The sequence below is a fragment of the Dermacentor andersoni genome, chromosome 2, assembly GCF_023375885.2.
Source record: "Dermacentor andersoni chromosome 2, qqDerAnde1_hic_scaffold, whole genome shotgun sequence".
In the NCBI taxonomy this organism is placed as follows: Eukaryota; Metazoa; Arthropoda; class Arachnida; order Ixodida; family Ixodidae; genus Dermacentor; species Dermacentor andersoni.
This window is the reverse complement of record NC_092815.1, coordinates 157,862,417-157,999,670: the sequence shown is the minus strand read 5'-3', so window position 1 is coordinate 157,999,670 and position 137,254 is coordinate 157,862,417. Positions and strand designations below refer to the sequence as shown.

Genomic DNA, 137,254 nt, shown 5'->3' with positions numbered 1-137,254 from the left:
GGCACGGGTGCAGCCGTCGGTCGGCGGCCTCGCGACGTTCCGATCCCAACCTAAAAAAAGTGAAGTAAGCTAGACCGGAGGTTGGCGACTGCGGAAATTTCCATGGATGAGCTTAACAATTTTGACCTGAATGCCATGTGAGACTTTCAGTTTCAGCGAGGCCGAAAGTTCGGTGATCTCGAGCTTTAAGGTGAATGTTCCCCGCGAGCTGCTTGGGTACGCATCTGCTTCTCATGAACAAATGAGACGGCGGTATTACTACATCTTATTCTTATGTAATTGTCTGAATCTTCAGAAATAGGTTTACGTGCAGATATCGCTCACATGAGTCACCCACTCTTATTCCCCCTACTGCATCGTGACTCCCTTTATTCATTTATTTCTCTGTATCGGTGGCTTTGCGTCACCTATATCAATGGCATCAGAACATGTTTAGGCCAGTTTGTGTACGGGAAACACGAATAATTGATTGGATATTCAATATCAGACCTCGAATATATGAAAAGATTAACCTTATAATCCGACTGCAACCTCAATAATAAAGCTGGAACAATGTGGTGCGTTGATCATGTGGCGGCCGTTTATGTTGAGGCAACTTCTACTGATAGCACGTCACTCTCACTGAATGAAGTTGAGATTAAGCGAAATTGTCAAATATCACTGGACGCTGAGACAAGGGCGAACCTTGTGAGATTGTTCGCCCATCTTTCGATGCATGACTTGCCCACCACATTACCGTCTGTAAACGATAAAGAAAAAAATTCACATGTTACCAGGAGGGTGGCTACTGAGAAAAACGTATCTATAGATTTAACCGCGCGGGAGCAAGTAAGCAGGGTTCTAAGGAGAGTATCTGTGGGAAGCTTTGCTTGCGCGAAAATCTGTGACAGAACCGGGAAGACCAGCATTCAAGAAACTTGCTTCTGAATAACGGTAAAGATTGCCTAAATATTGGCCCTTGATAATGTAGTAATGGATGAGGTCAGGGAGTTAGGCAGACAAGCAACAAACTGGGGAGATAAAAACCGTTGATTGGAGAATCCAATTTGTGGCCACAAAGCAGGTTGAAACTTGGCAGCGACAGTGCGGATACCAATAGAAGAGTCGGCGACTGTCAGACCGAATGACTCGGCAGGAGTTTAGGGAAAAGACGGAAATTTGTTAGTGCGCGTTAGTGCAATTGAACGTTAGTGCGCGCAAAAGTCAGCCAACATCATTCCCCCGAAATAAAAGCATGTTGTCGCCCGAGGTGCAAAACTGGCAGGCACCTTCGCAGTGACATTAAAATTAAAAGCACCGTAAATAGTCATACACACGAAGTGAAAACTAGCTTTACTTGTACAAGTTAGGGTGTGATTTATATGCTTGAATGTTCCTTCTGTAAGAAAAAATACATCGGTGAAACGGGAAAAGCAACGAACGTCAGGTTAAACGGACATCGCGTGGGCACACCTAGAAAGCTTCCCAAACCCGTGGCCGAGCATTTCAACCAACCAGCAAGTCATAACTCTGATGAACTTAAACTCTACCTCTTAGAGTCAAGTTTCTGTTCTGAAAGAGAAAGAAAATACAGAGAATCATACCTTATCCATAAGTTCAAGACATTGCAACCACCAGACATAAACGTTTCAAAGGGAGCTTTAGAGTGTATTCACTATGCTAAGTTTCAAGCCATAGGCATTTGCATTTGGTTGCTTAGCGATTTCTCTCGCTCCTTTTTTTTTCTTTTAATCATATTTTTATTCAGTTTCAGTATTTCTTTTTTCACGAGCACTGTTTTCTGCCGCCTCATTTATTATCTCTTTCAGAGAGACGATAGCCCACTGACCTGCAGCGAAGCACATAATAGAGGGGTGCTATGGACACGGCCGTTGACACGCCGGCTGACAAAGCGCCGTATCACCGGCCGTGTCCACAGCACCTCTCTGTTGTCAATTATACACCGCCGCCTCTAACACACCTTCGGATGTTGCCTCCCCCCCATCCTTACCTCCTCTCCCCTTTAGAACCCTACCTATATGTGCTGTGCCGAGGAAAGCATATGGCGCCTTGAAAAAGACAAGTCGACTTGTCGAAATGTTGGCTACCGCTTTTACCTTGTTCTCGTTTTGCTAATTGGCAGGAGTTTGTATGCTGTCGTATATGAATGAATGAACAATGAATGAATGAATGAGTGGCTCTATGTCCCATAAAAAGAATTCCATGATGGGGTCCTGGGTGACAAAGTTGCGCGCAGGCAACTTGATCAGCCCCTCGTCGGATGCTACAGGTCATCCGACGATGGTGCACGGATTCGAGACTGTATTCCACAGAGCTCGCGGCGCTCGTAGAATTTGATTAGACGTGGTCCCTTAATCCACAACATACGTAACTTGACACAGTGTACATTACCTGGTACACTGAAGGCCTCTCACTCTGAAACGAAATAGTGATAATACGAGCAACTTGGTGAGAGCAACCACCGGCCATAAAGTAAAACATACACGTCAATAATGACAAGGCGAAGTAAAATAACATGTTCGTCCTGATAAAGATATGTTTGCTCACTAACCACGGCGCCAGTGATTTTAATCCAGCACTGCTGGTACCACACAGCGTGCTTTGTTTGGCGTTGCTATAAAGGGGCACCGTCCTCCATTTCCTTGAACAGTCAAAGCGTGCTGTACGTGCATCACCACGGGGAGAGACATATGCCAGCAACTGCATTTCCTGAGCAGCTGCAGCTGTATGAAGCCAGTTTTGTTACGTAACAGTGGAGAATGGTACGAGGTCCGCCGTGGGACTCTGCGCATGTGCGTGATCAGAGTAGCCGTCGGCAAGCAGTTCTCTTTGCCAATATTTGTCCGGCTCTGACCCCCACCCACCCTCTACATAGCATCCCACTGAGAAAACAAGACTTTGCGGGGCAAGCCCACGCAATCGGCGCTCCGAAGACTTGGCTCCGCACGCATTCTGCACTTCCTGCATGTTGCGTAAACACGGAACAGCGACGTTGGAGGAGGAGGGGGGGGGGGGAGGTCAGAGATCGAAATCAGAGAGCAAGAAAGCGGGCTTGTAATCTCCCATCAGTGGTCGTCGCACGTGCGCACTATAGGAAGCTCAACGTACGTGCTGTCGACGTACAAACTGAAGCGTGAACGAGAAGAACTCAACTGAACCGAATGCTTTAGTTTCCACGGTCAAGATCTGTGTTAGTGACATTACGAAATTGAAGATCCGTCCCCAAAAACTACGGGGTCATATTATGTTAGCAACCAGTTACAGAATGAGAGAGGGGGTGGGCGACTTGTGGAACTCTACCAGTTAATGAAAGTTTTGACTCGGACCGATGTCTTCATTTGTTGCATCTATAGTCACTACTCTTTTCATGGAGACAGCATGGCGCTGCAAGCTTAGACATCCGATGATGATTTGCGATGCGCAGTCAGTGTGTTAATGTGTGCGGGGGACACTTAAAGTGTGCTGACAATTTCGGTCCCATTAACTTTATCCTTTTATGCCTTTCTACGTCACAAATGCACCTTCAATCACAACGTGTACTTAAAGATGGCACAGAAGAATGTAACGCGCAGCCTAATGCACCCACTGCAGAAGTTACAGGGTTGGGAATGCGACGACAATCTTTTCTGTACAGACAAGTGGCGGTGATCACCTTCATTTTTACAAAAAAATCTCGGTAGCTAATGAAACTTACATCCAGCATATAATTTGTCAAACAAGTAATACAACTGTAAAATTGTCAAACTTTAATACTACGTGTTCCGTTAGTTCCCTTTGGGAGATTTCCTAAAGTGCAGATGAGTGCTCCATAATAAGGATGCTTCACTGAGGAGCTTAATTATTTAAAAGAGTGAAGGAAATGCACAGATCCAATTCCTAAAGAGTGAAACCGATGAATGCATGTCCAACATATGGCCACTTAATAAAAATTTAACGACGTACCAGTTTGGAGATGTTCGCGTACTCTCACTAAATGCACTGGTGTCCCACGAATTTTCTTCCCTCACTTGTCAAGGAATGCTTCGTGCGAAAAAGGTTATGCGGTACATCAATGCATTTCTCAGCAATTTTAGTGATATGCATCTTGGAACTGGGTGTTCGGCTCAAGATACATATAGTGGACATGCCTTCGGCACCAAACAACTTTGCTTCTGTAGTTGCAACATGTTTTCTTTCTTCCCTATCGAATAATCTGCGATGGCCAAAAAAGCTGAGAACCAGCGATATGGCCGGTTAGGCTATTTGCTAGTCTAGTGCGCGCATGTGGATAACCACTCTGAAGACAGCAGTGGAACGTCTAGACCGAATCGGGTTGCGTTAAGTCGGGCGGATGGGTAACATTGAAGCTGATTTGTGTGCGCACCTAGGATGGTCCGAAATCGTCTACGCCGTGCGGGCACGTGCGCGGAAGTGCATACTGGCGACGCGCCCAGTCGCATCCGCTGACCGCATCGGTGCTTTCTGCACCGGATGTGTCGGCCGTAACCTAGTCTCGAAGGCGCACGCTATCGCAAGTTTCGGGCCATGCACGCGCACTTGAAACGTGACCACCAGAAGTGCATATTTAGAGCGCGTGTACTCAGTTTCACAGTAATGTGACGCAACAATCGTACAGTATATGTTGTACCTGTTCATTTTTTTCCCCTTTCCTATATAGTCGTCGGCCGATTGTAGCGTGGGAAAGGGGCGCTAAGTTCGCGGGTCGCTTACGCGGGCGTGAGTACGGTAGCTTGCTACCCGACTTTCCGCGTTCTTCATAAGAATGCTGTCTCAAGATTCCCTATACACTGACTTTACGTAAAAATGCTTCGAGACTACAGGGCTGCTTTAAGGAGGCATTTTTGTTAACTTTTCGGGCCTTGGAAATCGCACACTGTATGAACATTTTGTGCGGGGTTTTTCCATAAATGAACGCTGCAAGTAAACTTACAAAATTCCTGTAATCTTACAGTTCTGAGCCTTCCGAACAGTTTTGGACATGTCGAAAATATCTCGAAATGTCATCATGGTCAAACGGTTGGGAATGGTCAGCCACCGTACTCGTTGAAGCAAGAGCGATTTGCTTTCTATAGCAGCGATAGCGTGTGAAGGGCTCTCCAATTAACCTTCGCCACAAGTATCGACATCACGTTAACGCTTATCTCGCTTCCCTGGCAGTAGCGCTCGTCAAGGAGGAAAGCAATTTAATCCTACGATACGAATCGACTGCGGATCCGCGTTGCCTCGGCTGTCGAATACCGTCTTCAGAGCTCTCGGCGTCGTTCGGTCGTCGTTGCACTCCTGCCGTGGCCAGCATCGTCGCGACGCCCCCGTCGGCCGTCAGCTTTTAGGAACCGTCGTCACGTCATCGTGCCGTCATCGTCGTGCCATCATCTTTCTCCAGTCTGCAATCGCTGTTTTGGGAGGCCTTTAGCGCTTCCATTAAATAGCATTCGGGGTGGCCTTACCTTGTGAACGGGAAAAATAGTTTTGGATTTGCGTCTAGCACGTAATTTCGTTAATGCAACATTTGGCATATTTAAACAAAAGAAGCTTGGAAGTTCCCTTCCTTCACTGGATTGCCTTTAATTCGATAGCATTATGAGATCATATTGATAGGTGATTATCTTTCAACATTCGGCTGGCTTTTCTTTTCTACGTCATAGTCACGCGTGCTTTAATATGACACATGAACTACTGACCTACTGGTGCTGTCGACCTGCCGCTGCGTGCTATCCCATAACGCCACCAATGGTCAAGTGGAGCACGAGGTAGAGGGTTCGATTCCAGGCCGCAGCGGCCGCATACCGACGGAGTTTTTGAACACCTCTAGTTCTTTGACGTGCACTTAAGTCTAAGTACACGTGTGTTTTTGCATTTCGTCCCCATCGAAATGCGGCCGCCGCGGCCGGAATTTGATCTCGCTATACGTCGTGCTTAGCAACGCAACACCACAGCTACTACGCTATCATGGCGGGTCGGCCAGTGTTACGGCTGGGTCCAGGCACCTCACTGACGGCCAATTTTCGTCTATGCAATTTTCCCCTCGACATCAGCGGACATAAAATCGATTAGAGGAGTGAGCCCCCCATAACAGGTATCACTGAAAAAAAAAAAAAAACTGACACAGCTCACCTTCATAGAATTCTGCCAAAAAGTGAATTAGATTCAGGGAGCATACAGCAGGGCGAATTGTCTTTGTGGCACAGGTCGACAGACTCGCGCTGTCAGCTTCTTAGCTTCCGCAGCGTGAATTTCGCATGCTGCGAAACAAAAACATTGCAAAAGGTGCAGCTTAAATTAACAACTGTTTATAACCAATTAATCTGATGAGAAAGAGAAATTATACTTAAAAACTTCCTCCCGAGAATGTAAAGCCTTAAACTTGTGCCATGAATAGGGAACCGTGCGATCTCAAGGCGGCGAAAGTATCCGCCGCATTTTTTTTTCTTTTGGTGGTTTTCTACACAATATTTAATCATTGCAACAGAGCGAACCTCCGTGTTCAATAACTTTGGTACTGAGGACGTCATAAAGGGCAATTGAGCTGTGCCGCTTCAACGTTTGATGTTTCGCGTTTGATTTCCCATTACCGCACTTGAACAGACCTTCCGTGGACCTAAGGCTGACGTGCCGAGTACAATTTGTGATCTTTATTACTGCTCTACTCACTCGGGCTAAAGTTTCAGGAATTGAGTCAACTTATGACATCAGTACCCAAAACGGCTAATGTGATCCTGTGACGCACATCATATATCAACGTCTTCACTATAGCAAGATCGCATGCCAATTGCAGATTGCATTTGCGATCATCGAACTGTCAGCGAACCTTGGCAGCATTTTATAGGGTCACGAATCGATTCTGCGCTTCTTGCATATTTTGTTACGCGTGACAATAACTGCGAGAGGACCTCTATACGGCGGCCATAGCGTTTCTGCTTCATGCCAACGTATACCAGCTGGGCGCTGGACAGTGTGTGTTTGTGAATAGCTTCAAATTGCATACAGACGTTAGATCACTGGGCCGGTTTCGGTGTCTGCATGTGCTTGGCCACGTCGCCGGAAACTACGAACCCGGCAACACAAAATAAAAAGGAAGAGGCCGAACGCCACCAAGTAACCAAGCGTGAATACAGGCGGAGTGATGCATGACTTGCGCTAAGCGGACGATGAATCACGCAAGCGCATTCGAGACTGCCAGGAACGGCGTCGTACGCCCTTCTCGCACGCCTCTTGCGTTCGTGCAGCTCTTCCGGCCCCGTTACTTGCGGGCAGCACACGAGAGGTCAGTTAGTCGTGAATGAGTAGCCGCGGACTCATGAATGATAAAGCTCGTCCGGGCTATACGCGCTTTACACCGGCTGTTACATGCATTCTCGAAGACACATACGCGAGGAAAGCCCACTGATGCAGCGCAGTGGTCATGACGCGGCGTTGCTGAGCACGGGGTTCAAGCTTTCATGCCGGCCGCGGCGGCCGCATTCCGAAGGTGGCGGAATGCAAGAACGCTCCTACACCGGGTGCATTAGGTGCACGTCAAAGAACCCCGAGTGGTAAAAATTAATCCCCGCAAATTTGCCAGTCGCAACGCGCACGATAATCGGATCGTGGTATTTGCGCGTAAAGCGTCAGGATCTATACAAGGTGACAAACTTTAAGTTTTCTGGAATGTTTAAAATAAGATAACGTCATTGCAGCTCTTGGGCTGAATTATTCGGAGAAGCGTACACTATTTGCACGAGAAATCAAAACGCATATTTAGCTAGTTAATCAAAATCCACTAATTATACATCGAATTATTTACTTTACGGCACATATTGCAATTCACGAATTGTAGCCGGCGAGTTTGCAAGGCGTCTACGCTTGGAATGAATTTTCGGAATGACGCCAGCTTGGAGATGTGCGCCATCAACCTTCCCTACAAATGCACTGTTGTTCCACTTACTTTTTTGACAAAACGCTCTTTTATGCAGTGAAGCATTATAGTAACTGGAACGCCCAGGTATTTCGTTCCACACTTTGGAAAATATGTCGAAACCGGTGTCATCCTCGAAGTTAATTTCAAGTGGATATGCCTTGCAAGCTCACCGACTACAATTTGTAAATTGAAATACGCGCCGTATGGTAACTAATTAATAGGTTGATTAGTAAAATTTAGTTATGTGAATATTTGTTTTGATTTATCGTACCAGTAATGTCCGCCTCTTCGAATAACCCAGCTCAAATACAAGAATTATGGCGTCTGCCACCGGTGATATTTAAAAGAATTCGATAAAACGTAAAATTGATTACCCTGTGTTTAACTTTGTAGACGTGCGAAATGAATGTATCAGCTAGAGAGAGGACTCACCCTGACAGGCAGCCTATATATCTTCGCTTTCCGGGAGAATTCTCGTTTTTGCGAAAGCGACCGAAGACGATCCCGCCTCCGCACACCTTAAACCTCGGTGACTTTGCAATGGCAATGTTTCGAACGTTCGGCTAGCAAACATCTTCAGCTTCGACCACCCCTTTTTCTTTTAATGCTTTGCATTCTGTGGCTAGGTGCCCAGGGAAAATTTTTCTGCTCCGTTCCGTTCTTCCTTCCGGCTTCGTGTCCCGAAAAGCCACTGGCGCGATCTAACGAATAGGTGAATACACAAAATTCTGTACGTTTATCGCCACCACTAGGGCTAGCGAACCACCAACGTGACATACTTTCAGAAAGCTGCCCCCACACACCCATTCAAGATAGAAACCATGGTGTTTCATACAATAATGACTATAGGAAACTCTGGCACTAGTTTCTAAGCAAGCAGGGCGGTTCAGCCAGCATGGCAATAATGTTTAATACATGCATTTGCTTAAACTTCATCCCTCTCGCCTCAGACGGCTTCGGGAACTTGTAGCTTGCCAAGCTACACAAAGTACTATTTGATAATTAATTAAACAAATACCATTAAAGTTGCTTGGCGGCAGGATTCGAACGCGTGACGACTAGTACAGGAGCTCGATACGGAAACCATCACGCCATGGACGCAAGCGGCATGAAACACCCCCGTGAATTTTTCGTGGTTAAGCGAGCACGTTTAGATTTGGCCACCTAGACAGGCTGAACCGCTGCAATTAGTAGCGATAATGCGTGTTCATAGGGTATTATGCATGTATACTATAGTATACCGGCTGTTCAAAATTAAGCTTTGCGTTTTTCTTAAAATTAGGCACTGGGAGGCACACGAAGATCACATGTGTAAATAAGTTATGTGGCCAAGGGGACACAAATTGTGACGGTAATTATCGCTGTCAGTGGGCCAAGTAACTAAGATTGATTAATTAACTTTTTGTTGACTGCAGTTACTGGGTATTTTTGTATTGAAAAGTTAGAGGCAGTCTATGCAGTATCGGTTGAAAGAATACTTCTAGCGTGTCCGTGCTCCGAGTTATACGACTCTACCTAATATAAATGTACGACCTTTCTATACCTGCTGTAGTGCAGAAACATTGTTAAAAGGATCGAGTGTAGCTTCACATGCGTTCCTATCTACCAACCAACGCAGCGTTCCTATTTGTTAAACATTGTCCGACTGTACAGGTGGCGGCGGGCTACACCACTAATTTTTTTCGTCAGTCTGTAGTGTCTGCACAGCGTGCAAAGACAACACTACCTACACACGCCCGGTTTCGTGTTTAGTGTACACACTGCGCCGCTTACAACTTGTCGATAAGGATAAGCTCCACGAAGAAACGCCCACAACTCTAGCACGTGATCCGTATGACAACGGGGACATGCTTCCTCAACGGGCTGTTCGTTCTCCCTCCCTCAGACTCCGACGCAGTCTCACTGCAGCTAAGAGTACTATACACAGCTACACTGCACACCGTTATACTATATCCCGAAACCACTACTATATGGTCAGTCAATAAAAGCCCCTCCTTCACGTCTCTTGGGCCACGCATGTATTACTGACACCACCTGTGGCACGGAAATGGGCGAGCGGCAGCCAGCAGCACGCAATGGTATGCGTACTGCCGAAGAGGTCACGTCGCGACGAAACGCGGATAACGTCATCGTGAATGGTGGTTGGAGGAGGAGGAGAAGGAGGAGGAGGAGGAGGAAAGGTGGGTGCTAGGCGGCGTTATATGTGGCACGCCGATCTTGCTCCACGTGCCTGGGAAGACAAAGTGCGTATTTAGCCAAGTGGGGATCCGACAACGAATCGCTTATCGCGCTCTTCCTATTTAAGGTTTGCTTTCCATTCCGGAAATCGCTAGTCGATTAATCTCAATATGTGCAAGGTAGGGGAAGCTGCTTTCGCAGGAAAAGAAAGATAAGTAAACGTTCCGACGGCCTTAGCCTGCTGTTGCAATGCTGAAAATTTTCTGTGAGCGAATGAGCAACACTGGTACGGGGATGAGGTATTTCCCTCATCGAAGCTCAATGCGAGACCTCTGGCTGAAAATTTCATCATCATCATCATCATCATCACCATCATCATCATCATCATTATCAGCATCATCATCAACATATTCTTCTTCTTCATCATCATCATCTTATACGTGTATTGCAGGACGAAGGCCACTCCCAGTGATCTCCAATAAATTCTGTCTTGCGCCAGATGACACCATCTTAATTATGCCTACCCCCCCCCCCCCCTCCCAAATTCCTTAATTTCATACCAACTCCAACTTCTCTGCCGTGTGAAACAGCGCTTATCTTAGCACCCATTTCTTTAGCTGTAATAGACCTCCGGTTATCTCTTCATATGCCTTACATGGCCCGCCAAATTGCATTTCTTACTCTTAACGTCAACAAGATTATCGGGCTATCCCCATTTGCTGTCTTATACCCACAGCTGTCTTCCTGTCCTTTAATTGTACGTTAATCAGTTTTTTTCATCGCCCGTTGCGCAGTCTTGAACTTCTTCTCAAGCCTTAGTGTTAACCTCAAAGTTTCAGCGTCATATGTTAGTACTGGTAGAATGCGACGATTGTACGCTTTTCTTTTCAACGACAGTGATAAGCTCGCCGTCAGGATGTGGTGATGCCTGCCGTATGCACTCCAATTCATTTTTATTGATCCTTCAACTTCCTTCTTATGATCAGGGTTTCCAGTAAGTAACTGACCTGGATATGCCTACTCCGGCACGGATTCTAGAGGTTGACTGTAAATCACAGATTCTTGTTTTCTTGCCAAAGGTATCATTACCTTTGTTGTCTGCATATTAACCTTCGAATTTACAATTGCACCTTGTCGATCATTTGTTGAAGCCATATTCATCATTGGTAAACAGAAAGTTCCTCTGCAAACAGCAAGTGGCTGAGGCGATGCCTGTTGATCCTAATGTTCTATGAATGCAGTGAATAACGTCGGAAAGATTGAGTTTGACTAATTCACTAGCCAATGCATCCATGGCTGCTGGTATCTACTAAATCGAACGCTTTTTCGTTTTCCATGAAAGCCATATATAAAGGTTGGCTCTGCTCCGGAGATTTCCCAATTACCTGACTGATGACACCGGTGCGATCAATGGTTGAAAACTCCTTACTGAAGCCACCGTATTCCGGGGTTTCCTACAGTGTTGCACTTATTTGACACTTGATTTCAGTCAACATAAGACGCTTCTATTGTTGCGAATAATGGAAGAGAAACTTTAGCGTAAGAATTACCGTTATTGTTAACGTTACTACACCGTTGTCGCCATTGCAGTAGTACCGCTGTGTGCAGGCAAGCTAATATGATCCGCGCATGCCCACACGGGTAACGGTAACAGTAGACAAGTAGCGCGACGCTAAAGCTCTTTAATATATACCAAAAGATGCCGAAGCACGTGTCTACAGGTAGGAAAGCTTTACGTAGCGCACATTTAAGCTAACAGCAGTCTTAATAGATGATGAAACGTGAGTTGCAACTGCACATGTCTACTACAGTGCATGCAGTGTTTCACATTGCGCATCAGACAGACCAGCTCCCGATTAATTACACCAAGGGTCTTACACCACCTCAAGCATACCGAATTCTTTTTGGTACACCATTCCCCTTTCGAACCCAGCAGTGACTTTCCAATAAAGATGTTTCGTCTCTCACTTTCTCTCTCTCCTGATATATTGCACTGAAGGATGCACTAGCATAGATTGTTCTTGTGTTCATCTTGTTTCAATTTGTGTGTGACGTACAGAGCGCAATAACAATGAACGTGCCCCATCTATCCCAATTCATCGCCCTGTTAAATTAACTAGCAGGACGTTCATGCTCGCATTCTGCTGCAAGCCTGCATCCTTATTTATTTGGTCGCTTGAAGCGCGATGAAGCAGAACGAATGAATGAATGAATGACATTTTCATGTTTTTGTTGGCTCAAAACATGTATGTCATTTGCGTCTTTAGGGAGAGCACTAAGATACTCAGACAGCCATCTTATTGCCAACATACGAGGTGAAATAGGCAGACGCCCACGTATGAGTAATGGTGGTTGATATTTGGCAGTCTGAACACGGCGAATACTTCACTTTGTTCACCGCTGATCGCGGTGAAGTGAGCCATATCAGCCAAGCAGCCGCAATATCAAAGGTCACTAAAGCGAAAGCGGCGTCGTATTCAACGGAAATATCCAGCGGCTTTCCTTTGAGCGCTAACTGAGCGGAAAGGGGACACAACATTTTAAGAAGTAGTTTACTCAAACCTGAGTATGGTAGTTTTAATCTCTTTCGGGTGTTCTTCTATTTTCTTTCCTTTGGTGCTTTGGCACTGAACCCAACAACCGAAAAACAGGAGGCAATGCTGAATTCTAAGTGTATATAGAGCTGTATTCAAGTGAGGTAAACGAAATGGAGGCCCTTAGTAAATTGAACTGTCAACCTTTACTTTCAGTTTTTTTTCCAGCCCTTCCACTACGACATAGTTATCTCGGGTTTCGCGACCAACGATGCTACTCTTGTTGCGAAACTGAGTACTAACAACGACGCAGACAAGAGCGCGGGAAACTCTCTTCCGCATTGCTGCTGCAAGGTCAGGCTCACATTACGGGATACGAGGAGGGTATGAAGGGTACGCTGAGTACATTTTTTTCGCTTGAGGTGCTGCGCAGCCGACCGGCCGCACCCATGACTGCTTACCGAAACTCCGCCTTTAGAAACGAGTGCTCACACAGGCCGCACCCTCCCAACATGGTTCACCGTACAGCAAGCCATATCGTACAGCAATGCGAGCACTATCGCCTTCTAGATCGACCGACGCCGGCCGTTACCTGGATCCGCCTTCACCGTCAACAAGATTTTCTTTTTTTCTAACGAGGTAATGGCGACCGATCATCATTAATGAGTGGCCCGTGTAGGTAATGCTCGCGTGCACACAACGTGCGAAGCGTGCGCTGCTTCGGCACGCTCAACGCGCAGGCACCAGCAATCACCAATTAAGGTCACGTCCACGCCCTGACTGCGAGAGTCGTTTTTCACTGCCTGGCAGCCGAAACGTCGAGTGGTCTTGCCCGCACGGGCAGTCCGGTTTCTCCATTTTCTTTTAATAGACGACGTGCTTCTGGTTCACGCGGGACAAGAGCGTCAACTACGATAGCCATCTTCAGACCCCGCTCCTGGTTTAAGTAATGGCGCAAAAGACAAAACATAGATAAAGAAGGCCGGGCACGATGCCTTTAAAAACACTCCTCCATTTCTTTTTCATTATACTAACCAAACGTTGACGTCATTCAACTTGCCGTTCGTGCTGTTCTTACGCCGCGCTCTATTAATTACAACCCGGAACAGGAACTTACTGCGATCGCACGCCCTGCTTGTCACCATGTATGCCTCGCTTGTAATTGTTTAGGAGTTGTGGCTGCTAGACTCGCTGTAAAATATAAATTGCGATATTGATTCATGACAGCAGTAAAACAATTATTTCCCGTATGTGCGTACGCTATGATGAAATATTAAGAGTCTGAATGTCTAACGAGAGGGAACGTCCTACGGTTTACGTGACCAGCGCAACGGAACGTCCTACGAACCCGAATGTCCAACGAATCTGAACATCCACCATCGCACATTTCGTTTGGATGTGCATTCAGGATCGTTAGACATTCAAGCCGCAAGTTCTGATGGAGGGGATGGGATAAAACGCGAAAAGCGCTTCGCGTGAGATCTCAACCATTTTACAGCAAGGAATTTCTGCAGGATTGTGCACACTTGATAAAAAAATATACTTTTTTTGAAGCAAGAATAATTTTACAGAATCCAAAGCAGGTACATCAATTGTCTTTCTACATGCACCACACAGGCACAAAAGAAATATCCAAAGGCCCTACGCGAAAAAGCAGCAACAACAAAACTTAAGAGAAAAATTGCAGCGTCTCTTAAGATCGGTTTTAAGAAGTGAACGGTGAAAGCCTACTCTTTCTCCTCTTATCATTCGCCTCTTTCTCTTTGCCTCTTCTCTTTCTCTTCCTTCTTTTAGTCATTACGGCTCGCTACTAAGCATTTTTAGTCATTTGTAATGAACTGTGCTTATTACAAGCCGTCGTTAGACATGTTGGTCATATCATCGTCATTAATAGTCAGTACAAGTCATTCACCTTGGAGCTGCAGCGGTGGCATAGAGGTAGAACACCTTCATCGCGTGCAAGAGGTCCGAGGTTCGAATCGGTGCCGCGCAATTTTCCACCGGATTAAAAAAAAATCCGCGTGTTGATAAAATTTCATAAACAGGCCTGGAATGTGGTCTGATCCCGGTGACCACAACCGGTAACGCACTCCCTCACCAGAGCAGGATTGGCCACCTTGGTGCAGTACTTGGCCACAACCTCCTATATGAACACAACAATCAAACCCCCGGCCCTCAGTACCCAGCAGCTGTGAAGCAACTGACCACGGCGGCGGTCAGACCTGCGACGCAGCAGAGGGTGCTAAGAATACCTGGCTCCCGACAGGCCGCCATTGGAATATGAACTTGGCAACGTTTAACGCTAGAACGTTATCTAGTGAGGCGAGTCTAGCAGTGCTCTTGGAGGAATTAGAGGGCAGTAAATGGGATATAATAGGGCTCAGTGAAGTTAGGAGGCCAAAAGAAGCATATACAGTGGTAGAAAACGGGCACGTCCTGTGCTACCGGGGCTTAGCGGAGAGACGAGAACTAGGAGTAGGATTCCTCATTAATAAGAATATAGCTGGTAACAAACAGGAAGTCTATAGCACTAACGAAAGGGTGGCAAGTCTTGTTGTGAAACTTAATAAGAGGTACAAAATGAAGGTTGTACAGGTCTACGCCCCTACATCCAGTCATGATGACCAGGAAGTCGAAAGCTTTTATGAAGACGTGGAATCGGCGATGGGTAGGGTGAAAACAAAATACACTATACTGATGGGCGACTTCAATGCTAAGGTAGGCAAGGAGCAGGCTGGAGACAAGGCAGTGGGGGAATATGGCATCGGCACTAGGAATAGCAGGGGAGAGTTATTAGTAGAGTTTGCGGAACAGAATAATATGCGGATAATGAATACCTTCTTCCGCAAGCGGGATAGCCGAAAGTGGACGTGAAGGAGACCGAACGGCGAGGCTAGAAATGAAATAGACCTCATACTCTGCGCTAACCCTGGCATCATACAGGATGTGGACGTGCTCAGCAAGGTGCGCTGCAGTGACCATAGTATGGTAAGAACTCGAATTAGCCTAGACCTGAGGAGGGGACGGAAGAAACTGGTACATAAAAAGCCGATCAATGAGTTAGCGGTAAGAGGGAAAATAGAGAAATTCCAGATCAAACTACAGAACAGGTATTCGGCTTTAACTCAGGAAGAGGACCTTAGTGTTGAAGCAATGAACGACAATCTTGTGGGCATCATTAAGGAGTGTGCAGTAAAAGTCAGTGGTAACTCCGTTAGACAGGATACCAGAAAGCTATCGCCGGAGACGAAAGATCTGATGTATGAAATCCTCTAACCCTACAGCTAGAATAGAACTGGTAGAACTTTCCAAGTTAATCAATAAGTGTAAGACAGCTGACATAAGGAAGTATAATATGGATAGAATTGAACATGCTCTCAGGAACGGAGGAAGCCTAAAAGCAGAGAAGAATAAACTAGGGATAGGCAAGACGCAGATGTATGCGTTAAGAGACAAAGCCGGCAATATCATTACTAATATGGACGAGATAGTTCAAGTGGCTGAGGAGTTCTATAGAGATTTATACAGTACCAGTGGCACCCACGACGACAATGCAAGATGCATTCTCAGATAAGAGGCAGGCATTCTCAGATCATGAACAGGCAGGTTGCCATTATCCCTCAAGAGAAAAGTGTATAACAGCTGTGTCTTACCAGTACTCACGTACGGGGCAGAGACGAGGCTTACGAAAAGGGTTCTACTTAAATTTAGCACATTGGGTGAGGGAACAAACGCGAGTTAAAGACATCTTATTTGAAATTAAGAAAACGAAATGGGCTTGGGCAGGACATGTAATGAGGAGGGAAGATAATCGATGGTCATTAAGGGTTACGGACTGGATTCCAAGAGAAGGGAGGCGTAGCAGGGGGCGGTAGAAAGTTAGGTGGGTGGATGAGATTGAGAAGTTTGCAGGGACAACATGGTCACAATTAGTACATGACCGGGGTAGTTAGAGAAGTATGAGAGGGGCCTTTGGCCTGCAGTGCGTGGGCGTAACCAGGATGATGGTAATGACGCTGAAAGAAAAATATTAAGTTGAGATACGTTGAAAGGTTAGCCTTCCGTAAAAACAAATTCCTGATATCCTTCGAGAACGGCCGTAACTTTTGTAAGCGAGAATAGAGATAAAAAAAAAAAAGAAATAACGGAGTGGCGCCTCCTGCTGTGGACTATGCACGTCTCCTGTGAGGTACGTTAGCACTCTCTTATTCAAACATAAGGCCATAGAGGGAGTTGACGCGGAGATTACGTCAACTCGTCTGTTTCGGCTAGTGCGGTTCAAAGAGGAGCATCAGCAGGGTCTTTGGCAGTAGTGTAGAAATTTTGGCTTGTTGGTGTAACATTTTGAAGTTTTTTTCTCATAGCGCAAAGAACACAAGGACGTAGAAGAAGAACAGAGACACACACACAAGGCGCTAACTTCCAACAACAATTTTATATCCGGAAAGAAGCCACTTTTTATACCTTCCTTCTTTCGCACGCACCCGTCTACTGACAAGCTAACAGGGGCACATGATAGTATAACACACGTACTTGCGGGCAAAGCAAGAACAAAGTAATTTTCTGCGCAATAAATTGACATTTTAGCACACAGAAAACGATGATACACTTCTAGACGAATACTCTGTCGACCTAGACCGACATAGAAGTTTCGTTTAGGGTCCCTTAATATTTGCTTCGCGTCCGACCACATATATTGGTGGTCTTCGCAGTGCGCTTCACTGTACAGCTCAGAGATACACTTTCTTGACCACGCTGCGGTTTACTGATGTGCTATTTCGTTTTATCTCTACACACGTAGACTATCAAATGCACAGACGTCTGCTTTCTTACACGAAGGCGACATTCAACTCAGTGAATAATGTGCGCTCGTCATGTCGATGTTTTCTTGAGTGGTTCTCGCTTATTTGCTCTGTAAATCGTGCTAAGGGAATTATGAATTCTTATAATCTTTTCGAAGTTCTTTTTTTTTCGCGATATTTTCGCATGACACGCATTAGCGCCAATTACCATCTAGTTATTGCCACGACGCGGTTTCTAGAACGTAAAAAGAAACACTCGTTTAGAACACAACACATAATTACACGTGATGAGGGTATACTTAGCGAACATTGTCTTAAGTTAGCAACAAACGTGATCAAAAGTGCCACTTGCTTTACTTATGTATTGAAAATAACGCAATCAAACAAGTTAATTGTAAATGCAAAGCGTTTATCTGCTGAAAATGAACGTTGTCAGGCAAGGACGCCGCACAATTAGACCGCTATGAACAAGGGTGTCGGAACGAAATGTTTTTCGTTGTGTACCTTGTTTCGTTCCATTGAAAAGCCTTGCGTTTTTATTCTACTCCGGAACGGAAAAAAATAATGATCCGTAACGGTTCATAACGCTTTTCGTTCACATGCAAAAATGTTCGTAGCAAAGTAAGGATAAAAACACAGTCTTTATTTTTCTCAATAAGTGAATTATGAATTCTGAGATCATGCTCAGTGCCTTGAATCAAGGCGCTGAGCAGGATCTCAGAAGCACCACGTCATCGAGTGTACTCGCCGAAATTCGAGACCACTGTTCCGATAAAACGAACTTAAACGAACAATAAAACTTCGGTAACAAAGCATTGTACCCGTATAAAACGACAAGATAAGCTCTTGAGCGCGCAGGCCCTGGGTTTTGCTACGATGCCGATCTGCTGGTGCAGTGAGCGGCAGTTTTAGATTAGTGGCGCGCTCGCCCGACTATCGCTCGCCCGGCTACCGCTCGCACTATCCCTGCCTGTGATACGCGCTTATGCGGAAGCATGAGATACGCGCTAATTCTGACGTTGCCTGACGTTAGTTGTTTCGGATTGCCGAGCTTCCCCTGCAATCTAAAAACCAATAAAAAATATTTCGGTTTCACAACGAAAGAGAATAATAAATGTCATTACGGTTACGTTTTTGTTCCAGTCGAAGATATCGTTTTTTTTTTTTCAACACACTGCCAAGAACAAAAAAAAAAAAAAAAAAAAGCTGCAAGCTGCTTCGACCACGAAACCGTGACTAATCGTACAAAAATTCACTTACTACCCATGGTTCCAACGTCGTCTGAGCGATTGCAGGACGAAAAAAAAAAATTAAATTATGGGGTTTTACGTGCCAAAACCACTTTCTCATTATGAGGCACGCCGTAGTGGGGGACTCCGGAAATTTCGACCACCTGGGGTTCTTTAAGGTGCACCTAAATCTAAGTACACGGGTGTTTTCGCATTTCGCCCCCATCGAAATGCGGCCGCCGTGGCCAGGAGATTGCAGGGCGAGATTTGCCTGTGGTATTCATTGCCCGAGACTGCGTGGGGGTGGGCCTCCCGCATCGTTTCATAACACAGGACTCGCGCTACAGAAAAACAGACTGGGAAGACGAAAAACTAAATGTCAGGGCGCGCCCTTGGCCCGATACGCTCGATTGCGGAAGCGAGCTCCGCACCCCCCTTTCTCCCTCCCTCTTCCCGGAGATGGCAGCTCACCGAAAGCCTCAGATTACGGTGGCACAGAGGCCAGCGGCGAAGACGGAGCCACGTTTGCCGATGCCGTGCGATGCCCGACGGGTCCGGGAGCATGGACGTGGAATTCCCCCCTGCCCCATAGCATTGACGGCTATATGTACCTATAGCGCTTAGAGCGCATCGTTCTTGATTTTTGGGTCACCGCGCTCATGGCGGCAGACGACGAATGGCCGCAGCTGGTCCGGCTACTTCTTCCTTCACGTACGCTGCATTTCCTCGCCCCGTTTCACACACTTCCTTTCTTTTTATTTCTTTTTTTCTTCTTGTTTTGTGGAAGCAACTGGGACTGGAGAATTCCATACGTTCTTCAGCTCGGTCCTCAGCTTCGTCCTTCATATCGATCTCTGGCTTCTTACGTTCCTAATAACGGGCCAATTGGAACCAACTTCCGTGGTCGCAGCGTTTCCAGTGTGTATGTGTGTCTGTCTGTGCGTGCTTGTCCGTAGCCTGTTTCCCTCCGCGCGCGCGTGTGTGTATGCAGCGCGCCACGCTCCTTTTGTCTTACATAATGACACCTTATCAGAGACAGATAGGCAAAATTAGTTCACATCCTCTTTTACCTGCCACAGAGTCTCACTTACGCAATGTCCATTATTCCTTCCCCAGCAACACGCTCGTGCAATTTTGCCATGCCTCTTCCTACCTTCTTGCCCTGCACGAGCCTTTCCCTAGAATAAGCCGATAGCACAAGTTCCAAGTTTTCGCTGATCTGCGCGCCCTGCTCTCCGCTTCTCCCTTGCTTTCGTTCCGCGACGCGCCATCCTCGGAGGACACGAGGAAGGGAGAGCTGACGTGCCGCTACATTGCCTACCTGCCATTTTGAGTGCTTTCATTTATTTGTCTCTTTCGCTTCTTTGTGTGTGAGTGGTTATAGAGGTGCGAGCATGCCTCGCCTGTTGGCAGTACTGCGATGCAGCGCGAGGGCAAGGAGGAAAGGAATGACGGCATCTCCTAATTTGGGGGTGCCGTTACAGGTCGCCCGCCGCGCATTCCTGAAGAGCCGAGGATGAAGTGCCGTCACTGGAGGCACGCGCAGGTCGCTTGATTTCACGTGTTCTTCTTTCTCGCTTCTTAGGGCTGCGCTTCCTTCCGCTGCCCCGCCCGTTCCTTCACCTTTCCGTAGCGGTGTGCCCTTGCGTTGGCTTTTGTATTTGCCGCCTCGGGCGCGCTGTGGCGTTGAGGGCGGTGCGTGCTGCCGCCGGCGAGCAATTTACGCGCTAACAGAGAAGCAAGTGCGGATAAACGTCGAAAGGCGACACACAAGAGAAGCACACGCACGTACAAAAACGTGCGGATGAGTTTGTTTGGTGACCCGCATTCACAGCGAGAGGCGTTTTGTGTGCAAGTAAAAACTCCCAAGCAAGCGTTGTTGTCGGACAGTTAGCTATAAAGGAGGATGTATAGGTCAGGAACGTTGCATTCGTGGACGAACACCAACAAAAGAAAATAACCTGGGTACTTCCAGGTCACACACACACGCACACGCTATCACCCGGAGCTACGCCCGAACCTTTTTTTTTTCATCCATATTTCTTTCTTTATGGGTTTTTCTGTTTTTCTAGTAACGTGAGCTCGATCGCTCGGCGCGGACACGGCTCTTGCAAAGACGCAGCGTATGCTCGCCGTCGAAAATTTTGCATTCTTTTCGTTTGTTTTCATTTGACTGTAAAGACGCCGCTGGCAGCTCTTAAAATCCGGAACGTTCTCGCCTGCCCTGGTCCGGCTTATCTCTGAAGGGTGTCCCTCTGCCGGCGGACGTCATGATGGCGGACATAGCGCCAGATCCCTCTTATTCTCCGCACTGCGCACTGCTGCCAAGTGCGGGAGGATTCGTAACAGAAACTGAAGAATTGCGAACACCAGGCCAAGGTCTTCTCCGTCCTCCCTTCCCTTCTCTCTCTCTCTCTCTCTCTCTCTCTCTCGCTAGCCGGAAAATAACGGCCTGCAAGATCGCAGCACGTCTAAAAACATAATGCTTCACCGCCTTCTCTCGAAATTGCGTCCCGCACACTCGTCACGCTGCTTGCCCATATATGTATACGGACGAGCCAACGCATCGTGAGGGGTCGAGCTTGACGGATGGCGCTTGCTTTCCAAGTTCCCGAAGCGAGTAGGCATTACGAGTTCTCGTGTTGGCGGGGCGGAGTAATCGTGGAACAGGCTTTGGGCCATCGGTGGTACCACTATGTGTGTATGTGTGTGTTCCAACCAAGGCTTGTAATCAGGAAGGCGGCATCTTTGGCGTCTTGTTTTCGAAGCAGTTCGAGGCGCGTCGCAGAATATGTGGCACCAACATAACATAATCCACAAACACATACAAATATACAGCGACATTGAAATGAAAGGAATATTAAAAGCGTTAATAACCTCCGATAATGTAGCTGTCTTCAGAAAAAAAGATATGTTCATTAAAGCTGCTCAACAACTAGCACTTTACCATATATATATACATGCGTGTGCGTGTGCGTGTGTGTGTGTGTGTGTGTGTGTGTATGTCTGCGTGTGCGTGTGTGTGTGTGTGTGTGTGTGTGTGTGTGTGTGTGTGTGTGTGTGTGTGTGTGTGTGTGTGTGTGTGTGTGTGTGTGCGCGTGCGTGCGCGTGCGTGCGTGCGTGCGTGTGTGTGTAGACGGTATTCAGGATACAGACACCTCTACACAGATGGCTCCAGTACGGCAACCTCTCGAACTACAGCGTCCCTTATACCGCACATCAATGAACAAGAATAATTTGAGTTACCTCGTGCGGCTTCGTCCGCAACGGCTGAACTATTAGTAATGCTAAGTGCGTTAAAATTTATAACGTCAGTAGGATGCACAGGCGGCTCTAACATCACTCTCCAGCACAAGAGGAAGAACAGTCAGTGATAGTAGAATATATAGGAAACGTAGAATATATATGAAACACTTAAAGACCTCACAAAGGCAAGCCAAGCGAAGCATGAAATAGCATTCCAGTGGAAACCAGGGCATTGTGACATTCCTGGCAGCACAACAGCCAATGAAGAAGCACGACAAGCACACCTCAAAGATGATATGGTTCCGCTCCCAATATCAATGAATGAATTAAGCTGCATTATAGGGACAACGTCTTTCAAGATGTGTGGAAATACGGTAAAGTTTGAATAACAGCGAAAGGACAGCAGAGGGGAAAGAGGAGAGAACAGAGCGCTAACTTCCAACAGTTTATTTGCTTTAAGAAAGCGTAGCAAGTTATAGAACAAGAATTTTCAGACTTGTGTTCTACATTTTTACTCACTCAGCTAGTCCAGCAACCTACTAGAATAATGCCATCCGTGTCGAACATTCTTGATCTGCTGCTAACACCTGAACCTGATTTTATCTCTAACGTTACACGCTTACCTGGCTTAAGTCATCATTCACTCATTACTTTTAAGATGACCACTTCATGACCTATAACATCAAGAAGTTTCTTAGAGATTACAAGAACGCTAACTTTGAGGCAATTAACCGTGAGCTCTGCACACATATAGACACATTTTTAACCACTTCAGCGACCGTAGTGTTCAATCTAACTGGAGCACCTTTATAGCTAAAGTGGCTGGATTAACGACAAATACATCCCTCTTCACCTTATAATTTTAAAATGGCAATGCATCATGGTTTAATGTTAACCTTGAGCGTCTAGCAAACAAAGAAAGGCAACTTTATAGGTAAACCCGGTTATATCCTAGTGACATGCGCTGGGAATACCCGCCGTGGTTGCTCAGTCCCTTAAGGACTCAGTTGGTGTTCGAGTACGTTCATTTGTTGATGAGACAACCCACTCAGGCAAAGAAGAACTCAATCTCACTTGAATAACAGTACGCAGAAAGTGATATATTTCTGCGTACTGTTATTCAAGTGAGATTGAGTTCTTCTTTGCCTGAGTGGGTTGTCTCATCAACAAATGAACGTACTCGAACACCAACTGGCTTTCTGAGGGAAGTTGTTATGTCCTTTTCTTTATTGAAAGCGCATTTTTCGAATGAAATTTTGACTTCAGTGACGCGTAAGAAACTTTATAGTGATCTGGTTGATGTTTTCTTGCCGCATCCTGTTTACCGTATGATGTATAACTTAGGACCTGAACGCAATGTGCTGAAACGCGTTAGAAAAATGCCGGTTAGATTTTCAGCGAAAACCTTCTTTTTTCAATTGCATTCGGGCACTCTCCTTGTGAAGCCATGACTGCAAAGCAAGGGCTTCTTTGTTCCATGGTCTGTTAACTGCATCATATGTAAGAAACCTGAAACTATTGAGCACATCTTCTTGGATTGCCATGACTCAGTTTTCTTGTGGGATGTTCTCAAACGAACTCTGAAGAAAGACCAGCCGTTAAGTCCTTTCGGTATTCGTTTCTTACCGTGTGCAGACACGGGGGGAGTGCCGGCTGACTTGATAATGCTTTTGTGTATGAGCAGCGTGTGGAAAACGCGTATGGATGTCAGGAATGCCCGCGTAGATGAAAGGTCTGCGAGGGAACACCTAAATGAAAGTCTTAGGTACACGCGTGATGTCCTCAAGCACATGATTGAACCGCCAGAGTGGTTTCTGGAGCTTGACACTTTGGTGTCTGTGATATCCTCTTTGGGTGCCTTTTAAATATGTACAGTCTGTCGAAGTGATGTAATATTATTTTTCTGCACCAAGTGACCTACTTTGTACGCGTTTGAGTGGTGTTGAAATCAAGGTAATAAAGAAAAAAAAAAGCCGTGGTTGCTCAGTGGCTATGGTGTTAGGCTGCTGAGCACGAGGTCGCGGGATCGAATCCCGGCCACAGCAGCCGCATTTCGATGGGGGCGAAAACACCCGTGTACTTAGATTTAAGTGCCCGTTAAAGAACCCCAGGTGGTCGAAATTTCCGGAGTCCTCCGCTACAGCGTGCCTCATGATCAGAAAGGGGTTTTGCACATGAGACCCTATAATTTCATCTCATCTTTTTTTTTTTTGCGCTGGGGATCGCACAAACAGGCTTCCGAAGAATACGTGACCCCCTTAAAATCTCGAAGCAGAATGATCAACAAAATGCTTTGCCATGCATGTTCATAACCGATCCGCGAAAGTTCTGGCGCTCTATAAATACCAAAGCTGATAACACAGTAACCCTTATCGATAGCCCTGGTGGTGCCATTCCACCCGAAAAATGTGCATCCGTGGTGAACACCGTTTTCTCGCGCAACTTTTCTGATGGCGTAGATGTCTTACTGCCAGAATTTTTGTGCTCCGAATACACCATTATGTTTCCTATAATAATTCATTCTAGCGGTGCTGAACATGTAATTAAAAATTAAAGCTTTCCTCTTCACCCGGCTGCGATGAAATTAACACAAAGTTTTTGAAAGAAACAAATGTGTATTCATCAATTATATTAACAAAGCTATTGCAGCAATCATTGGACACAGGATCTTTCCCAGTTGAATGGAAGATCGGGAAGGTGATTCCACTTTTCAAGTTTTGTAACCAGCAATCACCATTAAATTACCGGCTCATTTTTCTCACTAGCATTCCTTGCAAAATATTTGAACATATTTCGTTTTCAAACCTTGCTAGGCTTTCTCGAATAAATTTTTTTCACCATCACAACATGGTTTTCGCAAATCATACTCTTTCGAAACCCCAACTAATATATTTTACTCACAAACTTCCTGCCATCCTTGATCGTTTTCCTCTAATTGACTGCATTTTCTAGACTTTTCTAAAACATTTCACAAGGTATGCCATAAACTGCTTTTCTACAAACTGCGCCAGCTTAACATAGACTCTAAGGTTCTCTTCTGGCTAGAAATATTTCTTACTAACCGTAAGAAAAATTTCTAGCCAGAAGAGCACCTTAGAGTCTATGTTAAGCTGGCGCAGTTTGTAGAGAAACAACAGATCGAGAATCTCAGACCGATCTCGCTCACGTCGTGCCTGGGCGAACTGTATGAGAGAATAGTCACCAGAAGGATCCAGCAGCACCTGGAGAACGGCAGGTGGTACCCTGACAGCACGTATGGCTTCAGGGCCAACCTATCGACGCAGGACGTCCTCCTACAACTCAAAGAGGAGGTACTCTACACAATGCCCAAGGCGGGTGAAAACGTTGTGATGGCGCTCGACATCAAAGGTGCCTTTGACAACGTCAGCCACGCGGCCATAATGGAGGGCCTCAACAATACCAACTGCGGAAGGAAAGTACACGACTACGTCAAGGACTTCCTAACCGACAGAACGGCAACGGTAGGGCTGGGGTAGTTGAGAAGCGACACCTTCTCCACACCATGTAAAGGCACACCCCAAGGCTCCATGATATCGCCCGTGCTATTTAATGTGGCGATGATCGACCTGGCAAAACGACTCGGCGAGATCCAGGGCATCCAACACGCGATGTACGCGGACGACGTCACGGTTTGGGTCACGCAAGGTTCACTGGGAGAAAAACAAGAGAAGCTTCAAGAGGCTGCGCGCTGTGTCGAAAAGTACACCAGAGAGAGGGGGGCTGGTATGCTCCACAGAAAAATCCGAACTACTGAGAGTAGGTAGACACCCCACCCAAGCAACACTGGAAGTAACGCTTGACGGTCAAAACATCCCGGAAAAGAACGTGATCAGAATCCTGGGCATGTGGCTACAGGGCAGCAGAAAATGCAGCCACACCATCAGCCTGCTGAGCAAAGCGACGGAGCAGGTGGGCCGGATGATCAGTAGGGTCTCCCAAAAAAGATACGGCATGAAAGAGGAAGACACACGCAAACTCTTCGGCAGTCTGGTCGTCAGCCGACTCATCTACTCGCTACCGTACCACGCCAGGAGAGAGGGAACAGGCGGACACGATACTCAGGAAAGCACACAAGACGGCTCTCCATCTGCCAAAAAACACGTCAAATGAAAAACTGCTCCAACTGGGCATCAGCAACACTTTCAGCGAACTGGCGGAAGCCCTGCTCGAAACGCAAAAAGCCAGACTCAAAAGCACCCCTGCAGGGAGAGCGCTCGTGACTAGGCTGGGACGGGACACGAGCGGACACGTAGATAGATACGCAGACGTGCCCGACTGCCTAAGAAAAACAATAAGCGTTAGGCCAATACCTAAGAACATGGACCCCAATCTCCACGAGAGCAGAAGGCAGGCGCGAGCCGAATAGGTGGAAAAGACACTAGTGCGACTAGACAACACGGTATACACGGATGCAGCCACGTACCCGGGAGAAGGGAAGCGCACGGCCACGGCGGTGGTGGTGGACGGTGACGGGAATCTGATCACATGTGCGACGACAAAGGCAGCCGGCACAGCGGAGGCCGAAAAAATTGCCGTAGCGCTGGCGGCAGTAGAATGATATAGGACAGGCAGGCCTCTAAACATCTTAACAGACTCGAAGGAAGCGGGCAGAAATTACACGAGGGGCAGGATTCGCAAAGCCGCCCTCAGAATTCTTGGCGCAGCCAACTTCGCCGAGAAGAACGTTACGCACAAGTTAATCTGGATTCCGGCCCACGCAGGCATAGAGGGTAACGAAAGGGCAGACAGCCTAGCTCGAGAGACCACGTTCAGAGCAGAGCAGTCGCACGCCCCGGAGTATCACCCACACGCTTGTGAAGGAGGATACACAGAAATCTTAAACTTACACAGAGGGACGAGAGCCAAATATCCCCCACCGCACAAAGCTCTAACGAAGGAGGAAGCAACGAGTTGGCGCAGATTGCAGACAAACTCCTTCCCAAATTTATACATCCTAAACAAAATGTACCCAACACAATACATAGACACTTGCCCATGGTGCGGGGCCACACCCCCACTCTATCATGTCACATGGGAATGTAAACACAATCAACAGCAGTCAGCGGAAAACCTTTGTCCTAGACTGAACGTTTGCTTTATTTTTGGCAGGCTCTGCAAGCTGTGGGACAGTATCAGCTGGAAAACCGCTGGTATCTTCAACGGCTGTCATCTTCGCAACTGTTCCTGGCGACTGATCTACGCATGCGGATCTCGGGGAAGCTGCAGTTTCGACGTAGCAAGCCATCCTTGACTTCATTGGCTCTGGACCTGCCAATAATGTCCCCCTGGCGTCGATCACCGATTATTTAAAGGCCGTCAACTTCGTGGATCGTTGCAGTCAGCGGCAAACCTTTGTCCTATACTAAACGTTTGCTTCATTTTTGGCAGGCTCTGCAAGCTGTGGGACAGTATCAGCTGGAAAACCGCTCGTATCTTCAACGGCTGTCATCTTCGCAACTGTTCCTGGCGACTGGTCTACGCATGCGGGTCTCGGGGAAGCTGCAGTTTCGACGTAGCAAGCCATCCTTGACTTCATTGGCTCTGGACCTGCCAATAATGTCCCCCTGGCGTCGATCACCGATTATTTAAAGGCCGTCAACTTCGTGGATCGTTGCAGTCAGCGGCAAACCTTTGTCCTAGACTGAACGTTTGCTTCATTTTTGGCAGGTGAGTGTTGATTACACCTGTTGTAATTCATCACTTTCTGGGTTTTGCCGCTGACTGCATCATGTCTTCTTTGTGTACTTCTTGCTCAAAAGCCATACCGAAAGATGGTAGATTTATGAGTTGTTCTACCTGTGAGGGCGAATTCCACCTGGGGAAAAACTGCTCGTCAGTTTCTGAAAACGCCTACAAAAAGATGAGTACAGTAACACGCGAAACGTGGAAGTGTCCTTCATGCAAGGTTGATTCGGTTAAGCAACCAGACGAAGTATCCAACCCAGGTGAAGGTTCATTCTCACAGCAACTGTCTGCTCTGAATATGAAACTGGATTCTTTGACTACAACTGTTTCAACATTGATGGTGAAAATTGAGGAACTGTTGTTGGTCAGGGAAGCTAGTGAAAAGGTTGCTTCGGCAGTCGATGACATACGCTCCGCTATCGATTTCCTTTCGTCAAAGTACGACTCGGTGCTTGCTACAGTGGCCGCTGATCAGAATGATCTTGCAGACCTTCGATCACAAGTTCAATCGCTTGCTTCAACAGCAGTTTCCCAGACACAGGTGATTGACTGGATGAGTGGGGAAATTAATGACCTCGAACAATACAGCAGAAGATGTAACTTCGAGATTCACGGCCTTCCTGTCAAATCTGATGAAAACTTACTCTTTCTTAAATACTTTGGCAGGCAAGCTAAACATAACCGATTTTGAACAAGCAGATATCTCGGCAGTGCATCGGCTGCCATCCAGAGGCGACTATATTCCACCGATTCTAGTGCAAACTCGCTCAGTTTCTGTTAAGCAGAAATGGCTCGGGGCCCGGAAGGGCCTTCGTGATTTGGTGCATGACGATGAGTCTCCTCGGCTGTTTTTCAACGATAACCTATCTCGGGCTAATCGCGAGTTGTTCCGTCTAGCAAGGTCTCGTGGCAAAGAAAAGGGTTTTCAGTTCGTCTGGACCAAAAATGGGAAGGTCCTTGCAAAACAGTCCGAAGGCGCACCTCTCATTCGTATCAACAAGCTTTCGGATCTTGAAAAACTAACATAACCACGTCTGACATTGGTTTCGTGAAATGTTCCGATTTTTCTGAAGTCCAGAAGTTCTTTCAGCATCACACAGGCAATTCATTTCAGTTTGCTCACGTTAATATTCGCAGTATACGGAAGCATTGGGACCATTTTCGTGCGCTGATTAATCCTTTTCATTCAACTTATGACGTTGTTGCTCTCACGGAAGTGAACGTTTCGTCAGACGTGTTATCACATTTCTCGCTGCCAGGATGCTAGTTACATTCTTATACTCGTCAACAACGAACAGGAGGAGGAATCGCAGTTTTTGTTAAAGATTCTTGGTCCGCTTCTGAAATTAGTATTCCTTTTACTCAAGTAGAAGTAGTCGCGCTCCGCCTAAGTACACCTTGGTTGTCGTTGATTCTACTCGCAATTTACCGCCCTCCGTTTTGTAACGGTCGAATCTTTTTAGCTGAGCTTGATTCTGCAATATCATCATTTTCCAGTGAAGAACACGTGTGCATTATCGGGGATATGAATATCGATATTCTACGCCCAACTGTGCCAACAGTCGCAGATTATCTTGACACATTATCAAAGTGGGGACTAGACTAAAATCCACAGCCCTACACGTGAGGAATACTTATCTGGGCAGCGGGTCCCTTCTTGCATCGACCACATAAATGTGCGTTCTCAAAACCGGTTGGTGCAGTCTGCTGTGGTTGAAGTCAAGCTTGCAGACCACTATTTCGTCTGCTGCTCGTTAACGGATGGCTCCAGCCACCCTGCACCTTTGCGCAGCCAGCAAAGCGTATCAGTACTTGATTATAAGCGTTTCGATGAAAGAATAGCAAAGTATGATTGGGATTCTTTTATTTACAATGTGCCCCCTGCAGACTTATATGACAGTTTCGTCGAGGTTTTTCGTTCACACAAAGCCGAATCTTCACGCATGGTGATCGTTAAGCAACGAAATTTAGACAATAAGTGGATGTCGCCCGTAATACTGGAAGCCATTAAAGAAAAAGATCTGCTCTGGGCTCGAACAAGACGTGCTCCAAACTGTCCTCAACTACGACTGCAGTTTAAACATGAACGAAACCGAGTTAATGCCATGATCCGTCTGGCCAAGCGCAACCACTTTAGGTCTCAGTTTAAAGACGCACGTTTTAACAGCAAGAAAACATGGTTATTGGTAAATAACCTGAAAGGAGCGAGCGCTACTATTTATAATGATACATACTTCATATCTCATTTCCAGAAAGACGGACAGAGCATTGCGAATGACTTTAATAAACTATTTTCTCTGGTTTCTGGTGCATCTGGTACCCCGCCTAACGACTGTCCTATGCCTCCCAGTGTGATGGAATCTGCTTTCCTTCCTGACATTACCGAAAGTGATTTAAGGTGTATACTTTTCAGTCTTAAACGCAGCAAATCTCCTGGTCATGACGGCCTCACTGTTTCTGAATTGTGCAGAAATTTTGAAGCGATTAAGGGTGTCCTACTAGTTATCCCTAATAGTATCATTTCCAGGGGTATAATACCGACTTCAATGAAAACTGCTGAAGTTATACCTTTGTATAAGGGTGGCTCCAGAAACATGATGAGTAATTACCGACCTATCTCTATTTTTCCATGCATTGGCCAAATTTTTGAAAAGCATCTACTACTTACCATGACGAATTTTTTGAATACGCACAATGTTCTATCACCTTGTCAGTATGGCTTCATACCAGGAAAAGGAACAACAGATCTTCTTGAAGAATTCTCTGACATACTAAATTCAGCTTTTGATAAGAATGAAGTCGTATGCTCTCTTTTTCTTGACGTAAGCAAGGCCTTTGATAGCATCTGCCACGTTCTTCTGCTTGATAAACTTTCTACATTGGGATTTCGAGGTTCGTTTTTACATTTACTTACTTTTTACAAGATAGGCGCCAATATGTGTCGATTTCAAGATTCCATAGCGATTTCACGGCAATTAATTCTGGAGTCCCGCAAGGTTCTATATTGAGTCCTTTGTTATTCAATCTATACGTTAATGATCTTGCTAACAATGTGCCTGTTTCATTGTTCCAGTATGCTGACGACACTGTCATTTTTGCGCGCGCAAAGAAATACACTGATGCTGTAACAGTGTTACAGACGGCAGCTGTTAAAGCTATGGACTGGTTTAAGTCTAACCTTATCAATGTTAATACTTCTAAAACACAACTTATATGTTTTCATAACCCTTTAAAAAAATTTGAGTTGAGTCATCCTGTTTATTTGCATACTTCCTCCTGTTCTCATTGTAACTGTGTTCCAGTAAAATATGCGCATTCGGTCAAATATCTTGGGCTGATCTTCGACAGTGATCTCTCTTGGAACTCGCACCTTTCTTTCGTTTGTCAAAGACTTCGTGCTGTATCTTGTGTCCTGTATAATATTAGATATTTTATGCCTTTTTCTGTCCGTAAATGTGTTACACACGCTCTAGCCTATAGTGTACTAAGATACGGAATCACTGTTTATGGTCACAGCACTGTTCGCTGGCAGCGCAGGGTGAATTCGCTTCTGCGCTTACATTTAAAGAATATTGCCTACGACCTGCCCATGGGTAATATATTTGATATTTTCAGAAGATTAAAGTTTCCAAATTTTAACGCTTTATTAACAGAAACTATTGTGCCTAAACATTTTTGGTGCAGTCAGTTCACCATTCCATATGTTCCTGCACGTGATTTAAGACCAAAATACCGTTACTGCATTCCTCGCTCCTCAACCCGGTACGGAAAGCGCACACGTCAATACTATGTACCGGCCTGTTTCAATAGTATGCCACCTAGTGTATTCCGCATGAGAACAAAATACACCCTGAAAAAAATTTTGCGGTATGTCTCTGCGTTGCTTCCTATCCCATAATTATTTAATCGAGTGTTACTATCTTAATTTCATATTGCTGTCATCCCTTTTGATGTTGTAATAGTCATGTCTTCATATCTGTCTCTCTGAGTTGTTAAATTCCCTTTTTTTTTTTTTTGCTTGTCGAGTTTATTGTAATATCTCTATTCTTCCTTTGTTTTGCTAATGTTCGCTGTCTGCCAGGCGCTGCCACTCAAGCCCTTGGTGAGGCTTTGGTAGGCCTGATTTTGGTGTATGAGAATTGATACGAATAACAGTACTATCTATCTATCTATTCATCTATCTCATCATTCCACCAACACAATAAACCGAGTGCGGAGCACTCGCAGAGTCGGCTTACCAGCTGCGAGCTCACGGCCCAAAGGGCCTTAGTGCAGCACGCTAGTGAGGTAGCTAGGCTCAGTGGAGCCCTGGAATAGGGGCCCACCCTTGCAGGAAGAGGCTCCAAGTCGTCGGCGCCCAAGAAGACGACGGAGACCTCGAGACGCTAAATCCTTTAAAAAAAAAAAACCAAAATTTCTCTCTCTCTCTCTCGAAGCTTTCACACCTGTTATAGCTTGTCTCAACGATATAATATCTGATAACATGCAAATTGTTACTGAAAAATGCAGTTAAAAAACAGTGTGCGTTCAAGAGTCATAAAGTAATTCATTTATTACAAAATTAGCAAAAAAATGAATTATTTATATGTTTTGGTCCGTACATGTCTACCCACGAAGCGAGCTCGGCGTGATCACACACATGAGTAGAAAATATGGCCATGACGCATGAAGACCAGGCTTGTACACAAAGAGAAAAGCACTCCATTATAAAAATAATTACTTCTATAAACAAGTAATTGATTGTGAGTACTAATTACTGCCCCACAAAAAGAACAGAGCAGTTAGCAAAAGTAATCTATTATTGAAGGTAACTTTTCTCCCTACATTTATTCACCTTGCACAAATGCATTGAATAAAAAGGGCTGTCCCGGATCCCTTATTCCGTCCTCTGCAGCTCTTCCCCCATTGCTTAAATGAGAAAGTATTGCTTTTCAAAGTATTGTTCCGTAATCTTCCCTCGTTTTCTTCTGAACAGGTCAAGGACACTAAAAACTCGCTGAATACTCACACTTTAAAAAAAGGTTGTATAGTAACTTAGGAACAAACTTCCAAACAATTTTGGTTACTTAATGGCGTGATGCTCGTGTCTGGGTCCTCAATGAAATGCAGCACTTCTGTGTTGCTGGGGCTAAGGGGAAGGCTTTTGGGACAGGGCCGTAGTGAAAAACTGAAAACTCGCATTAGCGCATTCCCATGCATCAAACTCCAACGTGGTCATCGCTATCATCATCATCATCAGCCTAGTTACGCCCACTGCAGGGCAAAGGCCTCTCCCATACTTCTCCAACTACCCCGGTCATGTACTAATTGTGGCCATGTTGTCCCTGCAAACGTCTTAATGTCATCCGCCCACCTAACTTTCTGCCGCCCCCTGCTACGCTTCCCTTCCCTTGGAATCCAGTCCGTAACTCTTAGTGACCATCGGTTATCTTCCCTCCTCATTACATGTCCGGCCCATGCCCATTTCTTTTTCTTGATTTCTTGATGTCGTTTACCCGCGTTTGTTGCCTCACCCAATCTGCTCTTTTCTTATCCCTTAACGTTACACCCATCATTCTTCTTTCCATAGCTCGTTGCGTCGTCCTCAATTTCAGCAGAACCCTTTTCGTAAGCCTCCAGGTTTCTGCCCCATATGTGAGTACTGGTAACACACAGCTGTTGTACACTTTCCTTTTGAGGGATAGTGGCAACCTGCTGTTCATGATTTGAGAATGCCTGCCAAACGCACCCCAACCCATTCTTATTCTTCTGATTATTTCACTCTCATGATCCGGATCCGTGGTCACTACCTGCCCTAAGTAGATGTATTCCCTTACCACTTCCAGTGCTTCGCTACCTATCGTAAACTGCTGTTCTCTTCCGAGACTGTTAAACAATACTTTAGTTTTCTGCAGATTAATTTTCAGACCCACCCTTCTGCTTTGCCTCTCCAGGTCGGTGAGCATGCATTGCAATTGGTCTCCTGAGTTACTAAGCAAGGCAATATCATCAGCGAATCGCAAGTTGCTAAGGTATTCTCCATCAACATTTATCCCCAATTCTTCCCACTTCAGGCCTCTGAATACCTCCTGTAAACATGCTGTGAATAGCATTGGAGATATCGTATCTCCCTGTCTGATGCCTTTCTTTATAGGGATTTTGTTGCTTTCTTTGTGGAGGACTACGGTGGCTGTGGAGCCGCTATAGATATCTTCCAGTATTTTTACATATGGCTCATCTACACCCTGATTCCGTAATGCCTCCATGACTGCTGAGGTTTCGACTGAATCAAACGCTTTCTCGTAATCAATGAAAGCTATATATAAGGGTTGGTTATATTCTGCACATTTCTCTATCACTTGATTGATAGTGTGAATATGGTCTATTGTTGAGTAGCCTTTACGGAATCCTGCCTGGTCCTTTGGTTGACAGAAGTCTAAGGTGTTCGTGATTCTATTTGCGATTACCTTAGTAAATACTTTGTAGGCAACGGACAGTAAGCTGATCGGTCTATAATTTTTCAATTCTTTGGCGTCCCCTTTCTTATGGATTAGGATTATGTTAGCGTTCTTCCAAGATTCCGGTACGCTCGAGGTTATGAGGCATTGCATGTACAGGGTGGCCAGTTTCTCTAGAACAATCTGACCACCATCCTTCAACTAATCTGCTGTTACCTGATCCTCCCCAGCTGCCTTCCCCCTTTGCATAGCTCCTAAGGCTTTCTTTACTTCTTCTGGCGTTACCTGTGGGATTTCTAATTCCTCTAGGCTATTCTCTCTTCCACTATCGTCGTGGGTGCCACTGGTACTGTATAAATCCCTATAGAACTCCTCAGCCACTTGAACTATCTCATCCATATTAGTAACGATATTGCCGGCTTTGTCTCTTAACGCACACATCTGATTCTTGCCTATTCCTAGTTTCTTCTTCACTGTTTTTAGGCTTCCTCCGTTCCTGAGAGCCTGTTCAATTCTATCCATATTATAGTTCCTGATGTCCGTTGTCTTACGCTTGTTGATTAACTTAGAAAGTTCTGGCAGTTCTATTCTAGCTGTAGGATTAGAGGCTTTCATACATTGGCGTTTCTTGATCAGATCTTTCGTCTCTTGCGATAGCTTACTGGTTTCCTGTCTAACGGCGTTACCACCGACTTCTATTGCGCACTCCTTAATGATGCCCACAAGATTGTCGTTCATTGCTTCAACACTAAGGTCCTCTTCCTGAGTTAAAGCCGAATACCTGTTCTGTAGCTTGATCTGGAATTCCTCTATTTTCCCTCTTACCGCTAACTCATTAATCGGCTTCTTATGTACCAGTTTCTTCCGTTCCCTCCTCAGGTCTAGGCTAATTCGAGTTCTTACCATCCTGTGGTCACTGCAGCGCACCTTGCCGAGCACGTCCACATCTTGTATGATGCCAGGGTTAGCGCAGAGTATGAGGTCTATTTCATTTCTAGTCTCGCCGTTCGGGCTCCTCCACGTCCACTTTCGGCTATCCCGCTTGCGGAAGAAGGTATTCATTATCCTCATATTATTCTGTTCCGCAAACTCTACTAATAGCTCTCCCCTGCTATTCCTAGTGCATATGCCGTAATCCCCCACTGCCTTGTCTCCAGCCTGCTTCTTGCCTACCTTGGCATTAAAGTCGCCCTTTAGTATAGTGTATTTAGTTTTCACTCTACCCATCGCCGATTCCACGTCTTCATAGAAGCTTTCGACTTCCTGGTCATCATGACTAGATGTAGGGGCGTAGACCTGTACAACCTTCATTTTGTACCTCTTATTAAGTTTCACAACAAGACATGCCACCCTCTGGTTAATGCTATAGAATTCCTGTATGTTACCAGCTATTTCCTTATTAATCAGGAATCCGACTCCTAGTTCTCGTCTCTCCGCTAAGCCCCGGTAACACAGTACATGCCCGCTTTTTAGCACTGTATATGCTTCTTTTGTCCTCCTAACCTCACTGAGCCCTATTATATCCCATTTACTACCCTCTAATTCCTCCAATAACACTGCTAGACTCGCCTCACTAGATAGCGTTCTAACGTTAAACGTTGCCAGGTTCAGATTCCAATGGCGGCCTGTCCGGAGCCAGGTATTCTTAGCACCCTCTGCAGCGTCACAGATCTGACCGCCGCCGTGGTCAGTTGCTTCGCGGCTGCTGGGGACTGAGGGCTGGGGTTCGATTGTTGTATTCATATAGGAGGTTGTGGCCAAGTACTGCACCAGGGTGGCCAATCCTGCTCTGGTGAGAGAGTGCGTTACCGGTTCTGGTCACCGGGATCAGGCGGCACTCCAGGCCTGTTTGTGCAAGTTTCTCAACACACGGTTTTTTTTTTTGTATTTTCCGGTGGAGAATTGCGCGGCACCGGGATTTGGATCACGGCCCTCTTGCACTGGAGACGGATACTCTACCGTCCCCGTAGGAGTTAAATTAAAAATTAATTTATGGGGTTTTACGTGACAAAACCACTTTCTGATTATGCACGCCGTAGTGGAGGACTCCGAAAATTTCGACCACCTGGGGTTCTTTAACGTGCACCTAATTCTAAGTACACGGGTGTTTTCGCATTTCGCCCCCATCGAAATGCGGCCGCCGTGGTCGGGGTCCGATCCCGCGACCTCGTGCTCAGCAGTCTAACACCATAACCACTGAGCAACCACGGCGGGTCCCGCAGGAGTTGTACGCCTCATTTAACCTACAGTGGTTCCCTATTTGATCAGTCAAGGTGGACCAATCTGAGCTCGGTTATACCGCATGGATGGCACTCGGCTAGAGAACGTGGTATTTATGACCTGCACATGTGAGGCCATACATATTTGAAGATATATATTTTTCTTTTTTTTTCTTTCTTTAGGAGGGTTCCCGTACAGTGATAAAATAAAGGAAAAGACATTAAAAGAAAGAAAAAAAAGAAAGAAAAAGAGACGAAAAAAAAAGGAACATAAGAGGTGATTTGAACTCGTGACCCTTCGATGTTGCCCGGAAAGATAGCTCAGTCGGTTGGTTCGTCAGGCCCCAGGCTACTTTCAAGCGCCACAGCTCCTGCTCCGAGCCTCACACTTACGTGGAAAGAGACTCATGTTGTCCGAGATATACTTTCTAGGAAAAATGGCCGCTCGAGGAGAAGAGCGAACTCGAGCGGCTTTAGAGGCTAGGAAAACTGCCTTAAAATATGTAGACTTGAGGGAAAGCTTCGTTAACAAACTATAACACGGCAATCAGCACTCGAATACGACGAGAGAAATTACTGAGACGTGGAAAATTCCCTTGAAAAAAAATCTGGTTTGCGAGATGAATGCTTGTATGTATTGAACCTCTTAAAAGATGAGGAGGGAAATATGCGCTCACCGAGAGGGCATCGTCAGCACCAGACCACCACAAGGTACCTTACAGAGATGTGGAGAGCTTCGCGGCCGGAACGAAGCCTCCCCTCTCCGCCGGCCAAGAGGGGAAAACGCGCTTTCCGATCGCTCAAGATTGCGCGGACAAAGCATAACTTTAGCGTCTAGGAAAAGCTTAACCAGGTGCGATGGCGGCACGCATAGCGTGGGAAGCTAGCCGCCAGAATAACTATACCAAGGACTGCTGCTGACGAGGGCGAAATACCTTCGTGTAATTATAATAACCCTAATAGGACTACTTTCGAAAGAAAAAAAAAGGAAACGGCCCAGAGGGCTATACTACGAGAGCTATGACTGATAGTTTTCTATATATATATATATATATATATATATATATATATATATATTCCTCTCACCTATGGGATCGCATGCGCGCGCTGTTGCTTTGTCTCTTCGTGTAGTAGTTAAGAGAGCCAGTTTAAGGGCGGAGAAGAAGAAAGGAAAGAAAAGCAAAAACTGCAGCGCCGTGGTTTTAAAGCGCACCCGTGGTAGAGAAACGGAATGCGATATAAGCGTGCGTAGCCATGATACGCACACGACAAACTACCTTAAAATATTTAGACTTGAGGGAAAGCTTCGGTAACAAACGATAGCACAGCAATCAGCACTCGAATATAATTATAACCCTAATACTAATTGTAAATATTCATCTCATCTATGGGATCTAATGCGCGCGCTGTTGCTTTGTTCTGTGTGTAGTAGTTAAGAGAGCCAGTTTAAGGGCGGAGAAGAAGGAAGAAAAGGAAAGTCTCTGAAGCAAAATTACAGCGCCGTGGTTTTAAAGCGCACCCGTGGTAGAGAAACGGAAGGCGATATAAGCGTGCGTGGCCATGATACGCACACGACAAAGTGCCTTAAAATATTTAGACTTGAGGGAAAGCTTCGTTAGCAAACGATAGCACGGCTATCGCTATAGAGCTATAGAGCTCTATAGAGCTATCGCTATAGAGCTAATTTAATATTTCGGCCAACATCTCACGGACCTCGTCTCGCGGCTTTCACCCATTAGGCATTCAGACGAAAACATTTAATTGTAACGAATGCGAGCAAACACTCACATTCCTGGTAAAGGTGCTCAAATCTGTTTTGTAATCGAACGTACTACTGGATATTATTAAGCCCTGTGGATACTCTTAACGTCTTACAATATCAAAAATGGCTTTATGTGGGTCACCTATAATAATAATAATAATAATAATAATAATAATAATAATAATAATAATAATAATAATAATAATAATAATAATAATAATCATTAGCCTAGTTACGCCCACTGCAGGGCAAAGGCCTCTCCCATATTCCTCCAACTACCGCGATCATGTACTAATTGTGGCCATGTTGTCCCTGCAAACGTCATAATCTCATCCGCCCACCTAACTTCCTGCCGACGCCTGCTACGCTTCCCTTCCCTTGGAATCCAGTCCGTAACCCTTAATGGTCATCGGTTATCTTCCCTCCTCATTACATGTCCTGCCCACGCCTATTTCTTTTTCTTGATTTAAACTAAGATGTCATTAACTCGTGTTTGTTCCCTCACACAATCTGCTCTTTTCTTATCCCTTAGCGTTACACCCATCATTCGTCTTTCCATAGCTCGTTGTGTCGTCCTCAAGTTAAGTCGAACGTTTTCGTAAGCCTCCAGGTTTCTGCTCCGTACGTGAGTACTGGTAATACACAGCTGTTATACGCTTTTCTTTTGAGGGATAATGGCAATCTGCTTTTCATGAACTGCGAATGCCTGCCGAACGCACCCCAGGCCATTCTTATTCTGATTATTACATTGTCATGATCCGGATCCGCGGTCACTACCTGCCCTAAGTACATGTATTCCCTTACCACTTCCAGTACCTCACTACCTATCGTAAATTGCTCTTCTCTTCCGAGACTTAAACATTACTTTAGCTCTCTGCAGATTAATTTTTAGACCCACCCTTCTGCTTTGCCTCTCCAGGTCAGTGAGCATGCATTGCACTTGGTCCTCTGAGTTACTAAGCAAGGAAATATCATCAGCGAATCGCAAGTTACTAAGGTGTTTTCCATTAACTCTTATCCACAATTCTTCCCAATCCAGGTCCCTGAATACCTCCTGTAAACACGCTGTGAATAGCATTGGAGAAATCGTATCTCCCTGCCTGACGCCTTTATTTATTGGGATTTTGTTGCTTTCTTTGTGGAGGACTACAATGGCTGTAGAGCCGCTATAGATATCTTTCAGTATTTTTACATACGGCTCGTCTACAGCCTGGTTCCGTAATGCCTCCATGACTGCTGAGGTTTCGACAGAATCAAACGCTTTCTCGTAATCAATGAAAGCTATATATGAGGGTTGGTTATATTCCGCACATTTCTCTATCACCTGATTGACAGTGTGAATATGGTCTAGTGTTGAGTAGCCTTTACGGAATCCTGCCTGGTCCTTTGGTGGACAGAAGTCTAAGGTGTTCCTGTTTCTATTTGCGATTACCTTAGTAAATGCTTTGTAGGCAACGGACAGTCAACTGATCGGACTATAATTTTTCAAGTCTTTGGTGTCCCCTTTCTTATGGATTAGGATTATGTTAGCGTTCTTCCAAGATTCCGGTAGACTCGAGGTCAAGAGGCATTGCGTATACAGGGTGGCCAGTTTATCTAGAACAATCTGCCCACCATCCAACAAATCTGCTGTTACCTGATCCTCACCAGCTGCCTTCCCCCTTTGCATAGCTCCCAAGGCTTTCTTTACTTCTTCCGGCATTACTGGAGGGATTTCGAATTCCTGTAGACTATTCTCTCTTCTATCATCGTCGTGGGTGCCACCGGTATTGTATAAATCTCTATAGAATTCTTCAGCCACTTGAACTATCTGATCCATATCAGTAATGATATTGCCGGCTTTGTCTCTTAACGCATACATCTGATTCTTGCGTATTCCTAGCTTCTTGACTACTTTTAGGCTTCCTCCGTTCTTGACAGCGAGTTCAATTTTATCCATATTATGCTTCCTTATGTCAGCTGTCTTACGCTTGTTGATTAACTTGGAAAGTTCGGAATTATGGGGTTTTACGTGCCAAAACCACTTCCTGATTATGAGGCGCGCCGTAGTGGAGGACTGCGTAAATTTCGACCACTTGGGGTTCTCTAATGTGCCTCTAAATCTAAGTACACGGGTGTTTTCGCATTTCGCCCCCATCGAAATGCGGCCGCCATGGCCGGGATTCAATCCCGCGACTTCGTGCTCAGCAGCCGAACACCATAGCCAATGAGCCACCACGGCGGGTAACTTGGAAAGTTCTGCCACTTCTATTCCAGCGGTACGGTTAGAGGCTTTCATACATTGGCGTTTCTTGATCAGATCTTTCGTCTCCTGCGATAGCTTACTCGTATCCTGTCTAACGGAGTTACCACCTGCTTCTATTGCAGAGTCCTTAATGATGCCCATAAGAGTGTCGTTCATTGCTTCAACACTAAGGTCCTCTTCGTGAGTTAAATTCGAATACCTGTTCTGTAGCTTGATCCGGAATTTCTCTATTTTCCCTCTTACCGCTAACTCATTGATCGGCTTCTTATGTACCAGTTTCTTCCGTTCCCTCCTCACATCTAGGCTAATTCGAGTTCGCACCATCCTATGGTCACTGTAGCGCACCTTGCTGAGCATGTCCACATCTTGTACTATGTCAGGGTTAGCGCAGAGTATAAAGTCCATTTCATTTCTTGTCTCGCCATTCCATTTCTAGTCTCGGCCACCTTTCAGCAAACAGATAAATAAATAAGTTTACCTTCCAAAAACTAATCTCCATATCAAAGAACTTAGACTGCTCTAAGCAGAGAACACTGTAAACGAAAATTAAGCCACCTGGAAATTTTTAACAGGTTACGTGCGCTAAAATCTTACCATCCTCGAATATTTACTCCGACATATAGGAGCAATACAGCGGCATTTCCTCGTTTGACTTCGTTGGCTAGCTGTGGGAGGATTAAGGCGACATACGACGCGATTTTATGCTTCAAAATATTGTTCTTCTGTAAAAACTCCGCAAAGGGGGTTTAAAAAACTGCCCTACCGAAACAGGTTGGTCACGTGGCGCTTCCCATGAGGTTGTGCGCTGCGCTAGCTTCCGGCCGCGTTCGGCGGAGTTCGCAGCGCTTATGGATAACGGTTTGTTAACATCTGTGAAGAGGCGTTCCGTGACAGCTTTTCGTCAATTTGTTTCCCGTATTTCCTTCCAGAAAGTTTGACAGGCGTGCCTGAAGCTCACTCTATCTCAGCTTCATGTACGTTAGCTGTGATCACTTTGCTGACAATGATGAATGCAAAAGCAAACGTTTTCAAGTACGGAAAAGGGCTTACCTTGAAGCTGCTAGTTATACTCGTGATGCTGGCTCAGGGTTCCGACTATGCTTTCATGTTGCGTGACCTTGGCTTCCGTTCTTCATTGCGTAAAAGCGGACCTTTATGTCCATGTGAGTATATGCTGACAACATCCGGTATAATGTTTGAAAGGACCGTGCAGCAATGACAAAAGCAGCCCCTGTTCGAGCGACGGCATCCGTGCGAGCCGTACATGAATGGCATATTCAAAATTCGTTGCGACGCTGTGTTACCAATGAGAAATACCGGAGTGCAAGCAACTGTTTTTATGTATCCGTGTAGGGATGTCCTCGGCCAAGAAAACGGCAGGACATAAGTATGCGCACTGTAAATAAAGCTTCTTACTGAGCGATTTGAATCGAATTTTTATTGCGCACTTGTGCTTTGGTCACGTCGTTGCTGCCCATATTGGATTAACATTATGCTCTATCACAGACACTGATTTAGAAGCTTGCCTGCTGGCTGCGAGTGTAAGGCTTCGTTCACCAGATCAGCGATGTAGCTCGTTTTTACTACCTGTGAAACAACGTGTTAAATATTCACAAGGTGCTAAATTGGTGCAATATTAACCAGCTCAATATAAAATACTCTAAAACTAAATTTGTTTTATTCACGTCCCACCAACACGCATACGCATTCCTCCGCTCTACCTTGGTAATAATCTTATCGCGCAAAGAACTTCCTGTAACTATTTGGATGTGGAACCTAATTCTAACCTTAAATTTTATCAACACATAGCCAACGTTAGGCAGAAGGCCACATACGGAATAAGGACAATTTCTCAACCTCTGGATGTATATAACTAGAAAACACTACTGTCTTTATACTACTGATTTATCAATTCACATATAAACTATTGCTTTGCATGCTGGAACAATACGTATCGTATCCACTTACAATCATTACAAGTATTACAAAACCGGGCTGTTTCAATAATTACATTCAGTACTGACCATTTCAATTAAAAACAGTTATAACATAACTATGACATTCTTACTGTGGACAAACATATTAACTTGAGTCTTGGTACATTTTTATACCGACAACTACATAACGCTCACCGCAACAGTCCGATACATCATTCTTGTCTAATGAATACTAATCTTACACAATTTGCTCGAAACAATAATTTTATTCTTCTCAGGGTACACACAAATTATCGTAAGCAGAGCATCCATTTTTCGTTCGTTTCCTTCTGGAACATACTACCTCCTACTATTAAGTCTTGAAAATCATTTCAATGGAAACGAAAACTAAAAGACCACATTTTATCATCGGCAACCACTTGTGTTATTTTTTCTCGCTTCCATATGTACATTTTACTATGCTACACAAATAAAAGTTCTGTTGGTGATGTCTCATTAGCCATTTCCTTTCATAATGGCCTTATAGTTCTGTAATTTGTCGAATGTATGAATAATTTTACTTCTTTACTAGCATCTGTGCTACTGAATTGTATTAGTACCGCTAAACCTAATCCAATACTACGTTTGCTATTTTTTATATTTTACATTCGTTGCAACTGTTTATATTTTTACTTATGCGCTGTACAGGAGGCCTCGGGACCTCCTCCTGTACATCACTCCCTTGTACTGTAGCTTCTCTATTAATAATAAAACCTCTTTCATTCATTTAGTCATTCATTTCTTGGATGCTGAGGAAGTAGTGCGGTCTAAAAAATGTATGACTAGGCACTTTTGGATGTTACATAGGCTGCTGCGGGTCATGCTCGCACGGAATGAATCCTTGCTACGCTACCACTATTTCGCACAAATTTTGTCATGAAGCACACGTACTTACATTTCTGTTGCTTACTGTAACTAACACACTACTTTTTGGCCGCGAACGCCGGCAGTTTGCGCAGTCGCTTCAGAACTCACAAATTGTCAGGCTACATTTGAAAAATTATGCCAATAGCTTTTTTCTCACTATTCTGAATTAAGTTTTGTGTTGATTGAGGTATTCTGTTAATTTCAGATAGGTAGATATCGTAATAGCGAGAATGTTAGTCGTAATTATGAAAACAGCATAGCTGCTCACTAGGCAGTTTCGAGGCACAAAGTATCGTGGCTATATATACTGGCAGCGTTGCCTCTTGTGTGCCGCGTGTATGTCTCAAATGTTTATGTATGGCATGTCTTATGTGCTTTCATTAACTTCTGTTGTTGAATTTGACGTCGTCTTGTGTGCATGTTTCGAAATTTGACCAGTAGCCCCTGCATATAAAAATCCTCACCCAATCTGACGTGATACCTCCTTTTTACTCCCGTTGTGCCTCAAAAAGCTCCGTCCAGTGCAAAGTAAAAAATAATAAAAAAGAAAAAAAAAACTCCCATGGTGCCACCCAAAATTTCCGCTCACAGGGAGTAAAATTCTGCTGCAATCATATGCAGTATAATAAACTCCCAACCAGGGGGTCGTTAGAGGACAAAAATCATACTGCCACCCGAGAATTAGTTCCGCTTACAGTGAATGACTCAGCAACAGCTCTTATAACCTGTGAATGCCATATATGAGCGCTTCCAGGAGAGATGGAGGCAAATTTATAATACGAGAAAAGCTCAGGTTTCGGATCTCCAAGAGAAGTGCGCTATCTGCAAGACTACCATACTCAGGTGTTGCCGGCATAGCTGCAGCATGCCAATTATTGGAAAGAGGTAACCGCTGTACATGGTTTCATGCTTTTGAACTGCAGTTCCCGCAGCATTTAAGTTTTGAAAGCTGCGTCACCTGTCGGAGCTTGTTTCATTGTAAATGCAACTGGTTAGCTACAATGCAACTGAATCATAGGAGGCGTTACTGAGTAAACAATGTAATCGTCAAATTTCGAAATTACTAAATAACGTGATTCAGTATAAGTACTTAGGCATGTACAAGTAATTCATAAGTTAACGTAACACTGACCAAGACAGCCTCAAATAAATGTTTTCAAATTAATTATCGCATTTGCTGTAAAAATATGCTATATTACTTTCGGCAAACAGCTACGAACACTACATTGCACAATGTTCGAGTATGCTAATATATGGCAAGCCTGAGCGTGCTGAAGCTTTACATAAATTTTAAATTCCATAACGTGTACGAATAACTCATGCGCAGATGAATGTGACTGCATAAAAAGGTAAATAAGATAAATGCGTGTGTGTGGTCTAGGCTACACTTTTGTTCAGGTAATACGAAAAACTCACACATATGTCGTAAAACATAAGAAATTAGTTTTTTCTTCCCATTCCCACTTTGCATAACGCGTATGTTTAGTACACATTCCGTTTCACTACACCCCTCGTTTAAATATACCATGACCGCTGGTCTTTTAGGCATTCTGGATGAACTAACATTGTCTGGGGTACAAGTACTTTTGAAGGCTCGTCTCCACAGTTCGAATACACGTCGGCAACTGTATTTCACCTAGTACCTCACAATCTGGAGAAACATTTCTGTACCAGCTGTGGCTCGGCGTGGAATTCACAATTACGTATTCCTTCCGCACTGCTATAGCGACCATCCTGCTTGCAACAAATTCGGCTACAAGTCTGTCAAGCGTCACTTCTCGGGAGGTCCTCGTGATGGTATGGCAACAAAATTGCTTTCGATGGTGCTTGGCAAGCTATATCTATTGTCCTCTGGTGAAGAACGGAGTCCTAGGACACCGTATGGTCTAGACCATGTTCTACACATTAGGCTTTGAACGCATTGCCCCAAAATTGAAGGACATTGTGGATTGAGCGACCGACTCTGAAATTTGTAGCGCGTTGGATCAGGTTTATGTGCAAATTTTTAGTCTCTTTTATGCTTTTTTTCCTTCTATCCTTTTTTTCGTTTAGACCGTTCACCAGCCCAGGGTAGCCAGCCGCTACGTACACTGGCTAATCTGCCTGTTGTCCTCGCTTTTATTCTTCCTCCTGCCCCATAGTTGATATGCGCACTCATTTGAGGAAGCAATATGGAAAGGAACATGTGACGATTCTCTTGAATGCGAGATAATGCTAAAGTGGCAGTAGACGCAGCCAGAACTAGTCAGGAAATAATGCTGAAGACGCAGTCAGGGCCGGCAAATGTGCAGAAGTCCGCCGCATATCTCTCCGATTTTGCACATGCCAATCTCCTGCTAAAGTAGCAAAAAGAAAAGGCCAGGGTAGAATAAATGTGGTACGAAACACCTCATTTTTATTCATAGAAAATGCCATCAAAGCTGTTAGATAATTCCAGAAATTGCAAATAGGCCCTTCTACACTTGTCGGCTTACTTTTCAATTAGCCACGCAGACCGCCCCTTAGAAGGTCCGTCTGCATGGTCCGTCATTTCAAGTCCGCGTGGTCTGTGTGGTCCGTCATCAAGGCCCGTCGTCATCAAGGCCCGTCGTCATCAAGGCCCGTCGTCATCAAGGCCCGTCGTCATCAAGGCCCGTCGTCATCAAGGCCCGTCATCATCAAGGCCCGTCGTCATCAAGGCCCGTCGTCATCAAGGCCCGTCATCATCAAGGCCCGTCGTCATCAAGGCCCGTCGTCATCAAGGCCCGTCATCAAGGTCCGTCATCAAGGTCCGTCATCAAGGTCCGTCATCAAGGTCCGTCATCAAGGTCCGTCATCAAGGTCCGTCATCAAGGTCCGTCATCAAGGTCCGTCATTTGCCTTCGGGCGCCTTAGGGGTTTCATTGTTTGATGTGCCTGCAAACAGAAAGATTCTTCGTAAGTAACTGACCCGATAGAGTAGTGCAATGGATAACGCAGTAAAATGTTGTTGGAGCGCTGCCAGAAGAATGCGTACTTCAGATTTTCAAGCACAAAGGATCCCAAAAGCAATACTCGTTTTTTTTCAACCAACAAAGTGACGTCATAAAGCGAGCAGTTGTGGTCTGGAATGAGCGCGCGTTTGTGCTCGAATGCGTGACCACAAGCCTAACTTTGTGCATTTTATTATGTAGAACCTTATTTCTTTACTTAAAGACATAAAGCATGTTTGATTGACTACAGCAATTGGGGCAATTCTAGCTAAGAAATGCGTTTTTTGCCAAAAAAGATTACACGATGCGTATGCTAAGCGCGCAAATTTATTTGTGTGTTTGCTGAAGTGCTGCGCCAGAACCGCAGTTGCTTTCAGTTTAAAAGTTTGAGGGTGCTCGGAACATTCACCACCTCTTGCGGCCCACTACAACTCTTCAATAAGTGGAAATACGCATGTATTCACCTGCAACATATATGTTGATCTTATAACCCTCCTTTCATAAGTTTTGGGCCTCCAATAATTTTGGGCCTTTGCACGCCCTCCCGCGCTGCTGTATCTTGAAAGCCATCTGCGACAGGCACAAAGTCCGCCGCGCACTGTTAATTAAGCACGGAGGTCAATTCGGTTACTGCTGCTGCCGCGCTTCCTCACTCCGGCATTTTGACAGCGAGTTTCTGCTGTCACCAAACGACATGTGTTCGTGTTTGCTTGTACGCGCGTTACACCATGCTTGTTAATTGAGTTAGTATGTCAATGTTTACAAGTTTGTACGGCCGATAAAACTACTATCCTTACTTTGTATATCTGTCCACTAATTTGCTATTGAAATTGATGCTTCGCCTTTTGGGCCAATCTGGGGTTTTTTGCTACAACCAGTGTGTAATTGCTATGTGTGAGAATGTAGAAATGAAATTGGGCAGGAACCTGGGCTTAAGCTAATGGGCATTCAAACATGATACACGCGCCAATACAAGTGTCAAATTGTAAAGCTAAATTTTTTTTTTCAAATTGTTTGAGAATGTACGAGTTTAAAAGCCCACGGCGTTATCAGGTTCTTTTATGCTTTTCCATGAAGCTGCATTAGCTTTGAAAATCGCGAGACTGCTATGTGTTGAACATAAACTGTCGTTATTCTTTTAATGTGTGAACTACACTGTATTTGGCAGGTAAAACGCCATAATTTATTGTTTCAATAATTACAGTTATTATTCATTGATTAAATGAATTTCGCGGTCGTGTTTGGTGACGAACATAAACAATATTTTATCACAGACTCGGCCCCAATGGAGACAAGCACTGACACTAACCTGTTTCTTCTTTTTTATCGTCTGGCAGCAACGAAAGAGTAATGACTCCTGCTGTGCATCCGATGGCAGCCAGTCCTAGTCCAGCTGTTACCACCAACGGTGCAAAGGGACCAGCAACCACGGCTGCTGGAAGCAATACTCCAGCTGCTATGCCTGTCACCAGCTGGGCAGTGTTTTTGTCCTTGTCACTAGTGTTTGGCATCTTGGTGGCACCGACTCGCTCTGTGTCGCTCCTCTTGCGAATAACCTCTCTTTCAAACCCTACAAAAGGAATCAAAATAGACTGTTACGATATGCAAGTGTCGAAAGGCACTTATTGGGCCTTTGCATGCTACAAGCAAGCGCTGAAATTGTATAGCTGAAAGAAAAGTTCTTGGTTATCTAAGATATTTGTGCAAAGGCAGGTGCACAATGGCGCTTGTTCTTTTGACGGGGATTCTTTTGATAGTTCTTTTGACAGGGATACTTTCACCGAGAGAGCAATATTGCCATTCGAGATTGCTGGCTAGTGGTTTGCGGTCCTATGCTACCGCGGTTTGAGGTAGTACACTAAGACAGGGCTTACACTATCACGTACTTTACAGTGGGAAAGATAATGCCCACCCAGCAAACTTTCCGGGCATGAAGCCTTTTACGTTGAAAGTAGCTATACAATAGTGGTTATCAGGCGCCGCAGGAAATCCGTCAAGCAAATACACGCCACAGAAACTAGCTTCTCGTGTGTCCGTGTGTGTTGCAGGGCTAAAGTATGCGCAGCGTTCCCTTTTTCTGGTTGTTGGGGCAGCCACCGACACACATGCACGAGTAACAGATGAGTATCGGCAGTACATCGCACTTCTCTGCTAAATCGGTAAGCAAGCAGCACAGCAGGTGCGGTAAAGACAGGTCTTTGAAACAGCCGAACAGGCGAACAGGCGCCACAAATACAACGAGAAGGCAGCACCTGGTGTCGACTGTAGCGGCGTGGCTGGCACCCTCTCTACGTAGCCATAAATAATCTGGTCTATGCTACCCATTACAAATTTAGCCAAAGTGAAATTAGCTGCAGTCGGCCTTTATCATGAAGCTCCAGCTCAGGAGATATAACCTGTATACAAGGCGATGAAGAAATTATTTTCCAGCGAAACCTTCCTGGCCTCTTCTAAGGGGCTTGACGTTCGTTGTCGCTTTGTTGCGGTGACAAATATATGAGCCCTACAAGCAGATTCTCTTTCAGCGCAACGTTTCATACATATTTATATGTTCACCCATACCGTATACGCAAGCTACATGCAATACTATTCAGCCTCCAAAGTTGCTCAATCCAGGTCTCAGGTTCATTTAATTATTTCTAAGAGTTATTGTTTAGAATAGGAGCATGTGAGAAAACATGAATTCCCCTCACAACACCCGTCCGTTATCTTCACCCAGTAATTTTGTCATATGCCGTCTCAGGTTAATCAAAATTGGAAAGCAATTTCAGTGCTCACAGTCTGAAGGTGATGTAATTTAGCTAACACTGCCCTTTAAAGGCAGCGCAGTGGTAATGGCGTGTTAAAGATTTTCACAGATATTCTGGCAAACCGGTGAAAAGTCGCACAGCGTGTAATTACAGCGTGCCGAAGTTTCAGTAGCGCGAAACATTGCGTGTAATTACAGCGCAGCGAAGTTTCAGCGTAGCGCGAAACATTGGTATTGCTGCGAGTGCTTCCATCTTCGGGCAAAACATCCAATTTTTCTCATCCAGCTGAAGCTTTCACTCTATAAAGAATACGAGCTAGATGCCCATAAATGCTTGCGAACCCGGTTACTTCAGTGCCAGAACCCGGTTCTCTGCCCAGTATGCTATGGATCGATGCATATCCATGCAGGATAGGAACTCGAAATAGCACATTTGCCAACTTCAATCGAGTAACTATATAGGCGAATGCTTTGGCACGTTTGGAGCGCGAGTCGCTTTGCATGGTAAAAATTTGCTGGTAAAACTGAAAACTACGGAGTAAAATAACAAAAAATATTATATTTAAGCCAATGCAATTGTGCGGCAAATCATCTATAGTCCGATATGCTCAAACTCGGAAGGTGTTGGCTGAATTGCGATTTTACGGTGCCAGCGGAAAATACTGGATGCAGCTGGGAGGCCGCGTTCAGTGAAGCTTTTATTCACGCGTGCGAATGACTAAGCGTTGTGGTCTGAGTTGGCATGTAAGTGTCTCAAAATATTCTAACCCTTAACATATGTTCCGCAAAGTCCAGCACCACCGATGCTGAGGCTGGTTGTGGGAGGCATTTACCGGCGAAATGCACAGCTCGTTTCCTACTGTTATGATGTGCTGATTTGTCTTGCACTTACAAAGTTTTACTTACACCAAGTCCTGCTATGTAAACCTGTATAATTTCTTGTTCAATACACACAGCATCAAATTTGATGAGGTTTGTCACAAATAAACGAATAGAACTGCAGGAACATATAAAGTACATTTTTTTATTGATAGCATCAGATTAAGAGGAACATTCAGAATTGCGAAAGAAAAAACTCCAGGAACAACTTTTCAACTGTAACTCAATGATTAATGACGATATCCCACTTATGTGTAATCTCTTAAGCAAAATTACACACTTTTGCCACACAACAATAATCGCCATCTTTCTTGTCCGCATTTCCTTTCTTTAACGCGGCGAGCCCAGTACTTTCCAGTAACAAATGGCATGCACGTTATCAGCATGGCATATCATTCCCCAACAGAAAAGTAGAGGGTGCGGCGTTTTCAAGAGAGGAAACGCAAGCAAGGCAGATGACGATTATTCTTGTGTGGCAGAGACACACCCCAATGGGTGTAACTTTGTCTAAGAGTGTACTGCTCTTATTAAGAGCTTCAAACCAAACAACTTGATTTATCATGCGCACACCATTCACGAATGCACAGCTTTTTGCGCGTAAGACATTTCCGAAACCTTGCTAAGCATTCTAACATACTTACGTAAGCAACAGACATATGCAGGGTGTTTCACGTAGCTTGAACCAAGTAACTTAAAAGAGTGGTTAACTGTAACTCAATGAAACCAACAACATATAGTTTGCCGTCATTGTTAGTTAAATAGGGTTTAATGGCGCAAAAGCGGCTGAGGCTATGCTGCGCCCAACACGAGGTGTTTTAAAATCCAGTTTGTGAAGAAAAAGGCTTTGTTAATCTATATTTTATGTAAAAAGCCAGTGTCATCTAGATATTTACGGACGTCACATAATGGTACTAGTGGATCATCACCTAAAATTAGAGCAGGATGTAAAGGTATGCGTAGCTGATATAATTTGTGCAAAAGTGCTCGTCTGTGTGTTTCAATATGCGTACATGTCAGTAATATGTGCATAACTGTTAATGGTTCTTGACATTTCTCGCATGTTGGTGTGTCTTCTTTTGTAAGTAAGTAATTGTGTGTGAGGTGTGTGTGCCCAATGCGTAGTCGGCATAAAACTGCTTCGATGAACCGCTCCTGGTGATAACATGACTTCCACTCGTCAACTATGGGTTTAGTGAGATGTAGCTTGTCTGCACAACGGTCCCATTCGCGTTGCCATTTTGCCGTTAAGGCTTTTCTTTAATCGCACGGAATCTTTGTATGGAAGTGTTGTGTTTATTATCTCTTTGTACGCTGCCATCGATGCACATCTATCCGCTGCTTCGTTACCCAGTGTCCCAACATGGCTTGGAACTCGGCAGAAACAAATTGACCTCCCGTACTTGTTCAGCACCATGTTTAAGATGTCTCCTATCAGGGGTTCACCCTCAGATTTAAGCTGTAGAGCCTTCAGTTTGCTTAAAGAGTCAGTGTATATGAGTGCATGTTTGTGTTAATCAGTGATAATCTTTTTAACAACAACCAAGATAGCGTAAACTTCGGCCGTGAAAACAGAAGCGTGTTGTGGCAATCGAATACTTGTTTCCCAATTTTCCGCTACGGCCCCCACACACACGTGATCTTGTTTTAGAGCCATCAGTGTAATATTGCATGTTATTTTGATATTTGTCCTGAAGAGCATGGAATTCTTGTATAATGTGTTCGCGTGGAGTGTGTCTTTTCCTTAAGTGTGTTAATGTCCAGTCGCACAACTGTGCGAAATCGTACCACGGGGCCAACCGTTGTGGTTTCTTGGCAACCTGGAGGACTTCATGGGGAATGTCATAATTTCGAGAGTATTGCTCATACCGCAGGACAAGTGGCCTAATCATGTTCGGTTTATTTGTGTAGTGTAAGCGTGAGTTGCATTGTGTGAGGATGTTGTAGCATATGTGTTGCGGTGATGACTGAATTTTGAGTACGTAGGAAAAGGTGAGTAATGCTCTGCGCTGCTGGCTGTAAGGAGGGTTCATTACACTCGACATATAAACTTTGAATAGGTGAAGTTCTGTAGGCACCACTTGCCAGTCGCAGTCCAAGGTTATGTACTGGATCAAGTCGTTGGATGTAGGACTGTCTGGCTGAGCCGTAAACCACGGAGCCGTAGTCTAAAAGGCTACGCACAAGAGACCGGTAAACACTTAAAAGACACGTTCTGTCAGAGGTCCAGTGCTTATGAGACACAATTTTAAGGATATTTAGAGCTTTATTTGCTTTAATCTTTAGTGCTTTTATGTAAGTTAGGAAGTTAAGTTTGGTGTCAAAGGTTACTCCTAAAAACTTATGGTCTTGTTTCACCGGCAGTATAGTGTCGTTCAATTTTAGGACTGGATCGCTGTGTAGCCCTCGTTTCTGAGAGAACAAAACAGTAACTGTTTTCTGTGTGGAGAAACGGAAACCATTTTTGTTAGCCCATTGTGTAAGTTTATTTATTGTGAGTTGAAGCTGCCTTTCACAGGTTAGCAAATTTGAGGCGCGGCAAGCCACTTGGAGATCGTCTACGTATAAAGAGTGCATAAGAGATGACGGTATGATCTTATTAACCGAGTTCATCTTTGCTATAGAGTGTCGTGCTGAGAACACAGCCTTGTGGAACACCATTTTCTTGTTTAAATGTACGAGACTGTACTGAGCCCAGACGTACCTGAATTGTTCTATTAGACATAAAATCAGCTAGGCAATTCAGCATTTTGCCACGGATGCCGAGGTCAGCCAGGTCTCTTAAATTCCATATCTCCATGTGGTATCATAGGCTTTTTCTAAATCGAAGAAAACTGCAAGACAGTGTTGTTTGTGTAAAAATGCATGTCAAATTTCATGTTCAAGACGGACAAGATGGTCAGTAGTTGAACAACCCTTTATATCCACACTGGTGGGGGTCTATGAGGTTTCTTGATTCTAAAATAAATGATAGTCTTATATTGATAATGCTTTCATATGATTTTGCCAAACAGCTTGTGAGGGCTATGGGTATGTAGCTGCTTGCGGATGATGCGGATTTACCGACTTTTAAAAATGGAACTACTATTGCTTTTTTCCACTCTTCGGGCATTATGCCAGATTCCCAGATTAGGTTGAAAAATTTAAGGAGAGCATCTACAGATGCCTGAGATAGGTGAGCCAGCATGGCGTAGTGATTACGGTCGTGACCTGGCGCTGTTTTTCCCGCAGAAAGGACTGTTTATTTCTTGTTGTGTGAGGGGGGAATTGTATGGTTCATTTGACGCGCCAGTAGTGGGCAGCTTCTGTTTTTCAGCAGACTGTTTGTACTGTAAAAATTCCTTTGTATAATGCCCTGAACTGGATATATCACGGAAATGTTCCCCAAGTCTATCTGCCTGTTCTTGTATTGTTGTTTGTGTGTCTGGACATGTAAGCAGTGGTATTGTGTATGATGAGTACTCTCCTCTAAATTTCCTCACCTGGTCCCACATTCGTTTTGATGTGACCGTACTATTGATGGAAGATATGCATTTTTGCCATGATAATTTGTCTGCATTTCTTCGAATAAATCGCGCTTTGGCTTTGGCCTGTCTGAAATTTATAAGATTGTTATAAGCGGGGCACCTCCGTAGGATTCCCCAGGCCTTATTTTGTTCTTTTTTGACTTCAGTACATTCGTACATGACTACGGTATCGCCTTTTCTGCCGCTGTGATTATAACTTCAGTAATCTTTTAAGTTCGTCAATACTAAGCTCTGGCGAAAAGACATTTTCCACTTTCGCGTTTTCCATAAAAACCTGCCAGTCAGCGAGCTGCATTTTCCGTCGGCGTGGTCTAGTTATTAAGGTTTGTGGTGATGGTAGTAGTTTGATGAGTGCGGGTAAGTGATCGCTACCATATGAGGTGTCGAGAGCTACCCATTTAAAATCAGTAAAAAGAGAGGGCGAACAAAAAGCTAAATCTAAACAACTAAATGTGCGGGAAGTCGGTGAGAAGTAAGTTGGCGCACCTGAGTTGAAAAGATACATATTTGACAGAATAAAATCTTCAACGAGTTGCCCCCTTTGGTCAGTTTTGACACGGCCCCAGAGAGTACAATGAGCATTAAAATCTCCTACTAACACAAATGGCTCCGGTAACTGATGTGTTAGATTTTCTAAGTCTTTAGTAATAAAATGTGTGTGAGGTGGAATATACAGTGAACAAATGGTGATGGTTTTGTAAGATAGAATGGTAACAGCTACGGCCTCTAAAGATGTTTTCAATTGGACATTTCGGGTACGAGTGCCGCCCTGCACGACTATAGCCACTCCACCTGACAACCAGCGGGAACATTCGCGGTCTCTTCGGACAACGGTGAAACCTTTCAGATTGATTATTTTTTGGACCGAGGTTTGTTTCCTGGAGACATACTGCAACTGGTGAAAAGCTGTTGATGATGCCTTTGATGTCACCTAGATTGTGTATGAGACCTTTACAATTCCATTGGATAATACAAGCCATTTTGAAATTGAAAGGTAAGAAATGGCACTACGGGAAGAATAAGAGGTGAGATGTTAGGAGACGGATTTGAAAAGGCTAATACAAATGGGCGGTAGCCTTTAGGTTATCGCTTTCTTATTGTGAATAGTTATTGGGATTTTGTCCCTCTTACCGCGCTCGAGAGAGCGCTTGTCCTTCGGAGTCAATGACAACGGGGTTTTTGTGTCGACCACCATCGCTCTCTCTGAGGCGCTGGAGGACAGAGAGTTTGGCGCCGAGTCACGTGTCTCGGGCCTTGGGGTTCGCTTCATCTTAGGGCCCTGCGGGACTGGTGTCTGCAGGGTCTTTGAAGAGGATGGAGCAGCGCCGGCTGCTTCCACCACGGGTGCGGGAGGGGTCACTGCGGGACCACTGAGCATGGTCTCGGAGAACTCCTGAGGCCTCCTGTGACGCTGCCCCCATCTGCGTCACATCGGCATAACTTCTTCGCGGAAGGTACGATAGCCGCTTTCTGGCTTCATAAAACGATGTTTTTTCCTTAACAGTTAGTGCAATCACTTTTCTTTTTTCCAGCAAGGGCAAGACCGCGAGTAAGCTGGATGATCTCCTTTACAGTTAACACAATGTGGCGAAGAGGTGCAGTTGTCTGATTGGTGATCATTGGAGCTGCATTTAGCACAGGTTGCTTGGCCTCGGCACGCATGTGAAGCATGTCCGAACCTTTGGAAGTTAAAACATCGTCTGGGGTTCGGGATATATGGTCTCACATTGACTTTAACATAACCTGCATCGAGTGAAGTAAGCATTTCGCTTGTTCCAAAGGTGAGTATAACATGTTTGGTGGGGATTTCTCGGTTGTTTCTGCGGATTTCTATTCTTTGTACTTTTGTCACATTTTGTTCTTGGAAACCCTCAAGGAGTTCCTCATCGCTCAATCCAATAAAGTCTTCTTCAGATATCACTCCCCGGCTTGTGTTCAGTGTACTATGTGGTGAAATTGTCACTGTGGCGTCGCCAATACTGGTAAGGTCAATGAGCTTCTCTGCTTGGTCTTTATCATTCAGTTCTAGGAGGTCACCGCTAGACATTTTGGAGGCTTTGTACGTCGGTCCGATTTTTTTCTTTCAGGCAGTTGGCTACAAGGAATGGTGAGAGTTTTCTTACTGGCATGTTGCTTTCGCTGCGTACTACATATTACTTGGGGAAGGATGGAGCGTTGCTCCGAAAGGAGAAATGGAATGGTACTTCGGTGCGGCATCTTTTCAGACGCCGACCATAGACGACAGAGGTTTGTGCTGCCATAAAAAATGAGTACGTTCGGCAACAGCGCCGACCGCCCACCACGGAGCCCAACAAGGGGACGCGGCAGAGCTTGTGTACAAGCCTGCACGACGCCAGCCGTACGCCGTCGCTATAACCAAATATGGTGTACCCAAGGTAGGATAGCCACACAAGGTTAACCCCTGCCGACGTGGAGAAAGGAAGTAAATGGAAGAGAGAAGAAGACAGGAAAGATAAAAAAGTGAGAGATAAAGACGAAGGTTTGGGGGGAGAGAGACAGGAAGAGGCGACTGCCGATTTCCCCCAGGTGGGTCATTCTGGAGGTGCCGTCTATGTGAAGCAGAGGGTGAAGAGGTGTGTTGCCTCCGCCGAGGGGCCTTAAAGGTCCAAACACCCAGCATCGGCTCAACCCCCAGGATCCCCTTTCCCCAGGCACGGCTAAGCCGCGCACTGCTACACGCGGGAGAGGCCAACCCTCGTGTGCTCGGGTACGTGGTGTCGCAACACAACAAACGCCTGCTGGCGCAGACGCCCCTGCGGGGGCCGTCATTGGGCGCCCTATAGAGTATCATATATTCCGCTTAATTAGCTGATTGAATGAGATCAATTGTGTAAAAATCTTTAATGTTCACTTTAGGGCCAAGGGCGTTTCGTTGCGTTGTAAAGGGGATTCAGATACGTCCATTCCAATTTTCTTGCGGCAACGTACAGGCTGTGTGGCGATTTTTTTCCGGCGCTTACAGAATGCCTGCGAACTACGAAATAAAACTGCGTTACTGTGCTCGTGCGCTATCATATTGCAGCGCTCTCAACCGTACGTCGAGCCTATCTCTTATCAAGGAAGACGGCATTTCTTTTCCGTGTGCCACAGCCAAATATTCTCACGCACAGTGAAGCCGATGCCAAGAGCCGCGGGCGCTCACTTCACCGCGGTCCACACGCACCGTTCTTCCGCACGATGCGCGGTCGAGAGCTCTGCAATATGGCAGCACATGAGCGCAGTCACATGATATTACACATTTTTCAGGCTTTCTTTAAATGCCAAAAAAAAAAAAAACACCACGCAAGATGTGCGTTGCCACAAAAAATTGGATCGGACGTTTCTGAATCCCTTCTACAATGCAAAGAACCGCACATGGCCCTAAAATGATTATTAAAAATTTTGCATATTTCATCTTGTTAACCAATTAAGTAGAATATAAAAATATTCTAAGGAGCGCTACATGAAGGCAAATCATATGCCTTGGTTTCATTCAGCGGCGGCTATCTATGTTTTTTCTAATAATTTGTTTGTTACGTGAAACACCCTTTATATCACGCTCCTATGCTCCATTCAGCGCTCCTGCTCCTTGTCTGATCTGGATTCCAGGATAGATGTGGTGAACAGATCTCCGATATCTGTATTCTGTGCAGAAGTACGCGTCTTGCAAAGATCATACGTCGACTTTTCAATACTTGCCTATATTAGGCAATTGTTCAAAAAGAGGTCCTAAATAAAAATTGAAGTTCTTGCAGTTGCTTGCATTCATTTCTTTTTTTCTAAAGAGCAACAAATTTCATTTAAATCGGTGCAAGAATTGTCCCTAAAAAGGATTTATGACTTTTAGATGTATTTGATCAGGGACATTGAACTTCGCCGTCAGCTAAAGCTTTCTCCTAAACACTGCTTGTTTTTTTCACCAAATAAGGATACCTTTTCATGACTGCAACTGAAATAATTATAAGAACGGCTGCTTTTTAATGCTAGCACACTAGTTCAGCTGCAGTACTGTTGTACTACAGGTTAGGAGTGATGGTTTTTGATTGTATAACCAATGTTATGACAGGAGGAATCTTGCCAATTGTACTAGTGTGCTTGCCACGCCTCTGATGCGGACTCCGTCTGTCTGACACAACTAAGCTCTCTTATTCGACAAATAGGTGGGCGTTCAAGTGCGTATCGGACCTTTCCACCTTTCTGCCACTAATTATCCCTTTCTCTTTACTGGATAGCTTCGTGAAGCCTTCGATACATTATCTAAAATTATTATTTGTCCGCCAGGAGAAACTTCGGAATGAGCACGTCGCTTGCCCTAGGTAGTGTAAATACTGTTCCGTGCATCTTCCTTAGTACCTCATCAGTTTTCCAGTCAGCGCAACCCATGAATTTCGCAATTCGGTAGTGATTATTTTGGCCCTTCTTCGGCATTTATGCACCTGTTTTCCATCTTTCCCTATCCGACCTACCCCATTTTGCTCTCACCGAGCTCGTCTCATTCCCGCTTTCTGCCTTGGATACTTATCATACAATCCGCAAAACAACTCGTACTTTTTACAAAGCAGATGTACGATTGTTGTGCGAAGTTCACATACAATAACGGAAGTGCATTTATCTGTGCCCATTATGTTGTTGCTGGTTATTGCGTTTACGTAACAAGGCTTGCGTTACCCAGCTTCTCGAAGATGAGAGTGGCATTTGAAAGCAGTGCCTTGTTTTCCGCTGTTATATGATGTGACGCAGGCTGTTTCTTGTGCAAGAGCGATTGCGTAACTAGCGACAACGGTTTGTTCATATCGGTCAGGTGGTTTACACTACCTTTAGTGAACTGAAATTAACAGAAATTGCCCTAGCTCAAAACGCACTATACCACCACGGACCACATAAGTATCTTGATGAGAGAGCACTGAAACGCTGTGTACATGAGTCACCACCGTTTTTTCTTGTTTGGGGGCTCCCTGTTCAGAAAGGACACCGATAACTGTTGGCGCCGCGTGTGCTTGAGTTGCGGAAGTGTTCTCATCCGTCAACTCTGCTGAATGCAAAATGGCTGCCGTCATACGGGCTTCACTGTTTGAACCATGGGCCTTTACGGCCGTCAGTTAAAAACACGAAGCCGGTTAGTTCGTTGAAAGCCCTCCTTCTTGCATGAGGCTAGGAGAGCACAGGCCAGTGCAGCAGTATTTCTCGTCTGCGAATCCTTTTTATACGACAGCAGTTCAAGAGGTCCAGTCGCTTTAATGGTTTTCTGTAAACCCGTAGAAGTTTGCTACTATTGCTTAATTTGAGTATGTCATGAAAGGGCTGCAAAGCGGGTCCTGGTGGGTGTCTTTCCAATGAGAATCGAGTGTTTTGTGAGTGCCGTCGATACATTACCATGCGATAATGTGATCCTTTAGTAGCCCATAAATCTAGATTTCCGTATACGGGTGGTCCCCACTGCCGTGACAATAACACGCTATACCATTCTCCGAAAGAAGCCATAGTCACTGTGACTGAGTAACCACGTGCAATCTGCATTGAGTGCACGGACGTACACTATGAAAACATTTACTGTGCCCCCAGTACGGGGCCGGGATGTTTTTTTTTTCCTTTTTACTTTAGGAGGACTGTCTAAGCATGCAATTTTGCTTAAACAGCTGGTCTAGAAGAGTGAATTAATTAATATTTGGGGTTTTACGTGCCAAAACCACTTTCTGATTATGAGGCACGCCGTAGTGGAGGACTCCGGAAATTTTGACCACCTGGGGTTCTTTAACGTGCACCTAAATCTAAGCACACGATCTAGAAGAGTGAGAACGCTGTCAGCTATAGTGGGGCCATTGCAGTAGCTCTTCTTTATATTTTTCGCCACCACACTTAGCAGTAGTGTTCATTCATGCATTAGACATGGACGTCCTGCCACCTTCCTTCCTGTTTTCTCTTCCCATATTGATTCCCAACGCTGAAGATGCAGTCATATAGTGGGAGGGAAAACTTTACGGACTAGTCACTCCATTGAATATATGTTCCACTATATTTACGTAGTTCTTAGCCAGGAGACTACTGACAGCGAATAACGAGATTGTGGGCAGCCATCGTAAATGTATAAATGAAGGGCGTAGCATATTCCCAAATATTCACAGGACCCCAAGTGCAAGAAAATGCTGAGATGTTGCAAGTGATCCGAATACAAGGCTTCAGATAGGTTTAAAAAGAAACAAAAACACTTGACCACACCGCCAAGACGTTTCGTTTCTTTTGTTAGAACATGTTAACACTAGTACCATGATTCGGGAGGGATTCAACATGGCATGCAGAGGTTGTAAATGGAGATGTGGATTGGACCCTCGATTTCAAGGAGGCTCCATTACAGAGTGTGTAGATTCCCGTAATTCAATTCCTTTAACCCCTCTGAAAGGTGAGATTTGGACCATCCCAACTGTTGTAGTTGCTGTGCCTATCCATTCTATCTTTCAGATTACAGTAAATGAAACACTTTTTCTACCAGGATGTATGGTTTGCGCTTTCATGCCTAGTAAATAAAAATATATTTTGGAAGTCTTAGCAAGTTTACAAATAAGGCTACGTACTGTTTTTAAGCAGAAGATTTTTTTTAATAATGGGGTTTTACGTGCCAAAACCACTTTCTGATTATGAGGCACGCCGTAGTGGAGGACTCCAGAAATTTCGACCACCTAGGGTTCTTTAACGGGCACCTGAATCTAAGTACACGGGTGTTTTCGCATTTCGCCCCCATCGAAATGCGGCCGCCGTGGCCGGGATTCGATCCCGCGACCTCGTGCTCAGCAGCCCAACACCATAGCCACTGAGCCACCACGGCGGGTGTTTAAGCAGAAGAAAACACATGCTTGTCGGGCTGTTATCTCTTCAGCGTACTGTTGCCTGTAATCTAATCTACAGTTTTTGAGAGAAGCCGTTGCTGAAATTTGGTTTCACAAAAAATCTTTATGCCCACTTGAAGTGAGAACCTTAACATTAGCCCTTAAAAGAAGCATTCTTTGAATACTCGGATCATAAAGCACCTTTCTGTTCAGCATAGAGTAAATGCCTGGTCAATACAGCATCCTTATTTTAGAAACTATACGTCATCAGCACATATCCAAGACGGGTATTTTACTTTCATATGAAAACGAAACTAAAATTGTATTCTGTGGATTTACGTGACAGAACAATGCGATACGATGACGAGGCACGCCAGTTTTCTTTTTAGGGACTTGCGCAGCGCACATGAAGACTATGGTTCATGGTAGGTCACGCCACAAGTGCAGCCGGCGTCGAAGAGAGAGGTGGACGTGACCTTGGTACTTTTGAAGCCACAAAACCGCACCATAGAGAAAAATATAACAGGAGGGGGCACTCAGCGAAAAGTGGCACCAGGAAATACGTCACGCTGTAGTATTAACGCCGACCATTTGCTGCTGCGAGTATCGAACAAAAAAAAGAAGAATGTGAAATGAGATTAACAGAAATTGCTTTATTTTTTTATTCTTTCCCGGTAAAAGTAAAAATATCTGCATAAAAATTAAACTAAACTTTGCGGCTTCCTTGCGTTGCCTAGCGACGGGCGAATCGGCGAATGACGAGCCAGATGCATGCGCTATTCATCAGACACGGCGCCGAAGCGATGGGGACCGTCCGCGCTTCTGAGCGTTGGCTTGTTCGGTCACCCGGCTGCCTGTTTTTCTATTTTTGGATTTAGCCTGGTTTGGTGGGCTCCCGGAGAATTTTTGCGTTGTTTCTTAACTTGGACATTGCACCACTGCACTATTGGACAACGGCAAGGTGAGAAACCTTGTTCGACAATATGCGACGCATTTCAAGCTATTAAGCTTACGGCACGACAGCTATAGCTAGACTTGTGACGCAGTTAACGAAAAACAGCGCGGCCGTCGTGGCGCAGTTAGTGTTAATTAATGAATCGTACTGGGAGATGTTTGCGACGCTTTCTATGAGCCCCAATATTATTTTAACTTATTTCGGTAGTTTTTTGGGCACGCTAGTCGCTCAGGGTGCTGCGACGCAGTTTCGCGTGCAATGAATCTTAGTGGGACAAGTTTTGGCGCTTTCTGTGACCCGCAACATTATCGCAACTAATTTCGTTACTTTTTGGGATACTTTTAAAGCTCAGTGGGCGCGCCTGGCGCTGTGACGCGGTTGCAACTCGGCCATGGTGCGCTGTTAAGTTTCGCGCTTTAATGTACCGACAAGTTCATGGCACTTTCTCTGAGGGCCACCATCATTGAAAATTATTTTCGGTGCTTTCTTTTTTCAGTACTTATGAGGCACGCTCGCCGCGCCTGTAGTGATTTAGCGAAGAGCAGCTTGGCCGTGGTGACGGTTGGTTTGGCGCGTACTGAATCTTACTCCTGCAACCAAACGTCACCAAGATCGTCACGGACTCACAAGCTGCATACAAGAACTACAGATCTGGCTGGGTGTCCCTTCCGGCACTAAAAATTCTTGGTAAAGCTACGCCTCCTAAACAAGCGATCGAATTAGTTTGGGTCCCGGCTCACTCCTCAGTTGATGGCAATGAATATGCTCATCAACAGGCCCGAGCGCTAAACTCCCGGGCCAACGAGGAGGAGGCAAGGGGATGGCAACCCATCACAAATTATAGAGACATAGTCAAATATTACAGGGACGGCAGGAAGATATTCCCGCACCCCCACCACTCCTTGACCAGAGCCGAACAAACAATATACAGGCTAATCCAGGCAGGATCCTTTCCCCACCCCTGCCTCCAGAACAAGATATACCCAGAGAGATATAAGAACACATGTCCTCACTGCAATGCATTAGGCACCCTTCGGCACGTCATAGGAGAGTGCAATTTTTCCATACACCACCCCCCACCTATACCCATAACTAACCCCCCTGCTATCCCCACCCTTTACGAGCGATGGGAGATCATGCTGTCCAGCCCCGCCCTGGAAGACCAGCTCCGACTGATCCACAGGGGCCAGGCGGCCCTGGAAGCATATGGAGCCCGCGAAGAGGGAGCCACCCCATCAGACGCTTAACGCGTTTCATTTCATAATGGACCAGTAAAGTTGTTTCTCTCTCTCTCTCTCTTGCTGCGACAAGTTTGTGACAATTTTTGTGGCCCCACAACAATCTAAGTCTTCTTTCGGTACTCATGCTTGTCGAAAACGCGACGAGCAATTGCCAAGAGTGATAACACGAGAGCGTGTTGCTTGTGCCGGCAGAACGTGCAAAATATAACGCCAAGGAGCTCAAACGCCAAGAACTTGTAACTCGAAAATTCAGTCTTCTCAATGACTGCATGAAGACAGGCTTGTCTGGAGTCATTCATGATCATTTGTCTTGAGTGTGAGTAGAAGGAATTCTGCTAGCGTCCAGCATGGTCTGGTTGAAAGCCTGTGTTGTGGCCACCTTCTTGTATTCATAGTGTACTATCGCATCGGTTGTAGCCATGTTCTGGAAACGCGCAGAAGCCCGTGAATTCGTGCTATTAAAGTGCAGGAAGGAAGGCCCGGGAAGAGGCGAATGCTTGGAAATATATTTTCATGGTATGCACGGTGCGTTGCAGGTGCGCTGCAGGTGCGCTGCAGTGACTACAGGATGGTAAGAACTCGAATTAGCGTAGACCCGAGGAGGGAACGGAAGAAACTGGTACATAAGAAGCCGATCAATGAGTTAGCGGTACGAGAGAAAATAGAGGAATTCCATATCAAGCTACAGAACAGGTATTCGCCCTTAACTCAGGAAGAGGACCTTAGTGTTGAAGCAATGAACGACAATCTTGTGGGCATCATTAAGGAGTGGGCAATGGAACTCGGTGGTAACTCCATTAGGCAGGATACCAGTAAACTATCGCAGGAGACGAAAGATCTGATCAAGAAACGCCAATGTATGAAAGCCTCTAACCCTACGGCTAGAATAGAACTGGCAGAACTTTCGAAGTTAATCAACAAGCGTAAGACAGCTGACATAAGGAAATATAATATGGATAGAATTGAACAAGCTATCAGGAACGGATGAAGCCTAAAAGTAGTGCAGAAGAAACTAGGAATTGGCAAGAATCACATGTATGCGTTAAGAGACAAAGCCGGTAATATTGCTACGGAACAGCCGCCACAGTGTGGCTGCACTGAGGAGAAGGAAGACGACGTGGCCACCGCTTGATATAGCGTCGCCATCATTGCCACCGTTTGTCTACGTGTAAATATATTGTAAATAGACTCGTACGTCAGCTACACGTAACATTAATTTGGTGGAGGTGGACGTTCCCCGTACCCGTCATGGAGCTTCGCAGCGGTCGCAACGGCGACAGTGCAACTTCGGCTCCTGCTGGCGGCACTTCATCTACGCAACCGTCTCCGCCTGCAGCCCCGACCTACGTCGCCATTTCCCCACCTCGGGATCCTGGTGTTTTCAACGGAGTCGGCAGTCCTGATGTTGACGACTGGCTCCGCTTATACGAATGTGTCAGCACCAGTCACAGGTGGGATTCAACTATTATGCTCGAGAACGTTCTTTTCTACCTCGACAGAGCTCCACTTGCATGGTTCCAGACTCACGAAGAGGAGATGTCGAGCTGGGATCTCTTCAAAGAGAAGCTCCGCGACCTTTTTGGCAATCCCTTCGGTCGTCAAGTCAATGCCAAGAAAGCCCTAGCCACACGTGTACAGACGTCGACCGAGTCCTACGTGTCCTACATACTCGACGTCTTGGCCCTTTGTGCCAAGGCTGACCCGACCATGTCTGAGGACGATAAGGTAAATCACGTCCTCAAACGGATTGCTGACGACGCCTACAATTTACTGGTGTTTACCAACGTCACCAGCATCGATACGATCCTCAAGGAGTGCCGCCGTCTTGAGCATGCTAAAAGCCGCCGGGTATCCCAGCACATCACGCGACTTCCCAACACAGCTGCTACGTCATCCTGTGACGACCTCTTCCACCAGCCGTCGCGATGTTACAACTTGACCCGCATCATTCGTCGTGAGGTCGAAGCGGCACAACCGGCGGCCCCTTCATTTTCGTCACCTGATCATTCTCCGGTGACAATCTCCTTGATCCAGGCCGTCGTCCGTCAAGAGTTATCCAACGCCGGCCTGCACTCCATTCGTTCCGCATGCTCGGAACCTCTCTCTCCACGCACGGCCCCACCGCGCCCTTCTTACTCTTATGGACAGCGCAACCCCGATCTGTTTTAACTGCCGACGCATTGGACATGTCGCTCGCCACTGCCGCAGCCGCTGGACTTCCCCGACACGCTATTCTCCTAATTACCACCCTCGCCCCTCTAGTGCGTCCTTTTCCTTCGCCCCTTCTATGCCCACCCCATCATCTGACCCTGCGACGCCTCTGACACGACCCCGCTACTCCCGCTCGGCTTCTGCCTCCCGTCGTCAATCTCGCTCGCCCCCCTCTCGCCGTGCTCCTTCTCCGACCTACTCGCCGCACCCCCGACCGGAAAACTAGACAGCGCAGCTTCTGGAGGTGAAGCTTCAAGGACGACATTGGCTCAAAATCCTCGCTTCACCTTACCGACGAACAAGAATCTTTCGGACGTTCCCGTCGACAATGTTCCTGTGTGCGCGTTGATTGACACCAGGGCGCATGTGTCCATTATGAGTGCTGCTCTTCGCCGTCGGTTCAAGAAAGTTCTGAAGCCTGCCCCGAACCGATTTGTACAAGTCGCCGATGGAGGGACTGTCGCTATTGTTGGCATGTGCTCTGCCCGACTCACCATTGCTGAGAGACACCGTCGTTCTCTTCACCGTCATCGAGCATTGCCCTCATGAACTCATTCTCGGTCTGGATTTTCTTTCCCATCATTCTGCCCTCATTGACTGTTCGGCCGGCTCACTTCGCCTTGACTTGCCTCTTCTTGCCGACCCTGTGGGCCCGCCTCCCAGCCATCTGAGCTGCATAGATTTTATTCGCCTACCACCTCACTCTATGACACACGTAGACTTGTTGTCCTCACCAGTTGTACCTGACGGCATTTACGTGGCCGCACCAATTCCGGCCGCTATGCTTACACATAATGTTATCGTGCCGCACACTGTGCTGAAAATTACTGGCAAGCGCACCTGCCTTCCACTCGTCAATTTCGCGCTAACCGCGCAAGTTCTGCCTCAGGGGATCTCCTTGGCTATAATTCGCGCTTTGCAGGATGATGAGGTCGAGCCATTCACAGTGGAAGATCGTTACAGCTCAGCCCATACCGAGACGTCATCGCACAGTACTTACGTCGACATTAAGAAGATGGTCTCCTCTGACCTCACACCTGTTCAAGCTATAGCCCTTTGCCGCGTTCTTGAAGGCTATCGCGACATTTTACATTAACATTTTTGACTTTGACAATCGACCCTTAGGTCAAACGTCCGTCGTGACCCATCGCATAAACACTGGCGATGCGAACCCTATTCACCGACGTCCATATCGTGTTTCTGCGTCAGAACGAGCTGTTATCCAACAGGAAGTCAAAAAGATGCTTGCAAAGGACATTATCGAGCCTTCCTGTAGTCCCTGGGCTTCTCCCGTCGTACTTGTCAAAAAGAAGGATGAAACGTGGCGTTTTTGTGTAGATTATCGCCACCTGAACAAAATCACAAAAAAGGACGTGTACCCTTTGCCACGTATTGATGACGTTCTAGACTGCCTGTACGGTGCCACTTATTTTTCTTCTATCGACTTACGGTCCGGATACTGGCAGATATCCGTCGACGACATGGACAGAGAGAAGACTGCATTTGTTACCCCTGACGGCCGTTATCAGTTCAAGGTGATGCCTTTCGGTCTCTGTAACGCGCCCGCCACCTTCGAACGAATGACGGACACTTTGCTTCAGGGGTTCAAGTGGTTCACCTGTTTGTGCTATCTGGACGACGTCATCGTTTATTCACCCACATTTGACACGCATCTAGACCGCCTTTCAGCGATTCTTGACGTGTTCCGCCGCGCCGGTCTCCAGTTGAACTCGTCAAAATGTCACGTCGCTCGCCGCCAAATCACCGTCCTTGGACACCTCGTGGACGCCAGAGGCGTGCGACCTGACCCGGACAAAATTCGCGCCGTTACGAACTTTCCTGTTCCGAAGTCTACCAAGGACATTCGTAGTTTCGTAGGGCTGTGCTCATATTTCCGACGCTTTGTGAAGGATTTTGCGACCATCGCCCGTCCCCTTACCGACCTCTTGAAGAAAGACGCCGTATTTTCTTGGGGACCTGACCATGCCGCATCTTTTTCGCAGCTCACTACTCTCCTTACCACGCCTTCAATTCTGGCCCATTTTGACCCGTCTGCTTCAACGGAAGTTCGAACTGATGCCAGTGGTCACGGCATAGGAGCAGTATTAGCACAACACCAGCGTGGACATGGTCGCGTTATAGCCTATGCCAGCCGACTTCTATCACCCGCCGAACGCAATTATTCAATCACAGAGCGCGAGTGCCTCGCTCTTGTGTGGGCTGTTGCCCAGTTTCGCCCATACTTGTACGGATGCCCCTTCTGTGTCATCACTGATCACCACGCGCTCTGCTGGCTATCCTCGCTCAAGGACCCCACGGGACGACTCGCTCGCTGGGCGTTACGCCTGCAAGAATATACCTTCTCCGTGGTATACAAGACGGGACGCTTGCACCAGGATGCCGATTGTTTGTCCTGCTACCCCGTCGACGACCCGGCTGATGCGGACACCATCACTTGCGTTTTCTTTGTGTCCCAGTTGCTCGAAATCGGCAATGAGCAACGCCGCGATCCTTCATTACGAGCCCTCATCGACCATCTGGAGTCAACGCCTGGCGACGCCTCTCTTCGGATGTTTCTCCTTAGAGAGAGAATAAACTTTTTATTGTACGAAGGAACTCCGTGGGGTTAATCTCGGGTGGAGCCTTCTTGTAGAGCCCCACTGGCCGTAGCGGCTCGCCGGGCCTGGTCCAGGGTCGCCAGTTGGCTTCCCAGTGCCAGCTCGGAAAGCCGTGCCTCCCAGACCACGTCGTGAGTGTTTGTGATGAGCTCACCAGCCTAGATACTGCCTGGGCTGGGCGCTCCGTACACTGGTAAGTAATGTGTGTCAGTGTGGCTGTGTGGTCGTTACACCACGGAAATATCCCTGTTGTGTATACCTCTGGAAAGATTGCGTGCAGTCTCGATATGTGCGGGTATGTGTTTGTTTGAAGGCGGCGCCAGTCCCTGGCTTGTTGGCTGCTTAAGTTGGGATGTGGAGGAGCGCACTTCCGTCTGGTAAGGCGCTGGTACTCCAAAATCTGCCTGCCAGTGATGGTTTCCTCATAGTAATCTGAAGGGGGTCCCGAGGAGGGTTCTGCAGCTCGGCCAGCGAGTCCTCGAGCTACGCAGTTCGCCTCCTCGTTGCCCCTCAGGCCCGTGTGCCCCGGGCACCAGGCGACGGCATGGTCCTCAGTCAATCCGGGGCCCAGGATATCAGTGACGCACCTGGGAAGTGTGCCTCTGAGGTATAACCGACAGGCGGCCTGTGAATCTGTCAGAATGTATGCGGGGCGACCCCTTCGCTCTGCTTCTCTTATTGCGAGGGCTATGGCTGCTGCCTCCGCGGTGGCGCTTGATCTGGTTCGTATAGACGCGCAGGACACCACCTTGCTTTGGTTGGTTACTGCCGTTACGAATGCCTGTTTTCTGGGGCCTTTTAGTGGTGTAGAGTAAAGGCTAGCGTCGGTGTAGTAGGTATCAGGATCGCTCGTTCTCTGGAGGAGTTTCCGGGCTCGCGCTTGCCGCCGCTTTTGGTTGTAGAGCGGATGCATGTTCTTGGGGACCGGTTCCACAATGATACGTTCCCGTAGGTGCATTGGTACGATCACCGTTTCGTCTTCGCAGTATTGGAGGGTGAGTGGGTATCCCAGTCTTCGCAGCAGTTTTCTGCCCTGGTGTGTGGTGTTGAGTCGTTCTCTTTGTGCGATTAGCGTGGCGGCGGCCAGTTCTTCATATGTGTTATGTATGCCGATCGACATGAGTCTGTCTGTGCTCGTGCCGTTGGGAAGCTGCAGTGCAGCTTTGTATGCGATTCTAATGAGCTTATCGATGTGTTCTATTTCGGTCTTGCGTGTAGCTTGAAAGGGCAAGGCGAAGGTGATTCGGCTGAGGACGAAGGTCTGTACGAGGCGTAGTGTCTCGACTTCTGTCATTCCATCTTTACTTCTTGCTATTCGAGCTATGAGGGTTGTAATACTCTTGACAGTGTGTTTGAGTTTGTCTATTGCCGTCTTTACGCTGTTATTTTCTTGAACGTGCATGCCCAGGATTCGCGCTACCGGGCTCCTGTTGATGCCCTGTCCGGCAATCGTCAGGTGAAAGGGGGGCGCACGGTTGGACTGGGTGCGCACTGGTCTTATTTGCAGGTATTCTGATTTGTTGGGGGCGCAGGTCATACCTGCTGCCTGAAGGTAGCTTTGAATCGTGTCTATAGCGGTTTGCAGCACATCTTGCCGTTCTCCATAGGAGCCCTTGGTTGCCCATAATGTGATGTCATCCGCGTAAAAGGCACAGCCTAGGTTCGGTATATCCTCCAGCTGTAGGACTAGTTTTCGGAGGCCGATGTTAAAAAGGAACGGGGACAGGATGGAACCCTGGGGCGTGCCCTTCAGCGGGAGGTCGTATGGTGGTGAGTTTGTGCCGGCCATGCCAATCTGTGCCTTGCGATTGCCAAGGAATGCAGAAACATAGTGGAATATGCGCTCCCCGCATCCAATGGCTGTGAGACCGTCTAGTATGGAAGAATGTGCGATGTTGTCGAAGGCTTTTTCGATGTCGAGCGCAAGGAGTATGTTGTTGAGGCTACCTGGAGGTGGGTTGAGCACCTCCTCTTTGAGCAATAAGAATATGTCCTGGGCAGACATCCCTCGCCTGAATCCGTACATAGATGTTGGTAGGAGCCCCCCTTCCTCTGTGTATTGTTCGAGACGGGCGAGTATAACTTTTTCAAAGAGTTTGCCCATGCAGGATGTCAGTGAGATTGGTCGCAGCTGATCAAGGCTTCTAGGCTTTCCTGGTTTGGGTATGAGTACAATCTGTGCCAGTGTCCATTCTGTGGGTAGTTTTCCACCCGGTGTCCAGATTTTCTGATTGAAGTGGTCCGTGATGGCTTGTAATGTGTCAGTGCTAAGGTTCCGTATCATGGCGTTTGTAATGCCGTCCAATCCGGGTGCTGTGTTCCTTTTGAAGCTTTGTGCCACTGCATACACCTCCGCAAAGGTGATGGGTGCGTCCAACTCGTGGTTGGGTGCTCCTTTGTATTCTTGACTTGGTATCGGATTTGTGCCTCGCTTGCGTTCGCCCGTGTACCGCTGTTTCAGTTCTTGTATTAACTGATCCTGTTCCCCTTGAAATTCCCCTGCTAATCGTTGGAGGGTAGCGTTTGTTTCAGTTCTTGTGGTAGAGGGGTCCAGAAAACTACGTAGGATGTTCCATGTCTTTTTCGTGCTTAGTGTACCTCTTAAAGAGTCACAGAATGTACGCCAATTGTTGTGGTAGAGTTCTTGGGCATATGCCTTTGCTTCCTCTGTGATTTCCGCTATTCGGATTCTGAGTTTTCTGTTTAGCTTCTGTCGGCGCCACCGCTTGGTGAGGCCCCGACAAGCTTCCCAAAGGTGTGTCAAGTGGTTGTCAATGGCGGGGGTGTCTGCCGTAGTTTGATATATTTTAGTGTTTTCCTCATAGATTCCCTTGAGGTAGTGAGTCCATTCAGTTATTGTTTCTGGTTTGGGCCCATTTTCTACTTGCTGTTGCTCTCGATACTTAGTCCAGTTAGTGAGTTTGGCTTTTCCGAGCGGGCGTCGTAGTTGAGCTGTTTCGTAGATTATTTCGACTATATTGTGATCGCTTCCCAGGGTGTCGTCTAACACATTCCAGTGTATGGCTGTGGCATTGTTGGTGATTGTAAGGTCAGGTGTGGTATCCCTGTTTACACTATTTCCCAAACGGGTTGGCCTGCCCGGTGTCGTGAGGAGTACGTAGTCAAATCGCTGTATCGCCTCAAGGAGTCTCGTACCTTTGGGTCTGTCTTTGGCATATCCCCATGTCGTGTGCCATGCGTTGAAATCCCCTGTGATGATTAAGCGGTCGCGTGGTTGAAGCATGGTGTTCAGATGTTGGAAGATGTGGCCAAACTCTGCTTTCCGGTCTTGCGGAGGACTATATAGGTTGCATATTACCTGCTTTGGTCGTCCCTTTTTGGCTGGCCAGATCGTGACTATGTGGTGTGGAGTTTGTTCGTGTGTTACCGTTGTAAGTGTTGCTGCCAATTCCTTCCGGACGAGTGTTGCTACCTTCGGGTGGTTTGGCTCTATGTGTAATCTGTAGCCCGTAATCGCCTTGGGCCTAGCTCCCACCTCCTGCAAGCAGATTATGTCTGGAGGTATCAGCGCCGCCTGTATGTATAGTGTGAGTGAAGCGTGTTTGTTGTGCAAGGAGCGACAGTTCCAGGACCATATTGTGAGATTCTCTTTTGTTCGAGGCCGCCTATTTGCCATGATAAGAGGTGGTGGTTGTGCTTTCAGCGTCCGAGGTTAGCATGCTTTTGTCATCGGACTCCTGGGAACGCTGTTTGGTGCGCTTACGTTTACGCTTCGATTCTTTGTTAAGGGTTTCCTGAACGTATCGCTTTAGTTCCTGAAATTCTACCAAGAACTGCTGCATTTGTACGTGAGTTTGCTGCTGTATTTGTTGTTGAATTTGTTGTAGTTGTTGTTGTACCGTGAGGTTTGCTTCTGGTTGTTGTGTCCCTGTGTTAACTACAGTATCTCGAGGTGGTGTAGGTTGTAGTTGTGTGTGCCCGTTGTGTGATGGTTTTTCGTTTGGGCTACTTATTTGCTGTTGTGTAGCCTGTACTATGGGTCTTGTGGTTCCCATAAGCTGGGCCAGCTGTTTTTCGAGGTAGGCTATTTTGCTCTCATATCTGTCTAGGCGTTGTTTAAGCTGTTTGTTTTCTGTGATTACCCTTTGATATTCTACGTTTTGTGTGATGGGTGTAGTATATGCAGGTTTGGGAGCCACAACCTCCGCCCAGCTTACCTTGGCTGGTGTCTTTTGGGTGTGTCCATGGTTCCCGCCGATGGTTTTGCCACCTGCTGCTGGCGAATTGTTGTGGTGGTTCTTCTGCTGAGTTGGGGTTTGTGCCTTGTTCCTTGGTGGCGTTCGGGGTCGTTGGCCCGGGGACCGCGAGCGCGACCGGGAGTGGCGCTTGTCGTCGCCCGACTTGCAGGCTTCTTCTTCCTCTTCAGAGCAGAACCAGCGTATGTTCTTCATCCTCTGTGGGTGGTTGTTGTCGTCATGGGGGGTCTTGTGGGCATGGTTGGCCTCCTGTTGTGGCTGTCGAGGTTTCATTGGCTTAAGTCTCTTTTTGCAAGTTGGGTCCCCTGTGGGATGGGCCTCCCCACACGAGGCGCAACTAACAGCGCATGGGTGTCCATCTGTTGGATCTGTCAGTCCACACAGCCAGCAAATAGGGCGGTCCGGATTTGGGCAGACGTCCGTGCGGTGTCCTTTCTCTCGGCAGACCTTGCAAACTTGAATTGTGGGTCTGAATGGGCAGCAACGGAGCTCCCCTCCATAATAGTAGACTGTTCGAGGTAGCGTAGGACCGAAAAAGGTGATGACTGCACTTTTGGTTGTGCTGATCATTCGGGCTGTGATTATCTCTACCCCTTGCGTTCTCACTCGGAGATGGGCCATGAGAGTGTCCGTAGAGGTGTTCATCGGTACACCGTGAATGACCCCTCTTAGAGTGTCGTCTCCGTTTGCAGCGTAGGCGCGGACGGCGTGGGCCCTGCCGTTCAGTACGAGCTTGCGTATGAGGCGTGCTTTGTCCGCAATTTCCTCGTGTTTGGTTGATAGTATCGCTATGTTTGAACCAGGATTAATTCTAAGGATGAATTGGTCATCTTTGAAGCTTGCTTCACATTCCTCTATGATTGCTTGTGCAAGCGTGGGAGTGAGAATGTTCCTCAGAGGGAGACCCTGGTTCGGGCGAATGACGATTTTGTAATCGTCCCTCGGCAATGGCGGTAGTTTAGGCAATTTCTTGTAGGTTGACGTGCTCGTCCGAAATTGGTTTTGGGGCCCCGCGTCGCCGCGTCTCCGCTCCAATGCCTCTTGTTTACGTTGTTTGGTGGATTTCACTGCCTGCCAGTTAGCGTTCTCTTCTTCACGGAAGTAAGAGTTAGCGTCTTGACTCACCGAGTCATAGTAGTCTTGAGCTTGCTCCATTTGGTCGTCTGCTATTCCATCCTGCTGTAGGTGGTGGGATTCTTGCTCGGTTGCCGCGTCGAGAGCCATGGCGCTCGACTTTCACCCCTCCGACATTCGACACTCCACACTTCTGGCGGGGGATCTTCGGCGTCGGTGAAGCAGCCGTCGGCTCACCGCGTCGGCGTTGCGTTAGCGTTCACGTGGTGGCGAGCTGTCTGGAATCCTCCTGTCTTTCCAAGAACTCGTAGGCCCACCTGGGTGACGTCCAGATGTTCCTAGGAACTTCGTGAAGCTGGTGGTAAAGTTTCCAGGCGTTTTCAAATGAAAATCCACGGAAAAATCATGAAAATTCAGAGCGCGAAGAGAGCACGTTGGTACTGCTTCGCGCCCCCTAGCGGCCTCCTTAAGGAAGGGACACTATACCGCCGCAATCTCGATCCACATGACCATGACCTTCTGCTCGTAATTCCATCACACCTGCGTTCGACTGTCCTCCAACAACTTCACGACGCTCCCGTTGCTGGACACTTGGGCGTCTCGCGCACATACGACCGTGTACGCCGTCGATTCTTTTGGCCGGGTCTCGCCCGCTCCGTGCGGAGCTACGTTGCCGCTTGTGAGCCCTCTCAGCGCCGGAAGAAGCCCTCCACACCTCCAGCTGGATGTCTTCAGCCGATCGACATCCCACCGGAACCCTTTTTCCGTGTTGGTCTAGACCTTCTTGGACCGTTTCCTCTCTCGGGCTCCGGAAATAAATGGGTCGCCGTCGCTACTGATTATGCTACGCGGTACGCAATCACCAGAGCCCTCCCAACAAGTTGTGCTACTGACGTTGCTGACTTTCTGCTCTATGACATCATTTTAGTGCACGATGCCCCGCGCCAATTACTCACTAACCGTGGCCGCAGCTTTCTGTCGGCAGTCGTCGAGGACATCTTCCTCTCCTGCTCGACTAAGCACAAGTTCAGCACGTCCTACTACCCACAGACCAACGGCCTCACGGAGCGCCTCAACCGGACCATCACTCACATGCTATTCAAGTACGTCGCGACCGACCACCACGACTGGGATCTTCACTTACCATATGTGACGTTCGCGTATAATTCATCGCGTCACGACACCGCCGGCTATTCACCATTCTATCTTCTATATGGCCGAGAACCCGCGTTGCCCTTGGACACTTTGTTGCCCTCGGCCACACGTTCAACCACTGAATACGCCCGCGACGCGATCGCACACGCCGACCACACGCGCCAGCTCGCCCGCACCCGTCTCGAGGCCTCGCAGGAGCATCAGAGACGCCTCTATGATTGCCACCATCGCGACGTACAATTTACTCCGGGTTCCCTGGTCCCTCATTCGACGTGTGGGCCTTTCCGAAAAGCTGCTGTCGCGCTACACTGGCCCATACCGTGTGGTGCGACAAGTGACCGATGTCACGTATGAAGTCATCCCCGCCAGCCTCTCAGCGTCTCAACGGCGCTTCTACTGCCGGGGGTGATGCTACGGAACAGCCGCCACAGTGTGGCTGCACTGAGGAAAAGGAAGACGACGTGGCCACCGCTTGATATAGCGTCGCCATCATTGCCACCGTTTGTCTACGTGTAAATATATTGTAATAAGACTCGTACGTCAGCTACACGTAACAATATCATTACTAATATGGATCAGATAGTTCAAGTGGCTGAGGAGTTCTATAGAGATTTATACAGTACCAGTGGCACCTACGAAGATAATGGAAGAAAAAATAGTCTAGAGGAATTCGAAATCCCACAGGTAACGCTGGAAGAAGTAAAGAAAGCCTTGGGAGATATGCAAAGGGGGAAGACAGCTGGGGAGGATCAGGTAACAGCAGATTTGTTGAAGGATGGTGGGGAGATTGTTTTAGAGAAACTGGCCACCCTGTATACGCAATGTCTCATGACCTCGAGCGTACCGGAATCTTGGAAGAACGCGAACATAATCCTAATCCATAAGAAAGGGGACGCCAAAGACTTGAAAAATTATAGACCGATCAGCTTACTGTCAGTTGCCTACAAACTATTTACTAAGATAACCGCAAATAGAATCAGGAACACCTTAGACTTCTGTCAAGCAAAGGACCAGGCAGGATTCCGTAAAGGCTACTCAACAATAGACCATATTCACACTATCAATCAGATGATAGAGAAATGTGCGGAATATAACCAACCCTTATATATAGCTTTCATTGATTACGAGAAAGCGTTTGATTCTGTCGAAACCTCAGCAGTCATGGAGGCATTACAGAATCAAGGTGTAGACGAGCCGTATGTAAAAATACTGAACGATATCTATAGCGGCTCCACAGCCATCGTAGTCCTCCATAAAGAAAGCAACAAAATCCCAATAAAGAAAGGCGGCAGACATGGAGATACGATCTCTTCAATGCTATTCACAGCGTGTTTACAGGAGGTATTCAGAGACCTGGATTGGGAAGAATTGGGGATAAAAGTCAATGGAGAATACCTTAGTAACTTCCGATTCGCTGATGATATTGCCTTGCTTAGTAACTCAGGGGACCAATTGCAATGCATGCTCACTGACCTGGAGAGGCAAAGCAGAAGAGTGGGTCTAAAAATTAATCTGCAGAAAACTAAAGTAATGTTTAACAGTCTCGGAAGAGAACAGCAATTAACAATAGGTAGCGAGGCAGTGGAAGTGGTAAGGGAATACATCTACTTAGGGCAGGTTGTGACGGCGGATCCGGATCATGAGACGGAAATAATCAGAAGAATAAGAATGGGCTGGGGTGCGTTTGGCTGGCATTCTCCGATCATGAGCAGCAGGTTGCCATTATTCCTCAAGAGAAAAGTGTATAATAGCTGTGTCTTACCAGTACTCACCTACGGGGCAGAAGCCTGGAGGCTTACGAAAAGGAGTCTACTCAAATTGAGGACGACGCAACGAGCTATGGAAAGAAGAATGATAGGTGTAACGTTAAGGGATAAGAAAAGAGCAGATTGGGTGAGGGAACAAACGCGAGTTAATGACATCTTAGTTGAAATCAAGAAAAAGGAATGGGCATGGGCAGGACATGTAATGAGGAGGGAAGATAACCGATGGTCATTAAGGGTTACGGACTGGATTCCAAGGGAAGGGAAGCGTAGCAGGGGGCGGCAGAAACCTGGGTGGGCTGATGAGATTAAGAAGTTTGCAGGGACGACATGGCCACAATTAGTACATGACTGGGGTTGTTGGAGAAGTAGGGGAGAGGCCTTTGCCCTGCAGTGGGCGTAACCAGGCTGATGATGATGAAGGTATGCACGGTATTGTTTGGGATGAGTCGCGCCTTTTGTACGCCGTTTAAGTAAAAGCGAACTCCTTTTATTTGTAATGCCACCCATTCACCACTTTAGTATGCTTCGCCTTTACATGCATTATTCTCGCATATAAATACCAAAATGACACGTGCTTGTAATATAACTTTTTCAGCTGCGGTCGTCTGGTGGAGCTTCCTACGGGGACTACTGCTGCTTGCCTGGGGCCACAACGTTCGATGAATGCACAAAAAGCCCTCAACGAGCATTTATATAGAATAAAATAAACATTTCCTCATTTTAAAAGGCGCATTCCGTCTTTATGAAATTGCACATGGCACATATACGATGGAGGCTTGTAAAGATTGTTCGCAAACAATTTTACTTAACAAACGATTTCGCACGAATACGCCGCGCGAAAAAAAGGGGAGGGGGTCGCCGGCGGCATGACGCGTGCCTGTTAGCATTCAATACGGGCGCGCACAAAACCGAAACGGGAAGTGTGGTTCAGGAATTAGCGCCGGCGACTAGGTGCGTTTGCAGTGAATTGGTCCGCAGGGCTATACAAGAGTGTCCGCTCTTGTCAGTGCAGTACCCTTACATTTTTTTCAAATCGTTCGAATACGTTACTGCGTGAAAAAGGGATTAAACTAGGAGAGGGCGTAGTACGGCCATTGAAGCGAGGCCAAGCTCGTAAAATCACGTCGCTTTCAGCTGAAAAAGCACCAGCTGCTCCAGCGGAAGCAGCAAAATAGATAACTTCAGTACCCGAATCCGAGCTAGGCCCAAGGGACAAACAAAGAGTTCAGGAAACCCTGCCAGCTGACCACGTGCCAGGGTGTCAAAGTTCACCCCTGCAGGAAGAGCCCGTTGATGCATTCGCAAGCGAGACAGGGTCATTCTTATCACCGGCCTCAAAGAACTTTGATCAGCTCTTACGTGTGGACAGAGTCACTGGCAGCAGAACAAAAGAATGATGACAGCTTAGCTAAATTACACCACACAGCCAAAGAAGGCATTGCTAGGCGTAACGTGACGGTACATGAGAGAGGAGGATTGTTGTATCGGCACTACAGAGATCGAAAGGGTAGGATTTTAGATCAGTTAGTCGTATCTACTAAGTACAGGGAGGACCTTTTGAGTCTCTGTCGTGGAAATGGGTGGTCCGGCCACCTAGGCATAAAGAAATCAAAGGAAAGATTGCTTACGGAATACAACTGGCCTGCCTGTTCCAAAGACGTAGAAAACTTTGTAAGATCATGCGACGCCTGCCAGCGCTCAGGTAAACCAGGAGAGACATGGAAGGCTCCATTAAAGGTAGTGCCTTTAATAACAGAACCTTTCAGACTACTTGTGATAGACACGGTAGGGCCTCTACAAAAAACAAAATCGGGTTGCATGCTGTGTCCGGCTACAAAATTTCCAGAAGCAATCCCTCTGAAAGAGCTCAGCTCCACCGAAGTAGTAGACGCGCTTTTGACAGTATTTGCACGAGTCGGGTTTCCAGCCGAAATTCAGGCGGATTAAGGGTCAGTATTCGCCAGCGCACTGACCTCCACATTATTGCAAAAGTGCGGAGTAAAGTTAATACACAGTTCCGTCTATCACCCTCAGTCAAACAGTGTAGAGAGGTGGCATTCAGTGCTTAAGCGAGTTTTGCGTGCGCTCTGTTAGGAGCACAAGGAGGACTGGGAGAACTGTCTGCCGGCAACTTTGTTTGCTTTGCGAACGGTTCCACATGAAGCGACAGGGTTCTCGCCAGCAGAACTAGTGTATGGGAGGACACTCCGTTCTCCACTAAGAATGTTAAGAGAGATGTGGGAGGAAAGAGGAGAGAGTCCAACAGTGGTTGAATACGTGCTAAATCTGCTCGAACTGCTAAACGAAGCCCAAGAACTAGTCGGAAAGAACATGGGAGCGGCTCAAAAGAACGCCAAATTCTATTATGACAAGAATGCGAGGGTTCGTACGTTTAACGCCGGAGACCCGGTAATGATCCTCAAACCTTCAAGAAAGAACAAGCTAGAAGTTCACTGGGACGGGCCCGTTAAAGTGTTGCACAAACTTTCCGATACTAACAATGCTTTGAGAATGCCCGGTCGCAGGAAGGAAGTGAGGATATATCACTGTAATTTGATGAAGCCGTATGTAGAGCGGAGCGTAGTCGTTAACTATACCATCAAAGAGCCGGATGGCATTAGTACCAAGTTTAAGGAGTATAGGGCGACCTCCAACTCTGAAATCGGTCTAGAAGAAGTAGTCGAGCACTCGTTAAGCTCGCACGCTCTAAGACTCGAGCAGCTAGATGAGCTAAAAGAGGTGTTAGGGGAATACCTCGACAGATTCAGCGATCGGCCGGGTAGAACCGAACTGATAACTCATGAAATTGAGCTGACATCAACCTTACAGGGTGTCTCCAAGACAGAGAGAGATTATGGAGGCAGAGATACAACGCATGCTAGAGTTCGGAGTTATTAAGCCCACTGAGAGTGACTACAAGTCACCGCTAATACTGGTAGAAACCCCTAACAAGGACGCTCGTCCGTGTGTTGACTACAGGAAGTTAAATGTCATCACTAGGGATCAGCTGTACGCGATACCCAACATTGAGGAACGAATTGAAAGAGTTAGCGCTGCTAAATACATTTGAACTATAGATCTCGAGCGGGGGTACTGGCAAGTTCCCCTTTCAGAAAGTGCCAGCCGCTGTGCCGCATTCATCTCACCTGTAGGCACTTTTCGCCCTCTCGCACTCAGCTTCGGGCTGAAGAAGGCGCCTTTTAGCTTCTCTAAATTAACGAATATTGTCCTAAAAGACTTGCAGGAGTTTGCCTTGCCCTATCTTGATGATGTGGCAATTTTTTCGGACAGCTGGGAACAACACGTATCGCACCTTAAACAGGTGTTCTCACGGTTGAGGGAAGCCGGCTTGACGATGAAAGCGGAAAAGTGTAGGTTTGGTTGTTCGCAGGTTACTTATCTGGGCCATGTTGTCGGTCAGGGCATGAGACGGCCGGCGGAGCTGAAAATAGCTACGATTGGAGGATTTTCTCAGCCGCGCACGAAAACGGACCTTCGTTCATTTTTGGGACTTGTGGGGTATTATCAACGGTACATTCCGAATTACTCGCAAATGGCAAGTCCATTAACGGACGCCCTCCGAAAGGGAGCACCGAGTAGCGTACACTGGGATAAGGACAAACAGAACGCTTTCCAAAGTTTGAAAACGCTATTGGTTTCTCGTCCTGTGCTTCGCGCGCCAGACTACACAAAGGAATTCATAGTTCAATGCGACGCAAGCGACAGAGGTATGGGCGTAGTACTTAGTCAGGTCGGCGACGATAACGAGGAGCATCCTATCCTCTATGCCAGCCGTAAACTAAATGTAAGAGAGGAAGCCTACAGCGCTTCAGAGAAGGAATGTGCTTGTTTAGTTTGGGCCGCCCAGAAGTTGTCGTGTTACTTGTACGGAGCGAAGTTCATCTTCGAGACCGACCACTGTCCTCTGACGTGGCTCAATCAAATGTCACACAAAAATGGTCGCTTGCTCCGATGGAGCCTCACTCTCCAAGAGTACAACTTCTCCGTTAGATATAAGAAGGGAAAGTTGCATAGCAATGCGGATGGTTTGAGCAGGCTAATTTGAAGTCTGCGTTTGAGGGTCCCGCCTAAATTTCAGGGTTACTAGTGCTAATTTTATTAATCGAAGAAGATCCCCTCTCATTTAACAGGATTCCCTCCATGATTGCTGAATTTGTCAGCAGGAATTTGCTTCAGAAATTGGCGTAGCGAAATGCAGCATTTTTTGTTTCTGCACTTCTGTTTCTTTTTTTTTTTTTTTTTTTGAAGCCTAGCGAGCCTAAAGTGAGAGCCAATGCACGTCATCTCGGCGCAGAGCCGTGTTGTGGGGTTCATTTGCAGTTGCCTGTCCTTGTTGGATGTTTTGGGGCGGTGACATCAATACGCAAGTGGTCACTGCGAGCCAAGACATCAATGCCCTCCCTGACCACCAGCCGTTCTCTTCCTGCCTAGCGGTTGTCAGCGCTAGACAGTCGAGATTTTTCGGGCCATGGAGAAGAATGGCGAGCTGCAAGGCATAATTGCCACCCAATTACGACTGGGGGACAAGACGCGCATCCCCCACTCTCCGTCGCTGCAGCTAGGCTGCGTTCGAAGAAGCGGGCTTTGTGCTGAAAACCGCCTCCATCCACCAGCCCCATCGCCGTTGTGACGAAACGGGTTCGACGGACGAACTATTGTGCCCGAGGTCCCCAGTGCGGACCTGATTTGCTACGCGTGAGCAAGCTGCCGCGGGAAAGCCGTTTTATGTCGCTTCCCATGCGCCGGCCGGCACGCAGGACGACGAGCTACCCAGAATGTCTCGGAGCTCCCGGAACGGCGCCCCTCTGACGTCGGCTTCAGACCTTCGCACCTGTGTGTTTGCGTGTGTGTGGGCGTAAACTGTTCTGCGGAACGGCGCCCCTCTGTCGCCGGCGCCGGGCATCAGAATGTGTGTGCCGATGTGTACGTAAACTGTTCTGCGGGGCGGCGGCAAGTTGACAATGAGTAGACGAGCAGTCATGTTAGACTGATGCACTTTTCTCAAGCAGTCATGTTAGACTGATTTAAATACTGTAAATAAACCCATTTTCCTCGTTCTCGATGAGAAGCAGTTCTTCCCTTCATCAACGTCCTCAGCGTGGATAAGTTGGACGACGGCATGGGCTAGCTACCTTCTAATTCATGCCGGACTCCAATCTTGGCAACGGATCTCGAGCGATGGGATTGAGCCCCCAATCCTGACAGCGTTTCGCTTAGATGTCACCCATTAGCGCGCTACAGAATGAAACGAAAAGCTTGGCCGATATGTACGACATGGTGCTCATATTTCACATGGAGGCCAAATTCTTTTCTGTGACCTAGACGGGGTGCTGGCGAATGTGTTGGGAATCTGCTCGGCCACACAGCACAATCTGCGCTGCTATACGTTCTCGATGACAAATCGCACAGCGCAGAAGCACACGCACAAATGTTTAAAGAATGGGACGACAGACCGCCTGCAGTTTGCCATGACGTCGAACTAAGAAGCACAAAAAGCGACGTTTCTGTACTTTTCTGGTCAATAGTTCAGTTCGCATGGTTGCGGCACGCATTACCTTTTTTAATCCAAACGACGAAAACTGTGCGCGCACAAATTAGCACGGCGTTTGCGACGTTTGAATTTGGCGCCTTTTCCCGCGCATCCCATTAGCTCCGGCCGGTGCACTGCGTTACTGTGCGAAAGAAAGTAGTTCAGCAAAGAAGCGAAGCAAAAAACTTTCATACACTTGCAAATCGCAACAATTGTTCAGTAATAACATGAACTTACAAAATTTGTTATCAAATGGTACAATTTATGATAATATAAGCGTGTATTTGTATGAGTGTACCTGTATGATTGCGCGTTTGCGCTGTTCGTGCTTGGCGCATTCCGGCGAGTTCGTGCACGACGTGTGCTTGAGAGCTTGTTGCGTTTTCTGCGTTCTTTGTGTGCTTCGCTGTGACATCTTTGGAATATTCATGCGTGTTGCTCGCTTCTTATGGGCTTGTTGCCTCAAAGGTCGCCATGATCGCCTCCGGCTCAGCGACATCAAGGGTGAGTGAGTGAATCCCCTTGTTCGTCCATTGCGACACGGTGAACGGAGCGCGGAAATAATTTCAGCGCTTGTGCGTGTCTTCCGCGCGCCTCTTTTCTAGTTATCATTCCTAGTACTAACCTTCCGTTGCGAGAATTGGTTGTACAGCACTAGATTTGTGGTATATATGTATATCATGGAGTTTTGTCCTGGTTTAACTTTACACTCCGCTTGTGGTGACCTATGGGGGTAACACTGAGCTTAGTGTCACACATCGCTCCCCTCTCCTCTTTTTGGCTTCTGGATTGGATTGGATTGGCGCGGCTCGCTACGTGCTTGCGCGCGTTTTTCCGAGTGCAGATTGATGTGCGCCTGGTTTTTGCACTAGGCTTTTATATGATCGCTTGTCGCTGCTTTGATTTCCTCTGGTTTGATTCGGTGCGGCTTGGTGCAGGCGCACAGACTTGGTGTGCGTCTGCATTTGTGCACTGGTCTTTGAACACATCGCTCGCTACTCGCGCTTATGGGGCTCTTGCATTGCCCAGGGGGCGCTGCGAGAAAGGTGCTAAAAAGCGCCCTCTTTCCTAAAATGGGTCGTACCAAGCTCGGTCGTCTGCTTCGGAAAGCACGTTTACAATATGGACCCGCCGCTTTCGGTTGTGTTGTAGCACGGCTTGCTGCGTATATCGGGCGCTGAAGATTTTTTCAGGGGTGGCACGCTGCGTAAAGGCAAGAAATCATGCAGTGCCGAATACGTGTACGCCGTTCAAGAATTAGGCGGCGAAGTTTTAGCACGGTGTCAATCGTAAGTGAAGCGAGTCGCGTACGAAGTGGAACTACAGGTAAGGTTTGCACGCAAGCTGCTAGATTCAGGCGCACAAACGCGAGGAAATGCGTGCTATAAATGAATCCACAGCAGCGATAAGCAGACATCATGTGTACGGAACTGCTTGAGCATACGACGGTACGCGCCGCGACGGCAGCGGTCTGTCGATATGCCGCCAAACGGCGGGCCTCCTGCAATCTTTGTTGACTGCATGCCGCTAAACTGATGCAATGGATATGAGCTCGAACGTACGTGCGAATCGCGCTGTAGCGCGAGCTTGATGTAGCTTTTAATGACAGCGCTCGAACATCGATGTGCTGCAATCAATACTGCCTTGCTGCGCTGCTTCAACGTGCTGGCTTGAGATCAAGGATGAGCGCATTTAACTCACTTAACCTGTGCTGCTCGTAGAGGAGTAGTGAATTGTCATCGAATGAGCCCGACCATTTGTGCTCATTTGCACACGCTTCACCACTTCGCATCGGTCGAATTGTTAATTGTCGCTGTGGCCGGGTCTCGAATCGTGAATTACCAGCCATGCCTGCTGCTATGTCGGTCTGCTGTCGGGACTGTAGGTGCAAAAGACCGAAATTTCGAACGCAGATAATCAAGCAAGCTTCAAGACAGGCGAAGCAGTCAGCATGGCACGAAGTTTCGCTTACCCAGCGCGACGAACTGCAGCTATGCAGAGCGCCTGACGCTCCACTTCATGAGGCCTTGAAGGAAAACGGTAGAATCTGATGTTGGGATTCAGGCCTTCTTGTTCATGGCAGCCCACGATGCAGAAGTAATGACGGTGACCCTTTTCGAGGCTGGGCTAGGTCTCTCCGGATCGGCATCACCGATTCCTTCTGCTCCCAGCATTACGTCCCACGGCACACGGAGAGTCCGTTTTCGTTAAACTATAGGCTGTGGCGAGCTCGCAGCGTGGTCGGCGTGGTCTGTGAGAAGTGACGAGCCTTTTCGCACTCGCAACAGGGCATAAAAAAGTGCGAATCGACGCAAAACTCTGCCTAGAAACGTGCTTCGCCACAGCCAGGGCTCAATAGACCCAAGCTGGTACGACCCAGATGTCGTTTCCCGCACCGCCACCAGGCGCCGGTACTATACCTCAAACTCCAGCGCAAGACGCCCATATATAAGAAAGTGCTGCGCCGCGGGTGTACCGTGTATGTAAGCGTGCAGCAATGCAGGGAAACATTCATACAAAATCAAAGGGTCAGAAAACTGCGCTTTGTTTTCCATTACTTTGTCATTCACTTCACACTGGGTAGCGTCGAGCGATCGCTTATAACAAACGCAGCAATGAATGTTTGCAGCGCATGTGGAGAGGAGGTGGCACTTCACTTTCTGCATGCCAATAGCTTTCCATTTTTTGCATGTGAACGCCCGTGATCGGATCCACAAAGTTCACGGTGTGGCTTAGTTTCCCATTGCAGATTGAGGCTCGCTCCGTTAGCATCCACCAAGTTCGAAATGCAGTTGTATGCGGCCCATTCATCACTGTAGATGGTGCTCCCCGGTTCAACGTTGGCTGGAATAATGGGGCCTAGCGTCGCCGCGTCTCGTCTGTAGACCTTGAATAGTCGGGAGCTGCCCGGTAGTCACGCAGATCATGCCGAATACCCATGGTCCACGACCTGCAATGCCGCCTTGATTTGGCGGCTCGGCTGAACGTTGTCGCCCGTCATCAGGCGGCCTCGATTGTACTTTCGCTTGCCGCGAAGGAGGCATTCATCAATTTGCACGATCCCCCCGGGGCCACCGAGTGGGTGTCGCGCCAGCAGCTCATCCTGCACGACCTCACAAACAATCACGGGCGTTCACACGCAAAAAAGAGAAAGTTATTGGCAGAAAGTGCAGCGCCACCTCCTCTCCACCGGCTGCAGGGTAACTGCACCGCTGCTGGAGTCTCATCTCACATGGCTGTAGTGGGAGTGAATGGTCACACGCGCTGCAAAGACTCATTTCTGCGTTTGTTAGAAGCGATCGCTCGGCGCTACCCACTGTGAAGGTACATGACAAAGTAATGGAAAACAAAGCGCAGTTTTCTGAGCCTTTGCTTTTGTATGAATGTTTCCCAGCATTGCTGCACGCTTAAACACACGGTACGCCCGCGGCGCAGCACTTCCTAATATATAAGCGCGAGCAGCGAGCGATGTGTTCAAAGACCAGTGCAAGAAAGCAGGCACACACCAAGTCTGCGCCTGCACCAAGCCGCGGCGACAAGCGATCGTATAAAAGCCTAGTTCGAAAACCAGACGCACACCAATCTGTGCTCGAAAAAGCGACTATAAAAGCCTAGTGCAGAAGCCAGGCGCACATCAATCTGCGCTCGGAAAAGCACCCGCGCAAGCGCGTAGCGAGCCGCGCTAATCCAGTCCAGAAGCCAGAGGAGGGGGGGGGGGCAGAGTAATGTGTGACACTAAGCTCAGTGTCACCACGTAAGGCAGCTATGTGGTGCCAGCTAAAACAGGGCATGTTGTACGCCATGATTTCTCATACGGTGTTTGAGCACCGATTGAGAGCCTTATTAATGAGCGCAAAACAATGCGACGTGAAACCATCCGATCTGTACTGTAATCTAAGATATTTCGTTTGCACCACGCTAGCACAAGGCGTGTTAGCGAGCTTGTAGCATCGTGGGGCGGTGGGATCAGGGAAAGTGTATTCTGTTGCGCTGTTCCCTTCAGGATCGAGCAACTCCTCGGCGCTTCAAGGCCACTATCTGACACGCCGTGCGGCCGGTGTTTGCACGATCGGAAAACACGGAGGAGGCTGTCGCGCTATAATAATAAAGAATTTCAAGGGTGTACATACGTATCGCATAGAATCGCGAGATACAATAGGGGTGATCCCACAGAGTGCTGCGAAATCATCGAGTTATAGGCCTTCCCAACCGCGTGTGTTTTGTTTTCAACCAGTTCGCGCGCATTCAACTATCTTTTTTCATCTTGTCCGTTTGACGCCATCGAGTGCTTCGCCAAAACGGCTTCACGTAGGCGCTCTTTGCATTCACGGAAAGGCAGATTTCATGGCACTCCAGGTCCTACAACATTCAAAATAATGTCATTTCGTGAAATTGCAGCTTTTCGCACTTCAGTAACTGATTGATTTAACATAGTTTTGAAATCAGTAAAGGAACGAGATGCCTGGCATATCTGCCTTGTCGTCCCACTGTGTTTCGAGGCGGCATGTATACGTTATCGGCAACATAAACATCAATAATTAGCATTGTTTCTCGTGACCATAGAAGTAGCTAGTTATGTCGGAAAGGTATTTCTGCTTTGAATCCGAGCACTATAGAGTGAACAGATTGAAAGGGGAGCGCATCGTTGTGAACTAGATGACGACGCATTGCCACAAGCTTGGAATAATGCTTTGTCGAAAGAGCAGTTCTGCGAGATTATTTCTTTGAGAGTAAGCAAAACTTCAGTAGCATCAGGTAGACGGGGAGTAAAAGAATGTAACACTGCGGTTTTATATGAAGGAGCTGCCTTTAATATGTGCCCATAACAGTTAAGTAGATGCGTGGAAATAATCTTTAAAATAAGTAGAGGAATGTGAAATAAATTATTTCACAAGCTCACACTGCCATTGGCAAGAGCGGCCACACTTTAGTGTATTCAATGACTAGTCATTTGTATCCGTCCATTTGTCAGCCTAATGGTCCATGTAGCTCTTTTGATTGTCGCTTTTGCTGCATTTTGGCTTCACGTTTTTATAGTGACATCTTTTTTCAGATACAAAATGAGCTGGAAGACGCCCCAGCTGGTACGCTAAAAGTGAATTCTTTGGCCATCCATTCTGTAGTGTCACCATGATGAAATACAGTGATACCGTGAAAATGTATTGCAGGAAGCAGAAAAAAAAAAAGATTGCTGATGCAACTGCAAGGCATTTGCTCCAGTGATCAATTGATGCAGAGTGCCTTCATTAGGAGACATGGTGCCTTTAAGCACTCAGCTGGAAGACTTTGCAACTGCACCGAGACTGGGAGTGAATTTCAGTGTCACTTGTGAACATATTAAACGCAGAATGTGCCTTTTTCAGTGTATGTGCCTGATATGACACTGAGTGCACATCTTTCTAGTTTTACCAGAACGAAAGTATTATGACCTATGTCATACAGCACTGCACTGCTAGAGGTGTCAAACCAGAACAGCAGCACCCTTTGAGAAAGTTGGCTGAAGAACAAGCAGTGATCAGGGCTTTCTGCATTTCAAGGGCCAAATTCTAAAAAGATTGATGCCGAGCTGGACGGTGTGAAGTGCCGGTCACCACATACTGTAGCCAGCATGGCATGAATCTCCTTGGCATTATGTCTCGTTAAGATACAGAAATTGCATCACTGCTCATAAAGAAATTGGAAATGGGGAGGTTGAGGGGAAATGGCAGGGCTCCCCTCTGGAGCAGCCAGTGCATGCCCTTTGGTATACTGATAATCCTACCTTAATGAGAACAGTGATGCATTTTAACCTATTACGCAGCCAAGTGCATTCCTTGTTTTGTATTAAGGGGACACTAATGACACCCTAAATGAATTTAAAATAAAGCATCATTTTAAATATCTACTTCTGTAAATTTCTTGGTAGTTGCTTGATTATTAGAGAAAATAAAGCTCAAAGTTCAATTTTTTGAGTATCGCCCCAAAATATTTGTGCTGACACATCGTGGATTCCAAGTATTTTTCAAACTTGGGTTGTATTGCTTCTGTAAAAGTTCCCGACGCTTTTTATTTTGGGTTTTTGGAATACGATGAAGAACATCTTCATTCGTAAAAAAATTGCTACACCTGAACCAGAGTCCTTCCATTTTTTTTTTTCTGCTCACGAAACTGCCGCCTCAGTTTCATACAGAGCCAGCGCCCGCCGCTAGAGGTGCAACCGTGCATGAGAGGGCATGCGAACGCCGCTACCGCTGTGGTTGTGTGTGGGGCAGCCTTGGTATTCTAGCTTTCTCAACTTCCTCAACCGTCACTTTAGTTTCACGTAACTATATTTAACATTGAATATGCTTAAATTACTGCCTGAGCGCGTCTTCTGCCATGATATGCGAGCGCCCGGGACGAAAGAAAAGCCGCACATAACATGGAGCTTGCGGCGGTCCCAGACAAAAAAAATATCTGGGATTTTACGAGCCAGAACCGCGATACGATTATGAGGCACGCCGTAGTGGGGGACTCAGGATTAATTTTGACCACCTGGGATCCTTTAAAATGCACCTAAATTTAAATAATTGTAAATAAATGTCTGAATCAGATTTAGGTATGATTAATGCAAGACAAACTTAGCTACTAAATGTCTTTAAACGCACCTAAAGGTCTGCAAAGCGATGCCATTTCTGTATGACATTTAGGTAGGATTAATGCAAAACAAACTTTGCTACTAAATGTCTTTAAAATGCACCTAAATTTAAATAAACTGGTGTTTTGCATTTCACCCCCGGGGAAATGCGTCCGCTGTCACGGCCGGGTGGTGTCTGTCCAGATTTCTACATTATCACCGTTCGCCTCAACGCTTCAGTGGGCTCTGCTTTTTAATATTTGCCTGAAATTAAACACTGCGCATTTGCATTAAAGCACCAGTGGTCCCACTTATCACCAGATGCAAACATATGGGCTGTCACCTCCGGTTACCAGTAAGTAAGCGCCAACTCTCCGTTGCGCATGGCGCCAGATTGTTCGCCGAGCACAGCTAACTTTCTTTTAAACTATGGCAGAGAAGGACTCTGACTGTGGGCACTATCTTATAAGGAGATCAAAAGAATCAAATTGTTATTGCAAAGGGCTGCTACCGTAGAATACTTAAGGGCAAATAAAAGGAAATTGAGCTGCTCTGTGCGCTTAAGATTTCTCTGTAAAGTGATGCCATTTCTGAATGAGATTTAGGTAGGATTAATGCAAGACAAACTTCGCTACTAAATGTCTTCGGTGCGGCTTTTAGCAATGGATTAAGGCGAACGTGAAGTGTTATGACCTGCGCAGTTGAAACTAGCTGTATTGTAATTAGGCAATTGCCTTAGCAAGCAGTCGTTTAGAAGCGTCAGTAAGCCCAGCACTTATTCACGCTGCTCGTGGTTTCGACGCACAAACGACGAGACTAGGTATTTTGGTTCTTAATGCGCAACTATTTACAATATGTTAAAAACTTTATAATTCGATTAAGAAAAGAAATAAGACGTGTTGGTGCAAAAACAACATACAAGCACGATCATTTATTTATCATGTAAAATAAGTGGAGCGAAATACAGACAGCACAGAGGCGTCCGGTCACGAATGGTCCACCATTCACAATGCAAGAAGTTTGTTAAAAGCATAACACTGATATAATAAGCATAAAGAAATAACATCAAACGCGAGAGATATGCATTGGGGGGCAGGAAACAAACACCAGCAAATGAATGGCAATAAATACAGAATGGATAATCGATTGCTTGTATAAACAAGAAAGTGTAAAGCATAAGCATTTCATAGCACATGGCAAAACAACTCTCAAACGAACACAAGTAGCCACATACAGGAATTTTTTTTTTAATTGGCTTGTTAGAGATACCACCATTCTACTTCTTCAGCTGTTACTTGCAACACGTGTTCGGCATCGTTGTCGCACCCCGCCACTTCAACTAAATAGCCCAGCACTCGAGAAATAGCGCAGCACAAGCAAAGAACGCACCCGATCACTCAGCTCGCCTCGCACTGCGCACGCGTTTCGGTACGCGAACGCGCGAACGATGCTCTCTGTGGCACAGTAGCGCCGCGTCGCGGCGCCTTTGGGCAGCATATGAACCTCTCCCATAGCGTGACGGCGGAGTTTCGTGACGAGAAAAACATGGAAGGACTCTGCCTGAACAGACATCATCAAAATCCATGACGTCACAGCAAGCGGGTGTGGCAACTTCAAGGCAGCACTGCCACCAATCTTTCCTTTTGCTGCTTTTACAGTTTACTCAGCCTCTTGTCACGGTACGAGTGAATCTCTTGAATTGTAGGAAGGCCATATACAGATACATCTAAAATATTTTTTCTCTTTGGTGCTTTCATGCCGTAGTTGCTTAGGGGTGTTGGCACAGCGCCGCCAAGCACGAGGTCACAGGATCAAACCGCATTTTGATGGAGGTGAAATACAAAACTGCCCATGTACCTTGCAGCCTGATTTGGTACAAATTAATCCAGAGTTCCCCACTATAGCGTGCCTAAACAACAGATTGTCGTTTTGGCACTTAAAATGCCAGAATTTAATTTAGTTTTGCTTTAGTGCTCCTTTAAACTGTAGAATTCATGATCTCTGCAAAAACTCATGCTCAAAGTATTCTCCATAAAGATTAAATAAACAGTAGATATAAGTGTCTATATGTTGAATTGTGATACGTGATGACTATTAAACGGTGGTACGAGACAGACAGAATTGTAATACAATATGTGACAGCAAGATTATGCACATCGAGGAAATGACAGAGTTTCCCTAGAGGTCCCTGACATGGACATCAACTGACTGTCCACAAACTTCTGAGTTGACTCCGTGATCTTGTGCAGCCTGTGCTTTGCGAGTCGATTAATTTAATTGAGGTGGTGGTTGGCACATACTGTCCTTGCAGCTTATGTACATTTCATACAGTGGAGTGGAATCTCACATATTGCTTCTGGAGCACAGCAAGCAAACGTGATGTGTAGTGGTAATCTTAGTAATGATCGACAATCATGTCCCTCTTCGAGCTCCTAATGCTGCCTGCCAACACAAGCAGCAGCAGTTGCCCAAGATAGCGTGAAAGAGATTCATTGAAAAGTGGCATATGCCCAGGGTCTTATACCCAGGCACCCAAGCTGTTCCGACGGTTGATTTTGAACTCTTCCCTCAACATAGCAGCCCAATGCCCCCTTAGACCATGGGCTACCCATTGACACAAATGGATGGGAAAAGAGAAACACCTGAAAATATGAAGTGTCCTAAGAGTGATAATCACAATAAATAGTACTAGACGCGCATTAGCGCAAGCTCTTGGGTTATTTGGTGCATGATGAACTTGAAAAAGGGGGGTACCAGCAAAACAAAGGACGCGCACACGCAAAAGGTGTTAGACAGGGACGGACGCTGGTCCATCCCGACGTCTGTCTGTGTGTGTCTAATGCCGTTTCCTTGTGTGCGTGTCATTTGTGTTTCACTGGTACTCCCCTTCTTCAAGTACTAGATGTTTGGATACTTTGGTTTATTATTTTTGTTTGTGCTGGATTGTTTTTCTGAAACATGTGGCATCCAGATAGCATAAGAAGCTAGTAAGAAGTCAAGTTTAGTATTCTAGGTTTGCAACAGGTACTTTTCTAATTTATTTGCAGTAAGACTTGTGTGAATGTGCTTGAAAAGCTTAAAACTGTTTTGCTAACATTTACTTAAACATGCAGGTTCACATAGGTTACAGGAGTGCACATTGAGAAGGTTATCCTGGCACAGCATACCATGGCCTGCCATGGTGGACCAGGAAAGCTTGCAAGAGCCTTGTTTCACCATGTGTTCACAGAGGAGGAGCTCATGGGCCATTTGGGTTTTGGAAATAACACCAAGGGGCAAAAGAGGCGCTTGACCCCACCAGGGTCATTGCTGTTATAGGCAAGTACCATATATCCTTTCCGGTTGCATTTTTACATTCACATTTTTTTCTAAAATTATGAACTTGCCATTGGCATAACAAACAGCTTTCAAGTAGCCCATGTGTGCAGTTGTGTGCTACAATAGTCTACCATTTGGAATGACTTCATATGATCTTATGTGCCTAATGCCGCCATACTCGAATGCTTCTAAAATTTAAAAGCTGCCTTCACTGCCGAAAGGTTTTAGTGGCTCCACCACAAAATGAGCTGCATTTGCGCATTAGCAGTGCTACTTGGCTGTCATTGCAAGGAATAGTTGTCTGTGAAGCACGCTCCAAATCTATTGGCATGGAGGACATGTTTAAGTAGCCTGAAAGTGTTATTCTAATACACGAATTGCGAAGAACCTATGCTCAAGTGTGGTTACTGCTCAGCTCGAGCAGGAGCACGTTCACCAAATTGCAGAAATCGAAACAGCTCTCCAGGTTCTGAGATGTGAAACAGTAGTTTCGCCAATTTTAACAGACCACATCGAATTAAAGTTGCTCTTATCTTGAAGGAGGTCCATGTGATGCCAGACAGCAGCCTTTCAGCAGAGGGAACCTGAGTGGTGTGGCAATTTTCTTTTGGTTGTTTCAATCAAAGAAACAAGAGGGACAGAGTTGCCAGCTTCACTGTCAACAGTACTATGTATAGTGGACGCTTACTCATTCTAAGCACCTAACCTATGACTCGTATTTATTAACATGCACTTTATCACGTCGTATTCTAAGATACGAAAAAGAAATATTTATGTGGCTTTTCCCCATATACTTCAATAAATTGAGAATAGGCCCTTGGGGCCTAATGTATAAAGCTTCTTACAGACCATCGGACATGTCCACTACTCCCATTCTGAAATTATTAGAATTGTTTCCTGCTTCCTTACTTCACCTACCTGTTAACAGGGTTATTATGAACCATTGCCAAGTAGATTATGGGCTTAAATTTAATAAAAAGATAAATGGGCTTTTCTGTTGCTCTTGTTTAGCCCGTTGAGGATCACATTTTGGGGAGAAGTATGCTTCTCTAATTTAGGAGTTATTTTTTGTCGTGTGTAAATACTCAAAACATTCGAATTGAACAGTGTCCTATTCAATTTAGTCTTTGAATGGTCACTGTTTGTAAATGCGAGTATTATTATAATATTTCGAAACACCAATAAAACGACATTTGAGCCAAAGTACAGTAAATTTTCACCTCCAATAACATAGTATAGACATAAAACGTAAGAACTTGTAAGAATAGCAGACCAGGCTACGTTACTTAAGTAGCTGTACTTAAGAGCCTGTACAGCAATCATTTATGCTTACTGAAGAGTCCTGTGAATGTGAAGAAACTTTTTGCTGCTCGAATTGTGCTTTTAATGAACAGCTCTTCATAACATAACAATGACAGAAACTTGCCAACTTTAAGAATACTACGATGTGAACATCATCTTGCATTAATTGTGATATCAGCTGTTCATTATTCAGAAGCTATCCAATATTTGATTTGCTTCTGGCATTATTCGATTCAGTCTCAAAAAACACTTTGTGCATCCTTAATTTTTTTATTTCAGATTTAAGTTCTTCAGAGTGACTTTCCAAGAAAATAAACTGGGAAATAATTCTTTTTAAATAACGTTTCTCTACCACAGGTGCGCTTTAAAACCACGGCGCTGCAATTTTGCTTCAGAGACTTTCCTTTCCTTCCTTCTTCGCCTCCCTTAAGCTGGCTCTCTCAACTACTACACGCAGAGACAAAGCAACAGCGCGCGCATTAGATCCCATAGATGAGATGAATATTTACAATTATTATTAGGGTTATAATTATATTCGAGTGCTGATTGCCGTGCTATCGTTTGCTAACGAAGCTTTCCCTCAAGTCTAAATATTTTAAGGCAGTTTGTCGTGTGCGTATCATGGCCACGCACGCTTATATCGCCTTCCGTTTCTCTACCACGGGTGCGCTTTAAAGCCACGGCGCTGTAATTTTGCTTCCGAGACTTTCCTTTTCTTCCTTCTTCTCCGCCCTTAAACTGGCTCTCTTAACTACTACACACAGAACAAAGCAACAGCGCGCGCATTAGATCCCATAGATGAGATGAATATTTACAATTATTATTAAGGTTATAATTATATTCGAGTGCTGATTGCCGTGCTATCGTTTTCTACCGAAGCTTTCCCTCAAGTCTAAATATTTTAAGGCAGTTTGTCGTGTGCGTATCATGGCTACGCACGCTTATATCGCCTTCCGTTTCTCTACCACGGGTGCGCTTTAAAACCACGGCGCTGCAGTTTTTGCTTTCCTTTCCTTCTCCGCCCTTAAACTGACTCTCTTAACTACTACACGCAGAGACAAAGCAACAGCGCACGCATGCAATCCCATAGATGAGATGAATATATATCGAGAGAGAGAGAGAGAACTATCAGTCATAGCTCTCGTAGTATAGCCCTCTGGGCCGTTTCCTTTCTTTTTCTTCTTTTTTCTTTCGAAAGTAGTCCTATTAGGATTATTATAATTACACGAAGGTATTTCGCCCTCGTCAGCAGCAGTCCTTGAGATTGTTATTCTGGCGGCTAGCTTCCCACGCTATGCGTGCCGCCATCGCACCTGGTTAAGCTTCTCCTAGACGCTAGAGTTACACTATGTCCGCGCAACCTTGAGCGATCGGAAAGCGCGTTTTCCCCTCTTGGCCGGCGGAGAAGAGAGGCTTTGTGTCCGGCCCGCAGAGCCCCCCCCCATCTCAGTAAGGTGCCTGGTGGTGGTCCCGTGCAGACGATGACCTCTCGGTGAGCGCATATTTCCCCCTCATCTTTTAAGAGGTTCAATACTTACAAGCATTTGTCTCGCAAACCATATTTATTTCAAGGGAATTTTCCACGTCTCAATAATTTCTCTCGTCATATTCGAGTGCTGATTGCCGTGTCATAGTTTGTAAACGAAGTTTTCCCTCAAATCTAAATATTTTAAGGCAGTTTTCCTAGTCTCTAAAGCCGTTGAGTTCGCTCTTCTCCTCGGGCGGCCATTTTTCCTAGAAAGTATGCCTTCCAACCACTCCGACTATCGCGGACAACATGAGTCCCTTTCCACGTAAGTGTGAGGCTCGGAGCAGGAGCTGTGGTGCTTGAAAGTAGCCTGGGGCCTGACGAACCAACCGACTGAGCTATTTTTACGGGCAACATCGAAGGGTCACGAGTTCAAATCTCCTGTTATGTTCCTTTTTTTTTTCGCCCCTTTCTCTTCCTTTTTTTTTCTTTCTTTTAATGTCTTTTCCTTTATTTTATCACTGTACGGGAACCCTCCTAAAATAAAAAAAAAAGAAAGATATATATCTTCAAATATGTATGGCCTCACATGTGCAGGTGATAAATACCAGGTTCTCTAGCCGAGTGCCATCCGTGCGGTGTAACCGAGCTCAGATTAGTCCACCTTGACTGATCAAATAGGGCACCACTGTATATTAAATGAGGCGTACAACTCCTGCGGGACCCGCCGTGGTTACTCAGTGGCTATGGTGTTAGACTGCTGAGCACGAGGTCGCGGCATCGGATCCCGGCCACGGCGGCCGCATTTCGATGGGGGCGAAATGCGAAAACACCCGTGTACTTAGATTTAGGCGCACATTAAAAAACCCCAGGTGGTCGAAATTTCCGGAGTCCTCCACTACGGCGTGCCTCAATCAAAGTGGTTCTGTCACGTAAAAGCCCACAATTTATTTTGAAATTTAACTCCTGCGGGGACGGTACAGTATCCGCCTCCCGTGCAAGAGGACCGTGATTCAAATCCCGGACCGCGGAATTCTCCACCGGAAAATACCAGAAAAAAACAACAACTGTGTGTTGAGAAAATTCCACAAACAGGCCTGGAGTGCGGCCTGATCCCGGTGACCAGAACCGGTAACGCACTCTCTCACCAGAGCAGGATTGGCCACCCTGGTGCAGTACTTGGCCACAACCTCCTATATGAACACAACAATCAAACCCCGGCCCTCAGTCCCCAGCAGCTGCGAAGCAACTGACCACGGCGGCGGTCAGACCTGCGACGCTGCAGAGGGTGCTAAGAATGCCTGGCTCCGGACAGGCCGCCATTGGAATATGAACCTGGCAACGTTTAACTGATGATATTGCCTTGCTTAGTAACTCAGAGGACCAAGTGCAATGCATGCTCACTGACCTGGAGAGGCAAAGCAGAAGGGTGGGTCTAAAAATTAATCTGCAGAGAGCTAAAGTAATGTTTAAGTCTCGGAAGAGAAGAGCAATTTACGATAGGTAGTGAGGCACTGGAAGTGGTAAGGGAATACATGTACTTAGGGCAGGTAGTGACCGCGGATCCGGATCATGACAGTGAAATAATCACAATAAGAATGGCCTGGGGTGCGTTCGGCAGGCATTCACAGTTCATGAACAGCAGGTTGTCATTATCCCTCAAGAGAAAAGTGTATAACAGCTGCGTCTTACCAGTACTCACGTACGGAGTGGAGGCTTACGAAAACGTTCGACTTGACTTGAGGACGACACAACGAGCTATTTAAAGAAGAATGATAGGTGTAACGTTAAGGGATAAGAAAACAGCAGATTGTGTGAGGGAACAAACACGAGTTAATACATCTTAGTTGAAATCAAGAAAAAGAAATCGGCATCGGCAGGAAATGTAATGAGGAGGGAAGATAACCGATGGTCATTAAGGGTTACGGACTGGATTCCAAGGGAAGGAAAGCGTAGTAGGGGCGGCAGAAAGCTAGGTGGGCGGATGACATTAAGACGTTTGCAGGGACAACATGGCCACAATTAGTACATGACCGGGGTAGTTGGAAAAGTATGGGAGAGGCCTTTGCCCTGCAGTGGGCGTAACTAGGCTGATGATGATGAAAGTGGCAATACCATTTCAGTATTTGCAGTTTTACATGTTTAATTATTTATGCAGGATCAAGCAGCATAATTTTTTTGTGTAATGAAACTTACAAAAACTTGTGGCACCACTCCCAATTTACTGCAATGACAGACACCAAGAAGCTAAGTGAAAAATCAGTTTTGGAGAAACCCAAGGAGCGACAGCACTATAAGAATATTTTCTAGAAGTCTCAGAAGGTTGCAGCACCTTCAGTGGGACGCTAGGCAACACTTTGTTCTGAAAAGGCAAATTTTTTCAAAATGTTCCGTCACAGCCACAGATGTACGGCAGTGAACCCTAAAAGGGTTAAAGAAGTCAGTCCTATGGCATATGGCTCTTAAAAGACTGAGCATTTCTTCTTATCTGTCACATTCTGCATGTGTCATATTAAGCAGCTTGGTGCACAACTAGACGGAATCCTCATTATAACAGCAATTCAGTCGTTGAGGCAGAAAACATACTTCGCGGTAAGCAGTGTCTTTAATGTAGAAAGTCCTAAGTCATTGTAAGGTGATAAGTACATTCCAATTGCATGTGAACTCGGGAAACCTAACTTCAAATGAAGCTACACTCAATTGTAGTGACATGACAGTATTGTATTTGGAGCATGGAAAAGCACAGTGAAGTGCTGCACATTTTAATTATGAAAGTTACAATAAATAATTTTGGTTGTCAATTCAGGTTTATTTATGAACGACATGAATTTTTTTCACCATTTTGTTTCTCAGCAAGCAAAGTCCACATCTTCGACATTGAGGATATTCATAAAGTTATTTTGCTAGAGTGTTTTGTTCCTCTTTGCCCTTTCCTGCATTTGACAGTGGAGTCCTGTGCCAAACTGAATAAATTTAAATGGTCATGCTGTAAAGCTGTACCCGTGGAAAGTTGGAATAAAGCAACACAAATACATAAATCAATTTCATTATAACGAGGGCATATTGCATGCCATTTTTTTGCATGTGGAAGTTGCTTTTTAAAACTTGTTCTGGCTTCTTGTTTTTGCAGGTTTCATGTGTCGCAAATTTCCTGGTACCAACATGCCCTATTTAAAGAACTCTGGCCTCGCTTCTTGCATGGGACCAATAGCCTCTGAAGAGCCCAAGTTGGACAGCTCAAACCAAAACACAAGTGTTGTGCTTTTGTAACTCTCGACATTGTTATGTTTGTTAGTCTCCTGAAGGGCCCAATTTGGATTTCTCAAATGAGCATGCAAATGTGCCTTTCTATGCCTTAACATTTTTATGTTATTTTTATTTATGTTAATTATGCTAGTCTCCTGAGAAGCCCACATTGGATTGCTCAATCCAGAATACAAGTGCTGTGCTTTGTTATAGTTCACTACATATTTATGTTAGTTCTTGATATGGTTCCAGTAAGCATAGTGTTTCCTTATAAATATATTTTTTAAGTATCTCAAGTCATTTCATGCCAAACCACCCAATTTTGTCAAGAACTGTTCTATTATGGCAAACCATTTCAAGTTTGCTTAATTTTGAGTAGGTACAATGAGAAAATATGAGAAACTTTGCTTTCATACATTCACGTAAGTCATTCCAGGGCAACCAACCAGCGTTTTTTTGACCATCACAGATATAGTTGAAGCTCCGAACTCTTGCTCTCCATTTATTTTCTAACACAAAAATTTTTTTTGAATTTTGGCAAAAATTTATTGTTCTTGCCCAGCTAAGCTAGAAGGCACTGATACACATTTCTTTTGAAAGGGAAATTGTATGATCCAGATATTCAGATGGTGTTCATGTCAAGAGACTGAAGTGGTGTGACTGCCAAAATTTGTAAAGAAATATAAAATCAGACTGTTTGACTTGGGATAGCTGCAAAATATTTCAAGCCTTGGAGGTTCAGTTGATCAGCTAAAAAAACTGTAAAGTTCAAATTTTTTGCAAAATGCTTCGTGTTGAAGGTAAACAAATTAGCTTTGGTGGTTGGCACAAAAGTATATGTGACCCATCATCACACAGCCCTACATGTCTGCTATGCATGTGACAAGTAACAAAAAGGTATTATTCTTTAAGTGTGATAAATTATTTTTTATGATGTTCATTTGTGGATCACGCATACAGCATAATTATATGAAGCTATGTTATCTAGCAAGGAAAGATTGTTAATATAGTTAGCCACAAAATCTACTCAACAAACTGACTGCCTTTTTTATCATTACGAAGGCAGGTGATGTCAAGCGCTGCAGCTGCAGTCTCAACTTGTATTTTTGTAACATGAACGCAAAAAGTGGTCGCATGGTGTCCGACGACATCAGACTGAACATGGCACATATGACTTTTATAGATGAGCATGTTCCGGCTCTGAAACAGTGGTAGCAAACAACACCACAAGAATTTGTTCATACTCATGTAGGTTTTCAGTCTTAATTATGAAGGTGTTTTCTACTTGCATCATCATTGGGCTCCAGGGAGCAGGGCACAAATTGTCCTGCTCCCTCTATGTTGCATTGCAATGCGACATGCCCTTTAAAATGCTTTGTATGAACAATATCAGCGCTTTCTGAATTTACTGTCTACATTGTAGCTGATATTTCTTTTTGTAAGCTGCATGAAACATATCTTTTAGCACTGCTGGATTCCCTCACGTATTTAATATGTACGAGGTCTGTTAGAAAAGTATTTGACCTTTTTTTTGCGAACATCCGATGAATATGAAACAAGCGCGTTTTCATCAGCCGCCCTTGAACCTTTGTGTGCATGCACGTGAATTGCTGGGATGCAGCGTTTGAACGAGGTACAGTTGAGCCCGCTTATAACGAACCCGAGCGTCACGCTGAATTCGTTTGTTCTATCCAGAAGTTCGTGGTATGTGGGCCACACACAAAAATTGACATCCATCAAAACAAAAATTTATTGAGAAAAAAAATAGGTGATCATTGTCGGCCTCGTCAGAGCACACCCAATGACCGCGGTTTCAAGCTTGTTCAAAGCTGCGATGTGTTCGTCACCCAAGGCCTTAAAATACACAAGATTTCTAAGTGCCTCAATATGGCTCACTGCTGTGGTCGCGCTTACGGGTGCTGGCTCCGATGGATCGTTGTCATCGTCCGATGCTTCGGCGTCGCTTGATGCCCGCACTTCCCGAACGGCGGTCTCGTCGCAAAACGACTCCGCAACTTCAACAGCGTTGTCCACATCAACTAAATCTTGCCAGTCAAGATCGCAGCCGGCCAGGTTAGCGTCAACAACGCGTCGCCACAAGTCGTCGTCAGGATGGCTTTGTTCAGTGTCTTCAATGCCTGCTTCAGGTGCGTCAGCGAAGCCGGCCTTGCGAAAACAATTCCGGATGCATTCGGGTGTCACTTCCATCCACGCCGCTTTGATCATTTCTATCGCCGAGTACAGCGAGACCTGCAGAGGCACATTGGCAGCGGGGCGATCAACTGCAATCAGCATCCGCTGCACAACATGACGGTGCCTGTAGGCCGCTTTAAACGACCGTATTACACCCATGTCCAGCGATTGCGCTTTTGAAGTTACATTTGGCGGCAGAAAAAGCAACTCAACTGCCGTTAAGACAGCTTGGACATGGTGGGCGGTACAGTTGTCGAGAATCAGAAATTTGCGCCCTTTCTTCGCCATGCTGCTGTCAAAGTCAAGCCATTCCGCGAACAACTCGCGTGTCATCCACGACTTCGAGTTATGCCTGTAACGCACTGGTACATATGTGTGGAAGCAACGTGGCCTCTTTGATTTACCGATGACAAATGGCAAGCATCGATCGCTTCCATCCATGTTGGTGCACAAAAGCACAGTTATGCGAACTTTGCTGTGCTTGCCGCCAGCACATTTGTCACCCTTCATAGCGTGCGTTTTGCCAGGCAGCATTTGATAGAATAGCGCCGTTTCATCGGTGTTATACACATCCCGTTCAGCATAACTTGATACACGGGCCAAGTTTTTAGACATCCACGTGTTGATGTCTTCGTCGCTTACCGATGCCGATTCGCCGTTGATGGTCTTGAAAATAATTTCGTGGCGGAGCTTGAAGCGATGGAGCCAGCCATTGCCAGGAGAAAAATCTGGGAAGTCCAGGAGGAACGCTAAGTCCTTTGCTTTGGACAACATCAGCGGCCCGCTGATGGGAACATTGCGTGCTCGAGTATCAAGGAACCACTTTAGAAGCGCGTCTTCAACGTCTGCATATGTGGCTTTCCGTAGGCGCTTCCTCGTCGCGGAGTCCGTGGCGGCACTCTTGTAGATTTTGTCCTCTTTTAGTATCGTGGATATTGTCGATTTCGACAAACCATACTTTTTCACCAGTTCGTGGTTTTTCGTGCCTTGGGAAAGGTCTTTCAAGATCAACAGTTTCGTGGCCCAGTCCAAAGCTTTTCACTTTACTGTCGAAGTAGACGCCGGCGAATCTGCCATCTCGGATAGGCACGGGAGCACACCAGTAGGAAACAACGCCGACAACGCTAGCACAACCACAAGTAAGAAAAAGGCAGTCCCGCAGTCGTGCGAGGTGTGAGGCGCGCCGTTAAGGGGGGCAGGGGGAAGGGAGAAGAGGGGGTACGAAAGCACGTGATCAAGTGCTACGTTGTCAATTGGTGGAAAACTTCGCCGCTGCCCTGACGTCGACGATGGCGAGTGGGGTCCCGTGGCGAATGAGCTGGCACTTTCGACTTCTATGTTCACGTTGCTGATGCATGCTGGGCCGGCATTTTTTTTTCTCTCTCCTTATCGCCGCGATCCCCTCGCCGCATCGCCGCTCCTCCGTGCCTCCGGCGAGACGCCGCGGGAAAGCCAATTCTCGGAGCATGCACAGCACAGGGTCGGCGGATCTCGCCACGTGAAAGTGGTCTGCGACACCAAGGCGTTCGCTGTAGCTGATCGGCTAGGCTCGCGGGCGTTCGTTGTAGCTGAGACCGAGCGCCATAGCCTAAACGTATATTTTGACGGTCACGCCGGACTTGGTCGTGATAAGCGAGCGTTCGTCTTAAGTGGGGCCGTTATAAGTGGGCTCGACTGTAGTACACAGTGCTCTCGTTGGTTTTTTATTGCAAGGAAAATGGCGGAGCGACTGGAGCAGTGCTACTGCATCAAATTTTGCCAGAAACTGGGCGACAGCCAAGTGGAAACCATTCGGAAAATTCAGACAGCTTTCAGTGACAATGCTATGAGCAGTACAGATTAAAAGGGTTTGGACACCAAATTTTGAGGCTATAAAAAGCATGTTGTAGGCTGCTTCCGTATGCAAGGGCACCCAGAACGAGGTATTGGACGCTGCAAACATTTCAAAATAATTTTAATTCAGCTCCAAAAATCAATTAAAAACTCCTTCTCGTAGTCGAGACCCATCGCTAGCGCGGCAGTTACTACGTCACAGAGGAGGAACGAAAATATTGATGTCATAGCACACTAGCACAAAAACGTGACGTATGATGAGTAGCAATCAAATGCCGATTACGGAGACTAGTGAGCCGAGCGACCAAGCATAGCCTCCACTATGACCGAGCTACAGGCATATAGAAATCCTTTCTTAATGCAAAGAAGGGGTAAGGTGTGCAGACACGGACACAAAACGAGAGAAGTGGACAACACGAACGCCGCACGGCGGCCCGCGAACGCAAACTGCATGCGGCGAGTTGCTGTGTGAACGGGAACACTAGCCGGCAGACTCCGAAAGGGACCAGGATATGCGGCGTTCGTGTTGTCCGCTTCTCTCCTCGCATAGTCAGTGGTGGTCCAGCCATTTCAAGTTTTGGAGCAATTTTTGGAGCAGAAAAATGTCCATTCTGGAGCAATTTTGTATCAAAACAATAATTCTGGAGCAACCCCGGAGCAGCACGAACAGAATAAAGGAGTGACCCAGAAGTGGTTGTTATTAACGAGATAAGGTTCAGCCATGTGTAACTTAAGAAAAAACAAAGGTATTCACAAAAAACAGTGACAAAAACATTATTGCTGGCACTGTCTTGCAGGCGTGTTCAGTCAAGTGTACTCGAGTCCAAAGAACACGTTTACTATAACCATTTTTTTTTTGTCGGCACTATCTTAACGCTTCTTGGATTTTTTTACGAACTCATCAAGCTCGCGAAGTGAATCAGCAAGGCTGGAATTTCCTTGTTCCAACAAAGCTTGACCTCGTTGCACCTGCTCCAAGCTTTTGTTCAAGCCAAAAGAAATAACTTCTTCGGCCCTCTTCAGGGTTGATCGACATGATGCAACCTTTTCTTAGAGTTGCTTCCGGGACCGTTTCACATCACAATAATCTCAGTCATCCGCTGAATTTTCAGGTGTCTTTCTTTTTAGGTCCACTGCTCGGCTCTGAATTCTTTCTGCGTACCTGGCTCGTGCTCTTTTTACGCTTTGAAGAAGCTGTGACAAAGGCACCTTCGTGGCATCGCTGCCGTATCTTCTTAAATATGTCTTCACATGTCGTAAGCCATTGATGCTCTCGATAGATAGTGAAGCTCGACTTTCAAGCATTCGTTTGTTTTGACTGAAGCCACGCTCACAGTCAGCATTGCCGTGGGGTAGAGATAACAGCGCTTTTACCAGCTTTGAAAGAAATGGATACATAATTTCACCAGCCGCACTCTTTTGTTGAAACAGCTTTGCCCACCGATCATCTATACTGCCTTCTGCAAGGTGAGTGTTGTTAGCCAAGTCACATTTGAGCATATCCCACTCATCTACTAATCCAGACACTTGAGTACTTTGGATGACTTGTGGAAGTTTGCAGGCGAGCATTTGTAAAGAACGCACTTTGGCATCTACCCTGCCAAGCTCAAGTCCAACAATACTTGCACTTTGAAGAACTTTGTTGTTCAGAGGCAATTTCTGCGTTAGGTCCTTCGAGCAAGCCATGTAGAGTAGAATGCCCGTGCACCAAACCGCAATCGCTTTCTTTGACTTGCGTCCCACACCACCATAGCTTTCTCGGTGTCCGCACAAACTTCGGGTTTCATTTTCCACAGTGCGGGGTCCTCCACATTGAGAGCCTTCAAGTCATCTGCACTTTTGTTGATGTAAGCTTCACTTCGCAAAAACCGACTGAGGATTCGCTTCACTAGCGACATCATCTCCAAGTGAATCAGATGCAGAAGTGGTTCTTCCTTTTGAAATAACTTCTGGAAACCCGAGAAAAGGTCTGCACAGTTCTTTAAAAACAGCACCTTTGCATACAGGGTTTTGTCTGAAAATGCAAAAGAAAGCTTGTTGTGCAGGTTTCGAGCTTCCAAGCGCCGTCCAGGTAAATCATCCTGACGGAAGTATGTCTGGAGTGCTTGAAACTGCTCCTGTATTGCGACAAAGAGAATCTTGAAGCGTCAACCAGCGATTTGAGACATGCCTAAGAAACGCACGAGACGAAATTCCTAGCGCATCTTGGCATTCCTTAATGCCTTCGCTACGGACGGCGCTCTTAAAGTAGTAGTAGGTGCTTCGCACAAGCTCCTCGACGTCCGCACCAAATGCCTCCAGACCCTTTGAAAAGGCGTTATGCACTTTGTGCAAATTGCAGTGGCCAATATCCACCAGGCCTGACGTGTACTTGTCAAGTTTGTTTCTGACACTTTTCATGACATTAGGGCCGGCGCTAAAGAAGCAAATAAGCCCTTGCTTCGGAAGTTGTGTCAAAGCATCTTCAATGCACTCAACAATTTTCTCTGCAGTTCCACGTCGAAGATGAAATGATTGTAGGTGGTCAACTACCACTTGTTGCTGCTTGTAGAAAAGTACCTTACAAATACATCCAGCTGCTGCACCCTTTGCTCGGATTTTGGGGTTTCATCAACCATTATTGAGAAGTAGACATTTGGTTGGCACAGTTCACTTATTATATGAGATTTGAAGTAAGGACCAAGCCCATCAGAAACAATGCGGAAAACTTGGTCCTGCGACAGCTGAACCCCTTTGCAACCTGACTATCTGGAAACATGCACTGGTACATTTCTGTTGCTGTATCTCCCCAGGAAAAAGGTACAGAGTTGCAGACGACGGACATAGCAAAAACGGCTTCTGCTTTCATAACTTGATCTTGAACAAACATGCCAGCTGTCCCGTGTGAAAAGTCCAACGTAGTTTGCACTAGCTTCAGTGGCTGCAGGTTTCCATCCTTGTCCCTGTGCTTTGCAGCAAATTCAACATGTTTTTTCATCGTTGCATGGCGTTTGATGGCCGCAATTCCATGCATAGCACATGAAATGACTGTATTGCAGAGCACACAAATGGCATCTGTTTCTTTAGTTCCCTTTTTGCACCACCCATTAAAGACATCATTGTTAAAGTCCACTTCATTGAGGATGGATTCATTAAATTTCGTGCTTCTTCGCCCTAGAAAGACAAAACATTACTTTGCATTACAAACAACAAGATCACACGTTTCAATGAAGAAAATAAATAATTCCACACTGAGCATAGGTTCCCATCAAGAAACATTAGCCCGATATAAATCCCCTGAAAAAGAAAAAAAATCTGAGCATCTGCGTGGAGTTTTGCTAACGGACACATTAACGTTCCTCTTTCGATAGCCACGAATACGCAAGCGCATGTTAAAGTGTAAACTTTGATAATGCGAATGGTTAACTCCTGATCAGCGAAAGCGCGCAAATGTGAACGTGCCCGATTTCGATACTGTTCTATAGACGATTCCCTTGGTTGTTAAACAAGGTTCCCACTATACTTGTCTGATTGTGCATGGAAAGACATTCGGTGGTGACAAAATGCGTATTCTGAAAGCTCAATATGTCCGCGTAAAACCTGTTTCACATGCAAGCGTTTGAGCGAACGCGAGAACGTGCAGCGCGAATTGCCGGAGAATTTCCGACCTGTTGAAACTACGCCGCTTTGCCAAAATTACAAGCCGATTCTCGCACTGCAATTTCTTACTGTATGATTACACGACTCTAACCTGAATAGCTTAAATGGTGTAAATGTATTTCACTTTAATGAAACTTTAAAGAGTACTAATGATAATGTAGCTTCACGTTAATGAAACTCCAAAGAGTGCTAACAAACTGCCCAAACATAGAATGACAAGCAACGCCTGCGCAAACACGCCACTTATATACCACAAGTGCAGAAAATTACGCTTGTTCATCATCAGTGATCCCACGAAAAGCTGATAAACGAACGGTGTCACATAAACCACAGCTGCGCTCACAGTAGCACGAAGCGCGGAATTCCGATGCTGAAGGTCGCACTTGCAACGCTGCTTCGTTTCACGTGTTCGTTGCGTTAGAGTGAACTCTAGTTGCGTGAATGAACAGGTAGTAGCTGCTAAATTCTACCACGGGCCACCAGCGCACTGGGTTGCGAACTGCGGAAACGTTTTAGTAGGTTGCCAACTGAAAGCTTGAAAGGTTCCAAAAATAGCTGTTTTCCGGCGACCGTGTCGTCTTTTTGGCACAGCTAGGGCGCAATATTGATCAATTTGCCGCTTTTGGAGCAGAATGGCACAGAAGAATGTAAATGTATCAGAATGGCGCAATTGGTGCAGCTGGAGCACCACTGCATAGTTCGGCAGCTCGGAGCGGTCTCTCGTTCGCTTGGCCTTTCTCAATGTGAGGGCCCGTCCACGTTACCGGCACGGAAACTCGCCGCACGCGGTTTGCCGTTCGTGGGCCCCCGTGCGACGGCGGTTTTGCTCGCGAACGGCGAGATTTCCTTGCCATAGAGAGGACGGGCCCGGGACCCATTTGTGCGGCAGCCGTACGATGAAGCGGCCAATCAGCGACCGAGGAGTGGTCACTCTGGCACCGACGGCTGCTTCACTGCCTCTGATCGTTCAGCGCCGCCGATATCGTCGCTAGGCCTTTTCCGGTTCACTTCAAAGCTAAAGCTTACGGCGCTTCGGAATGAATCACAGACTCTCACAAGCCGCAATATTTTCTTACCGTTGTTGTCGCTCTTCGCAATAATTATAATAATCGCGACATGCACTTCGAATCGCCAGTTGTTGACCTCTGCTGGCAGAGCACGCGTATGCGCGAGCAGACGACGCAGCATAGCTTTAAGTCACCATTTTTTGTGGCCCACGTGACCAAGCCATGTTGCGTTTCCTTCTCTGTGACGTCATAGCATCCCCCGGAGCCCAGAAACCGAAATCGCTCGGTATAATAATGCTATTACTAAATTATTTATCGGATATATATGAATCCTGCTGTGTGTATCGTGCTCCCTTAAGCATGATGCAATGTTTGGATCAACAAACGCATGAACGAAAATTTCGATGTCTCCACCCCTTTAAGGAGTGGTAGAACCAGTTTAAAGACGGCCACACATCGGTGGAGAGCGAGCCACGCTCCAGTCGGCCATCAACATGCCGAAATGACCCGGTCATTGCCGAAGTGAACCCCGTGATGATGTGGGACCGTCGTGTGACTATCCAAGAAATTTCGGAAAAGGTGGGCATCAGCACATTTTACCCACATTCCATTTTCACCGAAGATTTGGCCATGAAGAGAGTTCACCGAAATTAGTTCCCAAGCTGCTCATGGTGGAAAAAAAGCAACTTCGTGTTGAAGTCTCACATACATGCTGGATTCCACAAACAGTGACGCTAATTTCATGAACACCATAATCACTGGTGACAAATCTTGGGTGTATGCTTACGACCCGGAAACCAAATCCCAGTCGTTACAGTGGAAGCATTCCACGTCACCAACCAAAGACCGCTATGTGCGCAGCAACGTCGAAGTGTTGCTGACTGCTTTCTTTGACTCCCGCAGTGTGGTACACCACGGGTACGCACCACAGTCAATCACTAAAGACTACTACAGGGATGTCCTCCATGGCCTATGTGATGCTGTGTGGCACAAGATACCGAAGTTGTCAACAAGAAAGTGGCGAATCCATCACGACAATGCTTTTCTCGCACTTGAATCAGACTTCTTTGGCAAAAAACCAGACTCCTGTAGTTCGACAGGCTCCTTACACTCCTGATATGCCTGGCTGCGACTTCTGGCTGTTTCCCAAAATCAAGAGGCCATTGAAAGAAGCACGATTTCAGACAAGAGAAGACATGGCTGCAACGACAGCTGAGCTAAACTTCATTTGGAAAGAGGCCTTCTCGGAATGCTTCTAACAATGGCAGCATCGCTGGGAGAAGTGGCTGGAGTCCCAAGGAGACTACTTTGAGGGTGATTAGGTTTCCAACGCTCCAGTTATGCCAGTTTTTTTTCTTCAGCCAAAGGTCGGATACTTTTATAACAGACCTCGTATTGATATGTTATGTGCAGTGGCTGTATCGTTTACTGGCCCACACCAAACACAAGCCTCGTTGCGTTAGAGCATGTGTCCCTTGGCAATAAAATGCAGACCCTAACACCGCTTCTCTGTCATCTGTGTTGCAGACGAAGCCAGCTTTGTCATCTGCATGCCCGGCCCGCAAGCTGTGCGCACATCCGAGAAAAGTCTGTGCTGACAAAACTTCAAAAAAGAATTTCTCGCATTTAAAAATGATGCCTTTTTTAACTTCACACATGCATAGCAGACATGTAGAGCTATCCAATAATGTATCACATATTTTTTGGCCAGCTACCAAAGCTGTTTTTTCCTTGAACATGAAGCTTCTTGCAAAAGATTAGAATTTGTTTTTTTTTTTACTGGCGATCAGCTGAACCTTCAGAGCTTCATATATTTTTCTGCTACACTATGTCACCTGGGCTACCATTCTGTATTTAATTTCTGTCCTGTGAATTTTCCGTTATGAAAAAAAAAAACTAACGGATTGCAATTTGACTCATTTTTGCCAGTGCCAAAAGCAATTGAAGTATTCAAATATTTGAAAAATTGGCTATTTTGGCAGTTGCATCACTTCACCGTATTTCCATGCACACCATTTGAAGGCCTCGATCAATACAAAGTGCATTTGAAAAAGAATGTTGATTGATGTCCTCTAGCTCAGTTGAGCAGGAAAACTAAACTGTCACCAAAATGCTACAAAACATCTGTCAAAAATAAATACAAATGGGTAACGAGTTTTGAAGTCTAGTAAACATATGGCAACGTTTCAGCTATGTGTGTGGTGTCAAAAAACGCTGGTCGATTTGGCATGGAATCGCACACCTGCAAGTGCATCTGTGCCATTGTCAGAGTTCAGTAAAAGCTGCATTGTACATAACTTTGTAAAAATGGTTTATTGCAATCTAAAATACATGAGTAAAAATTAATAGTATAAGACGGCTTAAACTTAAAATGCAACAAAAAATCTCCGTTAATGGCAATGTGCCTTTCATGTTTGCATCAAACCATATCTTTTTCTGAATTCTTTCGTTATTTTTTTTGTGGCAGTGAACAAAATTGAAATGGAACTCGCACAAGGAGTAACTTTGTTGCATTCCAGCACATCACTAATAGCTGTTTTTTTCATATAAAAATCTGAAGCAGTTAATATGAATAAGTCGCTTGATATGGAATGACCTGCGCAGGAACGTTATCATGGCAGAAAACTGGATCATGTAACAGCAATGCAGCATAATAACTGCTCCCATAGCATCACTTATTGTGATTGCCATGTTTCAAAAGTATGCAAGGTTTACTGAAATTGGCACGCACCATGCAACCAACAAATAAGGATTGTACAGTGATCTTTTTTTTTTTCAGTTTTACAGATATTTCTTTAAGTTGTCTGTGCCAGGTGGCCTAATTCTTGTTGAGCTGGATTATTCAGAGGTGGACATTAGTAGCACAAGAAATGTAAACATTAAACTGATTCTCATAAATATATAAATGACATATAACATCACGGCACATATTTCAGTTTGCAAATTGTAGCCAGTGAGTTTGAGACATACTCACTTGAAATTAATTTCCAGGATGACACCAGTTTCAAGATTTTTCCATAAATGTGAGAGAAAAACATGGGCATTCTGGTTACTTTTGTGCTTCAATGCATAACAGTGCGTTTTGTTAAAAAAAAGTGCTACAGCAGTGCATTTCTACAGCCAGTTTGATGGCATGTGTCTCGTTACAGGTGTCATTCTGGAAATTCATTCTAAGTGCATACACCTTGTAAAATTACCGGCTACAATTCGTAAAAACTTTATTAGGAACTGAGTTTTTGCTAATCAGCTGACTATGGTGTCTTGATTTCTCATGCAAGTAATGTTTGGCACTCTGTATCTAGAATTATGTTAGCTGCAACAGCCAGTCTTTAATAAATTCCATGAAGCTTAAAGATAACCAACCTGCATATCAGGTCTCAGTTGGGTGCTGTTGGCTCAAGCAAATCGTGCCATGGTTATAGTACCACTGGCTACCTAATAGAGAAAGCAAGTACCTTTTTTGAGTGTTCTTATTTACAGTCATGTCAGTCTGCTTGTACATTTATTTATTTAGGTATTTATTTATTTTTGATTTCTTTTGGGAAATGTGTTTTACTTGAGGGCCACACAGACTACATCTTCAGTATTCAATTTTGTTATGGTGTCAAGCTGCAGGAAGTTTGTACTGTGCAATAGTTTTTAAGAAGCTTCTGATGCTCTCAAACTACAAATGGTTGTACATTTACACAGATGTTTGGTTACAAATAAACAGTTCACCTAGAAAAATGGTTTTTGTCTGCATCAGTTCAGCACTCTTGATTTTGTGAAGGACCATTCACTCTGACAATTGAAAAAAGTGGCATAACACTACTGCTAGCAGTTTTACAATATGGTTTATTACAGGCAATCTAGGAGCATGCTTTTGAGCCCAGGGTGACAGAGGCCTGCGATACAAAATGCCTACATTATATTTTACCCCTATCCTCTCACAGCAAAGATACCAATGTGACATCAGAGGTAATTATATGCAACATAGCTCAGCAGTATTTTAAGGAAAGTGCAGGTTTAAACTGCTAAATACCCAGTGGGGCATAAAGGGCTTTCAAAATAATTTGTGTTGATGTTTAACAGATCTGCAACAATTCTTCCATGGGCTTTCAATATTGACGAACAACATGTTTCAACAATACCTCAATGGGCTTTTAATTTGGAGACAACACATCTTCAACAATGCTTCAATGGCTTTTCAACATTGACAAACACATTTCAACAATACCTCAATGGGCTTCCAATTTTGAGCTTCAACAATGCTTCAATGGGCTTTCAACGTTGACAAACAACACATTTAAACAATAGATCAATGGGCTTTCAACATTGACAAACAACACATCTTCAACAATGCTTCAATGGGCTTTCAAGATGAAAATACACCATAGTTTCAACTATATGTCAATGATCTTTCAAATTGAGAGGCCACAATGATGTTTCGACAAAATCTTGCGGGCCAATTTTCAACAATTTCCTCAATAACGATTCAACAATTCCCCAATGATCTTTCAAGGTCATTTGTTGGGGTTGAACAATGATATTTCGATAACCTTTCAACAGCTTTTTTTTGTAAGGGAGCAACGTACACGGCAGCCACACGGTGACTAATTTCTTTTTCCGAAACATCTTCAGCTGTCAAAAACCTCACGACAACATGCTGTGACACTTTCGGAGCGTCCATTATGCCACGAAACCCAGTTCAACCCAATCTACAAGAGCATTAAAGAACTTTTATCCTCACACCTGTGTGTCACTTTCATAAACAAGAGATGCCTCTGTGCTTTGTGCATGCCTCGCAGATAATGAATGGAACCATTATTGGGCGGAGTGGGTTGGCTCACTTTAATTTCACTCGCCCTCGTGCATTAGAAATGGAATATGCAAATGCGAAGATACAGCTTGACATAAGGCAAAAAAGTGTCACTGGAAACAAAGTTCACTGCACGTATACACAAAACATCGCAACAAGATATTTCAATATAATTATAAGTCTACAATAAATCTACGTATCTAAGAAAAAGTCACTATATAACATGCGTCAAACAAGGCAAATAAACATGTTGCGTAACCACAGATCACAGCCCCCCCCCCCCCCTCCCTCGCCTTTCTCTGATGTATCGCGCGCGACAGGAGGCGGCGAGCTTCCTCCCTGTTTTTCTCCCTTGCGCACACAAAATTGAGCCACCCCATCGTCGGCAAACCCATGTCACCCCACGCCCCCTTACGCTTTCACTCACACATGCGGCACGCGGTCACGATGTTATCGCCCTTGGACTTTATACGGAACATGAGGGCGACGGCGCCGGCAGGAATGCGCCTGGAGGGTCCACATGATTGCTACCGCAATAATATAATGAGTATCCGCCAATTGAAGCGTCCAGTGGCCCATTATTTTCTACAAAAGGAGTAACACAATCAAACTTTCACCATCCGACAATTTGCTGCGCCGCATCAATGTATTTTTTTCTTTTATAGGGCGGGGCACGGAAATGAAAAAAACGCAGGGAAGGCATGTTGACTATAACCGAATGCCTACTTTGGGCGCCTAATGCGGCTTCCGAAGGAATATCGAAGAAAACGTGAGACGATTGGTCCACAGATAACCATAGGCATGCTGCGCGGTATCGTATCCTAATTTTCCGGAGAAATTCCGCTCACGCGAACGCCTAACACCTAAGCCTAACGCCATAGCCACTGAGCAACCACGGCGGGTTGCAACCCGTCAACCCCGCAGTAATGGCGGCGAGTGGGGGCTCGCACAAAGACAGCTAATATTGCTGTAACCAAGTCTATTCTACTTTGCTGCGGGTGTAAATTTTTGGCAGCAACACGATTACGCCAGTGCCCAAGAAAAATATGAAGATCAACTCACCTACAAAGATTCCACATACGTTTGAACAGCTGTCCGAGACAATGCCACGTTCAGGGCGTGGCATCGAATAAACCCGTCTATTTTTATAGAGGCATGCGTCTCAACGTCGTACAAAAATCCCTCACAGAGAATAAAGAACGAAGTTTACAGAAACTTCCGCAGTGGTTCGAAAATAAGCAGCTGCAATTTGCTTACTTCAGGTAGAGTTCGCAGAGCTCGGCTTAGTCCTCCGCGCTTGGTCCTCCGGGCAAAACCGGTATAAGCTGCTTCTCTTCCACTCGCCCCACTAGCTTCCGGCGTCAAACGGAACTTACGTAGCTTCAGCTTCCTGTTCCGAGTGCAAGTGACAGTGTGTTTTAGCGTTGCTTTCTTTAGCGTCGATGGAGAGGCTTTAATTGCACCAGCTGAAATTTAACAGAGGGGTGAATCTCCGCATGGCTGCCACTGGCTGTTTTCGAGCAGACGCTCTTTCGACGCAAGCGCCAAGGTCCCCTTCAGTTACGGCCCTAACGCTGAGCGACGCAGAAGCAAAATGGCGGCGCACACGATTGTTTACGTTGTCATGGCAACAGAAACAGCAGCCTAGCGGCGCACGGACCTTCCTCTATCAAACGTGTTTCGTTTATTAATATTATGCCGACCCGCTCCGGTCAAGTTGCTTATTCCCTCATGCCGAGCGCGCCGCCTTTTTTTTTTTTTTACCTGTACGCGGAGCGTTTTCTTTATCGCGCGCGTGCTACGTACGGCACACCACGCGCCAGCTCGGAAGCAATGCGCGCGCGACGCCGCGCATTGGCATTGCTTGCGAGCTGGCACGTGTTGCGCCGTGGGCTATGCGTTGGCACGGACGCAGTCTAGTCCATACTTATAGCAGCATGTGCCGGGATGTAAAAAGTTCCACTTCCAACACAACAGATCTTTGATCTCGCTTTATTGACTTCGTTTCCGAAAACAGATATTTCTTATAACGTGCTGTGATGCACGCTTAAAGAATGAGCGAAAGTGAAAGGTGCATGACATGTACAAGAATACAAAACACAAAAGTTCACAGACGGTGAAATAGCAAAAGAAAGCGCTAGAAAACGCGGAGGCCGTTTCATGTACACACACACAAAAGAAACAAGATTTTATATAATGCCCTCAAGACCGAAATGTAGGCGAGCCTCTGATATATGCGCTAAGTTATTGCACAAAACTGGACGACATGTATGACATAGTGATGACAACTATAAAAAGGGAAAACTCACTGGTAATGACAAAAACAATGACACGCAAAATACCTAAAAAATGGAATAAAATGCTAACATTGTTTGATTGAGAGCCATACCCCAAAAAAAATGAGCTTACTTATAAATCTGGACAAAAGTATATGAAATGCGTGACATGTTCATTATTGCTGAACAAATTGAAAAAGACATGGCAGAACAAAAATAACATTGTACTAAAAGCTGAAATACACATTGTCACATTATTTTGCACTTGGCCACAACTTGAGTAACGGTGGCAAGGGCAACAGAAGGTAGTCGGCTTTTGCAGCAGCACATAGAAAACATTCGCAGAAAGGCTTATTCCTCAATCAAAGACCAGGTAAAATAAGCCAACAACACGACTTTTCTTTCGACCCGAATGCAATGCTTAGCAATAAAATTACGTCACTTAAGGCACTAAGTCGTACCTACTGGGCAGTCCTTTGTATAATAAACACGAACTGCAAAAATCTGCATGTACGACACTTGCCAAGCTCATGTTTTCCAGAAGAAGAAAAACGCGCATTATGCCTACACATGAAGGTTCGCGCGGATTTCCCATCGGCGGTTACTGAGATAGTACACAAACACGAACAATAATTTTTCAGCTGTTAGTACGTTTGTAGAACGCGACACACGGAAAAAGCACTGAGGGCGGTATGGAAAGCTGGGCAAGTTACTGAAGTTGCAGAATGAGACTTGGCACAGAAAAACACAAGTCGTAGACCAGGTGACAATGAGGAGGAACATCTATTTGTCAGCTTTTTCTACCGGGAAGAGGCAAGTGTAGCACAATCAAGGCGCAACGACGTCCGGAGCCTCATGGAGCACACACATGGACGGGGCTGTGTTCGTGTAGTACATGCGCCTTCTGATGTCCTTGGGACTGAGCGCTCACCTGTTGTCTTTAGGCGCGCTACATCTACGCGTGTGCGCTACATTTACGATGCCATGCAAGGGAAACGGATTTTCGGGTTCGCCCAATACAGAGATGGCGCCAATTACCTCTGCCACCTAGAGTTACTGTAGATGCTACCAAAGGTAGCATATTAATGTATATGCTACCAAAGGGAGCAGAGTTGCGCGTCTGTTTTATCACGCCGCTAGCGCCTCTATTGGCAGAACGTCATCACGTGGTAGTCAAGCAACCGTGCATTGCGGAGAAGCAGATGCTTGGGCCAATTTTTGTATTTCCCGACGCCGCCGCTGCAGCGAACTGGATTGACACAAGTTATCGCCAGTCAAATTCAAAGCGAATCCAGCCGATCTTGGCGTTCGCTGTTCGCGTGCGGGCTAGCTGCGGAGCAACAACACAACGTGCGCAGCGCATCTCAAAGTTGGTTCATCGCACTGTCATCGCAGTCCCATCGGAATGATACAATGACCGGGCGCTCTGCTCCCAACTGCACAAATCGCTCTGAAAGCGGAAAAACTTGTTATTCGATCCCATTCGATCCCATGTACCACACTGCTTTCACAGAACTGTCATAAAAAAGCCAGTTCACATTTTCATGATAATGCACCAGCTGCTTCGGTTGTTGTTTCTGAACATAAAAGATGTTGTACTAATATAAATGAAGATATTTCATCTACTACTGCTTATCCCAAGCAACCCTAGCCGACTGCCAATGATTGGCCGATTGTTGGGAAATAGTCGCCAGCCGGCTTCACTGGCCACCCGACTTCCGAAAACAGTCGGCCCGACGTCTCCTTCCAGCTACATCGGCACGCGGCCGGTCGCGCGGACTGGACCTCCGTCAGAGCACGACTGAACACCGAGCGCGCTAAACGCTCGTCGGTGCGACAAGCCGGCAATGCATCGGGCCGGCTTTAGTTGCCGACCGAACTTTGGCTCCACGTATATTTTTTTGTTAGACAGCTTAACATTTATTGCACTATAAGTACATAACTACAATAATAACAAGCATTTTACATGCTGCCACAGCTGATGCACACTGCAGAAGCACCAGACTGCAACTCTGGACTTTTTTAAAATTTTTTTTAATGAGTTTGCTCGAGTTGCTGCTAGTTTTCAACTCACGTTTCGCTAAAAGGCGGCATTTTTTGTTTTTCCGCATTGGTGAAACACTTTGCATTGCTTTTAAACTGGTTCGTTCGCAGCTGGTTCGGTTCGACTGGGTAGGAGGTGTCTTTTTCGCACGAACCGTGGCAAGCAGAGATACTAATTAAACACTCTGTGAAAAATGCAAGAAAGAATACGACCTCATTGCGAAATTTCAGCGCGAACGAACAAGCAATGTAAACGCGCATGCCTACTTCCAACGACAAGCTGATGAGGGAAAAAAAGTAAATTAAAATAGTCCATAAATTGCTGCTGTCAACTTTATACGTTTTCACGTATAGCGCTTTCATATATCGCTCTTGCGCAAGAGGAAGGGCCTTCTGGACAATGGCACCACTTCCCAAATGGCAGACTGTGCGCTGCATGCAGGCGCCCACGTAACCTATAGCTTTCATCTAAAATAAAGCTTCGTCATTAGAATATATGACTCATGCATGTACTGCCTCAGTATACGAGATCGCATCCGTCGGAAGTCTCATTGTGGATATTTTATATACGAACGTCCGGTAGATATCCTGCACTTCTTCTAGCTGGCACATATACGAAAAAAAAAAACAGTCGTTTGACGTGATCGAACTTTCGGTTTCCGCGTTCGAATATACATGTTTTCTGGTTTTTATATGGGGCTATGATGCACTTACGTGACAAATCGAGACCACCGAATGTCCGAAATGACGTCTAATTGATAAAGACATATACCTCAATGCATAAACGAGGTTTACGGCTAAATGAGTATTTGTAATTATTGACATAATGTAGGGAATGGGTACTGTTAGATACGGGACCTTTTACTGAGCCTCCTTCGAGTTCAGCAGACCACATCGAATCACGCCACAGCTAATTAAGGAGCGCAGAAGCGCGTATACCACATTCCCGAAGCGCGGCACGTGGTAACGAGTTGGCGTCCCCCACCTCGTGTGCCGTAGGTGGAGCTATTCACTGCTTGACTATTCCCGAAAGTGAAACGAGAGCCTGGCACTGTTCCAGGTAACGTGGGTCCAAGAGGCAAGACGGGTGTAATGCACCGTGAAACCCTGGCAGCGTCGCCCCCTTCCGCCAATTTGTGACGGCGCTTGCAAGTCAGCAAGGCATACCGCAGGGAGAAAGCCCTCGGACAATTGGGGCCCAAGGAGCGACCCTCTCCGCCTTGGTGACGGTAGTTGCAGACCGGGACGGCAAGACCGCAGAGAGAAGTAAGCACTCGGACAATTGGGGACCAAGGAGCGACACTCTCCGCCGGGTGTGACACAATCGCACGGGCGCCTACCATTGGCCGAACGTGACGTGTCTTCGAGACACCGAAGGGCTTAAAAGCCAGAGACCGGGAGCATTCCTTGATTCATCTCTTTCGAGCTTCTTGCCACGGGCCGCAGCATCCGAGTTGCTGCCGGCCCGTAATGACTCTATAACTGTTAATTTCTCGGTCGTTCCACTGTAAATAACGTAAATAAACCTCCAAGTTTTTCATCCCAACGTCCTCCTCAGCTCTTACAGTACAACCTTACACAGAGACACACGTAGTGCCTGAACGCTGGCGTAAGTTGACCATTGAAATAATGAAATAACATTACTATAAAAGGAGGTGTTCTTTACTTGCTGCTACCAGTGTCACCGGCTATAGGGGAGGTTGTACAGCGTGAGAGCACGTGAGCCAGAGAATAGGCGATACACGAGAGCTACGCACTTAATGTGTTTGCACGAATATAGTGCGAGTTTTTCGCCCGAAATTTCGAGCCTTGGAACGCGCCTCGAGCATAATATTCGGGTTCGGGGCATGAACATAACGTGTGCTATTTTTCTTTTACTTTATCTAACGCTGAATTTTCACCGTGCGCAAGAGCGCGCGAGCTGGGAGTTCTCACTGTTCATTTCGCGCCGCCTTTATCCTCCCGGTTTAAAATGCTCTTAATGCCGCATCAATATAGTTACGGCGTAATAATCGAAACCTTGTGCAAGTCGGTCGGCGGTGATGTGCAGGCGCGCCAAGCGAGCGGCCTTCGAAGTCGCCCGGAGAATCGTCGCACAGTGCCTTCGCCGTATTCGATTCTATTACGGGTATTTCTGAAGCGCTGCCTGCCGAATAACTTTGGTCGCATGGGGGGACAGAAACCGTCATCGCCGACGGTGACAAAGAAGTCAGCAGTAATGAGTAATAAATTGCGCCTTGCAAGCACCCGCTTTTATACGTCGTTTCCTGTTTCCTTGCGGCATCACTTCGTGTAATATATTATATATATATATATATATATATATATAGTAGGCAAAGAGGCATTCTTCAGGCTACCTTTCAAATGTAAAGAACTTGAGTGGTGCTACAAGGTAAACAGAACAAGTATTTAATTTCGACAGTCGATCGGTGGACCGATCTTCATCAGGGTTTACAAAAAAATGGGAGTTCGGCCCTGGTAGTGAAGACACCAGACCGGGTGCCCGGTCGTTCTTACATACATCAAACCGAGAGGAACAGTTGTGACAGTGATTGATTTTCGGCGCCTTGGCAGATTTACAGCGGCCTTTGGCAGCTATGCAGGGTATCAGATTCGTCGGACGATCCTACCGCTGTCAACCAGATGTAGGAGTCGTCGGACTAATCTCGCCGCTGCCACCATTTGAAGGAGATGAAGGTCGTAGACAGGAACTCGGTGAACAGGATTTATTTACATATTAACAGTTTAAGCAAGATACATTGGCAGACTAGCGCGACTCCCATATGGAGCCCGCAAAACTAACATACAGCAAACAGTTTACGAGCACACAGCTCACTAGTACATTTCTAGTATGACAGAGCACTCAGCTCCCGACAACGATCACGACACGAGCACTCCCTAGCAGCCGGCAAACGCTGCTTATAAGCTTTCCGCTTGACGTCATAGTTCTACGTCATCGTTCGGCGGGGACGGAGCAGGAATGGTCGGGAAGGTTCGTCCAAGCATTGTAAACTTGCCGCCGCCCCGCACTAAGGCTCCGGAGTCAACGACCGAGGGGAGTCGTTCCGCAGTATCGTTTACGCCCACACACACGCAAACACACAGGTGCGAACCCATACACACAAAGGCTCCGGAGTCGACGACCGAGGGATTCGTAGAACTGTGCTCCGTCTCGGGTGGTGCGGCCAAGTACCAATTTCCTGAGTTGATCGCGCGCCACGTGGCTGCCGGTCATCCGCAGTTCTCGGTACCGCCCAGCTTTCAGTACCGACGTCAGAGGGCTTCGTAGAACTGCTTTGTCCCGGGTGGCTCGGCCAAGTACCAATTTCCGGAGTTGATCGCGCGCCACGTGGCTGCCTGCCGACCGCAGCTCTCGGAAGGGCGCCCCGACTGGTGGGCTTGGAACACGTGCAGCGGGCTGAAAGCTGGCACGTTGCCACCCCGTATGGCCATTCTTAACAAGGGCAAGAGGAAGGCGGAGTCACATGTATGTAGAGCAAGGAGGTCAGTGAGGAAAAAAAAAGGGAAAAAGAAAGAAAAAGGAAAGAAAAAGAAAAAAAAACACACAGGAGGAGGGAGAAGTAAGTCGGAGAGTGAGGGGGGCGGGAAGTAGCGGCAGCTAGGTTCCCGTGCACCCGAGGCAAGGAGGGAGAAAACGGTCGCTCCGCAGCACCAGTGCGTGGGCTGCCGTTGTAGCGGGAGAGAGGGCAAGTTGAACCGGGTGGCGGGGGGCACAATAGAGAAGGGGCCCAGAAGGAAGACAGAAGAGCGGCAACTTGTGGAAAGAAACACAGTGTCACAGTACACATATACAAGGCACGGCCCGTTCCGGCAACTCTGTGGTCCAGCTACGGTGCGAAAAAAAATATATATATATAGTTCCAAAAAAGAATATATGCGTGGGATTCGCAAAGCAAGTGCGCCCATGGGCTTAGATTTAGGGAGCCGAGTTAAATAGCCTCCTTGTGGTCCAATTTTTGAACGTTTAACAGACAACTGCCATCAAGTCAGCACGTGCGTATTTCAGGAAGGGCAATAGGTCACTCAGAATGACCACTTCAGTGGCAGGGTCCAGGAAACTGAATTTATTGGTTTTCCGCTCGCGCCCTCGAGGCGCATGCGGAGGGGTGAGCAAGCAGTGAATAGCCAGCGTCTCAATTTTAGAGTACGGAACATGTATTCGCGTTTCCCATGCACTTTCACGGCATATCCCGGAGGCACGTCAGCCGCCCCGGACTCTCATTAATTCCTTTAGTGTACGTTCCAAATTTATGAATGAAAAAAGATTCTCTCTGCTCGCGTGCACGGGTGTGCTGGAAACCATATTGCAAGAGCACAACGCTCACGCGTTCAAAGGAGTGATCTGGCAGCCGAACGTGCCTTGAAAAGGGTAAATTGGGGAGACTTTTCACATGCGCGCGGTGATTGTTAAACCGCAGGCGAAAAGGGGTCTCTGTTTGGCCGATATATTCCTGCCTACACACCTCGCATCGAATTTTGTACACGACGTTGCTGGAATCACAGTCAAGATTTTCGGTAATGTTATATACGAAGGGCGAGTTCGATGCTTCAGCCGTGTCTGCTGTTGTCATGTGACGGCATACCTTGCGACGAGGTTTCCCACACGGTCGACAGCCCTTGGGCGTGTTTGACTTCTGTGTCCTCGCCCTGACTAACAAATCCCTTAAATTTTTGTTTCTTCTATACACAACCCGAGGCGGCTGCTTGAAGATAGTAGCGAGTCGGATGCTCTGTTTCATGATATTAAAATGGCGGGTGAGAATGGCCTTGACCCGCGGAGCACCGGTGGTGTATGTGAGGACCAAGTTTGGATCTGATTGTGTATTGGTATTGCTAACCTTTTCTCCCATTATCTGTGCTCGATCTAAGCTGCGGGCGCGTTCAATGGCATCGTCTACTATTTTTGGAGGATATTTTTGGCGTATGAGAGCAGATTTCCGCGTGTCGCTCAAATTGCGCAGATTCGGAACAGACTCTTCTGTATCTGTGCGCCTGGGAGTAGGGAATGCCTGTTTTGCAGTGATGGGGGTGGCTACTATAAAAATGCAGATATTGCTGACGATCTGTCGGCTTTTTGTATAGGGACGTGGAAATGCGACCGCCATTCAGTGACAGAGTGACGTCGAGGAAGTGAATACTATCTTGGGAGAAGTTGTGCGTAAAGCAGATTGACGGGTGCAGAGAATTGAAATTGGAAATGAAGTCTAAGAGACTTTGTTCATTGTCGGCCCACACAAAGAAAATGTCATCCAGGAATCGCTTATAAAATATTGGTTTTACGGCCGAGTTTGCGAGCGAGGGTATTTCTAAAGATGCCATAAAGATATTTGCATAATTTGGCGCCATCTTCGTTCCCATGGCGGTTCCACTGATTTGCAAATAATGCTTGTCCTCGATTTCAAAGTGATTATATTTCAGTACTAGATTTAAAAGAGTCTCAACTGTATCTTTATCTAATTGCCTAGGTTGGCTGGAGCCAGCGTAAGCTGAAACTGCGGAAGCTATGCCCTCGGCGTGAGGTATGTTGGTGTACAAAGATGCGACATCCATAGTGACCAAGTAACCCCCCGCCGGTACCGTCAGGTTTGATACCTCCCGAAGGAAATGATTTGTGTCTTTAATGTACGAGGGGAATGAAGATGGGATGTCCTTAATGAGACTGTCAATAAAGCTGGATATTTTCTCAGTCACTGTTCCATTACTGGAAACGATAGGCCGACCGGGTTGTTTATTTTGTGAATTTTGGGGAGTAGGTAGAAACGGCCGGGGCCAGAGTTTCTTGGTATCAATGCTTTGAACGTCTTATCGGTTATCTGCCCTGCCTTGCGCAGAGTGGTTAGGGCGTCCTTTATTTCGCTTTCAAATTTGTCGGTAGGATTGCTTGGGAGTTCTCTGCAAAATTTAGAGTTTCCCAGTTGACGGAAACCTTCGGCTATGTAAACACTCCGGTCAAGTACCACCACTGCACCACCCTTGTCCGCTGGCTTAATGACAATTGTCTGATCATCACGTAGAGTTCGCAGTGCCTGCTCTTCTTCTTTTGAGAGGTTACTGCGGATGGGACGATGCCTCTCGTACTCTTTTATAATGTCTTTTTGAACCGCACAAATATACATGTCCAAGTATTTGTCGCGTGCCTCGCCAGGTGTCCATGATTTTTCGGAGAGTTCAGGTAGCTGATCAAGACGCCCTTCTGTAGTTTTTCGATCATAAAAGTACTCCCGTAGTCGCAAATTTCTCGCGAAGTCATCCAAATCTTGAAACAATTGAAACTCGTTCATCCTTTCTGACGCCGGACAAAAAGTTAGACCTTTCGAAAGGAGAGTTAGTTGTGCACTCGACAATGGGCTACTCGACAAGTTTATGACATTTGAGGCATTGCCCACTGTCTCGTGCTTTTTTCCACTGATTACTTCAGAACAATCGCCCGCCTCGGATTCAAGGTTTTGGCTTTGAGAATCAGCTCTGATGATGGCCGTTGGGATATTGTCACGCTCCCGTTTCTTTCTTTGTTGTTCTTGGATATATATATATATATATATATATATATATATATTAGTTTTTTGTGAGACCAAAAGTCCCCTCACGTTATGTTAGTGGTCGCGTCATCTTGTGCATATACGCTAAGTGTTTAATTGGTTCTTTAGTGACGGGCCACAAGGGACCATGCACACTGTCCGACAGCCGCTGAGCCAATTCGTATATTTAAGAAGCTATGTTGATGCAGCTTTGTCTTGCAGAGGCCGCCAAATTTAATGTCTTCTCATCGGTCACAAGAAAAGCAAGCATAATAAGGCAACGTGGCGCGAAAAGTCTTCACGAGTGGTTCAGGCAGCAATTGAACAACACTTTGAAATTGAGCCTTCAGGCCATGCGTTCACACGCGCCAATGCGTTCCGACCAGCTGCGCAGTGCTTTGAAGAAGTGAGAGGCAGCAATGTATTGCTGGTGTTGCTTTTGCGTAACAAATGTTAACGGACGAATATATATTATTACGATATCATCGAGCGATGCTTAAGGCACGAGCCGCCGCGAGAACGACGACGAAATGGGCCTGTGCCCTTGGCGCGCGAGTGAATGTCGGCCTGGCGCTCTGGCTCCTGTCCAATGTAAATAGCCTGTAAATAGCCTCTTTCGTCTGTGTCTTTCTACACGTAACATTCTGGTAAAGGTCAGCGATCCCAAGTCCTCGCCACGGAACTCCGGAGTGGTCGGTACATCGAGCTTGTCACTATGCTTCCCTGTGACGAGCCCGCGCAACGGCTTCGGCTGGTCCGACTGCTCCAATCATCAGGGTTGCCCCAACATCGCGACCCTGGTGTGTTCTCTGGCCTGGAGGGACAGGACGTCGACGAATAGATAAAGCTATATGAACATGCCAGCGCTAATAACAGGTAGGACCCAACCATTATGCTCGCCAATGTCATCTTTTATCTTGGCGGCACCCCACGCGTGTGGTACCAGTCGCATGACGATGAGGTAAGCAGTTGGGACACTTTAAAAGAAAAGCTACGGGAACTTTTCGACAACCCCATTGGCCGCAAGGTTGCCGCGAGAAAGGCTCTTGCGTCTCGTGTTCAGACATCTACAGATCCGTACGTTTCATACATCTTCGACGTCTTGGCTCTATGCCGCAAAGCTGACGATGCTATGTCTGAATCAGATAAAGTGTCACATGTTCTAAAAGGCATCGCCGACGACGCTTTCAATTTGCTTGTTTTCCCCAACGTCTCGACAATCGACGCCATCATTAAAGAATGCCGTCGCCTTGAACAAGCCAAGAGCCGCCGTATCACACACCACATCACGCGGCTACCCAACACCGCTGCTAAGTCGACATGTGAGGGTCGACCGCGTCAGGCCACCACCTGTGACGACGTCACCCGTATTGTTCGCCGCAAGCTCGAGGCCGCCTGTTCGCCAGCTTTCTCCGCGACACCTCCCGATCCTCCAGCAACCACGATTCAATTGCCATGATCATGCCGTAGTCAGACAGGAATTTGAGAACATGGGTCTGAACTCCGGCTGTTCAACATCTCAACCCAGCGTACCCCAGTTCTCTACCGGCCCTCCTCGTCCCCGACAGTCCTTTTCTACAACATCTCGCCGCAACCCGTCCGAATGGCGTGCCCCTGATGACAGACCAATCTGCTTCCACTGCTGTCGCATCGGCCACGTCGCTCGTCACTGCCGCAACCGATGGCCACCGCCTCCTCGGACATACGCTGCCACTTATTCCCGCACCTCTGGACCTTCTGTTCCCTGTACCACCCGCCATGAACCCACTGCCGCTGATGCTCCTGCTCCGAACCTTCGCTACAGCCGCTCGCCCTCGCCTCGACGCCATCAGTCTCGTTCGCCCCAACTCCGCCGCTTCTCTTCGTCGCCTATCGCCTCCCGGGGCCAGCCGGAAAACTCGGCACTGCAGCTTCTGGAGGTGAAGCTGCGTTGTCGACACTGCCCTCAAATCCTCTGCTCACGTTAAACACGAACCAAAACCTTCTTGACGGTGACGTTTATGGCTATCCTGTCACGGCATTCATCGATACAGGGGCACATCTTTCTATTATGAGTGCTGCCTTCCGACGACGACTGAACAAGCTCCTCACCCCAGCGTCGGCACGCGTCGTCCGCGTTGCGGATGGCGGTACTGTGTCTATCATCGGCATGTGCACGGCACGTGTTAGCATCGCCGGCCGCCACACTCCTGTCCTCTTCACCGTGATTGCTTTGCCGCTCAACCGTGCTAGAAGAGTTTCACGACGCAACAAACGGCAGGACACTTCGGCGTATCTCGAACCTATGACCGTGTACGTCGCCGTATTTTCTGGCCGGGTCTTGCCCGTTCCGCACGACGTTACGTCGCCGCTTGTGAACTTTGCCAAGGACGCAAGAAGCCTTCCCAGTTCCCCACTGGTTAACTGCAGCCGCTCGACATCCCTGCCGAACCCTTCCATCGTATCGGCTTGGACCTTCTCGGCCCATTTGAGCTACCAGTCCCTGCGAAATATAGAACGCAGATTTTCACTATACACACGCACACGCACGGACGTGCACAACACACACACGAAAAGGAAACGACGACGCGCTCACAGGAGGCGCCAGAAAAAAAAAAAAAAAAGGAAAAGTCTGGGGGAACCGCGGTCGTCTTGCGCGGTCGCACCTCCCTCTCCCAGAAGGAAGAAAGAGGTTCTTGGAAAGCAGGGACGGGCTATTCTCTCCGTCAGCATCAGCTCCCACCAGCGAGAACGGGGCGAGAAAGCGAAGCGGGGCTTTCTTTGATATCTATTTTTTCTTCGTCAGGCGCAACGCCGCCTGCTCGCAAAGGCGCAGGCGAGTTCCCACCAAATGGCGCGGAGGCGCAGCAGGGGCGCGAGTCGCCGCCAAATGCTAGCTGTGGATGCCAGCTCGTTCCGCGTCTCTTGGTAGACTAGTTGGAGCATTTCTGTTATCATGGACTGCGCATATAAACGCACGCAAACTACACAAAAGTGACATGGACAAGAACAGCGCAAGCCCTTTCCATGCAGTGGAGCCGCCGTGTCTCGCGGTTCGATATATGCGTACTCGTAAGTGCCATTTTAATTTCACGTTGTGTAATGCATGACCGTCTTTTTCAAGTGAACAAAACTAGCTTTGTATTGCGTAAATGATTTTGCAACGCATGATGAGCTCCTTGTTTTTTGTGTTTATTTTTTCTGACAGGAAGAAAAGAAAGAGGCTTTATATGAGAGCGGATCAAGCGTGAGAGAGTTGGGACAGGGAAATGTGAGACGTACTTTCATGTATATATTTCTAATATTATTTTTTCGTCTTGTAAGCATGACGTTTTTCCTTAATTTTTCTCTAGGAAACACTGGAACGACACTGCTTAAATTGAAGCACAGTGTGCGAATGACCTGCTACACTCGGAACTGTTATCACTATTCGGGAAGAAATGAGGCAGGACATTGCGGAAGAGTCATATTTAATTAGAAGTTGCTTTCGTTCCTTCCTACAGATGAAAGAACAAAACTGTAAATACCCAGTACTGTACGCTATACGTCTCGTGCATTGCAGGTAAGAATGGATTGTGTGTGGCACTTCTCCGCATGTGGACTAGAGTAGATTTAGGAACATCAGACAAAAAGACACGTACGTGAAAGCCTGCGGACAGCCCATATGTAAGTTGTTCCTCAATTTTTCTGTTGTCGCATTTTCGTAGTTTACGTGTAATACTTTGTCACCACGCTCTCGACGTTATATATACCTATACATTTGTCTCGTGGCAGTCTGCGTGCTATTTCGTTTGTGCAACAATGTGTTGTGTTCATTTATCGCGCTGCCTGGATGTTTTTTTTCTTCTGCAATGATATTCTGAGCCAAGTCAGTAAATCTGTCCTTCCTGTCCTCACGTTTCCTTGGGTGGTGTAGGGGTGGAGGGACGGACTTCGGGATGAAAAATAGACTTGGGAGGGTTTATTTTACATTATATACAGAGAGGTGAGAGTAAAGTAACAGTCGTACAGTCATTACGGGCCGGCAGCAACTCGGACGCTGCGGCCCGCGGCAAAAAGTTCGAGAGAGGAGAATCAGGGAATCCTCTGGTCTCTCTGGAATGCTTCTTTTTAAACCCTTCGAGCACTGGAAGTCGCGTCATGTTCGGCCAATGGGAGAGCCCGCTCCGATGACGGGTGTGACATCACCCGTGCGGTGATGTCACACCCGGCGGCTCCCCGCGGTCTTTCCTTGCTGTGGTGCAATGCTCTCTTCAAAGGCGGAGAAGGGGGACGATTGGGCTCCATTGTCCGAGGGCTCACCTGCTCCCGGTGGTACGGCCGCGCTGTGGTGGCAAATGCCTTCTTCAAAGGCGAAGAAGGGGGGCGCTTGGGCCTTCCCGGTACATCACAGCCGTCCGGTTGTCACGGCGCATTACCGCCGTCAGGCCGTCCCGGCACAATACCGCCGTCTTGGTTTGGCACCCACTTTACTTTCAACAGTGCCGGGCTATCCCTTCGCTTTTCTGGAAGAGTCAAGCAGTGAATAGCTACCACAGGGCACACGAAGTGGGGGCCGCCAACTTGTTTGCACTTGTCGTGGCTCAGGAATGTGTCATCCATGCTTCTGCATTCCTTACGTAGCAGTGGCGCGATTCGATGTGGTCTGGGGAACTCGAAGTAGGCTCAGGAAACAGCCCCATATCTAACAGCTCGTCCTCGCCCCGGATGTTCTGAATGGCTGGTGAACTCAATTCGCTGGCCATGAGGAACGCTGAAAGAACTTGCAGGGTATTGGTGTCGAGCCTCGTTTGACGAACTTCGGTATCCTGGGCCCTGGAGAACATACGTCAAACAAACAAAACAACACAGCGCTGCACCACGTGTAAGCGCAGGCTCTTCACCCCTGACTCGCCAGGCTATTACTGAGTCAAAATCAACCCTGATCTTTTCTTTCCCCAATTTTGACAAAGCAGTTACAGCCACCTTTCCAAACCGCTATCCATTTCTCTCCGAATGCCGACAAGACCAGAGTACCATTGTTGTTGCAAAACAAAGGGTCGTTGACGTTGCAAACAACAAATGAAAACAGCCGAACATAACTTAAGTGGCCTAACTACACGAACAGCATGTTTCCAATCTATCGCAGTGGCGTACTTATCGCACGTATTGGTGCCACTGAACAATCTGGTCAACCTCACAAGTACGTAATCACAAGCGCACTGGCCTTGTGGTCACTAAACAGAACGCGTACTTGCGTTGTAGGCAAACTTTTCATTTACGCTTACTCACGTTTCTTCCTTTAGTCCCTCTAGGACACGTGACTTAAACGAACAATTAAACTCGCGGGACTTACACACTCCACAGAACTCTTAAAATGATGCGTCTTCTACTAACTCTTTCCACGCACGCTCACTAAAGAAGTCAGAATACGGCTGCCCTCAACACACACGAGCAACCCAGTCATAAACCTGCTTCCTTCCGTCCACACAGGACCCGCGCTAATGGAACTAAGAACGCTTCTCGGTGCAAATCATGCACTCACTGAAAACCCACGCGGTTAACCTTAGAAAATAAAAAAAGACACATAAAAAAGAGAAGGTTAACTAAAGCACGCGCGTTATGATAGGCCTCTCACCGATAACCTTGACCCTCCAGGTTACTCACACACACAAAAAGAACGCCTATTTACTCATTAACTAGCACTCGCGAGACTACATGTTTACATAAACCTCATCTTTCAAATCTCGAGCTCCTCTAACGAAAACACAAACAAAGCTCAAACCTTACACATTGGAGGAAATCCTAGTCTCAATTCGCGAAAACTTTCCGATGCTCAAAGTAAAAAATAAAACACTTTATTTCTACGGAAGCGCTCTTGGCCTCCCTTTCCAAACGCTTATGTCTGACTCATACTTTGAGCCGTACCCGAGGTGGTCGCGGTTTGAAAGCTACTCTGGCTACCGAGGAACAACAAAAGGGCCGACTCACTATCAGCTCCCCCAAGACGTTACGGTCTCCTGCCAATTTGCGTCCTGGCGCCCCGCTTTCCTCACAGACTCGATTGACCGCGTCGCTACTCCCCACCTTGTCTCGTCACCTTGCGCTTCTTCGAACTGCACGCTGAGCTTTGAAAAGAACTACGGAACGACGAGGCGATTAACTGCCCCGTGCCCTTTGTCCGCGTCCGTGCAGAACATGTTTCGCGGTCCCCCTTTGACCGGTGGCTCGAACGTTTTGGATGCGTCAACATCGTCCGTGACGACCGCACCTTTTCCTGGCGCCCTGCCCTTTTGGGTTTCTCGCCATCTTTGGCGGCGCTACATTAGTTACCGTCTTTCGGTCTTTAACTCGCTTATTTTTACGGCGCCTTCTCTTCGCACTCACTTTCATGTCGCCTTCTTGTGCCTCGTGCTGGCCGGTACACATTTCGTCGGCCCTAATCGGTCTCTTACCCGCACAGTCTGAGTGATTTACATTTAAATCTACTCTCACTTTGCCTCGACTGGCGGACAGCCCAACCGACTCTGGCACAATGAAGCAGGCTTTACTCGAGTTAGACAACTCGCACTCTTGCGAACTGCCCTCTACTACATTGCCCAGCTCACGCTGTGCATCGGCACACAGCCCGTCGGTATCGATCGCTGTCTCACGCGCACAGTCCGAATGATTAACATTTGAACCATCCCTACCTAGGCTACCTAGACTGGCGGAGAGCCGCACCGATCCCTGAACAATGCAGTTGTTCTCTCGTGAGCTACGGAGCTCGCCACCCCGATTACTATTCTCAACTGCACCGTCCAGCTCGGACTTCACTTCTGCAGGCAGATCTGACTCGACATGGGTGCTCACGTCTGTCGGGTTAGCAGTACCCTTTTCTTCGCTAGCAACCTCGTTAACATTACCAGCGACGCACACGCGCGGTAACTGTGCCAATTTGTTCGCAGCTGGCCTAGCTGTCTCTACAGTCATCTGTTGGCACAGCACCTCGTCGCTCTCCTTGCGGCCTTTAACCCTTTCGCTGTCACTGACGTACCGGTACGTCATCGCGCTTCCCCCCCACGGTGTCACTGACGTACCGGTACGTTCTCTATCGTGCGTTCAAAATTTCGCGCCTGAGCGCAAAAACAGGCGCTCCTGGATTGGCCACGCCATCTGTTGACTCTTTCTACAAGTTCGTATATTCGCTCCGACTTGTGTTAACCCATGTATCGAAGAGTACGGTGCGCCTGCGCCACTCCCCACTTTCTCTTTGCTGAGTGGCGCGGTGGCTCCGCGTTCGCTGGATCATGCGTCGCGCGCGTGTGGTTTGGGTTCAAGGGTTGTTCTGTAATCTCCGCTGGTTTGAAGGTTTTTATTTTTCTTCTGTTGGTGTGCCTGCTACGGCGCGTCAAGTTCAGGCGCACGTGCCGTTGCCTCTCCAAAAAGGGTGACTCGATTGCTGCTTTCGCTCTCTCGCCGCACCCTCGCTTCCGACTTGCAGCAGTAAACGTAAAGCCCTTCGAACTTTGTTTAGCCTTTTTTCATCTCCCTCTGTCTTCTTGATCACGCAACGTCCCGTTTCTCTCCGTTGCGCGGGCGACTGAAAGCGCATCCTCCCTGCGCGCGGTTACTTTCGGATGGCTCGGCGCGCGGGACCTTCGTCTGCTCATGGGAGCGGTGGCTGAATTCCGATTCAGAATACGAGCCGAGCTCGGATTCGGACTCGGACAAAGTCGCTTGAGACGAATAGGGTTCCGCATCGTCAGATTCGGATGTTGAACAGATTTTATAGTCAGGCTGATGATGATGATGATGTTTACTAACAACAGCTGCAGGACACTGAAATGTGCATATTGCATTGACTATGTTATTTGTATACCAATCACAATCAAAAATAAATTGCTATGTTCATTCCCTGTTATGCTCGTTCCCTGAAACCAAGCCGACACTGGGGGTGCGTCACGGCCAGAAACGTCCGACAGCGAAAGGGTTAACGGCCTCTGTTGCCACTAAGGCATCGTTAGCAGCTAGCCTTTTCCCTTCACTTATGAATCTGCAGCCAATCTCACAGGCACTACTCTTTTTGTCGGCTTTTGGCGAAAATCCGCTCGATGCTGCCTCATTCTTTCGATGCTGCCTCATTCTTTCGCTCTGTACTACCTACAGAATTCTCAGACAGCCGTTGTCTCTGTGCCATTAACTGATCGCAATACTGTATCTCTTTGATCAGCGCTGCCTTCTCTCTCTCGTACTTTTGCTTACGTTCGTGATACTCGCGTTCGCGTTCATTCTCGCGTTCTTGACGCTCACGCCAAAGAGTAAGTTCTTGAAGCTCACGCTTCTGTTCATTCTCGCGCTCTTCACGGTTACGCTTACTCTTACTTTCACGACGCTCACGCACACGTTCACGACGCTCACGCGGCTCCTGTATCACCTCCCAAGCAAGCTCAATGCTTTTGCCATCATTGCCACTATCGTTAATCGCCTTTATGATAGCTGGCGTCTTCATCCGTTCGTCCACCTCAACTCCCAAATCGTCGCACACCAACAACAAGTCCAACCTCGCCAACCTTCTAAGATCCATGGCAGCTGCCCCGACTGGTGGTTAGAACTGTTTTCCTTAATTAATTTGTGCAAATACACAATGCAACAAACTCCCGATTCCCAGAACTATCAAAATGAACACACAACATTTGAGTCTGGCGAATCAAAAGGAAAAAAACCACGCGCTCACTTACGGTTGCAGCACCCTGCCATCCGGTTCATTTGTCCGCTGTTCCCGGTTCCTCCGGACTCCCTGGGTCGAAGGCTCGCTTTTCTTCGGCACTCCCAGTTTCTTCGGACCTTTTTCGACGAAGGCTCTCTCTTCTTCGCTCTTCCCGGTTCCTTAGGATCTCTCTCGACGAAGGTTGATCCGTAGCGCTGCCACCAGCTCATGCATTCGGAGGCGATCTCACCGCTGCCAACCAGATATAGGGGTCGAGGACGGACTTCGGGATGAAACCAAAACTTGGGAGGGTGTTTTTTACATTATATACAGAGAGGTGAGAGTCAAGTAACAGTCGTACAGTCATTACGGGCCGGCAGCAACTCGGACGCTGCGGCCCGCGGCAAGAAGTTCAAGAGAGGTCAATCAGGGAATGCTCCGGTCTCTCTGGAATGCTTCTTTTTACACCCTTCGAGCACTGGAAGTCGCGTCATGTTCGGCCGATGGGAGAGCCCGCTCCGATGACGCCACCTTCGGCTAATCGTAGGCACCCGTGCGGTGATGTCACACCCGGCGGCTCCCCGCGGTCTTGCCTTGCTGTGGTGCAATGCTCTCTTCAAAGGCGGAGAAGGGGGACGATTGGGCTCCATTGTGCGAGGGCTCACCTGCTCCCGGTGGTACGGCCCCGCTGTGGTGGCAAATGCCTTCTTCAAAGGCGAAGAAGGGGGACGCTTGGGCCTTCCCGGTACATCACAGCCGTCCGGTTGTCACGGCGCATTACCGCCGTCAGGCCGTCCCGGCACAATACCGCCGTCTTGGTTTGGCACCCACTTTACTTTCAACAGTGCCGGGCTATCCCTTCGCTTTTCTGAAAGGGTCAAGCAGTGAATAGCTACCACGGGGCACACGAAGGGGGGGCCGCCAACTTGATTGCACTTGTCGTGCCTCAGGAATGTGTCATCCATGCTTCTGCATTCCTTACGTAGCAGTGGCGCGATTCGATGTGGTCTGGGGAACTCGAAGTAGGCTCAGGAAACAGCCCCATATCTAACAGTGGCTCTAAAGCGCGAGTCACGTCGCAGATGTTGAACGCACTAATTTTCACTGAAAGTGCACAGTATATGTTCATTACATGCATGTGCAACGACAAAATAATCGTTTTGTCTGTGGCTGTCTCAGGATCGGGATTTCTTGCACACGACTGTGAAAGAAGTCCAGTATAAATCATCTGCATGGTTCCACAGTGTTATTCATTACTGTATTATTTGTTTGTTCGTTTGCTTCAGTTTTTATGAGCACTGTAACTATCCAAGCTTCACTCTCGACGGTGACAGAGAAATGCCCGGTGCTATACCGTTCAGAGCCAAGAAGATGTGGACCGCTGAAAGAGAGCCTCCCGGGCAGCCAACAGCGACATGGGCTACCCGGCATTTTAGCTTTAACTCCTTTCCAACCTGCACGTTTCTTTTCTTTCGGGGGCCACTAATGTGTGGCTCACCCTTGGTGTCCCACTTTGTCTCAATATGGACAAGTTGCTTTCGTGGGCATCACCTTCGGCAGCCAGTTTTGCGGGCCTTTTCACCCATGTGGCTATTAACTTCATACACGCCGGACCATGTAAGCACTTATGCTGGTTTCGTTCATGCTTGATCGCGGGCGAGAAAGGCTAAAGGCACAATTTGCCCATTGCTGTAGCAGGAAATGGCAAACGGGGAGCACGAATCATGGTGTGTGTAAATTGGGACTCTATCTCGCAGTGCAGACTCCAGGAGAAAATGCTTACTTCGAGAGATAGCTTCCTAATGCAACTGACCAGGCTGCCACATCTGAGAAACGTAATACAGCTACCACAACCAAGTTGGGCAGCAAAACCAGATTCTGCAATCAATGACTTCAGTGTATCATTGCGCAAAGACCTAGGCTATCGAGGAAGAAGAAGAATCATCAACGAGACTAGGAATATGGAAAATTAGAATGCTTGGATTCAAGAGAGAAGCCACTCTGCTCTGCAAGCATTGAAGGCTAAAAACATCGAGACAAGTAAAATGGTGCATAGGTTAATGCAAGGCACATGTCGATGGTGCATCAGCTATTTCAGGAGAGGAACTGTGCATGACAAGATACACTAAAAGATACTGCTACAGATATGTTAGGCTACTAGACAGTGACTAGTATAAAGTCTAAGCGAAGTATCCGTTGACCTTTATGTTTCGACGAGGGTGAATGATTAACGAGAGCGGGCAATGAAAAAGCTTGCAGTTATAGAAAAATTACACTTGGCACAAATGGAATTGACATGGCCAGGAAGCTGATTGAGAGCAAACTGACGGAACTCTTTTGGCCAGTCTCGTCCTTGCTTGGAGAGAAGTTGCAGGTGCATTTGAAGACGAAGAATTTCTAGAAGGTCCTTTTTGAGTTACCTCGATGACTCAGCCAAATGTCCGTGCTGGTGGAATGGTGGCTCAGGCTCTTTTCAGTCTTGACACAGTCCTCTGCAGACTTGATATGTCATCAAAATTCTACATGCGCTTCTTTGTTCGTGGTGTAAAAGCCTTGCAAATTTGGCTCCAGCCCCTTCGTGTAGGTGTAGATAGGAGCTCCTGTGATGACCAAGATGTGCGTGGCATAGACTCTGTTAGGACAGAACGGTGACACATTAAATACAGCACAGATTAGCCAAACTCATGTGTGTTTTATTTTATGTTCGAACCAATTATACTGAACCATAAATATGAACAAACATTCATATCTGCTGCAAGCAAATGACATGTATCTCAAGACTAGCGAGCCAATACAGCATATACCAAGCATATTTATTTCTGAACCACGTGTTGTTTACCTGGTAGTAGCAGCCAATGTCCACACAATGGCCTTGTTTTAGCAGGCAGCGGCTTCTGTTTAGAGCGTGGAGTGTGTTGCTCTCTATTGGTGCCGTCCTCATTACTGCGTGTTTGGAAGAGAAATTTTAACTGAATCAGAAATTGAAAAAGCACAATTTTGTAATATGAAATGCAGAAAGACGTGACATATATGTTGTAATAGCTTGCGACTACGGAACAATGCAAATGTACACTGTCTGTTCTAGGGTGTTTAAGCAGCATGTTAAATAAATATTGCTGTTGTCCATAAAATTGATGTCTGCCTAAGTACAATGCATGTCAACAGCTTAAGTATTATTAAGATCACAAATGAGAACGTTATTACGTTCATTTATACACTAGAATAGATCACACTGCTGGTTCCACAAGCAAATGCATGAAAGTCATGAAGCTATTAGAACTGATGCATTATTTTTCTGCACGAATGTGATACACAGCTTCTCTGCTGCAAAAATAAATGCCCTACGGTAAACCAAACTGAACAGCAAGAACATTTGGAACCAAGAAGTACGAAATATTGGTGAATTATCATGCTTGCAACTGTTTAATAGATTATGTTCTGTACTTTCACTTCATTTTACCAAAGGAATTTTCAGTTTTGTCGACGAAAAAAGTTGCCGGCGGACTGTAAAAAAAGTTTTATATGTATATTGATAAGGCTACTCAGTCACCTATGGCCACGGCTACAATGAGATGAAAAATGAGACGCGCGTTCCGATATCGCTTTTTCTTTCCTGATTGTGTGTGTATAACGACAGCCTCGCAAGTAAAGGTTCATTTAGGAAACAGCAACCGAGGATCCTGATTGCCCATATGTAATGCAGGATCTAGTTTGTTAACTTGTCCCCGCTTGTAAGTTAATGAGACGGATATCATATAACGATTCAAGCAGCGGTGTTAAACGACTCACCGTTATTGCGAATAGTCTAGAGGAATTTGAAATCCCACAAGTAACGCCGGAAGAAGTAAATAACGCCTTGGGAGCTATGCAAAGGGCGAAGGAAGCTGGGGAGCATCAGGTAACAGCAGATTTGTTGAAGGATGGTGGGAACATTGTGCTAGAAAGACTGACCACCCTATATACACAATGCCTCATGACCTCTAGCGTACCGGAATCTTGGAAGAACGCTAACATAATCCTAATCCATAAGAAAGGGGACGCCAAAGACTTGAAAAATTATAGACCGATCGGCTTACTGTCCGTTGCCTCCAAAGTATTTACTAAGGTAACCGCAAACAGAATCAGGAACACCTTAGACTTCTGTCAACCAAAGGACCAGGCAGGATTCTGTAACATCTACTCAACAATAGACCATATTCACACTACCAATCAGGTGATAGAAAAATGTGCGGAATATAACCAACCGTTATATATAGCTTTCATTGATTACAAAAAAGCGTTTGATTCAGTCGAAACCTCAGCAGCGATGGAGGCATTACGGAATCAGGGTGTAGATAAGCCATATGTAAAAATACTGAAAGATATCTTGAGCGGCTTCAGAGCCACCGTAGTCCTTCATAAAGAAAGCAACAAAATTCTAATAAAGAAAGGCGTCAGACAGGGATATATGATCTCTCCAATGCTATTCACAGCGTGTTTACAGGAGATATTCAGAGACCTGGAGTGGGAAGAATTGGGGATAAAAGTTGATGGAGAATACCTTAGCAACTTGCGATTAGCTAATGATATTGCCTTGCTTAGTAACTCAGGAGACCGATTGCAATGCCTGCTCACTGACCTGGAGAGACAAAGCAGAAGAGTGGGTCTGAAAATTAATCTGCGGAAAACTAAAGTAATGTTTAACAGTCTCGGAAGAGAACAGCAGTTTACGATAGGTAGAGTGTAAGGGAATATATCTACTTGGGGCAGGTAGCGACCACTGATCCGGATCATGAGACTGAAATAAGCAGAATAATAAGAATGGGCTGGGGTGCGTTTGGCAGGCATTCTCAAATCATGAACAGCAGGTTGCCACTATCCCTCAAGAGAAAAGTGCATAACAGCTGTGTCTTACCAGTACTCACGTATGGGCAGAAACCTGGAGGCTTACGAAAAGGGTTCTGCTTAAATTGAGGACGACGCAACGAGCTATGGAAAGAAGAATGATGGGTGTAACGTTAAGGGATAAGAAAAGAGCTGATTGGGTGAGGGAACAAACGCGGGTTAATGGCATCTTAGTTGAAATCAAGAAAAAGAAATGGGCATGGGCAGGACATGTAATGAGGAGGAAAGATAACCGATGGTTATTAAGGGTTACGGACTGGATTCCATGGGAAGGGAAGCGTAGCAGGGGTTGGCAGAAAGTTAAGTGGGCGGATGACATTAAGACGTTTGCAGGGAAACATGGCCACAATTAGTAGATGACCGGGGTAGTTGGAGAAGTATGGGAGAGGCCTTTGCCCTGCAGTGGGCGTAAACAGGTTGATGATTATGATGATGATGATGATGATGATGAATGCCTCTGAGGTGTCCGTGCTTGAGCGTGTTGCACTTCTCCTTATGCCTTATTTAATATCAGTAAAACAACCGTGCACAGGCTCTTTTACTGCACATTGTGCAGTCTTGCTGCAGTTTTGGAATGGGGGGGGGGGGGGAGGTGCCATTTCTTGATCCACAATAAATACAAAAAACACAAGTCACTTTGCTTTTCAGATTTTTCGAAGGTGCGTGTCGTTCTCGACTGCACAGAGGTGGAGAAGAGTCACTGTGCTTCATGCAGAATACTTAGATACTCCCACTATAAGGGAACGAATACAGCTAACGTCCTTGTGGGTGTATCGCTTGCAGGTCTCGTAACCTTTCTAAGCAGTGCTTTTGGTGGTAGGGCATCTGACAAGGCCTGCATAGAGAAATCACGGGTGCTCCAGAAGCTGATGAGCTTTCAGGATGACGTAATGGCTAATAAGCGATTTAATATAGATGAAATGTGCACAAAGGTAGGGCTGGGTGTTATACAACCCCCTTTCAACGTGTTCACGTTGAAAGAGCGATCCAGAGAATGAAGGTATTCAAAGTACTCAAGGGCCCAGTGCCTTGGAAAATGACAGGGGCGCTTGACCAAATATTCACTGTAATAGGAGGTATTGTTAATCTGTAAATACCAATATTTTCTGATATAAGTTTCTGAAAACCTTTACCATTCTCAAGAACAGACGCAGCAATGAAAAATTTTTGTGCTTGCAAATGAAGCCATAAGGTCTTTATTGAACACACCAAGCTTGAAGCACACTTTTTTGCGCCGACTGCATCCGTCCCTTCGACTTCGTCCCCCATCAGGACTCTCGGCTCGGGACAACAGTACTTTCCCGACTGTGGCTTGGCGTCGCTTTCACAAGATCTTTCGCCTTCCGAGTCGGTATGAACGAGAGCGCGACTTGCGGTCACTGCGGCAGTGAGGAGACTATAGAACATGTACTTTGGCACTGTCCTCAATACAGCGTGCACCAGCTGTCGGTAGTGGCCATGTTGGCCACGCCTGGGAAACAAACCACTTTCAGAACAGACAGTCTTGGAATGCCGACATGAACTGTGTTCACACGGAAAAGCGGTCAAGGCTTTGTTGACCTTTTTACGTGGCAGTGGCCTATTGGAAAAACTGTAATTATTTTCAAATGTATTTAAAATACTGCAGCCCTATTCATGGCTATTGCAGGAGTGGAGTACAGTAAACACAAACAGAAACAAAGGCAGTTGAACATCATAGATAATAGAAAAAACAACAACAAGGGGAAGGAATCTTATAGCGCAAGTGCTTCTAGAAAATCACGCAGTGTCAATTCACGAACAGAACCGGGTAATTCATTCCAACACTCGACAACTCTCGGAAAATAACTGTGTTGGAACATGTTAGTACGCGCAAAGAAAGGCTTTAGGTTGAGGGAGTGGCAACGTCTGGTTGGAAGAGCACTGGCATATCTGATGTAATCATCAGCAGATAGTGGACAGCATGAGTGAATAATCGAATATAACAGCTTCATGGAATCTATATGTCGACTTGTGCATAGAAGAGATAAATTCAAGGAATTCATTGCGGATGAGGGCGAAAAATTACGATCATAGCGATGAGAAATGGAGCGAACAACCTTCCTTTGTACCGATTCGACTTTGCTGATGTCGCACACTTTATACGGGTTCCAAATGCATGAAGCGTACTCTAATATTGGATGAATGAGCGTTTTATACATTAGTAATTTGGTGTCTTTTGGCGATTAAGATAATGTTCGTCTGAAGTAACCTAATTTTCTTAGTGCTGTAGATGTGATCTGATCAATATGCTGGGACCACTGCATGTTGTGCGTGAAAATAACTCCAAGGTATTTGTACACCCGTGCCCGTGCAACTATTCTGTTATTGAAAGCGTACACATGCTGTGATGGAAAATGGCTGTTTGTGAATGACACTACTACGATTTTTTGAAAGTTGATGTGCATCTGCCAGTCCGTACACCAGGTGCAAAATCTGTTGAAGGAATCTTGAAGGAAGGCGTGATCACTCGGAGAAGAAATTACCTGGTAGGACACAGTCGTCGGCATAAAGACGGATTTCTGACTTAATATTGTCCCGAAGGTCACTTATAAAGATTAAAAATAACAAAGGTCCCTGAACAGAGCCTTGTGGAACACGTGATGTTACATTTACAGTGGAGGACGAAGTGGAATTA

The 137,254-nt window shown here is 46.4% G+C and overlaps 1 long non-coding RNA gene and 1 pseudogene across 1 annotated transcript; both read right to left on the bottom strand.

Moving 5' to 3' along the window:
- Positions 1-45,471: 45,471 nt before the first annotated feature.
- Positions 45,472-111,575, bottom strand: LOC129387432 (uncharacterized). The gene is made up of 3 exons (XR_011892857.1): positions 111,467-111,575; positions 47,359-47,619; positions 45,472-45,993 (listed from the first exon to the last, which is right to left on the bottom strand). It is a non-coding gene; the product is annotated as an uncharacterized lncRNA (long non-coding RNA).
- LOC126527479 (uncharacterized) lies at positions 98,466-103,931 on the bottom strand (annotated as a pseudogene).
- Positions 111,576-137,254: the final 25,679 nt, after the last annotated feature.